Here is a 118194-nt window from a genome sequence, read left to right as displayed (position 1 = left end):
CTGTTTTTCCTTTACTCCCTCTCGGTTGATTTCCGTTCTTTGTTTTTACTGTCCTCGTCGTCGCCATCTCTCGAAGCCGCGTTGGTCGCCGCCATCACTTAAGCACCAAGATGGCAAGCTCTCTGTCTTTTTGTTCCACCGCGAAATCGTAGCTCAAGAGAGAGAAGAGGGAAAATCTGGAAATGGTCATGACGGGGTTATGGGGGTCGTGAACGTGGACGTGGCTATGGCGGTTGACGAAGGTGGTGCTGACCTCAGAGAGAGAGAGAGAGAGAGAGAGAGAGAGTGGGGTGGTAGCCATGGTCTTGAGTTGCTGCAGATCAGGAGAGGGGAAGAGGTGGAAGACAAAAACGACCGAACAGAGAGAGAAGAAGAAAGAGAGAGACGTGAGGTTAGAGGATAGGGTTTTCTACGTATTCGCTTGGCGAGTCATTGACGCAATGTACGTCGTGGCCCTCCGAATTTGACTGGCTCGAGGCTAAGTGAACATTAAACTTCTCGTGGCGCATTATTATGCATATGGTGCAATTCCTTTCCTGAAAGCTGAATAGACAGATTAACGTAGCCTCGGAGTCTAAGTTTGCGCAAGTTCAAAGTTCGAAAACCGAACTCGTGGTATATACATAAACTACTAGGAATTAGAAGATGAATGAACGTCCCTATATAGTGGTAATTAGAGGACGAGTTTATGAATTTTATCTTAATAAAATCTAGTGATGGGCACGGGCGAGGTGTTTGGCCTTTGGAGGGCAACGGGGCCTGCGCTGAACATCCTAGAATTAATTTTTTTTTTGCAAAACAACTATTACCACGATTGTTTGACAATTTTTATTGTTTTTCTTAAATAAAGAATAACCTTGGGACCTAAGCATGTCCATAAATTGCTTCATCTTGAGCGTGCAAGTACCAGCACGTTAAAATAAAGAACGCATCTATGGAGCTTGCCTCACAAGATGGGAATAGGCCGTGGAGGCCCTCGTAGTAGCGAAATCTCCCTTCCTTTGGTAGGTTACTTCATAAAAACCTTCACAAATTAGTCAACGCGGAACAATATGGGGATGAAAAGTCCCACGTTGCTTGCCTAGAACTGTAAGTCTTTCAAAGCTTGCATCTTCCATAAAAACAAAATTTGTTAGGAGAAGGGATTGTTTGGAGGTTTTACGACTCGAATTTTATAATTTTATGAAAATATATTGAATCATGAATTCTTTGAAACGGCCCAAGCATTTTGCTGGGCCAACACTGACACTGAGAGGCAAGAGCTAGGGGAGCGAATGAGATTAGATATCCTAGTAGTCCTAGTTGTAAACAATGGATACTAGGCATTATGCGTATCAACCAATGCAGTGTTGTAGCTAACGCGTTAAGTATCTCGCCTAGGGAGTATGTTCGCAAGAATGAAACTCAAAGGAATTGGCCATTGTTTCATATATTTATACCAAAAATTACAGATAAAATATAATAAACCAAATAAAAATTCATTTCTTTCTAAAAGTGTGCACGGGTTAATCAATAGGGCGAGCAGGGCTGACCCCCTGCTCATTTCACGTGGAACCGGTAAGGTGGATGATTAATGCCTCACTTATGTTACTTTAGGAATGAGAATCTATTGTTAGAATTTCCATGTTTGCAAAGATCCAGTTTCAAGATAAATCTTCTATTCTAATATGAGAGGTGTAGCATTGACCTCGAGCAATCCAATTTTGAGCTTCACGAAACAAAGTCTCGATGCACTACTTATAAGGTGTCGTCTTACGTTGATATGTTACAGACTTCTTGAGATACATAAAACTTTAATAGGATAGTCGCATAAATTGACAAAACTAAGTATCACATTCAACTATACAAGTTTCTATTCATACCATGCGGATAAATATTGATTAACCCCACATTTTATTGGAAGCCCGAAACTTCATAGATAAGCCCAATTCATGCATTATTATATATTGTTTTTCTTCTCTCATCTCACATATGTCTAACTTAATAATCGGATGGTCCTCCTGAGGAAAAACCCAGGAGGACATTCTCTCATTGTGGTGCACAGTTCCGACCATTGGAGAAGCTCGTCATCGTCGAACACCAACCGAATACAATTGGAGCCGTCCATCCAAAACCGGTATGGCTAAAATAAATGGGCTCTACGTTGATGGTGGCAAAGGGCTTCTCTTAAGAAGGCTTGAATCTAGAAGCTCAAGGTGGTTAATCGAAGCAACGGCTTATCAGAAAATCATAAACTATGTCAAGTAACATGTCGAATGCAATGGCTCTGAGGGTTTGTTTGACCTATGGAAGTATATAGTCGAGACGTCCACATCAGGTAAGCCCTCTCATAAGTAAATCTTCAATCCCGATCTTGAACCTTCCCGCTCAGTTTCTGTCTCTCTCTCATCTTCAATTCTTCATCCTCTTCTTTTCCCATTCTCACTTAACCATCAGAGGTTCTTCCTGAGGAAATTCCCAGGAGGCTTCTTCATTTTCTGGTGTGCAAATCCATGTTACGCGAAGATCCTACCAGCTTGAAGTTTGATTTGGATTCACGCATAAATCACATACCACCTACAATAGGGTAGAACTCAAAACAAATTCAAATTCATACATTGTAAACGTACAACTTTAAAACTTATCATGACCAAAATTTCAGCTCAATCAGACCATGAATCGACCTACGACGTCAGCATCAGATACTTCCTCAAACCTAGATTTTCTGCTTTCTCTTTCTCTCTTGTTACTGCATCTCAAAAAATGTTCTTTTTTTGCAACTACGACATAGTAATAGTGAGAAACCCTATTTCTCCATATGAATAGACATATGGGCTCAAGCCTTGAGCTTGTAATTCATTGGGTTTCCTCCAGGTGGGAGTGAACCCCGCCAACAAATCTCCCCTCATGACGATATGGAGGGATTCACCATCCCTGCTATAAATCGGCAATGTTCAAGCTTCTCCCTTGGTAGAGTCTTCGTCATCATATCGGAACCATTATGGTTCGTATGGCTTTTCTCAAGTTCCAACAACTTTTCATCTAGAACATCCCTTATCCAATGATATCTAACATCAATGTGTTTCGATCTAGAATGAAAAGATGAATTCTTACCAAGATGAATCGCACTTTGGTTGTCACAGAATAACGCATACCTCTTTTGCTTGAACCCAATTTCTTCCAAGAACTTCTTCAACCATAGCAACTCTTTACTAGCTTATGTCGCCGCAATAAATTTAGTTTCAGTTGTAGAAAGAGCAACACACTTCTGCAACCTTGACTTCCATAACACAGCCCCACTGGCAAAGGAAATCAAATAACCAGAAGTAGATTTACGAGTATCAATACCTTTAGCCAAGTCGGAATCTGTGTATCCAACTACTCAAGTTTCCCGGTCCCGAAACTGAGTTTCAAACTGGAAGTTCCCCGAAGATACCTCATAATCCACTTCACTGCCTTCAAGTGCTCTCTACCCGAATTTGATAAATAACTACTAACAGCGACAAATGCATGCGCCAAGTCTAGTCGTGTACATACCATCGCATACATCAAGCTTCCCATAGCCGATGCATATGAAACATTTTCCATGTCTTTCTTCTCTTTATCAGTCGTGGGCCTTTGCTTCGTATTCAACTTAAAGTGGGCAGCAAGAGGAGCGCTAACCACTTTAGCCTTGTCCATGTGAAATTTCTGAAGAATCTTCTCAATGTACTTCTCTTGTGACAAGAACAACTTCTTAGCATTTTTGTCCCGAGTAATTCTAATGCTAAGAATCTGCTTCGCCGGGCCCAAGTTTTTATGGCAAAAAACTTGCTCAACTATTTCTTCAATAACTCAATTCGTGAAGCATTTCTACCGATAATCAACATATCATCAACATAAAGCAAGAGAATAATAAAATCATCATCAGAAAATCTTTGGACAAACACACAATTATCCGAGGAAGCCTTCTTTTAGCCCTACTCTATCATAATCAAGGTAAACTTTTTGTACCACTATCTCAGTGCTTGCTTTAGGCCATAAAGACTCTTCTTTAATTTGCACACATAATCCTCTTTTCCTTTCACTTTGAAATCCTCTAGTTGTTCCATGTATATCTCTTCCTCCAAGTCACCATGTAGGAATGTTGTTTTGACATCCATCTACTCAATTTCCAAGTCTAGGTTAGCTGTCAAGCCTAGAACCACACGGATAGAAGACATTTTTACCACCGGAGAATATATATCATCAAAGTTAATACCCTTTCTCTGACCGAATCCCTTAACAACGAATCTAGCTTTATATCGTGGTTGTAAAGTATGTCCATCTTGTTTTAACCTATACACCTACTTGTTCTTCAAAGCTCTTTTACTTTTAGGCAACTTCACCAGCTCAAAAGTATGATTATCATATAGTGATTGCATTTCATCCTGCATGGCATCAAACCATTTGCTTTTGCACTCATCTTCAATAGCTTCTGCATAGCACTCTAGTTCACTTGTATCAGTCAATAATGCATACTCATCTGCTAAATATCTTGTGGAAGGTTGTCGGTCTTTGACAGATCTCCGGATTGGAATTTCTGTTAGAGCATCTAATGGAGCTTCTGGTTCAAAAATGGTATCATCTATCTCAAAATGTTGGAATATGTGCATGTGCATCATCTGGAAGATTCACTTCACTTCCAGCTGCTCCTCATCAACTTGTGCAGGAATATGTGTGTGAGGAACTAAATCCAAGTCAATCAAGTCATCACTAACCAGTGGCACTGAAATCATCTTTGATTTCTCAATTTCCTATATTGTCTGATCTTCCATAAACACAACATCTCTGCTTTTTGCAATTTTCTTCTCAACTGGATCATAGAACTTGTAGCCAAACAAATCCTGTCCATAACCAATGAATATGCATTGTCGTGTTTTCACATCAAGTTTAGACCTCTCATCTTTGGGAATATGCACAAATGCCTTGCACCCAAAGACATGCAAATAATTATAAGAAACATCTTTGCATGTCTAAACTCTATCAGGAATATCAAACTCTAAAGGAACACATGGAGTAAGATTTAATACATGTCCAACTGTACTTAAAGCTTCACCCCAAAAGGATCTCGGTAGCTTTGCTTGTGAAAGTAAACATCTTACCCTTTCAACCATTGTCTTGTTCATTCTCTCAGCTAAGTCATTTAACTGAGGTGTTTTGGGAGATGTCTTTTGATGTCAAATACCCTGTTGCTTGCAATATTCATCAAAAGGTCCAATATGCTCTCCCCTGTTATCAGTTCTAATGCATTTCAACTTCTTTCTAGTCTGTCTCTCAACTGAAGCCTGAAACTACTTAAAAGCATCTAATACTTGATCTTTAGTTTTCAAGGTATGAACCCAAATTTTCCTTAAATAGTCGCCTATGAAAGTAACAAAAAAAGAGAGCCATTAAGTGATTTTGTCTTCATAGGATCGCAAACATCGGAATGCACTAAATCAAGTATACCTGACTTTCTTAAAGGAGGAGAGCTTTTGAATGCAACTCTATTATGTTTTCCTACTAAACAGTGAGCACACTTCTTCAGTACTGAACTTTTCATTCCTGAAAGGAGCTTCTTCTTGGCCAATATTGACAAACCCTCCTCACTAATGTGACTGAGCCTCTTATGCCATAACTCAACTGTTTCTTCGTTGTCTACTGCATTAATTTTGTATGTGGACAACCTTGCATGCGTAATGTACAACGAAGAACATTTCTTACCTCTAGCCACAACCATAGAACCTTTAGTGAGCTTCCACCGATCATCACCGAAGGTGTTGCAATACCCCTCATCATCCAACTTACCCGTGGAAATCAAATCCAAACGAATATCGGGTATATGCTTAACATTATTCAATACTAGCCTCGTGCCATTACTGGTCTCTAGGCACACATCACCAATGTCTACAACTTCAGCAAGTCCATTGTTTCCCATCTTCACATATCCAAAATCACTTTACATGTAAGATATAAAGAAATCCCTACGAGATATAGCATGAATAGATGCACCAATATCAATTACCTAACAAGTTTCATGACATACAAAATTCACTGCATCACCATCAAAGACAATGAGAAAGTCTTCAGCAAGTGCAGCAACACGATTGTCATTGCTGTCATTATCCCTGTTCTTCTCTTTACATTTTTTTTTTCTGTTTCTCACTTTTCATCTGACAGCAAAACATCTAGATTGTCCCTTTTGATAGCAATAATGGCACTCAGCATTTGCAGATTTATTGTATTTGCTTTTGCTTTTATCTCGGCTTTTATCTCTATTTCTCGGACCTCGAGTCTCACTTCTACCCCTTTTTTCAACAACCAAGGCATCAGGATGTGAAGAAGAGGATCCCTGTGTCTTTCTTCTCATATATTCATTTAAAACACTACTCTTGGCCAAATCTATGGTGATCATGCCATCCGGGGTTGAATTAGACAAAGACGTTTGAAACGTCTCCCACGAGTCTAGCAAAGTACTAAGCAACCATAACACTTGTATCTCGTCATCAAACTTGATACCCATTGCAGCCAGCTAATTTATAATTCCTTGAAAAGAATTTAAATGACCAGTCAAACGAGTACCATCTTGATATCTCAGAGCCATCATCTGTTTTATCATAAATAACTTGTTATTCCTAGTCTTTCTAGAATGACCAGTCAAACGAGTACCATCTTGATATCTCAGAGCCATCATCTGTTTTATCATAAATAACTTGTTATTCCTAGTCTTTCTAGCATACAATTGTTCGAGCTTATTCCACAAACTACGTGCATGTGTTTCCTCAATGATATCGTTCAAAACATTATCATCTACCCACTGCCTAATGTAATCACACACTTGACGATGAAACATAGTCCATTCAGCATCAGTTTTATTCTCGGGTTTCTCATCAGCAAACACGGGTAAATAATAATCCTTCACATACAAAAGGTCTTCCATCTTTCCTTTCCAAACGCGATAATTCGAACCATTCAATGTAACCATCCTACTAGTATTCGTTTCCATCGTTTAACACAAGGCAGAAAAACCAAGCAAGAACCAATGCTCTGATACCACTTTGTTGGGAGAACAATAACAATCCGAACAATATCGGATTAGCGCAGCGGAACAAAATAATCTCCCCTCTCATGCAAATCTAATAGGAAATAACTGAATCGAGGAATATAAATACCAAGCACACAAACACAAGGCTATTTTTTACGTGGAAAATCTCCTTGGTGTGAGGAGATAAAAAACCACGAGACCGGAGTCCACCCAAAAATCTTCACTATCAACAAAATTGGGTGAACAAAGTTCTTCTCTAGTAAATACTAGAGGTACATAGCAGCAAAGACATCAAGAACATCATTCTTGGCAATACACATGAACTTCACAAGAGATAAAGGATAAATCTCACAAAAAACGCACTTTTGGTGCAACCCACGAAAACCTGATGTAGGAAGCTTCAAGTGAAAATCAAACCAATCAGATTTGAAAAGAATGCGACACAAACACGCTGACAAAATTTCAGCTCAATCGGATCACGAATCGGCCTCCGACGTCAGCATAAGATATTTCCTCAAATCCAGATTTTCTGCTCTCTCTTTCTTTCTTGTTACTGCGTCTCAAAAAATGTTCTTTTTTTGCAGCTACGGCATAGTAATAATAAGAAATCCTATTTTTCCATATGAATAGACATATGAGCTTTAGCCTTGGGCTTGCAATTCATTGGGCTTTCTCTGTATAGGAGTGAACTCAGCCAACACTAATTCGGTACTTAAATCCTCTCATTACCCATGTTAAGTTAGAGTGGACGAAAAGTCTATGAATTTTTTTTATCGATTTTTTCGTTTTTCAGACATTAGAGGAGGTGATATTAACAAGACCTTCATGAGTTCATGAGTGGTCTCTATGAGTTTGAGGTGACGGAGCTTCGTCAATATGTCAACATCCACGTATGATTTCAGAAACGATAAAAGTGCCAAGTATGATTTTACGTCAAAAAAAAAATAATGGATGTGATGGAAGTTCTGAAAATATATGTCCTAAACAAGTTTTAAGACTTAAAAGAACGAAAAAAAAATGTTTTAGAAATAAAGTGCCGGAAGTTTTTGTCACACCCCAAAAACAACTAGAAAAGGGGGATGACACGGCCATCCTTCCACACGAAGGACACAGCCACGACAATAACCAACAACCTGTTATCAACATATATATCTCAAATCACATATATATCAGATAAACCAACGGGTTGGTTACATCATCAGAGTTTCTATAATCCACCAAAAGAACATGTACATCAAGAACTCAGCCAACCCGACGAACTATCAACAACCTTACAAACAACTCCAAAAATCATACCCAAAAATCTAACTCCCAAACGTCCCCGCGATAGCGCTCTCGTACTAACGGCCGCTAGTCGAGGAACCTGAAAAGATTGGGAAAGAGAGGGATGAGCAACCACAGCTCAGTGAATAGTACATCTCTTCTAAATAGATCGAGCAATCACTATGCATGTGTACAAAGCAATACCAGAACTTCAGAAGTCAAACCCAAGGTTTAAAATACATATAGAATCACATAAGAGTTATTTCATTTCATCAAAACTTTGTACAAGTCACAAATATACATTTAAATCCACCATCACAATTCAAACTATCAATGGTCAAGTCCATTGATCAATCTCTATACAAACCACGTCAATGGTCCATTCCATTGACTAATCTCAAATCATACATCAATGGTCTATTCCATTGATGAATCTCATATTATATCAAACGTCGATGGTTCATTCCATCGACCAATCTATTGCTCAATATCTAACTATGGTCACGACACAAAGCCTTGTGACAAGGCTACCAAGATTCCCCCTTGGCAAGGTCTCCACCTACAAAGCCGGTGGCTCGGCCCAGAAGGATATCCTAAACCCGGTATGCATACCCTCAAGCCCCTCAATGGGCTCACAGCGATATTGAGCATCAAACAATCATTTTCCAATACCAGAAATCCAATCTACAAATCAATCTTATAAACCAAACAATTAACTTTTCACAACATAGCCCATCCGCTATTTTCTCATACCATTTCTCAAATCATTCATAAACCATAATATGGTTCCAAAACCTTTGCATAATCCATTTCATAAATCACAATAGTTTTCCCAAATCATTTCATAATCCATTTCACGATAATCGATATATAAGCCTTTTTCAGAAATGCCTTACCATGCCATTTCAAATAATCAACAGGTAGTAAATGCTCGATCCGAGCTTTTATGCAATAACAATGCTATTTAATTCATAACATATCCGATTCATATCGCTTTCGAAATATGAGTTTACAAACTCAAAGAAGAGATAGCACCACTCACCTGGAATCCCCAAATATCAAATAACCACGCTCACTCGAACCGACGATCTCGTAATCCTAACAATTAAATGAGAATCGACATCAAAACCAAGTAAAAAAAAAAACTACGAAACGGCTAAACGATGCTTAAACGTTAACAAGACAACTCAAAGGCGCCCTACAAATCGCTTCCAAAGCGATTATCCAAACTGCTTCGCAACGCGGAGTTTGAACGCGAAACTTGATCGCACCATAAATTCCTCCACCGAACCCCGATTCAACCGAGCTTATAGTCAATAGAAAGCCCATTCATAGCACTACAATAACCCCAACTTGGCCATCTCGAAATCGAGCCAAAAACCGACGAAAATCGGCCTAAAGCCTGCTGGTCGCGCACTGTTCACTTGCGCGGCTAACTTCAAAAATTCATATCCGGTAAACCGTAAGTCCAAATCAGGTTTCGTAAAATCCCACGGCTCCACAATACTGTAAACTACCAATTCTATAAAAATACGCAGCCCTACGACTCAAAAATCGGACTTCGCCGCTTGAATTTCCCAAAATTCCGAATTTAAACCCTAAATCGGAAAACTTCTCCGATCAAACGAACGAAGGGCGCGAGTGCTTACCGAACGTTGAAATACGAAGTTGATCCGAGCTGGCAAGACTCCGATGACGTGAGCCTTTCCTTTTTCTTCTTCTTCCTTTCCTTTCCCTTTCTCTCTTTTTCTTTCTTCTCCTTTCTCTCTGTCTCGGCCGAGCCAGCTCTCGGCTTAAATGAGAAAATCAGAGTGTTGCTGTAGCAACTTTTGACTTTTTGACTTTTTGATTTTTTTTTTTTGATTTTTTTTTTTCCAAATACCCGAATATTACATCCATCCCTCCTTAAAAAAAAATTTCGTCCTCGAAATTTGTACTTACCTCAACTTTCAAACAAGTGAGGGTACTTGCATTTTGCCTCCTCCTCAAGTTCCCAAGTGGCTTCTCTCTCAGTGTGGTTCAGCCATTGTATTTTTACATAAGGAATGGTCCGCCGTCGCAACACCTGATCCTTCCTATCGACGATGCGAATAGGCTGCTCTTCATACGTCAAGTTCTCCCTTAACCTCAATGGTGTAAAGTCCAATACATGCTCAGGATTTGGCACATATTTACGTAACAAAGAGACGTGGAACACGTTATGAACACCTGACAGTGCCGGTGGCAAAGCAAGTTTATAAGCGACTTCACCAATCTTCTCTAAGATCAAGAATGGTCCCACGTATCTTGGACTCAACTTCCCGCGCGTGTCAAATCTCATAACACCCTTCGTAGGAGAAACTTTTAGGAATACATGATCCCCCACACTAAACTCCACCTTGCGCCTTTTAAGATCTGCATAACTTTTCTGACGACTTTGAGCCGTTTTGAGACGTTCCCGAACCAACCTAACTTTCTCTTCTGACTGCTGAATGAACTCGGGACCAGTTAGTCTTTTCTCACCAACATCATCCCAACAAATAGGGCTTCTGCATTTTCGGCCATACAAAGCTTCAAAAGGTGCCATCTTAATGCTGGAATGATAGCTGTTGTTATAAGAAAATTCTGCTAAGTGTAGATGTTCATCCCAAGAACCTCCAAAGTCAATGATGCAAGATCTCAACATATCCTCTAATGTCTGGATCGTTCTCTCTGACTGCCCATCTGTTTGCGGGTGAAAAGCTGTACTCAAGTTGAGTTTAGTACCCAATGCTCCTTGTACACTCCTCCAAAAGTTAGATACAAATCTGGGATCCCTGTCGGAAACAATGCTTACTGGAACTCCATGCAGCTTCACTATCTCATTAACATATCGTTTTGCCATGTCTTCCATTGAAAGGCCGAATCGGTATGACAAAAAGTGTGCGGACTTAGTCAATCGGTCAACAATCACCCATATAGCATTCTTACCACTTGGCGTTCTCGGTAGACCAACTATAAAGTCCATGGTGATACGCTCCCACTTCCATTTAGGTATCTCTAGAGGGCGTAACTGTCCACCTGGTTTCTGGTGCTCAATTTTCACTTGCTGGCAAACTAGGCATTGGTCGACGAATTTTACAACATCCTTCTTCATATTGACCCACCAGAAGTTCTCTCTCAAGTCCCTATACATTTTAGTGCTTCCAGGATGAATTGAGAATCTAGTGCTGTGAGCTTCCTGCAATATCTCCTTTTTCAATTCTAAATCATCAGGAACACATAGACGACCACGAAACTTCAAGGACCCATCTACGTGTATACTGAAGTCTGCTTGTCCTCCAGCTTCCACGCCTTCTTTGAATTTCTGCAACTGAGGATCTTCATTCTGTTTGGTCTTAATTCTATCAATCAATGTTGGTTGCACTCGAAGATTAGCTAAACGAGCACCAAGCTGATGTACTAATACCTCCAAGTCCAACTTCCTCATGTCTTCAAGAATAGGCTTTTGAGAAGTAAGTAAAGTTGCCATATTTCCAAAGGACTTACGACTCAAGGCATCCGCTACCACGTTAGCCTTTCCTGGATGATAATTAATAGACAAGTCATAATCCTTTAAAAGTTCTAGCCATCTTCTCTGCCTCATGTTTAGCTCTTTCTGGGTAAAAATATACTTCAGACTCTTGTGATCGGTAAAAACTTCACATCTTTCACCATACAAATAATGCCGCCATATTTTTAAGGCAAACACAACCGCTGCTAATTCAAGATCATGAGTGGGGTAGTTCTTCTCATGTGGTTTCAATTGTCTAGAAGCATAGGCAACAACTTTATCATCTTGCATAAGAACACAACCCAAACCTTCTTTAGACGCATCACAGTAAATTATGAAGCCAGTAGTTCCTGAAGGTAAAGTCAATATAGGGGCTGACACTAGCCGCCTCTTTAACTCTTGAAAACTGCTCTCACATTGATCCGACCATACAAATTTAACTCTCTTCTGAGTTAGGCGAGTAAGTGGACCAGCGATCTTTGAGAATCCCTCTACAAATCGCCTGTAATAGCCAGCTAGCCCAAGAAAACTTCTCACTTCTGTAACATTAGTAGGGCGATTCCACTGAACAACTGCTTCAACTTTCTTTGGATCTACTAATATGCCATCTTTCGAGATTACATGACCCAAGAATTCTATATGATCAAGCCAAAAGTCGCACTTACTAAATTTAGCATACAACTTCTTCTCATGCAAAGTCTGTAAGACAAACCTCAAGTGTTGTTCATGATCCTCCAAACTCTTCGAAAACACTAGAATGTCATCGATGAACACCACAATAAATTTATCTAGATACTCTCTGAACACCCTGTTCATCAAGTCCATGAAAGCAGCAGGCGCATTTGTTAGACCAAAAGGCATGACGAGAAATTCATAATGGCCATACCTTGTTCTGAAAGCAGTTTTAGGCACATCATCCACTTTTATCTTCAACTGATGATACCCAGAACGAAGATCGATCTTAGAAAAGACTTGAGCTCCCTGAAGTTGATCAAATAAATCATCAATCCGGGGTAAAGGATATTTGTTTTTGATCGTCACCTTATTAAGTTCTCGGTAGTCTATACAAAGCCTCATACTACCATCCTTCTTTTTCACAAATAAAACTGGAGCTCCCCAAGGTGAGACACTAGGTCTGATGAAACCTTTATCCAAAAGCTCTTGCAATTGCGTTTTCAATTCTTTCAACTCGGTAGGTGCCATTCGATATGGTGCCTTAGAGATAGGTGCCGTAACGGGCATCAATTCAATACAGAACTCAATTTCTCTATCAAGAGGCAAACCTGGTAAATCCTCGGGAAATACATTGGGAAATTCTCTGACAACTGGAACATCTTCCAACTTCGCTACAACCTTGCTTGTGTCTTTTACACAAGCCAAATAACCACTACAACCCTTTTTCAAAAGTTTCTTTGCTTGCAAAGCCGATATCAACCTTGGAAAATTGTCTTTACAACTTCCCGAAAAAGAGAATTCGGGTTGACACGGAAGTCTAAAGATCACTTTCTTTGAAAAACAATCAACAGTAGCACGGTATGTGGATAACCAATCCATCCCTATAATAATATCGAAATCTCGAACATTTAACTCCACTAGATCCACAGGCATTTCAACATTATTAATTTGGAGCGCACATCCCTTGAACACATGATCAGCAACCAAGAAATCACCAGTAGGAGTATCGACACGCAATTCATATTCAAGAGGCTCAGGCAACACATCAAGCTTCTTTGCAAATTCAGTAGAAACAAAGGAATGCGTAGCACCGGAATCAAACAACGCATAAGCACATTGCGAGGCAATAGAAATATTACCTGCAACAACTGCGTTAGATGCCGCCGCATCCTCCTTTGTCATCGCAAAAACTTTCCCACTTGTCCTCTGTCTTTGCGGGTTCTCTTGGGGCTTATCAACTGAAGGAGCATTCCTTCGCATGAAACAACGATGTGCTAGGTGTCCTCGTTGTCCACATAGATGACATGTTCTATTATCAGGTGTAGAATTCCTCTGTGTAGGACAATCACGCCGTATGTGTCCCGCTTTCCCGCATAAGAAGCACACTCCTATTTTCCAGCGACACTCACCGCCATGATACCCTCCACATGTAGTACACGGGCTGCGAGTATTCTGGGCTCTAAACTTCCCTGGTAGGTTATTGCTTCTTCGATTAATACTGCCACTTACACGACTTCCTTGAAACTCAGTAAACTTGGGCCTCTTTTGTTGATGAACACCCTGTGTGTCACGCTCTAATTTGTACCGTTCCACCTTGATCGCTCGTTCCAAGACATCCTTGTATGTGGCCAGTTCAAGAGGTGCAAGCTTAGAACGTATATTAAGCCGAAGGCCTCTTTGGAAATGTTCAGCTTTAAGTTCTTCATCATCCACATAATGTTTCGCAAACCTGCTTAACTGGTTGAAGCGGCCTGCATAGTCCATCACTGTAGAGTCACTCTGAGATATGTGTATGAAGTCATCCCTCATCTTCGCTTGGAATGACCTCGGGAAGAATTGAGTATTGAAGGCTTTTGTAAAATCTTCCCAAGAAATTGTCGTATCTTCGCCTCCCAGGGCGAGTCTAGTCCCTTCCCACCAATACTCTGCTTCGCCCTCCAAACATTGGGTGGCAAAGTCAACCTTCCGATCATTGGGAACTCTATCGGTTCTAAAGATCCCCTCCATTCTTCTAATCCAACGTTCGGCCAATAGAGGATCCGATGTCCCATCATAAGTAGGTGGTTTGGCTTTTCCGAATCAAAATCAGATATTCTCTCTCACCTTCGGTCATAGCGGTTCCACTCCCACCTATATCTTTCAATTGACGATGAAAGTTAAGCACTACTTGACAAGCCTCAGATAAATTGCCTTGGATGGTAGGCTCAGGAAGATCATCACTTGCATATTGTGAGTCGGGGCTTCTTTCAAATCGATCCTCTAATCTCCTTTTTGAAGCCGGGCCTCGAGAACCTTGAGGCATATCTCTGGTATCGGGGGTAGTGACTCGCTTGCCTTTACTGTTCTTACGAAGCGAGGAAAGTGTTTCTGAGTCAGAACGCATGATAACCTGAATCCAAAACGTAACAAAACCTTAGCACCTAGAAGATAACACGCTAAAACTATCACACAATCTCACAACGTCCCCAAAAAATCTACACCCAAATAGATCACAACTTAAGCTCTGATACCAAAAGATGTCACACCCCAAAAACAACTAGAAAAGGGGGATGACACGGCCATCCTTCCACACGAAGGACACAGCCACGACAATAACCAACAACCTGTTATCAACATATATATCTCAAACCACATATATATCAGATAAACCAACGGGTTGGTTACATCATCAGAGTTTCTATAATCCACCAAAAGAACATGTACATCAAGAACTCAGCCAACCCGACGAACTATCAACAACCTTACAAACAACTCCAAAAATCATACCCAAAAATCTAACTCCCAAACGTCCCCGCGATAGCGCTCTCGTACTAACGGCCGCTAGTCGAGGAACCTGAAAAGATTGGGAAAGAGAGGGATGAGCAACCACAGCTCAGTGAATAATACATCTCTTCTAAATAGATCGAGCAATCACTATGCATGTGTACAAAGCAATACCAGAACTTCAGAAGTCAAACCCAAGGTTTAAAATACATATAGAATCACATAAGAGTTATTTCATTTCATCAAAACTTTGTACAAGTCACAAATATACATTTAAATCCACCATCACAATTCAAACTATCAATGGTCAAGTCCATTGATCAATCTCTATACAAACCACGTCAATGGTCCATTCCATTGACTAATCTCAAATCATACATCAATGGTCTATTCCATTGATGAATCTCATATTATATCAAACGTCGATGGTTCATTCCATCGACCAATCTATTGCTCAATATCTAACTATGGTCACGACACAAAGCCTTGTGACAAGGCTACCAAGATTCCCCCCTTGGCAAGGTCTCCACCTACAAAGCCGGTGGCTCGGCCCAGAAGGATATCCTAAACCCGGTATGCATACCCTCAAGCCCCTCAATGGGCTCACAGCGATATTGAGCATCAAACAATCATTTTCCAATACCAGAAATCCAATCTACAAATCAATCTTATAAACCAAACAATTAACTTTTCACAACATAGCCCATCCGCTATTTTCTCATACCATTTCTCAAATCATTCATAAACCATAATATGGTTCCAAAACCTTTGCATAATCCATTTCATAAATCACAATAGTTTTCCCAAATCATTTCATAATCCATTTCACGATAATCGATATATAAGCCTTTTTCAGAAATGCCTTACCATGCCATTTCAAATAATCAAGAGGTAGTAAATGCTCGATCCGAGCTTTTATGCAATAACAATGCTATTTAATTCATAACATATCCGATTCATATCGCTTTCGAAATATGAGTTTACAAACTCAAAGAAGAGATAGCACCACTCACCTGGAATCCCCAAATATCAAATAACCACGCTCACTCGAACCGACGATCTCGTAATCCTAACAATTAAATGAGAATCGACATCAAAACCAAGTAAAAAAAAAAACTACGAAACGGCTAAACGATGCTTAAACGTTAACAAGACAACTCAAAGGCGCCCACAAATCGCTTTTCCAAAGCGATTATCCAAACCGTTCGCAACGCGGAGTTTGAACGCGAAACTTGATCGCACCATAAATTCCTCCACCGAACCCCGATTCAACCGAGCTTATAGTCAATAGAAAGCCCATTCATAGCACTACAATAACCCCAACTTGGCCATCTCGAAATCGAGCCAAAAACCGACGAAAATCGGCCTAAAGCCTGCTGGTCGCGCACTGTTCACTTGCGCGGCTAACTTCAAAAATTCATATCCGGTAAACCGTAAGTCCAAATCAGGTTTCGTAAAATCCCACGGCTCCACAATACTGTAAACTACCAATTCTATAAAAATACGCAGCCCTACGACTCAAAAATCGGACTTCGCCGCTTGAATTTCCCAAAATTCCGAATTTAAACCCTAAATCGGAAAACTTCTCCGATCAAACGAACGAAGGGCGCGAGTGCTTACCGAACGTTGAAATACGAAGTTGATCCGAGCTGGCGAGACTCCGATGACGTGAGCCTTTCCTTTTTCTTCTTCTTCCTTTCCTTTCCCTTTCTCTCTTTTTCTTTCTTCTCCTTTCTCTCTGTCTCGGCCGAGCCAGCTCTCGGCTTAAATGAGAAAATCAGAGTGTTACTGTAGCAACTTTTGACTTTTTGACTTTTTGATTTTTTTTTTTTTGATTTTTTTTTTTTTTTTCCAAATACCCGAATATTACAGTTTTAGGTCTACCACTGAAATTATCGCATTTTTTTTGGTGTGACTAGAGTCTTTGACCCTAATTTCGTTGGCACCATGTTTGCAAGTGAACTAAATTTGGCCAGTCTATATCAATAATACCCCGTTCTTTTGTTTAATCAATTGTGACTTGAATTATTGTGCAATTCTTATTACATTACATTTATTTGCATATTGCATGTGTCACAACAATTACATATATGACCTGTGAAATTTCTTGAGTTTATTTACACAGACAGATAAATATATTTCAAAGCTCTATCAAGAGCAATTGACCTTTATCTACGTACGATAAAAGGTCGCGTCCAGTATCTATCTGTACATAGAACTCCCTCGGAGGAGTACCTAATCGAACTCTCGCAAAATACAGCCCACAGAGAAGAAGCCACAATCGAAACACAATCAGCACGGTACACGAGGTCAAATCAAATGGAACGAAGAACCTACAACCTCTCTAATCGGCACTAGTTTGACAAATTTAGCTCCCCACGAAGCATAAGCTGCCTTCGAAATTCCTAAATGGACATGCAAAAGACGTGCGATTTTGAAGCGAGATTTCAAAAAATGCGATCGCACGCTGAGAGAATCGAATTCGGTACCCAAGGAGGGAAGGATCGGAGTTGCCTCCGACCGGATAATCAACACCGCCATCGAAAGTCCGCTGCATCCCCCGATGTCTTGCCCTGTCACGATCCCTGAGCCAGCCCAGTCCGGCGCTACGAATGGGTGGGACGGCCCTCTCCAGCGCCAGCACCGCCAGGAAGGAGCACCGCCGCCGATGGCAGCAGCACGAGGTTGATCAGGGCCCACACACCAGCGGAGGCTGCGGCCATGCCCTCCAGTCCGCGCTTCGCCGTTCTGGAGAGGAGGGAAATGGAGCTTCGAAATGAACTGAACGGCTTCGAAGTTCGAAAGTGGGGAGGAGTAGTCAAAACTGAGCCTTCACGCCACATTAAAAGAAATAAAAAAAAATTTTAAAAAAAAGAAAGAAGAAGAAAGGGCCCCACTTTTTCGTTCAAGGGATAAAATCTGTCTTTTTACTTTTCTTGTAAATTTACCCCTAGCTTTTTTCAATAAAATTTTGTTTCCGACTTTCGAATATCTCATAAGAAATGGCTTTCGGACTTTCTCCTGTTGACACCTAAATTTTTTGCCCAAAAATCATTTTCAAAAAATTGGAGCTTGTTTTTCCACAAAAATATTTTGGAATTATTCTATAAAAAAAAAAAAAAAAAAAAAAACGGAAGAGCAAGGGCCAAGGATTCGAGTGTAGCTAACCGAGACCTGAGGGATCAAATTGCAAATGAACCAGCAAGTTGGGGCCAAAATACAATTTCCAAAAGTTGGGGGACCAAATCGCAAAATTTGTAAAATTTGCCCCCAAGCCCTTAAATCATCATTTTTACCCCTAATCAAGCTTGAAATTGAAAACGGGCAAGGTAAAATTGATCAGATCAAGCCAAAAGGACTAAATTGGCTCAAATCGGGCATTCTCGGACAAGAAAGTGGCTAATTTTGAGGGACTTTCCTGCAAACTTGGGCATGGAAAATTGCAAATTCTGATTATCATCTTAAACTAATATACTTCAACTTTCAAACTGATCAAAAATTCCGACAAAATGAATGGATTAAAGCACTTAAATTAGCTTCCAAAAATCGGTCCACGATTTGGTCTCAATTCGAGGCTGCTGAGTAGCCAAATTTGTGGCCCCACCATATCCTACTCAGCCAGCCGATCAGCGTGAACTCTGGCCGAGGTGTGAGACCATCATTAGGAGTGCAAATGGACAAAAATTTGCCAGGGATAAGCTGCTGAAGACACGTGATAATCTCAGTCAAACCTGCTCACTCAACAGCTGCAAATTATGATGATTTTGGAGTCAGAAAGTTGGTGAAGAGACTCAGTTTGCAGGCTTGGTAAGTGGGCAATCACGGGCTAAAAATCGGGTTGGATTTGATGGATAGGATCTCTGAAGCACGTTCTTTTGGGGGATAAAAATAAAGGGATGAGACAAGAGGAAGGGAGTTCACGGTCGTTCCAAAAACTCACCCTCAGACGCAACTCAAAAAAAACAAACCCAGAAAAGTTCCAGACTGACTTTTGGAGAGGAAAGTGAGATTTTCGTGAACTTCGAGCCAAAATTAGCCAAAACCTTCAACTAGAGAGTGGAACTACATTCAAAGAGCTTTCCAACCATAGGTCGCACGCCCCAAATGGATGTCGGGAAGCCACCCAAAATCCCCTCGAAAAGCAGCCCATTCTCGGGTCAAGAGAGAAACCCAGAAATCTTCTAAAGTGTTGAAGTCAGACGGTTACTGGTGAGGGAAAGTGGGAGTTTTTGAGGGACATGAGGAATATATGAGGATACCTGTGACTTGAAAATTAAACTAGAATACATCTAGTTTGGGTTAGTGTCAAATTAGTCAGAAAAGGAGGTCGTTGATTCTGGTTTTGGAGACCAACAAAAACCTTCGTTGTCAGTTCCTTCTTTGCAGATCTCATTTTCCAGTTTGAAGAAACCTAGTTCCCCGCGCCCTTGGAAGACAGGTTTTTGGTTCCCTCGGCCAAGGGATACTTCAAAGAGAAACTAGGAAGCAAGGTGAGTATCCTACATGTATTTTTGTTCAATTTTGAATATGTTTTAGTTATGAAAAAATCAAGAGAAAATCAGCCCAGAGAACTGATTTCTGAGGCTGGAATTTTTCTAAGTGTTAAAGCTCCTTCATGAGCCCTAAATGTTTGACTTGCTACTCCTCTTTGCATGCGTTTTCTACCTTCGTGAGCTTGATGAATGTTATATGGGTGTACAAATTAGGCTGAGATCCACTTGGTTTGGTCTTTGAAGCCCCGTGTGAACCATGAGATCGCTTGCAACTTGAGTCAAAAGCCAAGCTAACCCACATTGATTCATGGCTAGTCATTATGAACCATGCATGTATGCTTCTTGGGGGGGTTGTTTCGACGTGTTCGCTTGATCATTCTCCATGATGTTTGTTTCATTTAAAAGTAGATGTTACGTATATTCTCTCAGATGAAGTGATGTTTCCCATAGATCTTGCACGTGATGAGTGTCGGGGCTTAAACCTGGGCATGCAACAGGTTTGCTTGACCTGGGTTTAAACCCAAATTTGCAAAAGCAGCCCGAACCCACATATTGGAGGCCGATTCCAACTTGGTTCTCGTGCGTTTTAGGTTGTGATTTCTAGCTAATCTTGTTCTTTGCATGTGATAATATAACCTTGATACTTTGGTTCCACTTGATATTACACACGGAGTAAGATTGAAGGCCACGAATATGGCTCGAGGAAGCCATTTGGGGCATTTTAATGCACACCAAATGCTCGACGAAATGCCCAAACCAAGTTTCGATCTTGAAACGGTTGATTTGAGCCCGGTTCTCGTAATATTCATATTCTGAGTTGTTTCATGTTCACGTAAACCGAGCATAGGCCGATTTAGGGAATTATTATTTTTTTAAATAAAAAACGAAAATTAAAAAAAAAATAGAAAAATTTCGAAAATCCAAAAATTGGAAATTGGGTTTCAGAATTGCTTTTCTCTCCCTTTTTGTGTGATTAGCGTATGTTTGATTGCTCCTCGCTTGATTCGCACGCTTTGAATTGCATGTTTAATTTAAACTCGCATGTGGTTGATTATGCATGTTAGGTTCATGTAGTGATTGTTGCTTCCCTTAGCTTGGTTAGGAATGAATTTTTAAACTCCCAGTTAGTGTGAACACGTTAGGTGGTGAATTGAGCAAGATTAGGTACCGAAAGGGCACTAGTTGGTCAATTAGTGTAATCAAGTCCCCGTACCCATTGAATCTCTGGTTCGTAGAAGTAAAGCATTTCTCCCCTGCTTTGCTTGGGTGTCTAATCGACCCACCAAAAACTGATTAGTGGCGACTCCTAGGTGAAATTGATTTCCATGTTAATAACTTTAACTTAAGTCGCGAATTGGTATGAGCTTGGGAGAGCTCGAGCTAGGTTTAACTTAGTAATCCATTAGCCTAACCCCTTAGGCGGCGGGGCCGGTTTAGGGAGGTCGCGACAGCTTGGCGACTCCGCTGGGGACTTGAGGACTTAGGCCTAATATAACTTGATTGTTTGTTAACTAACGTGGTCTTGTGACAGCGCTTCGTGAAGGCTAAGGTAAGTCCACTAACATTGTGTTAAATGGTTTTGTAGGTTAGGAGTTATAAGGGGTGAATTGATTGTTGACATGTTTGTTTTGCAGGTTGGTGTAAAGGGTGTACGTATATGTGAATGAAAATTGAAGTGTTGTTTTGATATCAACTGTTGTGCATGCTTTTACCTGCTTTAGCACTACACCTTGCACACACAAACCGCGATCTAAAACCCCGATCGCCTTAGGAAATCCATAGGAGGTGCCAAAAGTGTGGAAACCGTGCGGGGAAGGACCCATGGCTATCCCCTTTTGGTTCCGCCCATTTTCAAATAGTGATAAAGAGGACTGTCCGACGTAAGTGCGGAATGGGAAAAACTCTTTTGATCTATTTGGGATGGGGACCTTTAGCCTTTAGAACTCCCACCTTTAGTGAGCTTCACGAGTCGGCATGCGATTTGTTTTTGTGTTTGACATATCCACCATTTTTGGGTAAAGGTTTGTACCTCCTTCGCGTTCAATAATCGCAACCCTTTTTTTTTCTTTTTTTTTTCATGCGAATTTAAATTTACTTCGTAATAAATAGTGATTGATTTAAATGCCCCTAGGCTTAGATATCATGGGCCTCGATGAACTTCGGATCCTCCCGATCCCAAAGCGAGTGTTGTTGGACATGTGGGATGCTCTCGACCCAAGCAAGAAGAACTACGTGGAAAAGAAGGTCGGCCACCTCCTTTCTCTCTTACATATAGAACCCCAAGTGACATTGATCAAGGCCTTGGCCCACTTTTGGAACCCCGAAACCTCAACCTTTGTGTTTGATCGTCACGAATTAACCCCGACTTTGGAGGAAATTCAAATCATCATAGGCGATGTCCCTTTCCTTAGTGTCGTCGATCCTTCTTTAGGCGTGGATCCAGTCCCTCGTTTGAGTCAAATTCTAGGGGTCCCGCCGCCCGAAATTAGGACACTCCTCAATAGAAACTCCAAGGGTCTCCCACTAGCTTTCCTTGAACAACGATTCCATAGCTTCCTTTCGAGTCCTAGAGCCGAATCCGCTAAGGTCTTCCTATTAGCCTTCTTCGGGTTTGTCATCTTTCCCTTCACTCAAAAAACAATGGATCCCACTGTCATCCATGTTATCGATGGGATCCTCGTCCTCAAAGGGTTTACCAACATGATCCTTGCCGAAATGTTCATCTCTCTCAATCGTTTCAAGAAGGACAAGCGTGTAGCCCTTAGAGCCCCTTTAGGTATTCTCCAAGTCTGGTTTGTGTCTCACTTGAAACAATTCGGTGGAAACTTAGCCATTCCTCATGTTAGTAAGGACATAAATCCCCTTACCCAATTCAAAGAGATAGAAAAATTCCTTCGTCCTTGGACCTTTCGTAATTGGGTAGACTTCCTCGAGAATCTTACACCTAAACAAGTTCTTTGGCAAGCCCTTTGGGTTCATTTTCCTAAAGTATGCCTTACAAGCGGCCATAGTGACTCAATTCCACTCTTAGGTTTGACGGGATCGACTTCTTATTATCCTTTAAGAGTCGCCCGTCAATTCTATGTGCTTCAAGAAACCCCTCCTCCTCTAAAGTCGGGTTTATTTCGTTTCGATTTTCGCAATGGGGTTATCAAGGGAGACCAACTCGAGGAATTGAAGAACGAGGTGAAACGAATCATCGATTTACTTTACCGCTGCCAACCGAAGGATGTGGAGCGAGCCACCGACTTAGAAGGATCCATGAAGGAGCACCATGCATCGAAGGAATACATAGCGCGACGTGTCGAGCCTGAGCTCGCCGTCACCATCCCAAAATTTCCCGTGATTGCAACCCCCAAGGAGACTCAAATGGGGCGGATCATAAGAGAAAGGGACGAAGCCCTGGTTGAGGCAGAACATTGGCAGAAAGCTTACAAGCGCGTCCGCAACATGCTATGAAGAGGCCCTATATTCAAGACTAGTCATGTTCTATTAGTTTCTTTTAGGGTGTTCTTTTAATTATCTTGGAATTGATGTATACTGCTTTTTCTTTTCATGAACTTTTAGGGCAAATGTCTAGGTATGCTTTTTACTATTTAGCGGATGTATAGGGATCTCCTTTCACAAATTTTGATGTAATTAGTGAAATTCCCTCTTTTGTAGGTTGAATGGAACATGACATGGGCATTTTAATCAATCACTATGTGTTACTCCCTTTAATTGTATGATTTCTTACAGTGAAATTTTTATAAGAAACCGTTTACATGAGATGCAGCTTGTGCAAAAAGTTTCTTATCTCAGTTTCATCGTAAGAAAATATAAAATTAAAAGGTATGCAACTTTCGTGTTGTCACTTCACCGCGTACTAATTTCATTCTTTTTGTTTTATTTTATTAAAAAAAAAACAGGTGCCGAAACTACGGCTTCGAGGCAATCGCCAATCCGGACACGATCAAGGGCCACGCAAATGAATATTGAAGAGCAAAACGCCCGTTTCGCTGCTCTCGATGACAAGATCAATGATCTTGCGGCTCAGCTCACTCAATTCGCTAATGATATGAGGACCGCGTTAGCGCCGAATGCTGGTCAAGTCCCACCTCAAGCTATTCCCGAGCCCGTAGAAGGACCCGCAAGAAGGAATGTTACTGAGGAGGCATTGGGTTCTACACCCGTAGTGGTTGAACTAGACCCCATTTCGGAAGCCGTCACCGCCCGTTTGGAGGAAGAACACAACAAAAGGTTCGCGAAGATAGAAGAGAAACTCCGTGCGCTACGAGGATACGAAGAGCATATGATCGAGGATTTGTCTCGATATGCACAGATGAGCTTTCCTGAGAAGTTCAAGATTCCTGATTTCACTAAGTATGATGGAACTGGAGATCCAAAGATCCACTTGAAGTACTATTTGAACAGGATGGCGAGGTATGCCCAGAATGTCCCATTAATGATTCAGACTTTCCAAGAGAGTCTGACAGGGCCTGCATTGCAATGGTACGTGTTGTCGGAGCCCGAGAAGTTCGAGAAGTGGGAGGAGTTAGCTGAGGCATTCGTCCTGCAATACAAGTACAATACCGAGATAGCCCCCACACGCGAAGTGTTGACTCGAACTGAAAAGAGAAGAAGTGAATCCTTCAGAGCCTTCGCTCAAAGATGGCGTACTCTCGCCGCTCAAGTTCGACCCCCGCTCAGTGAAAAGGAGCTACTGGATCTTTTCCTCAAAGCCTTGCCTAATGATTTTTATTTAAAGTTGGTGGGTTCTGGATGCTTGACCTTCTCTCAGCTGGTAGATGTCGGAGAGAGGATAGAGGGGGCCATGCATGATGGTAGATTGAACGAAGGGACTAGTCGGAAGGTCCCGAATAGAAAAGAAAAGGATGTGGAGATTGCGTATGTACAAGCGCCAGTCACGACGAAGCCCCTTGCCTCATCCTCTCAAGGCCCCTCTGTGTTTCGAGAGAGGGCATATCAGAATCCTGAATTTAAAAGGAGAGCACCGAGGCAATTTACTCCCCTGCCTAGGCCACTATCCAAGTTGTTGCCCATGCTGTTGAGAAGGGGAATGATAGCTAAAGAAGTGCCTCGGGATAATCTTCCAAGATTCCCCGGATTCGATTTGTCAAAGTCCTGTGAGTTCCATAGAGGCGAAAAAGGTCATGATGTGGACAACTGCTTCACTCTTAAGATCAAGATTCAGAATCTGCTCGACAAAGGCATTTTATCCTTTAAGGATCCGACCCCTAATGTTCAACAAAACCCGTTGCCTAATCATGCTGAGAATGTCAACGTGGTTATTGAGAAGGGCGGCGAGAGTAAGCACACATTTAATGTGGATGTTCACAGACTCTATAAAATACTAGTGTCAGCTGGACACTTCGAGGATGGGGAGGATATTCCGATGGGAGAAAAGTTGAAATGTATCGCTCGGATGGTGGACATGGGGGTAATATATAGTATGAAGGAAGGTAATGTGACGACCATCACGGCTGAGGAGAAGTCAAAGGACACGCCCGCTGAGCGTGTAGAAACTAATGAGCCGACCGACGAGGGTGTGTCGGAGAGTCTAATCGTAACCGCCGGTGAAGAAGAGAACTCGCGTGCTGACCTTGGGCTTCAAGTTAGCAGTGTGCATCGTGAGTTCATAAAACTCGCTCGTAAGAAAGGGGAAGTGGTTGACACACTGGGTCAGCCTAGCGGCAAATTGGACTATCTTGTGAAGTATTCACCGCCACCTAGTTTCTTCATCGATCCCAAGGATGTCGTTCCCGATGGGTGGGGAGGTATGGACGACCCGCTCGAGCCTAACGAAGAAATGGTTGGCACGATTACCCCTGTGGTAATTGATTTATCTGTCGAGGAGGATTTATGGATGCCGGACGAGGGAGATGTCGAGCATCTAGTCGTCGACCTTATGGCCAGGGAGTTTGCTACCCTAGAGATCGGCGATGGTGTCATGGAGCCAATCGTGATTGAGCTCCCGCCTGAGGATGAAGAGGACTTGATAATAGAGAAAACCCCGAGTTACAACCCCAAGGCAGTCCCTTGGAGTTATAAGACGGACGAGATTGACGCCATCACACGTTCAGGCCGTTGCTATGCACCTGTTGGGGTAGTCGAGAAGAAAGCCGTCTCGGACGAGGAGGCGAAGCAGTTCCTGGCAATTGTCAAGACGAGCGAATTTAATGTCGTGAACCAATTGAGAAAGATGCCTGCCCAGATCTCTCTTTTGGATCTTTTTAAAACATCCGAGAAGCACAAAAATGCACTACTGAAAGTCCTTAATGAAGTGCATGTGCCAGAAGATATCGATGATAGTCAGCTAGAGGAGTTCGTAGGGTCCATTTTATTGAAAGATCAAATCTCATTTGCCGATGAAGACTTCCCCGTTGAAGGTCGCAACCATACCAAGGCGCTACTTATCTCGGTAAAGTGTCGTGATAGGATGGTGGCAAGAGTATTGATTGACAATGGATCGGCATTAAATATTTGTCCACTTGCTACCCTTCGTCGTCTGGGGGTAAATGAAGAAAAAATGCTAGTATCCAAATCTACCGTTCGTGCTTTTGACGGTATGAAAAAGGAAGTAATTGGTGAGGTTGAGCTTGAACTACTGATTGGTCCAGTCCTTTTCCTAGTCAGCTTCCAAGTCCTAGATATTCCTAGTGCCTTCAATTTTTTACTGGGACGACCGTGGATACATACCGCCGGAGCTGTACCCTCGAGCCTACACCAAAAGGTTAAATTCATTGTGGACGGGAAGCTGGTAACTGTTCACGGGGAAACTGACTTTAAGGTTTTTCACGACACGGCAATCCCATATGTAGAACCCGAGGACAAGGCTGAATCGAGTTATCAAACTCTGGAGTTGGTCTCGATGGTCCATGTGCCCGTTGGGACCATCATGCGAGACCTAGACGTGGTTAAGCCGTCGCTCATGTCGAGCAAGGTATTGCTCGAAAATGGTCATGTCCCCGGAACCGGCCTGGGATTATATGGACAAGGTATCAAAGAACCCCTCCGGTCTCCAAGTGGTGCAGGAAGACAGGCCTGGGTTATCATGGGAGCAATTCTGGTTACCGAGATAAACATGGAGAACGAGGCTGTGTCGGAGGACGAGGTCAACAGGGAGGCCGTGGTGGTCGTGGTGGCCATACTAATTATAGCGGCCAGGCAAGCAACAAAGACCATGGTGATTACGGAGGCCTAGCTAATCAGGGAAGTTGCGGAGGTCGAGGAAGTTTATTTGGATTAATGGAAGGTCAGAAGGGCCTACTTTTGCCAGAGTTGAAGGAAATCTTCCGGGGGCCACCCAAGCTGCTACAGGAAGAGGAGGCCATTCTTAGTCTCGTCGATCTTTTCGAGGGGGAGTGCATTTGTACCATCACAAAAAATGAAGAGGCCGAGCCTTCTATTGCCACCGCCAACCTTTTTGAGTAGGGATGCTGCTTTTCTTTCCCGTTTAGTCTAGTTTGTGTCCGTGTTCATCCTTTCCATGGGAAGTTCATTTAGGTCTAGGTGTTGTTTCTCCTTGTAATCAAAGTCCTGGACTGCGAGCCGTCGGTCCAGGACCTCGAGTCATGTAAACGGCCCTATCTTATTAATGAAATCATAGTCATGTTTTATTAAGAACGTGTGGAAGTACCCAAACCAGACTGATGATGATGCTTTGAGGCCTGGACTTCCGCACGCTTCCTGATTTCCAAAATCATTTGCAAATAGGGACGTCCAAGGATATGAGGACGGATCCATCATTTTCAAAAACTCTTTCAAAATGATTTCAAAACGCATGCATATCATTAGTTGCAATAACATTTGCCAATTTAATCACTAACCTTCTTTGTGGCATCTCAGGCATAACATTTCACATGATCATGATAGGGGTATATGTGAGTCGGATTTGCTCGACGAAAATTCCTCTGGGACCGAGGATGACAAGGATGACTGTGATTGGAAAACCATCGAACAAGATTGGACTCGGCATGAAGAGTCTAAGCCATTGACCGCAGAGCCTACAATTACAATAAATCTGGGCGATTCGGAGAATGTTAGAGAAATCAAGATTGGAGCTGGCCTTTCTAAAATCAAGATTAGAAGGATGGTTGACCTTTTAAAAGAATACCAAGATGTGTTCGCGTGGTCATATGCGGATATGCCGGGGTTAGATAGAGAAATTGTAGAGCACGCTCTACCAACTGATCCGAGTATCCCGCCGAAGAAACAAAGGCTCAGAAGAACAAAGCCCGAATTATCCAAGAAGATCGAAGAAGAAGTCATGAAGTTGTTGAAAGTGGGCTTCATAGAAGTGTCGCACTATTCTGACTGGATCGCCAATGTAGTCCCCGTTATGAAGAAGGATGGTCGGGTCAGGGTTTGTATTGACTACCGCGATCTGAATCGAGCAAGTCCGAAGGATGACTTCCCGCTGCCTCACATCGATGTGTTGGTCGACAAAGACCGCGGATTTGAGCTATTTTCTTTTATGGATGGATTTTCTGGCTATAATCAAATTCGGATGAAAGAAGAAGATAAAAGTAAGACCTCCTTCATTACCCCTTGGGGGACCTTTTGTTACAAGGTAATGCCTTTTGGCTTGAAGAATGCCGGAGCAACGTACCAAAGAGCAATGGTCACGCTGTTCCACGATATGATGCATAAGGAGGTGGAGGTCTACGTAGACGATATGATTGCCAAATCCAAACATGGAGAAGACCACATCGAGGTGTTGCGGAGGTTGTTTGACCGACTTCGAAGGTTCAAGCTAAGACTTAACCCCGCCAAATGTATGTTTGGGGCAAAATCTGGGAAACTATTGGGGTTCATGGTCAGTAGTCGAGGCATTGAAATTGACCCGTCAAAGGTTAAGGCCATTTGTGATTTGAAGCCTCCTTCAACTGTCAAAGAGATTCGGAGTTTGCTAGGGAGACTCAACTATGTGGCGAGATTCATTTCTCAATTGTCTGAGACGGCTAAACCTTTTTTCAAGCTCTTGAAGAAAAATGCCAAAGTTAAGTGGGATACTGATTGTCAAGAGGCATTTGAGAAAATAAAACAATATCTTTCTCATTCGCCGGTCCTGGTGCCACCCGTCCCTAGAGTGCCGTTAATACTCTACCTGACTATTCATGATGAGTCGTTGGGGGCCTTGCTAGCTCAGAAGAGACCAAGCGATGACAAAGAATGTGCGGTATACTATCTCAGTAAGAAGTTTACTTCATCCGAAATAAATTACCCCGGAGTTGAAAAAACATGTGCGGCTTTGGTGTGGGTATTACATCGCTTACGCCAATACACACTCCATCATCGGATCCTACTCGTAACTGAGAATGATCCCATCAAATATTTGCTGGAAAAACCTGCGTTGGTCGGAAAGTTAGCAAAGTGGCAAGTTCTAGTGTCCGAATTCGATGTCCACAAGATGACGCAAAATCTATCAAGGGAAGAGCTATAGCCGACATGCTGGAAGAAAACATCGAAAGGTCGGAAGACCATGATCGCCGATCCTATAGAAGAGCGCATTTCAGAGATAGTGGACGATAAGTGGACTATGTACTTCGATGGTGCCGTTAACCTGGCTGGTTCTGGGACTGGAGCAGTTCTTATCTCCCCGACGGGTCAACATCACCCTGTGGCCGCCAAGTTGGCATTTCCTTGTACCAACAATATCTCAGAATACGAGGCTTGCATACTGGGATTGCAATTGGCCGTCGACATGAAAGTTAGGAAGCTGCAGGTTTACGGCGATTCCGCCCTCATCATTCTTTAGACAGAGGGCCAATGGCGAACCCGTGACTCCAAATTGATTCCTTACCACGAATTCCTTGAGGAGTTAATAAAGGAATTTGATGAGATTTCCTTTGAGTATTTACCCCGATCGCAGAATCAGTTTGCCGACGCCCTGGCCACGTTATCATCAATGTTGCAAGTCATGGAAGGGTTAGACATTGAGCCACTGAAAATCGAAATACTGACACGTCCCGCTTACTGTTCGGCGATCGCAGATGAACCTGATGAGAAGCCGTGGTATCACGACATCATGAACTATCTTCAAAGGGGTGAATATCCTCCTGGAAGTGAACTAACAGATCAGAAATACATAAGGAAGCTAGCGTCAAAATTCTTCATTAGTGGCAACGCTCTTTACAAAAGATCCTTTGACTCAATTTTGTTGAAATGCGTCGATGCCAGAGAAGCTAATCAGTTGATGAAGGAAATTCATGAAGGAGAATGCGGTCCGCACATGAACGGTCATCTTTTGGCCAGAAAAATCATGAGACTGGGTTACTTCTGGATGGCTATGGAGGCTGACTGTATTCGGCATGTTCGTTATTGTCATCGGTGCCAAATCTATGCAGATAAAATCAATGTACCGCCAAATGAATTGCGTCAAATGTCCGAGCCATGGCCCTTCTCAATGTGGGGGATCGATATGATTGGGCCAATTAATCCTAAGGCTTCCAATGGACATCGCTTCATCTTGGTAGCCATCGATTACTTCACCAAGTGGATCGAGGCGAACTCATATGCTAATGTCACCGCCAAGAATGTGGCCAAGTTTATTCGCCGTGACATCATCGCTCGTTATGGAGTCCCGGAGGTGATCATCACTGACAATGGCTCAAATCTGAACAACAAGGTTGTAGATGGCTTACTTAACGAGTTTCATATTCGTCACTTGAACTCCTCACCTTACCGTCCACAAATGAATGGGGCTGTAGAGGCAGCCAATAAAAACATAAAGAAGATCTTGTCGAAGACTGCCGACAATTACCGAGACTGGCATGAACGTCTACCTTATGCATTGATGGCGTATCGAACTTCGATCCGCACTTCGACAGGGGCGACTCCTTTCTCGCTCGTTTATGGTATGGAAGCAGTTTTGCCTGTGGAGGTTGAAATTCCTTCATTAAGGATACTCTCACAAGCTGAGCTCTCTGAGGAAGAATGGACTCAACAGAGATATGATCAGTTGAACTTGATCGATGAGAATAGACTAAAGGCTTTATGCCATGGTCAATGTTACCAAAAGCGAGTTGCCAAGTCTTTCAATCGCAAAGTCCGGCCTCGACATTTTAAAACCGCAGATCTCGTACTAAGGAAAGTGTTGTCCATCACACCCGAATTAGGTGGGAAGTTCGCTCCAAATTATGACGGTCCGTATGTCGTTAGAAAGGTTCTACCTGGGGGTGCTTTAATTCTTGTAGAAATGGATGGCCAAGAGTTGCCAAAGCCTGTAAACGCCGATTCGGTGAAAAAGTATTTTCCTTGAATGAAATCCGAGGCCCGAGAACCATTTTCGATGCAATCCGAATCACTGTAAGTTATTCACATCATGCATATCATGCATACATGCATACATGCATACATGCTTACTTTACAGGTCCCAAACAATCCGCAAATTGATCCGCAAATAACTGAACCGTCTTGGCAAGCATCCAACAAGCTAAATGTGAAGGAGGGGGTTACCAAGTCACTAGGCCGCAGGTAAGCACCCTTTTTCTTAATGCCAAAAGAAGGTCGAATGGAAAATTTGCTTTGAACAAAAAAAAAACAACAAAACAGAATAATAAAAGAAAAAAGGTTTTCGGCGAGTTTGAGAAAAGCAAGCATAAAAATAGAAATTGTGAAAATAAATTTTTCACAGAAATTTTGAATGTCATGCTTGTCCAAAGTTGCCTCGATGCTTGGTGGAACGTTCATTTCGAATCAAAATCCCCAATGGAGATCAATCAACTCAGGTGATCTTGACGAAACAAGAGGAAATATGTTAAATATGCCAAGCGAGAAGCACTTAGAATGAAGAAAGGCGAACCATTCCCAAACACGTCCTATAAACACTTTGTAAGTTGGGTGCAAAAACCGTGTTTTAGGACGAGAGATTCATTCGCAAATTGTACATGGATCAAAGTGAAAAGAGGCATTTCTTTCATATATCCTACACACTACAGGTGATCATAGTTAAGCCCATTTGAGCCTTTAAATGTAAAGAATTCACAAAATGTCCCTGTCAAGAACCACCCCACAATGGGGCAAATTTGGAGGTTCTGGTTGACACCATTTGGCGAAGAAGATGGGAAAGACTTCTTTGCTCTTACTTGCATTGATCTTTTGTGATAACTTCAGGTGAGTCCTAATGGAAGCTCAAAGCATCCCAAAGTGAAGAAGAGCGTTTCATTCTCTACCCAAACACTTATGCCCTTTGCTTAGCCAAGTTGAGCCTGAATATTCATTTCTAAAGCCCGAGTGGTGATTATCTCCCTACACTGGGGCAATGCACATGATTTACCAAAGCAACTGGTGCTTGTGTGACAACGTGTGGAAGAATCTCGAAAGTCTTAGGGGCTCAAAATAATCAAAAGAGAAAAAGTCAAGTGAAAACTAGAGGGCATGAAAAAGCAGTGTGCCTGGTAAAAGCAAGGCCAATGCCCATTGTAAAAAAAAAAAAAAAGCATCTCGAGAGGAATTCTTTCGTAAAAAAAAAAAAAAAAAAAAGATGTCGAAAGAAAAATGCTTGCATGAAAGAAAAACCATTGCAAAGGCGAAAGCCATTAGAAAAAGAGCAAAGTTCTTATGTCGAAATGATTTGCCGATCGACTCTCGAGGCGAGTTAAGACGAGATGATATGGTAATGATGCCACGATAATCATCAGTTCTTAAATCTTTTCTGAAAAACTCGAGCCTTTTGAGCCTTTCACCGAACCAATCTTACAACCCTTTCCAAAGTCTCTTCCGATTGGGATGGTTCGAGCAGAAGTTTGGATTTCCAAAGAAGCTACCGCTTGAAGAAGTGGAGGGCAAGGTTATCTTATCTCATCTTAAGGTCTCTTGACTTGTAAACCTGGCGGAGATGCTGATCCACAATAATTGCATTCCTTAGCCGATAATACTCATCCATTGTTGAAGCCGTGACCAAACCTATATTATGGTCCTTTAAAAGTCCTCTTAGATTGGTCAACGTGTACTTATTGCGAATGATTCTCGAAACCTTCGACAGTGGTCATGTGAGGTATACTGAGTGATCAGACCATTTCCCACATTAATGGATGGGATCAAACAGCCTTCTTGAGAGTTGTGAGAAGCCCTTTCCGACTATGGAGCTCTTGTTTGGCATGTTTAACAAGCCCTTTTCACGAGTTAAGATCATTTTGACAAAAGATTTTCTCCTAAGGGAATTTGATGATTAATGACATTCCTCAAGCCTAATGACAATCTTGTGATATTGAATGATATTGACTGTTTTCCAAACAATTGAATTTAGTTTGATTCACTCATGCAATCAACACTTTCTCCGTGAATGCATTCTTTTGATAGTGTCATTCATGACATTCGAATAACATCGATCTCGCCTGGTATGCTTTCCCTATCAGAGCACCTATTATAACATATTCCGTTAGATGTGCAATGGCCATTTCGGAAACTTTTTGCTTGATATATTTACAGTCCAGAATTTTTGCACGGTGAGCTTTCGCAGCCCGAAGCACCTTATCGACTTGGCGAGCTTTCGCAGCCCAGAGTCTTTTTCCTTGCCCGGTGAGATTTCGCAGCCCGGAGCACCTCCACCGACCTGGTGAGCTTTTGCAGCCCAGAGCCTTTTTCCTTGCTCGGCGAGCTTTCGCAGCCCAGAGCACCCCATCGACCTGGCGAGCTTTCGCAGCCCAGAGTCTTTTTCCTTGCCTGGCGAGCTTTCGTAGCCCGGAGCACCCCATCGACCTGGCGAGCTTTCGCAGCCCAGAGTCTGTCTTTTTCCCTGCCCGGTGAGCTTTCGCAGCCCGAAGCACCCCATCAACCTGGCGAGCTTTCGTAGCCCAGAGTTTATTTCTTTATATGGTGAGACTTTATTTAGCCAAAAATCCGTTCTTGCACGGTATGGCTTTGTTTTCGATCAAAGTCCGTTCTTACACGGCACAACCTCTTCATTTAGCCAAAAATCCGTTGTTGCACGGTATGGATTTGTTTTCGATCAAAGTCCGTTCTTACACGGCACAACCTCTTCATGTAGCCACAAATCCGTTCTTACACGGTATGGCTTTGTTTTCGATCAAAGTCCGTTCTTACACGGCACTACCTCTTCATGTAGCCAAAAGTCCGTTCTTACACGGTATGGCGTCCTTTGTTGTTCATAGGGTTTTAGTCCCTAGGCAAAATCTTTGACGTTCATAGGGTTTTAGTCCCTAGGCGTTCCTTCAAGGTGTTGTTCCTATTGCCGTTCATAGGGTTTTAGTCCCTAGACGGGATCTTAGCTGCTCACAGGGTTTTAATCCCTAGGTGGATTTTCCGACGTTTACAGGGTTTTAGTCCCTAAAAGTCATTTTAATTTTGTCCCTAAAAAAAAAATCAACAAAAAAAAAAATCAATCAGCAAAAAAAATCAAAAATCAACAAAACATCCAAAAATAATAATAAAAAAAAATAGATAAAAAAAAAATCAATCATTCCTCATGCTTTAGCCATTGCGCCATCCCATGCCCTCCGCAAAAAAAATTTTTAGGTGTCTCTTGTCTTTGAAAGGAACCTCCGCAAGCTTCCCTTCAAAGAGGGGCAGCTGTTGACACCTAAATTTTTTGCCCAAAAATCATTTTCAAAAAATTGGAGCTTGTTTTTCCACAAAAATATTTTGGAATTATTCTATAAAAAAAAAAAAAACGGAAGAGCAAGGGCCAAGGATTCGAGTGTAGCTAACCGAGACCTGAGGGATCAAATTGCAAATGAACCAGCAAGTTGGGGCCAAAATACAATTTCCAAAAATTGGGGGACCAAATCGCAAAATTTGTAAAATTTGCCCCCAAGCCCTTAAATCATCATTTTTACCCCTAATCAAGCTTGAAATTGAAAACGGGCAAGGTAAAATTGATCAGATCAAGCCAAAAGGACTAAATTGGCTCAAATCGGGCATTCTCGGATAAGAAAGTGGCTAATTTTGAGGGACTTTCCTGCAAACTTGGGCATGGAAAATTGCAAATTCTGATTATCATCTTAAACTAATATACTTCAACTTTCAAACTGATCAAAAATTCCGACCAAATGAATGGATTAAAGCACTTAAATTAGCTTCCAAAAACCGGTCCACGATTTGGTCTCAATTCGAGGCTGCTGAGTAGCCAAATTTGTGGCCCCACCATATCCTACTCAGCCAGCCGATCAGCGTGAACTCTGGCCGAGGTGTGAGACCATCATTAGGAGTGAAAATGGACAAAAATTTGCCAGGGATAAGCTGCTGAAGACACGTGATAATCTCAGTCAAACCTGCTCACTCAACAGCTGCAAATTATGATGATTTTGGAGTCAGAAAGTTGGTGAAGAGACTCAGTTTGCAGGCTTGGTAAGTGGGCAATCACGGGCTAAAAATCGGGTTGGATTTGATGGATAGGATCTCTGAAGCACGTTCTTTTGGGGGATAAAAATAAAGGGATGAGACAAGAGGAGGAGAGTTCACGGTCGTTCCAAAAACTCACCCTCAGACGCAACTCAAACAAAAACATAAACCCAGAAAAGTTCCAGATTGACTTTTGGAGAGGAAAGTGAGATTTTCGTGAACTTCGAGCAAAAATTAGCCAAAACCTTCAACTAGAGAGTGGAACTACATTCAAAGATCTTTCCAACCATAGGTCGAACACCCCAAATGGATGTCGGGAAGCCACCCAAAATCCCCTCGAAAAGCAGCCCATTCTCGGGTCAAGAGAGAATCCCAGAAATGTTGTGAGTGTTGAAGTCAGACGGTTACTGGTGAGGGAAAGTGGGAGTTTTTGAGAGACATGAGGAATATATGAGGATACCTGTGACTTGAAAATTAAACTAGAATACATCTAGTTTGGCTTAGTGTCAAATTAGTCAGAAAAGGAGGTCGTTGATTCTGGTTTTGGAGACCAATAAAAACATTCGTTGTCAGTTCCTTCTTTGCAGATCTCATTTTCCAGTTTGAAGAAGCCTAGTTCCCCGCGCCCTTGGAAGACAGGTTTTTGGTTCCCTCGGCCAAGGGATACTTCAAAGAGAAACTAGGAAGCAAGGTGAGTATCCTACATGTATTTTTGTTCAATTTTGAATATGTTTTAGTTATGAAAAAACCAAGAGAACCAGCCCAGAGAACTGATTTCTGAGGCTGGAATTTTTCTAAGTGTTAGAGCTCCTTCATGAGCTCTAAATGTTTGACTTGCTACTCCTCTTTGCATGCGTTTTCTACCTTCGTGAGCTTGATGAATGTTATACGGGTGTACAAATTAGGCTGAGATCCACTTGGTTTGGTCTTTGAAGCCCCGTGTGAACCATGAGATCGCTTGCAACTTGAGTCAAAAGCCAAGCTAACCCACATTGATTCATGGCTAGTCATTATGAACCATGCATGTATGCTTCTTGGGGGGGTTGTTTCGACGTGTTCGCTTGATCATTCTCCATGATGTTTGTTTCATTTAAAAGTAGATGTTACGTATATTCTCTCAGATGAAGTGATGTTTCCCATAGATCTTGCACGTGATGAGTGTCGGGGCTTAAACCTGGGCATGCAACAGGTTTGCTTGACCTGGGTTTAAACCCAAATTTGCAAAAGCAGCCCGAACCCACATATTGGAGGCCGATTCCAACTTGGTTCTCGTGCGTTTTAGGTTGTGATTTCTAGCTAATCTTGTTCTTTGCATGTGATAATATAACCTTGATACTTTGGTTCCACTTGATATTACACACGGAGTAAGATTGAAGGCCACGAATATGGCTCGAGGAAGCCATTTGGGGCATTTTAATGCACACCAAATGCTAGACGAAATGCCCAAACCAAGTTTCGATCTTGAAACGGTTGATTTGAGCCCGGTTCTCGTAATATTCATATTCTGAGTTGTTTCATGTTCACATAAACCGAGCATAGGCCGATTTAGGGAATTATTATTATTTTAAATAAAAAACGAAAATTAAAAAAAAATAGAAAAATTTCGAAAATCCAAAAATTGGAAATTGGGTTTCAGAATTGCTTTTCTCTCCCTTTTTGTGTGATTAGCGTATGTTTGATTGCTCCTCGCTTGATTCGCACGCTTTGAATTGCATGTTTAATTTAAACTCGCATGTGGTTGATTATGCATGTTAGGTTCATGTAGTGATTGTTGCTTCCCTTAGCTTGGTTAGGAATGAATTTTTTAAACTCCCAGTTAGTGTGAACACGTTAGGTGGTGAATTGAGCAAGATTAGGTACCGAAAGGGCACTAGTTGGTCAATTAGTGTAATCAAGTCCTCGTACCCATTGAATCTCTGGTTCGTAGAATTATAGCATTTCTCCCCTGCTTTGCTTGGGTGTCTAATCGACCCACCAAAAACTGATTAGTGGCGACTCCTAGGTGAAATTGATTTCCATGTTAATAACTTTAACTTAAGTCGCGAATTGGTATGAGCTTGGGAGAGCTCGAGCTAGGTTTAACTTAGTAATCCATTAGCCTAACCCCTTAGGCGGCGGGGCCGGTTTAGGGAGGTCGCGACATCTCCCCGTGGGAAAAATCGGGCCACCGATAGATTTACAGTTAGACTTTACTTATATATATAGCCTTGCCAAATGAATGGCCGCGTCGAAAATGATCCGATCCATATTTACTCATTTAACTCGTTTTGACTCATTTCCATACAATACAATTCTAGTGACCTATGCATAACCCAACCCGTGTTGATAAAATAGACTTCATTATCAATTCTAATCTAGAAAAACTTGTTTTTTATAAATTTTAAAAAATATATGTATTATTAAAACACTGTGGATAATTTTATACAAAAAATTCAGATTTTTTAATATATTACTTCTTTATTTTCTATTTCTTTCTTTCTTGTTTTTTTTTGCTTCTCCATCCAGCGAACCGGCGATGACTGGTGATCATCGACCAGCTGACATCTAGTGACAACCGGCAACCAGCGATCGACAACCGGCGACGACCAGTGACCGCCGACCGGCCAGTGACGACCGGCAACCAGCGCATATCGACATGGCGGCCCCCAAAGCATGTCGGTGCTACTTAGTTGGTTCAACAACATAATGTATAACATACGTCGGGTTTCAAGTTTAGAGGTGGCAAACTTCAATCAAGAAGTGAGTGATACGTTGAACCCTAACCAAACAGTGCGAAAATTAAAGAAAAGAGTACATTGCTTTATCAGAAACCTTATTACATGGCTTTTGAAGTCCATAGCAAGCGTATACTGATGTAGCTGGAGCGTTTCCCTTTCTCCAAGCTCAAACCAAGGGTAAGCCTTTCTCCATCGACGCTGTCTCGTACACTGACCTCCAAAGGAATGAACGTCGCACCCAAACCTTCCACTCTTTCCCTTGATACCCTATAAGCCGACACAAGAGGTCCGTCGTCTTCACATCTGCATACATTCCAAATGATTCGTGCATGCCGGCTAAGTCGATAAGAATGAAATATGACCTATTCTAGTGTTGCTCATAGGATAGAATGAACTTTTCTTGTGGAGTTGAAGAAAAATTAGGACTAACCTTCTGGGGAGGATCCATAAGAACGATTATTTGGAGAGTCATCCAGAAATATTGGATCATCTTTTCATTAATTTTACCTAAAACCGACAAAGGGAAACAAACCACAATTTTGAAAAATATAGTATCATTCCATCTACTGAAATGCATAGAACAACGACGGATGACTGCCATACATAAACACCTGGGGATCAGAAGCTGAGAAAAGCACAGGTGATGCTGTATGAAAAACAGCTTCGCATCCATTGATGGCCGAGTCGAAGGACCCTTCTTCCTGCAAATCGGCTTTGCATAAATGTAGTCTCCCCTTAGCACCTTCAAGAGCTCGAAGGTGTTGCGTCTTCATCGGATCATCTGTTTGTGCACGTGCAACAACAGGAAGTAGATTTGGTGTATAGAACCTCAGAGTCAAATTTACAATACAATGACAGATAAGAGTGAAATTATTAGGTTGTGATGCTGGATTTGCACTAGATTCAGCTTGAGAGGCAACGTATGACCAAAACTAAACATTCAAGCCAATTGGTTCAGGTTCCACGAGAGACTTAGGTATGTGTAGGGAGTGGACAATGGATGATGATATTATGTCATAGGCACATGAAGCATCAACAGCCACTAGGTAGTAGGTACTCGCTTTGGCGTGCATACGAGCCCTTACACATACCCAGACGCGTATATGTATGTGTGAGTTAATCCGAAAGGTAAGAAATGATTAGAAAAGGAATATGTATAATGTTTCAACTAAGATATCGGTGAACCATTACCGCGTTACTGCTAAAATGAACAGACCGATAGAGGATTCGAAAGTTCAAGAGGGTAAACAGAATAGAGCATGAAATGAAGTTGTAAAGACTTACCGGGATCTTGTACAGTCGCTTTGACTGTGTAGCCACGCTGAAGCAACGACTTGACAAGCCAAGATGCGATGTAACCGGTCCCTCCGGTCACGCACAGCACCTTGTCCGCTGTACTCATCTCACCTCTCCTTGGAGTTCAAACCTTGAAACGGGCCATCGGAGGGATTATAGTTTAGAGTGAGTGCAACACATACATAAGGGAAAAAGGATTCTCTTTCATGACGTGTAGAATACAATAAAATTTTGCAAACCGTCAAAGGTCATTTAACGGACAAACGTGTTTGATGACCGATGAGGCATTGACTTTATATGCTTGTTTTAAATCTACGATTAGAACGCATGGGTTGGGAAACTTTTAATGACCACCAAATCTTTTATTCTAAACTTAGAACTGGTTATATTGAGGTCAGGGAAATGATAATATAAGTGTCATAACTTTTATGCGGCGCTCACTTTAGTACGAAAACTTTTCGAAGGATCATTTGACTGTCACATTGGTGGAAAAAAACGATAATTTAAGTGCCTTTGGCAACATATTCAAACAAAGAATCACATGTGTCTGTTAGGATGAACGTATGAGTTGTGTTAGAGAAATCCAACATCGGAGAATTGTTGTGATGTGAAGCAGTTAATATATCTTAGTTGGCTCGTAACTCATTAGTTTAAGCTTTCGAGTGAAGCTGGGTCAAATTGGATATTTTAACAGACTCGGACTTGAATTCCCTCTTGTTGATCTCCCCAACCCAAGCAAAAGATATTGGGCTTCTCCTGCTCGCTCCCAACAATGACTTTTAGAATGAATTTTTAAGTCCGACATGGTATTTTTAATAATAAATATTAAGTCCAGAGTTGACATTGGACGTGGTGATTGGGCGTCCAAAAACCTTGAAGAAATCGATTCTCTCTCTTCCTAGAATTTTCTCACATTTCTTTTCTCTGTTCCTTTTCTACCTCTTGTTTTCTTCACCATAGCCACCGCTAAAACTAGGACACCACGACCTCCAATAGACAGATTTGGCCACCGACGAATGAACGGTTTTCGGAGAAAGTAACGAGCTCCACGATCACCACATCCGCTCAATCGTGGACGGTCAATATCGCCGAAAAAAGGGATGGACTTTGCCTTTCAATCTCTCTTGGCTCACCATGTGGATTTAGTGAGTCCCTTTCGTATTGTCAATTCTTTTTAGCTTCCAAATTTCTGCCTCAATAGCTTTCGATAGTACGCAAGCATGGTAAAGAAGACTGATTCGAGCCATTCAAAACACAGACAACGAATTTAATATTGCCCCAATTCCTATATCTAGGGTTAGGGTTTGAAGAACGTTTTGGATTTAGCCCCAATTCATTAATTTGAGGCAAACAAATGGCCAAAGTGACGTCATTTCGCACTATTTTTGCTGGCGAGCCAAGTCGAACGGTTTATATCAAAATATTGCTTGGATTTTCCAGCCACAAAAATCGTGTGATTGCACTAAAGCGGTGATTGATTTTTTACCAAAATTCCACTTAAGTGATCAATCGAAAAGTTTTGGCACTAAAATTAGCTCCGTCAAAAAGTTATGGCACTTGTGGTAACCTAGGTCTATTATCATGTTTATATTCAATACAATCTAATAAGTCATTTAAAGCTAGGATCTTCCAGAGGTCTAATAGACAATTTATGCTACGTTGGCCTTTGTTTCGTTATTATTTTGGGATTTTGTTAAGGTATCTAACATTACTTGTATACGAAATTTATATTCTATTGATGTACATATGGTCTTTTTCACATATTGTCCGAATCTTTTGAGTTGAACTTCTTAATGTAGCATGAGAGCCAGGTTCTCCTTTATTTCGCACATGTAGCCCCCTGTAAAAAAGAATGGTTTACTGAAAACAAAGAGTGGTGTTGATCAAACGGTAAAAAAAAACTCAACCGAGAATAGGAGATAGCAAAAACTTATAAGCCAACTCTCCTTCTGCAAGTACTAAGTTGTTGGAATCGGATTGAAATTCCAAAGTTAGGTTTATATGGACAATATGAGCCATGCAATTGCTATCTTCTCAGTATTGAATTTATGGATGAAAAGAGTGATTTCGATACTAAGATATTATAATCTAAGAAAGTGACTACACAACCTCCCACTTCAAAATAAAGAACTTGTTTATCTAATTACCGATCGTCTTTGGTGATAATTTTTCTTAAAGCAAGAAGGGAGTTGGAGTGCACGTACGAATTGCCTTCCCCCGGCGCTTCTCCCGGGTGCCCCTTTGCAGTATCCTAAATTGCGATTGCAAAGTGAAGAACACTGTATCAATTATTTGAGGTTTGTTGACGAAGAGAAAAGGAAATTAATGGAGACAGTAGGAGAGTGGAATTGAGGAAAGTTCATTTAATTGATTTTTTTCTTCAAAAAGCATAGCACATAGATTTTTACGACCATAATTTTTTAATAGAAATTGCCATCCATTTTGAAAATAAAAAAGTTCGAGGTAATTTGATGATTCATTACTAAAGAGATTAAACTGACAAATCTTTTTTCAAACACACTACGTAATATTTAGGTTGTCTTATGACTTGCTTTTTTTAACTTGATTGCTATAATAACATGCTAAAATGAAATGGAGTTTTAATCAATTTAACAAAAAGTATCATAATTCAACTACCCTAATTCAATGATGACGTTATAATCAATTTAATGGAAAGTATCACAATTCAACTACCCTCATTCAATTTAATGAAAAGTATCATAAATTGACAAAACTTTAATTAATCTTATTTCTACCCAATCTATTGACATTTCATGGCACTCCAACTACCCTAATTCAATAGTGGAAGCTAGATAAAAAAACAATACATGATGCACATGATCTCTTAACAACAAGACATCGCTTGTTCTGAAAGTGAAATATATTTATTGATGGCGTATGAAGCACTTACTATGGATGTTTTTTTTATTTGGTTATGCAATTTGTAGTTAATTTAAATTATATTCATTAACTGATAAGTTAATTTAAAATAAGGCTGTTTATAAGGATAAGCAACTAGGCCATTCAATCGGGAGCTAAATCAGAAGGCCGATTCACATGGGGACCAATTTGATTTCTAGGTAAAAAATTTGGGAACTGGCCTTCACCAATTCAATTCTCAATTTTATACCGTGAATCAGTCAGTTCTACCCAAGAACCGGCCTTATAAGTTAAAATCAAATCTTAAGTTAAGTTTCTTACACACTTTCTCATTTCTCATTAAAGTCAACATGATATGTAAAAATAATTAAGGTTATTAAACTTCATGTCTTTGCTATAAATAAAAATGAAACAGAAAAAATAAGCAGGCCGGTTCTTAGGCCGATTTTCGAAGCTGCCGAATCTGGAGATCGTGGAACAATGGGTTGACATCTTTTGAGATGAACGTGATTAAGGGATGGAAACAGACTTTGATAGGAAATTAAAAGTTTAAAACGCTCTCTGCACAATTGCCTAGGAAATGTTAATTTATATTAATAATATAAGGAAATGGAGGGAAAATGGAGCAACAAGTCGTGCAAAACTAACACTTGTCTAGGAAAATGTTTCTATGGGTCCTACGAAGATTTAAAAATGAAAAGAACTGTTGCCATAGCACTGCCCTTTTCTTTTTTTCTTTTTTTTTTAAGATTGAGATGTTGACATATCGAAATTTAACATCATCTATTTATCTTTATTTTTTCAGGTACATGCTAAAGTTGGTTGTTAATGACAACAATAGAAAAGCATACCTCGGATTGTTTGAAACAAAGGAAAAAAAAACATTGGTCACTATGTACATGAGTTTGCCAAATTAAAAAAAATATATATGGAAAAGATTGAATGAGAACCAAAATTATTTAGAATAAGTTAAGTATACTTTTCTCCAGAATCATAATTTTTTTTCAAAATATACTAAATTGAATAATAAATAAATCAGTGCACAAAAAAATGTCGAAGTTAAGAAGAAAGTGAAAATTAGATATGCTACTAACGAGCTGGTTGAGGACGAGAACCCCACGTACACTGTCGCCTTGATGATCAGCAAGAGATCAATGGAAAGAGATAAAAGGGGGGTCTTCGGTTTCTCAACATTGCTAGGAGTAGGAGCTAATGTGACATTGACGTCGATTGCAGCGTGATCATCATTGACGTCACCGAATTCAAGGTTTTGGATTGTGTCAAATTCTCTATCAGGTCTGACAAAAAAAAAACTTCTCTATCAGGAGCTAAAAGCGAATTGGTAACCACGCAGAGGTGGATACACCCAAATCACATTGAAGAAGAACGTTGCGGAGAAAGAATAGACAGATCTACTGGATGAGTTCTTGAACTTGATTGGGTCAGGGTATAGAAGGCTTGACTCTGCTTCTGTTTGGCTGCGTTGGTTACTTTGAGGAGGCCATTGCCAGTGAATGCAGCTAAACCATATAGGTTGAGATTGACCGACTGGAGACGTTGAAATTGCTAGTATCGTGAGCTAGAACAAAGTTCGCCGTGGAGAAACCGCCAGATCAATCACGAAGAACATGCCCAGAAGCTGGAGAAATTCACTGAATGCACTACTCAAAAGATATTTTTGAATTTCCCGGGGTCAAATTGAATCTAATGCAATTTCAGCTATCGGTATCCTGACTTGCGTCACTATATTCCCAATGAATAAAAATTCACATGTCAATGGTGCATATATATTAGGGACCCGACTGTTAAATCATGCAAGAATTCAAACAAACAGGTAATAATCCTCATATAAGGTGGACTTGCTCTTATACTTTGGAGGTGGACCAAAAGGGGAAACCTAAAAAGAAGGCAATTTAGGCTAATGTGGACATTCCCAAGAACACGTAAGAATATACTGCAGAAATTGGTTCGATCAACAGAATCTTAACTTACAGTTTACATATACTTGCAGAGTCGCAAACCACGAATACTTGATGCATGAGAACACTAGTTTGACAATTACTTCGATCTATGAAATGTGCTTTTTATTTATATAACAAGCTTAAGACTCATCTTCCACCAGAGAGGAGAGAATTTGTGACGGAAGATGTTGCGAAAGGCGGATTAGACATGGTAGACTTAAGTCACCTTCATGATATGCAAATGTCAATCCGCTTTTTGAAATACCAAGAGATGATAACTCCTGCATTGCGAGATCCCCTTCCAAGTACTGCACTACATTGGCTCAGAATGGGAGCACAACAATCCGAGTTGCAACACTAGCTCCACCTCCTTCGCCACAAAGTCCACACCTAAATTCGGATCTCTTGACTCTAGAATGTCACCCTTATCCCAGCAAGAAAACACCCAATCCACCAATATCACGTCCTCCTCCACCCGAGCCTCGATGGGCCTTCTACCACAAGCAACCTCGAGCAAAAATGCCCCAAACGCGAAAACATCCATGCTCGTAGTGGCCCTAGCGGTTCGAGTGTTCTCCGGGGCCAGATATCCAAGAGTTCCCACCACATGGGTGGTTTGACAATCTGTATCGTGATCGTATAGTCTTGCAAGCCCGAAATCTCTTAACCTCCCATTTAGTTCTAAATCAAGCAAGATGTTGCTAGCTTTGATATCCCTGTGAATCACTACTTGTTCCCATCCTTCATGGAGATAAGAGACTCCATATGCAACACCTTTGATCACTCTAAATCTTTGGCTCCAATTGAGGGTCACCTTTGGTTGGTTATAGAGGTACTTGTCTAGGCTTCCATTTGGCATATAGTCATAAACCAACAGCAGCTCACCCTTCCGACGGCAGTATCCGAGAAGCGTCACAATGTTCCAATGACGAAGCTGACCAATACTAACAATCTCAGCGATGAACTCTCTCGTCTCTTGCCTCGATTCATGAGAAACCCTCTTCACCGCAATCTCAGTTTTTGAGGTGGGTAATACCCCTTTATAAACTTTACCAAATCCACCTGCTCCTGATCCCTGAACCCCTTTGTGGAAACATAGAGATCTTTATACTTGAACCTCTGCAGACTGTAGTCGCGTCCCCAATCCTCGAGAACCTCTGCAAATTTCCTTCTGTTTCTTATTGTATAAGCCACAGCAAAGACTAGTATTGACAGAAAGAACAAACATAAGAAAGGCAGTCCAGTAGTGAGAGGAATGGATTTCTGCTTCTTTTTCATATGGGGTAATCTAGGAAGTTGAGACAAATCAAGCCTTTGAGCTTGTCCATTTCCCTTTAAGCTCCATCCGTGGAAATAATTAGAAGCTAAGAGCAAGCCGGTTGAGGAAGAGAACCCAACGTGCATGGTCCCCTTGAAGATCGTCGAGAGATTGAAGGACAGAGACAAAAGGGGAGTGGTCGGTTTGTCGACATTGACCGGAGCTACTGTGACCCCTGATTTGTTTCTGCACACCATCATAATGCACCCAAACTTGCATCGCTTTACCACTACTCAGATTCAAGTTTCTGAAGCCTTGAATGTTGTTTTCAGTGTATCCAGCAGGGGAAGATTTGACAGAGACCAGCCCATTGACATCGATCCCGACATGGTTGTCGTTGATATCATGGATTCCGTTGTTCTGAATCGTGTCAAATTCCACCGCAAAAATGTGGTTCGTGGCATTGCCATCGTTTGTTTCGTTGAAGAGACCAAAGTAATAACTAGGCCGAGCTCCGGGAAATTCTCTACGAGGAGCTATCACGACGATGAACCCAGGACCGCCCAGAGCTGGATATTCGGGAATTATAGCGAAGACGAATGTGGTGGAGAACGAGTGGACAGCACCATCGGATGAATTCTTGAACGTGATGGGGTCCGGGTAGAAGGCATGACTCACCTTCTGTTTGGTCCCATTGGTCAACTTCAGGAGACCATTGCCAGTGAGTACAGCTAAACCATCGAGGCTCAGATTCGCAGGCCGGAAACTATTGCACGTGAAATCACCGATTTTGTGAGTCGGTGCGGTATTTGCCAGGAGAGAAACCACTAGTACAATTATTAAAAATATGTCTCGAGTTTGAGTATCAAGCGAAAATCTGAATTTAAAAAAAAAATCAATGGCCAAGTTTCGGAAATTAGCTTTCCGAATATGCGTCTGAGTCTTGGGCGTGAAATAGGAAAGTCCAACTTGGACTCTGTTGGGAATATACGGAAATCAATTTCCGTGTGGACTCTGGCTTCTTATTTCCATGAATAAGTCCCCAAGTGTTTGTTGGACTTTGACCGTGAAAAGTTGGCTTCTGGGGTTTGCTGATTGGTCAGAGACAAGAAAGAAATAAAAAGATAAGAATTATCCTTCCTTGATGAAGTCGGCAAAGAAGAAGGGGCTCACATTTATATGCATATAAATATTCGGATAGAGGAGTCCTGATGCACGATTGTTGAAAAAGAGCAGAGTGTTTTTCGTGAAGCCTATGTCCAGAGCAAGAGAGAAAAGTCTTGAAGCGCCGTTGCGACCGAAAGCTTGGCATGGATTATTTACCGTGGAATTACATCAATAGTTTAGTGTTCAAGCCAAGTAAAGCTTGTGGTAAGATTTGTGTATAATTTTTTCGCGAGATTGAGAGATTATTTTGTGAGGAATTGTGGAACTAAACACTACGTGGGTTATTGAGTATAATTGGGGCTTGGAAAACACTTAGAGTGTTTGAGTGACTCGAGTGTGGTTGTAATCTCTACTGTATCGCTTGATCTATAGTGGAATTCCGTGTAGAATTCCGTACTGATCTCCCCGTGGACGTAGGTCACCACAACCAAACCACGTAAATCTAGTGTCCAATTTATTTTCTTATTCTGTCAAATTTATTGTTCGATCGCTTGGCTTCCGCAACAACAATTATGAATTGAGAGAGGCCGAAGAAATCAGCCAAACACACTGCTCTGGTGAGATAATTCGAAGTTCCTATAATGATCCAAACGATTTGCAGCAGCATGGAATCGACTCTCGTGCAATTTCAATTATCAGCGTCCCAACTTGTGCACCGCTAACAAACATACAACTGGCCTTTCGGATGATGAACCCTCTATTGTATGATTAACTGATTGCTTCGAGTCTTATTAGCAACTTATTAGGGAGGAAATGATAACCATTCTGTTCCAGAAATCAATTTAAGGCCAAAAATTGATTTTTCTATTTATATTCCATGGACAAGCTTTTAAGTCAAAATACGCGTTTGATAACGACACAAAATTTCTGTTTCTGAAATAGAAATTCATTTGATAACGACACAAAATTTCTCCCTAACGAGTGACCAGCAGGCGGGAGGCGGCGAACGGCGAGCGGCAGCAGGAGGAGGCTCGCAATGGGAGGCGGGTGGCGGCGGGAGGTGGCCGGCAGCGGAGGACGACGATGGGAGGCGGCCGGCGGGCGGGCAGCAACAAGAGGTGGCCGATTTTGGGCGGCAGCGATCGACGGTGGAAGGTGGTTGGCGTTGAGCGGCGAGGTAGATGGCTGGCGGAGAGAGATGGCGGTGGGAGGCGGACGACGACGGCGGACGGCAGGAGGCGGAGGACGACGGCCGACGGGCGACGAGCGGCAAGAGGCGGGGGTGGGAGGCGACCGGCGACAACGGCGAGCAGCGGGTGGGCGGCCGGCAAGTAGCAAGGGCAAACGATTAGAAGAGTTTTTATTTCCGATTTCTGTTTCAGAAATAGAAAAGTATAAAATTTTTACTTCTAATTTCTGTTCCAAACCTATTTCCGGAGTACAAATTTGTTTCAAAAATAGAAAAATGATATTGCATTACCAAACGGATTTTTGTTGTAAACATGTTCTCAAGAACAGAAAAATAGAAAAACACAAACAGAATGATTATCATTCACGCATTAAAGTTCCAATGTAATCTACCCGTCTCTGTACACCATTTAAGACATTTCATTAAATGGCCGAACTAGACGAAGGCATCCATCAACGTGAGTTGATGTTTCGCCCTGTTCGGGAGGTCATCGACAAGTCAATGACCGATGGTGTATGATGAAGGACAATGCCCCCACAAATTTCCAGTGTGTTTAATATCATGTATGACTCTTCTACGATGCTTTGAATGTTAGTAAATAGAGTAGGAAAGCCTAATAATTCCATCTCAGAGAACGACCCGAAATTTGGTGTGTTAAGTTGCGCGTGCAAAAGATCCCATATCAGAGTTTCGATGTACTTTGAAAGAAATTAATGTAACCTAATTGACTTAGGACTCATTGTAGCTTTTGAGTAAATGCAAATATAACTTGATATATTAATACAAAATGATACTTGAATTTAATAATTTAATTGGTCATCAATCACCCTCTATTGAACTTTAATTACTATTTGAAATCATTGAGTGCTTTTCTATCACAAACTTACAAAATTTTATGTAACAGGATGAAACCCTCATAGTGATGCTAAGAAGGTTAATTATGTTGGTCGCCCTCCCCCACCCTTATTATCCAGAACAAAAAACCAAAGTCCACAGCTTTAAAGTTTCTTTTAATAAGTTTCTGGGTGTTCTCTATATCAAACACGTATTACTTTTTACAGCTGATTTTAATCTCAAATTATCACTAAAAAATACATAAAATTCCACGTGGATTGTTAAGCTTGTGATGATATGGCAAAACAAAATAGATAAAATATCTTATTTCCTAAAATTGAATTTAAATTAGTCATCTATCGACTAATTAACTTTCTTTTCCATATTAATTTCATTTTTATCACTCTCTCCACGTAAATTTAAATTTGTTTTCTTCTTTCCTTTAACACACACACATATGCAGTTTTGCTAGTTATTGGAGAAAAGAATTTTACTTCTTCCAAATTGTTCCTCAGATATATAACGAAATGAAATTTTGATGGACTTGTACAAAAGCTCTAAGCAACGTTAAATTATTAATTCGACAAAAAAAAACAAAGGTTAAATTATTAATGCTTTTATGAGAATAGACTAATCAACTGCCACTTAGAACTTTCAACCTCTGCTCTATGGCCATCTCTTTATCTATTTCTTTATTAATATTTTCCCACTTTTACCTAGCAATTTTATGGTCCACAAACTAGGGCCAAAATTGACATCCATCGGCGAATTCACCGCTCACCATATTCCACGTTAGACATTCTCATTTAAGTACATCATAACTATACAATGACCACTATGATCATGCCATAACCTTTTTAAGTGAACGTATCGAAAAAGGGGAAAAGTTTATCCAATCTATCGTAAAATTATTAGACGAATGTCAATTCGGTTTAAAGTTTTTAATTTTGCAAATTTAATCTTAAATCTTTGCGCAAAAGTCTAATATAGTCCTTTCAATCAATTTTCGCTCGAAAATTATTAACGTGGCAATCTAATCATTGTCGGCTGTTCTACATAGCTCACCACCACGTTTCCGTGCATGACCATCCAGATTTTTTAAATCCCATTTTACCCAAAATAATTATGAAATCGAAACTCTCTCGTTCTCACCTTGAGGTCCTCTTTGCCTTATGAACAGGACACTGTTTAATTCGTCCATTGAAAGTCCAAGACATTCATCAATTCGTTGGACTCACGTGGCGCAGATATTTTTGAAATTTGCACCACTCGTTTGACGTTGCAAGATAATGATTCTTCTGGATTTTTATAGCCCTCTTAACTGCATCCTTCTTCAGCTAATTGCTGAGCAGAATTTTGAGCTGGAGGCATGTTCTTCAAGATTCTTGTTGAGCTCTCTCTGCTAGCAGTTTTGGCTTACGCTCAAGAGACCAACTTCGTGTACAACGGTTTCCGATTGGCCAATCTGAGCCTCGATGGGATCGCCGGGGTCACCTCCAATGGCCTCCTGAAGCTGACCAACAACACCAACCAGGGGAAGGGCCACGCCTTCCATCCCGATCCTGTCCGGTTCAAGAACTCGCCGAACGGCTCCGTCTTCTCCTTCTCCACCTCGTTTGTCTTCGCGATTCAACCTCAATATGAAACTCTGAGTGCCCATGGGATCGTCTTCGTGGTTGCGCCCCAGAGAGGCCTTCCCGGGTCCCTGCCAAGCCAATTCCTCGGCGTGTTCAACGAAACCAACGTCGACGACCCCACCAATCATGTTTTCGGGGTGGAACTCGACACGATCCTGAGCAGCGAGTTTCAGGACATTAACGATAATCATGTCGGAATCGACTTGAACGGATTGACATCAGCAAACTCCACTGTGGCGGGGTATCATGCAGACGGCGGTGTGTTCAAGAACTTGACTCTAATCAGCGGTAAAGCAATTCAAGTTTGGGTGGACTACGATGGCACGGAAAAGCGGATCGATGTCACCTTGGCTCCAATCAATGTGCAAAAACCGCAGACTCCCCTTTTGTCTCTTAGGCATGATCTCTTGTCGATTATCAACCAGAACATGTATGTCGGCTTCTCGTCATCGACCGGTGTGTTCCCAACTTCTCACTATGTTCTGGGTTGGAGCTTCAGGGTAAATGGAGAGGCTCAGGCACTTGCCCTGTCCCAACTTCCTAAGCTTCCTCGGATTGGGAAGAAGGAGATGTCGAAAGCACTGACTATAGCACTACCATGGGCGCTTCTTTTCGTTGTATCGATGCTGATCTTGAGCGTAGTTCATGTGATAAGAAGGAAACGGAAATTTGCCGAGGTCCTTGAAGATTGGGAGAGGGACTATGGCCCACATCGGTTCAAGTTCAAAGATCTTTATATTGCAACAAAAGGATTCCGGGAGCAAGAGCTACTAGGGACCGGTGGATTTGGTCGGGTCTATAGAGGAATCTTACCCACATCAAAGATAGAGATTGCGGTGAAGAGGGTCTCCCATGAATCGAGACAAGGCATGAAAGAATTCGTAGCGGAGATCATCAGCGTCGGTCGGCTCCGTCACCGCAACATAGTGTCGCTCCTCGGTTACTGCCGCCGGAAAGGGGAGTTGCTCTTGGTTTACGACTACATGCCCAATGGGAGCCTCGACAAGTACCTCTATAACCAACCAAAGGTCATCCTCAATTGGAGGCAAAGATTTAAGGTGATCAAAGGAGTTTCATCCGGGCTGCTTTATCTGCATGAAGGGTGGGAGCAAGTGGTGATCCACAGGGATATAAAGGCGAGTAACATCTTGCTAGATGCTGATTTAAATGGAAGACTTGGAGATTTTGGGCTTGCCAGGCTATACGACCATGGAACCGACCCGCAAACAACTCACGTAGCAGGAACGCTCGGTTATCTTGCCCCTGAACACATGCGAACCGGCAAGGCCACTAGGAGCACCGATGTGTTTGCATTCGGAGTATTTTTGCTCGAGGTCGCTTGCGGGAGAAGGCCAATAAAGACGGGGGACGTGGAGGACGCGATAATGGTGGACTGGGTATTTTCTTGCTGGGACGGAGGTGCAATTCTTGAGGCAAGAGATCCGAAGTTGGGGGCGGAGTTTGTGGAAGAAGAGATGGAGTTGGTGCTGAAACTCGGGTTGATGTGTTCCCATTCCGACCCGTTGATGAGGCCGAGCATGCGTCAAGTTTTGCATTACTTGGAGGGCGATATTCCGATGCTGGAGTTGTCGTCCATCGGCAGCAGGTTAACATTCGGTCATCACGAAGGTTTTGATGGTTTGGCCATGTCTCCGTCCTCCTTGGACAAGGCATTTCAACAATCGTCTTCTGTCGTAGAATCGCTTCTCTCGGGTGGGCGATGAGCCTCATGGTGTAGTTTCTAATCTTATTCCATGCTCTTTATCCGGTGAACATCGAGTCATTCTATTACTAGTCGGTGGAAGCATCGCTAAAATACACTCTCCAATTTTTTATATGGCTCAAATTGGCTGCCGGCGCGGCAGCCGCCCCCGGCTGCTGCTCTCGGGCGCCGTTTCACTGATCGGTGCACTTTATTATTGGTCTGTAGGCCTAATCACGCCACATCACCCAAAAAAAAAAAAAGTTTTCTCTCTCCTCCTCTGGTTTTCCTTTACTCCCTCTCAGGTTTTTGTTCATTTTTTGTTTTTGCTGCGCTGCAACTATCTCGTTTCTCTCCCCCGTTACGAAACGGAGTGCCATCACAGTAGTTGTCGTCGCCATCTCTCGAAGCGGCGTCGGTCGCCGCCATCACTTAAGCACCAAGATGGCAAGCTCTCTGTCTTTTTGTTCCACCGCGAAATCGTAGCCAAGGAGAGAGAAAGAGGAAGGATCTGGAGATGGTCAGGACGGGGCTATGGGGGTCATGGACGTGGCTATGGCGGTTGACGGAGGTGGTGCTGACCTCGAAGAGAGAGAGAGAGAGAGAGAGGGGTGGTGACCACGGTCTCCAGTTGCAGAGAGAGAAGAGGAAAGAGAGAGACGTGAGGTTAGAGGAGGATAACGGTTTTTTTCGAATGCTCTTGGCGAGTCATTGACGCAATGTACTCCGTGGCCCTCCGAATTTGACTGGCTCGAGGCAAAGTGAACATTAAACTTATACGATGCACTTCCCCCCCTCCTAATGCTGAATAGATTAATTGACAAGACAATGCCATGCGGCAGAAGCTTGCGCCTTTGCAAAATCAAAAACCGAACTCGTGGTATAAGCTACTAGGAATTAGAAGATGAACCAACATTCCTTCTCATTGTCAAATAGAGAACAAGTTAAAAATAAAAAGGTTAATACTAAAAAAAACAAGAAACCGGTATGTTAGTGACAAATTTACCTCAAACTAATTTTTTAATCACGAAAAACTACAAACTAATACACCTATGACAAATTTATTCAAAACTAATTTTTTAAGCACAAAAAATTCAAAATCGGCACACTTGTGACAAATTTTTATTTCCGTTAAATTGAATTAATACCACGAAAAATCACAAACTAGTACATCTGTGACAAATTTACCTTAAGCTAATTTTTTGAGCACAAAAAACTCCACATTGATATATTTGTGACAAATTTATCCTCTATTAAATTGGATTAATAGCACGAAAAATCACAAACTGATATACATGTGACAAACGGAGAGGTAAAACCCCAAATTAGTAAACCCCATTAATTGTCACGTGTCATCTAACTAAGTAATTTATAAGTAAAATTTAACCAAAACTAACTGAACGTAAATTTATCACGGTTATATCAATGAAGGTTTTTTTGTGGTAAAAAAATATTAGTTTTGGATAAATTTGTCACATGTATATCGGTTTGAAATTTTTTGTGATAAAAAAATTAATTTAAAGTAAATTCATTACAAACATATCCATTTGAGGTGTTTCGTGGTATTAGCTCTTTCAATTATACCTTGAGAGAGAGAGAGAGAAAGAGAGAGAGAGAGAGAGAGAGAGAGAAAGAGAGAGAGAGAGAGAGAGGGGAGTGGCGTTGGAGTTTGCAATGACTACCCTACGGCCGAGGAAATATTCACTGGTTGCTAATCGCCACGTCAAGAGCTGACGTGGCGAGCATATTTTCCTTTCGCCCAATTATAAGTGGACACGTGGCTATGACGTGGAATAAAAAAATGATGTGGAAATTGTTCTTTTCTTCCTAACCCAAAAAATAAAACAGGGGATTTCTCTTTCAACTGGCCTGAGATGAACAAGGCTCGGCCGTCTCCACCGGCCAAGCCGCAACCTCCATTCTCAAGCCACCGCGCAACCTCCAGCCACGGCTCGGGTTGATCAGATCTGGAGGAACTCGCATTTGAGGCACCGGCCGTCCATGGCCACGAGCGATGACGGTGAACGAACTCCATATTTTGTTGTTGGTGGAAGGTGGAGGCTTGAGGGTGTGGCTGGGTTGGGTTGGCTATTCAAACTTCACTTTAGCAAAGTATGATGCGATAAACTACTACAGACCAAAGACCAAAAAAGTCCAGTAATTGGAGCCCTAAACACAGACTAGGAAAAAGAAATGAAAAAAAGTGTTGTAGATGAGAGGAACACCAACGGAGGAGGAAAAGAACTCCAGATCTGAAGGAAGAAGAAGAATTCAAAAACTGCGAACGAACTCCAGATCTGGAGCAGTAGGTGGACGACTTGCAGTACCATGTGGGTGAACTTCAAATCTTCTAACCAAAAAAAAAGAAACTTCAAATCTGGGGCCATGTCTCGAGCCACCGTCCATGGCCGCGAGCGTGATTTTTGTAAGAACTCCAGATCTGGAGCAGTAAGTGGACGAGCTCCAAATCTGGAGCCATGGCCGCGAGCAACACGGCTTGTTCACAGATCTGGCGACGAGCAGCTGGCCATGGGCAAACAGAGGAAGATGAAGTGCTTGTCCATGGCTGACCGCCGCCCAACTTATGGACCAGCCGCCGTCCATGGCCACTCCTGTGCGCTTCAGATATATGATGAATCGCCATCCCGATTTGGAAGCACCATTGTGGACAAGCCGCCGTCGCCAGCGGATGCCGTCGTCGTCCGTGCTAACGACCACCGTCCATAGAAACCCAGAAATCTCGTCCCCCCTTTCTAAGTTTCTTCAAGACTGTCAATTTTTTACCAACAAATTCCACATCAATTTTTCATTCCACGTCATAGCCACGTGTCCACTTACAATTAGACTGAAAGAAAACATGCTCGCCACGTCAGCTCTTGACGTGGCGATTAGCAACCAGTGAATATTTCCTCCCCTCTGCATCGAACCCAAAGCAAAGGTTAGCAGAAAAATTTCATTTTCTGGTGGTTCGCACCTTGTAAGAGGCCCTCCAATTCCGTGACTGTGATGCCATCCACTGCATCCTCGCCCCAACCTCGAGCGATGGTTCCAACCCCCGAGTTCTTGATGTGCCTCCTCACCGGCGCCTCCTCCACCGCATTGGACGACACCTTCCTCTTCGTCCCCAACTCCATCACCTCCTTTAGCTCCACCGTGATCATCGAGGGCTTCGACTCAGACCCGCTCAATGTCTGGATCGGATCCGCCATGGCTGAGATCGCCTCGCTGCGTTGTTGCCAGTCGTTGTGAGAGAGTAGCGTATTTAGCCGGACTGCAAAGTCCATGCCCGGTTTGGTTCTCGCCGGACCTGGCGGTAGTAATGGCCTCGGAGATGTGGTCCTCGTCGATGGGGTCAACTTTGTCGTTGATCTCGAGGTAGAGGTCCAGGCGATCGGCGTATGGGTTGTCTTGGAGTCGCATGATGGGAGCGATTCGCGTGCGAATGCCCTGCTTCATGCCATCATGGCAAGTTGATGCCGGCGAAGGACTCGAGGACGCTCGAATTGTCGGAAGACCGGTTGCCGACGATGACGATGCTGGGGGGCTGGATTCCCTCCTCCATGACCAAAAGGTGTGGAAGCTTGTCGAGCAGGGGCGGATCTGGGTGTTGTAGGGGAGAGGGAGAGGGAGAAAGAGAGAGCTCATGACACACAGAAGGGATTAATGGGGGATAGAGAGAAAGAGAGCGACGAAGAGGAGCGAGAGTTCTGACAAAAGCGGACTTGGGAGATAGTGAGGAGAGAGAAAAAGTCAAATAAAAAAAAGAAAGATTGACACGTGGCACAACAACGGACTTTAATGGTGTAGATAGGATGGGAATAGGATGGAAATGTAACGAACGGTAGATTTGGGAATCCATAGAAAGTTTGTGGTTTTTTATATGATAAAAAAAAATTTTGGGTCAAATTTAAATCTAGACTTTAAGTTTAGGGTATTTTTAGGGAATTAGGTTCATTTTGTTCTCTCTCCTCTTTCTTTGACTTTGTGCAGGAAAGTTCTCAATATCCAAAATCAACAACGTCCCTGTCACCTAGTGCCACGTGAATACGGGCCAAAAATTTTCAACGTGTGGCCGCTGGGAACTTGGCAAAGCTCACCCACAGGATTTGTTCTCTGTCTCTCTCTCTCTCTCTCTCTCTCTCTCTCTATAAAACTCCTCTCCCTCCTCTCTTTTTCTCCGTCGTCAACGACAACACTCCAAAAACAGCACGCTCAGCTTCCACGTTCTTTTCGTCTCCTACTTACCAACCTCTGTCAACTTGCCCCTCTTGATCGTAGCCGTTCGACTCGGCACGGATCTATGGCTGCCTCGGTGCCAGCTGCCGCAGCTGTTTACACCGCATCGGTACTCTGTATTTCCCGCCCATTCCTATTTTTGTGCGTTGCTTCTGGCTCGGAGCTCATGAAAAGTGTCGAACCAGCTTCGTCCTTTCTTCTCTATTTCATCGTCTTTGCTTGATCATCGTGGTCATTCAGCTGTTTAAGCATACGAGCTAAAAGCACACTCTGTTTTCCTGAAATAAGTTTGCTTTCTCTGTTCATCTTTAGGGAAGTTATGAGATCACGCGTAACTGGTTAAGCTTCCATAGCTAGTGAGTTCATACTGTGTTCACGGAATCTGCAATGTCTGTGTTAGAGTCTCCTGCTTTAGCGGAACTTCGTGTTAACAATGGCCTGACCTTGATTCAGCTCAATTCAAGCCAGGCCATCGCGAGAAATTCGGGTCCTAGCTCTCTGTTCTTTGGGAGGAGCTTGAAGAAACAGAGCTCTAAGATCAACCGTCCGAAAGTGTTGTTTAAGAGACTGAAGGCGGTCGTGGAGTGCAATGAGGAGAAACAGACATCTAAGGACAGATGGAGAGGGCTTGTGACCGACACCTCCGACAACCAGCAAGACATAACCAGAGGAAAGGGATGGTCGACGCTCTCTTTCAAGCGCCGATGGGGACTGGTACTCACTATGCCGTCATGAGCTCGTACGACTACATCAGTGCCGGTCTTCGACAGTGAGTAACACACATGGCCACGTCTTTTAAATAAGTTTTGGAAGTGAAGGAAAATCAGTTGATTCGAGTACTGAACTCGTTGTGGTAGGTTTGCATTTGATAACACCATGGATGGCTTCTACATTGCTCCTGCATTTACGGACAAAGTTGTGGTTCACATAACCAAGAACTTCTTGAATCTTCCAAACATCAAGTTTAGTTTAACATATCGAAATTACACGACTTAATTTTGAAATTTGAATTTGAAGAGGAAAGAAGTTGTATCGATGATTAACTCTATGGATGACAGGTTCCTCTCATTTTGGGTGTTTGTGTTGGAGTTGGCGAATATTTCGGGGACCCTTGTTTCTCACACCGAGTACCACCACGTGAGCTTAGGGAAATTGAAATATTGTCCAACGACATGTGACCCATGCGTGCGAATGCGGGGGTTCGGGGCGCGCTTTGACATCGGTGCCCTCAATGGCCCGGTCGGCGTGATGGCGGTTCGGGCGCCGCCCTCGACGGGGTTTTACCGCCTTGGCTGGCCGACGGTCCTGGCCCGTCCGGTGAGCGGGCCTAGGCTTTTGGGGCCGCGCCCCGAAACCTCAACGGGTTTGGGCTGGCCCGTATGGTGCGAGATTAAGAGATTTCATATAGGTTTAGGTTTTGGGCCCGTTTGGGGCATATATATATTTTGCTCGTTTTTCTGATCATTGTAACGAGCCGAGTGGCTGTAAACCGAAAAATATAGTGAAATCTCTTTGCAGGACGTAGCCCTAATCGAAGGTGAACCTGGGTAAATTCGTGCATCGTCTTTTTCTCTATTTTCTGCGTGATCGTTCTGTTTTGGTTCTCGATACGTTCCCTTCAATTGGTATCAGAGCCGGAGTTGTTCGAGGAATTAGGGTTTATTCGAGATGTCAGGAGGATCACGAATTGAGATAGAAAAATTCGATGGTACACGATTTGATCCGTGGAAGATGAAGATGGAGGATCTTCTCTGTGATCGAGATCTCTGGTCAGCAATCGAAACGGAAAAGGCCTATTGTTGCGCAACCTGGTGTCGTGATAGGCAAGGAAGCGGTGAAGGATGGGGATTCAACTTCCAAACCGGCAAATCCAAAGGAGATTGAAGACTGGAATCGCATTGATCGGAGAGCAAAGGGGTTGATTCGACTTTGTCTCGCGGACTCAATTCTAATGAATGTGATGAGCGAACCTACAGCCAGAGATTTGTGGCAGAAATTAGAATCGCTGTATCAAAGTAAGTCGTTGGTTAATAAGTTGTTCTTGAGGAAAAAGCTGTATAATCTTCGGATGCATGAGGGCGACTCGTTTTCTGCACAACTGTATAACTTTAACACATTGATTAGTCAACTCGTATCAATCGGTGTTAAGTTCCAAGATGATGATAAGGCAATAACACTACTCTGTTCACTACCGGATTCATGGGATAATCTGATTGTGGTGATCGGTGGTGGGGATAAGGAATTATCATATGAAAGTGTGTGTTCTGCTTTGTTATCGGAGGAGACACGAAGAAAGGGATCAGAAATTCCGGTAAAGAGGCATTGGCGCAAGGGAAGGCCAGCAGAGAAGACTCGAATCGAGAGGGTCCAGATCCAAATCTCGTGGCGATCGAAGAGCGGGAGAGGAGGGTACAGTCTTGGAAATGTCAAGAGTGGGGCCATGTGAAGCGGGACTGTAAAAACAAGCCGCTTTTAAGAAAGAAGTGAATCATCCTCGGAAAAGGAGGTCGATGCATGAGATATGTATTTGGCTGCTGCGTGTATGGCGCAGTCAGACAAGGATATATGGTTGATCGATACCGGTGCTTCATACCACATGATGCCTCATAAACACTAGTTTTGTGAATATGAGCAATATAATGGTGGGGATGTCATGCTCGGAGATGATACTGCAGTTCAAATTGTTGGGCGTGGCAGGGTGAAGCTGAGGATGAGCAATGACACGGTGAAGACTATTCCAGACGTGATGCACATACCCTTGATGAGCAGAAATTTGTTATCAGTCGGTACGATGGCTGATTCGAGGGTTATTTTTAGCTGTGATAAGGATTCGTGCAAGATGACTCGAGGTTCTATTGTGATTGCACGAGGAGTCCGTTACGGGACATTATACAAGCTGCTCGGGAAAACAGTGACTGTTGGTAGCGGGTTCATTTCTAAAGAGGCTAAGGAAGATGGACATGAAACGTCCATGCTGTGGCATCAGAGGTTAGGGCATATCGGTGAAAAGGGACTGTCTACCTTAGCTTCAAGTCAGATGGTAGAAGGAATTCCAAAATGCTCTATGGGTTTCGGGTTCTGTGAACACTGTCTCCATGGAAAACAGAACCGAGTTAGCTTTCAACATACTGGTACAAGAGCAACTGAGGTTCTCGAGCTGATTCACAGGGATGTCTTTGGACCTACTCCAACTCCATCTATTGGAGGATCCGGGTACTATGTATCGTTCATAGATGATTTTTCGAGATATAGTTTGATTTATTTTATTAAAAGTAAATCAGATGTATTCGAGAAATTTCGAGAATTTAAGGTTTTGGTTGAAAACCAATTGGGCAGGAAAATCAAGGTCCTTCGTACAGATAACGGAGGTGAATTCTGTTCGGATAAGTTCGAGCAATTTTGTGTGGATAATGGTATTGCAAGACAGAAGACGACTCCATATACGGCTCAACAGAATGGGGTAGCCGAAAGATTAAATCGGTCACTCATAGAAAAGGCAAGATGCATGCTGAGTTGGGCAGGTTTGGAGATAGAATTTTGGGCAGAAGCTGTAGCCACAGCCAGTTATTTGAAGAACCGGTCACCGACCTCATCAGTGAAAGATCGTACACTACATGAGGCAGTGTTTGGGAAGAAGCCGAATCTGTCGCATGTTCGGGTGTTCGGTTGTGATGCATATGTTCATGTACCCAAGGAGAAGCGGGGTAAGTTTGACAGCAAGTCTGAGAAGAACATATTTGTCGGATACAAGGAAGGGGTCAAAGGATATAAGCTGTGGAATCCAGAATCAAAGACCATTGTATACAGCAGGGATGTTGTCTTTCGTGAATCACAGCCCCAGGTTGGCACACAGAAAGGTGATGAGCCCAAGAAAGTGGTAGTGCTTGAAGAAAGTCTTAAAACTGAAACTGTGGAGATGATTCCACAAGGCACGTTAGTAGAGTCTGATTCTGAATTGGAGCAAGGGGACTCGGTTAATGAAGTCGAGGATGCAGATTCTGATGAAGACCTGGATACAGATAGCATGCCGGCTCTCAGGAGATCGACGCGGGAAAGAAAGGTACCACTTCGATACTCACTTAGTGCTTTGAGTACGTTTCATGCTTTGAGCATTACCGGAGATGATCCTAGTTCTGTAAAAGAGACAAGATCTATGGATGATGCCAATCAGTGGGAGCTCGCAATGATAGATGAGATGCAGTCGCTTGATAAAAATGAAACATGGAGCTTGTGTAAATTGCCTAAGAATAGAAAGGCAATTGGGTGTAAATGGGTGTTCAAGTGAAAGCTAAAACCGGATGGGACTGTAGAGAAGTACAAGGCTAGGCTTGTAGCCAAGGGGTACTCTCAAATTGAGGAAGTTGACTATGACGAGATTTTCTCTCCCATGGCGAAGACCTCGATACGGTTTGTTCTGTCTATAGCAGCTACATATGATCTTGAGGTAGAACAGATGGATGTAAAGACGGCATTCCTTCATGGGGAATTGGAGGAGGAAATATATATGAGGCAACCAGAAGGTTTTGAAGTAAGAGGAAAGGAGAATTTGGTATGCAAATTAAAAAAGTCTTTATATGGGCTGAAGTAGTCACCGAGGATGTGGTACCAGAAGTTTGACACGTACATGCTCCAGCTTAATTTTGTGCGTTCAAATTCTGACCATTGCGTTTATGTGAAGAGAACGGGCGATCAGTTTGTCATTCTCATGCTATATGTGGATGATATGTAATTGGGCAAAAGAACACTACAAGTGCCATAACTTGTGTACGGCGCTCACTTTAGTGCCATAACTTTTTTTTGGATCACTTTAGTGCTAAAATTTTTGAAAAACGATCACTTAAGTGCTAAAATTTTTGAAAAACGATCACTTAAGTGCCAACTTTGGTGCCGTACACAATTTTTCGTCGGAAATCTGACGTGGCATTTTTTTATTAATTTCTGAAGGCGACGTGGCTCGCCGGAGTCTCGCCGGAGATTGGTACTTAAGTGATCGTTTTTCAAAAATTTTAGCACTTAAATGATTGTTTTTCAAAAATTTTAGCACTTAAGTGATCGTTTTTCAAAAATTTTAGCACTGAAGTGATCCAAAAAAAAGTTATGACACTTAAGTGATCGTTTTTCCTCCGACTTGGCATCAAAGTGATCCGAAAAAAAGTTATGGCACCAAAGTGAGCGCCGTACACAAGTTATGGCACTTATAGTGTCCTTTTGCCGTTGTTAATTGGGAATAGTGTGAAAATGGTGAATTCCGTGAAGAGTTTGTTGGCCAAAAAGTTTGAAATGAAAGACTTGGGGCCTGCAAATTTTATTTTGGGCATGCAGATTAGGAGGGACCGTGAGAAACGAAAACTATGGCTAGGGCAGGAGAAATACATAAAAGAAATATTGAAGAAATTCAATATGATAGACTGCAAGCCTGTTGGTACCCCTATACCTTTAGGGACCAAGCTATCTGCGGAACAATGTCCAAAAACGGATGAAGAAGCCGAAGAGATGTCCCGAGTTCCATACACGAGTGTAGTGGGTAGCTTGATGTATGCTATGGTGTGCACGCGTCCGGATATAGCCCAAGCAGTGGGAGTCTTGAGTCGATACATGTCTAACCCAGGTAGAGAACACTGGAATGCGATCAAAAGAGTTTTCAGGTATCTTCGTGGAACTTCGAATTTTTCTTTATGTTTTGAAGGTACAGGAAACGGAAACATACTTGATGTCGTAGGCCATGTAGATGCTGATTGGGGTGGAGATATTGATAGTAGACGGTCCACTAGCGAATATGTTTTCACATTGTTTGGTGCTGCGTTAAGTTGGATGAGCAGGAGGCAAAGCGCGGTAGCGCTTTCTTCTACAGAGGCTGAGTATATGGCTCTTACTCATGCTGGAAAAGAGGCCGTATGGTTACGGCGGTTGTGCTTGGAGCTCGGTTTTGAGCAAGGTGCCATAGAGGTGAGATGTGATAATCAAGGGGCTATTTATTTAGCTAAGAATCCAGCATTTCACTCACGCACAAAGCACATTGATATACAATATCATTTCATCCGAGAAAAGGTAGAGAAGAAAGAGGTTCGACTTGTAAAGGTCGACACGGTAGAAAATAGTTCTGACTTCCTTACTAAAGCCGTCATAGGTGCGAAGTTTGAATGGTGCTCTATTGCGATTGGATTGAAGAAGAATGATATTGGAAAGGCCCCCGTTTGTGCGAAGTATTCACCAAGTGGGAGAATGTTGGAGTTGGCGAATACTTCGGGGACCATTGTTTCTTACACCGGGTACGCTCACGTGAGCTTAGGGAAGCGAAGTGTTGTCCAACGACATGTGACCCATGCGTGCGGAATGCGGGGTTCGGGGGCGCCCGTGCAGGATGCACGGCTGCGCATGCAGCGGCGGCGGGGTTCGGGCGCGCCCCGGCGGGGTTCCGCCGTAAACCCGAAAAATATAGTGAAATCTTTTTGCAGGACGTAGCCCTAATCGAGGGTGAACCTGGGTAAATTCGTGTATCGTCTTTTTCTCTATTTTCTGCGTGATGTTCTGTTTCGGTTCTCGATACGTTCCCTTCAGTTTGGGGTGGCAAAGGCCAGGGAAAATCATTACAATGCGAGCTCGTGTTCGCCAAAATGGGAATCAAGTAGGTTTCATCAATTTCTATTCCTTAAGATATTGTAAATCTTCAAATAAAGAGATACTTGAGCATTGATGACTATATGGAAATGGATTTTCAGCCCCATAATGATGAGCGCGGGAGAACTAGAAAGCGGGAACGCTAGTGAGCCTGCAAAGCTGATCAGACAGAGGCATCGGGAGGGGGCCGACATCATCATGAAAGGGAAGATGTGCTGCCTCTTTATCAACGATCTTGACGCGGGATCGGGAAGGCTCGGTGGGACCACACAGTACACGGTGAACAACCAGATGGTGAACGCGACCCTCGTGAATATTGCCAACAATCCCACCAACGTGCAACTTCCCGGCATGTACAACAAGGAGGAGAACCCCTGAGTTCCCATCATAGTCACCGGGAACGACTTCTCCACGCTGTACGCCCCTCTCATTCGCGATGGCCGGATGGAGAAGTTTTACTGGGCACCCACACGGGAAGACAGGATCGGCGTTTGTACCGGGATTTTCAGGACCGACAATGTCCCAAAGGCAGATGTAGTCAAGCTTGTCGACACATCCCCTGGTCAATCAATTGGTAAGCTTCTTCTTAATCTTAACATGACATTCCTTAATCCTACTCTTTTTATCATTGTGCAACATAGCAAGCGAAATAACAATCCTAGCTGATTAACCTATTTGTAATGGCAATCTTTGTTATTGTTGGAAGAGAATTCATACTTTTGACAGTAGATGAATGGAGAATGTAAATTAGGAAGATGGAACTAATATCAGTGTCTGCTGTGCAGATTTCTTTGGAGCACTCAGGGCAAGAGTGTACGGCGATGAAGTGAGGAAATGGGTTGCCGAGATCGGAGTTGAAAACGTCCGAAAAAGGCTTGTGAACTCCAAAGAGCGACCCCGTAGCTTCGAGCAGCCGAGGATGACTCTGGACAAGCTACTCGTGTATGGGAACATGCTTGTCCAGGAGCAAGAGAATGTGAAGAGAGTGCAGTTGGCCAATAAGTACTTGAAAGAGGCCACTCTTGGGGATGCGAACGAGGATGCCATTAAGAATGGGAGTTTCTGTGGTTAGATCCTTTCTATCCTAGAAGGACAGGGTCGAAGATTTGGCTCTGGATTTAGGATGACAGTACAAATGAAGATTTGGGAAGAACCATAACTTAAGCATTTCAATTGTTGTTAATTTCGATGCAGGCAAAGCGGTACAACAGGTTCATCTTGCGGTTCCTGAAGGATGCACCGACCCATCTGCTACAAATTATGATCCAACTGCTCGAAGCGATGATGGAAGCTGCGTGTACCCCTTTTAGATCCCTTACAAGCCATTAAGGATAGTTAAATAGGGTTTTAAACCCCTTAAGTTTACTGTATACCAGTTAAGAGTGTATAGACCAAATCTGTAGTAGCATTTTCTTTATTTTCCCTTTCTTTTGGCTAATCACATGGAAGTATGTCAAGATGTGGGCTGCTTGCTCAATTTCTTGCAACCTCTCACAAGATGTCCTTCGTCATGACATATTGTTCGCTCAAAGTTGCCAATAAAATAGCCAACGACGTGCAATAGCTTGAAATGACCACCCTAAAATCTCTCCGCAGTCATTGAAATAGAGATCAGACAAATTTCAGCCAAGAAAGGAATGATTACTCGGCTTATGGGGTTCGACTGCAGCTGGAAAATGGTTGGACCTCGATAGCACAATACCACCGAACAAGAGAACAAGATGGTTTGTCACATGAACATGTAAATAATCGTAAAAGAAGAGAAGTCTCAGATGGAAAAGACTAAACGAAGTTGAGTCATATTCTTCAGATGTTTTTGCGCGCCTTCCTCTCTTTCAGAAATCCATCTGTACCTGGTGGCTTCTCGAACTCCACTGATCCATGTTCTAGCAAATGATTCCACTCCCCCGGTAACTGTCTCGGCTTTTAAGTTTCCATTTTCCCCCGATCTTCATAATCCATTTTTGTTTTGGTTGATGGTATGTACTGTAGGTTTGCCACTCTCAACTTCTCTGCCTTCTTCATCGGCTTTATGTTAACTGCCTTTCAGAATCTTGACATTCAAAACTTCAACTTTTCTACCACATACTGGATTTTATCTAAATTAGTGATCACTTGGCTGCTCGAGGATCTTAAGGTGGCCATCTAGCAATGTTCCCTTTGGACATTTTAGGCGACAAAACAAACATATCATCGTCTGTCTCTTGGTCTTAGAACTGTTCTTGGATCTGCCACTCTTGCCACTTGACTATTTCAAATCAATCTTGCCCCGATTAATCATTTTCCTGGCTTGCTCATCTTCGCTTTTCACGCAGCTGAGTCCATGGCAGCCTTTACTGCAACATCTTCCACTGAAATCATCACTGCACTCTACACCATGTACCAGTTATCGAATAAACATTCATACGATATAAGCAGCAAACAGAACGGTGCAAGGGCTTGATCCTCATGATCTATCTCAATAATAGTAGTTAGATAAAACTGATTCCAAAATGCACTCGGAAAATAGTATTATAGTGCTGCAACGTACAATTCATCCCAAAATGCATTCAAATATATCAATCAGCGTACTAACAGTCATACAACAATTCCAAACCTAGACTAAACTATCTATGAACTCATAGGCAACGTTTGCTTGTGGATACTCAGAGAGTGTCAACGGAAGGTTTAAGTTCTAGAACCAAATTGCTTAGACCAAAGACCTATACATTATCAATTGGAGGCGAACATGGAAATTCTAGCGTTGGAATACAACAGTCTTTCAAAATAATTGGAGGAATGCAAAGAAACCCCATAAAGAAACATATACTTGCAAGTCCAAGGAGTGACCTCTCAACCGACTCATTAACACCATAGAGTTTAAGTGCGTCCACCTGTTTTCTTACAGCAGAGGACTCCAAATCTTTCTTCGACATCAATGCGAAGATCGATGCATCATGCTGAGATTGTAGTGTGGCTATTGCTGCATGATGATTTCTCTTATCTTGCTCTTTCTCCTTGAGTTGACACACTTCATCGTTGTTTCTACTTCGCTTGTAAATGTGGGGCATGGAAAATTGAGTTGGATTGACACCAAGCCTACAACCCGCTATGATTCTGTTATACTGTCATTTCCAAATATCTGATTTACACTTCTTTCTATTGAAGTAGACTTATAGTGTTGCTACGTTCCCACTCTAACTCCATTGCTCTATTATGTAATTTGAGAAAACATTGAAGACCTCACAAAGATAAATAAGAAACTAAGGGGAAAGATTATAATTCTGCAGGTACGTAACATCAAGTATGTAATACATACTGTGCAAAGTATGTAACAGCAAAACCTAAGCGCAATAACAGCTGTTGCTCTAAAACCAAACCTTCAATTCAGAATCTGACAAAATGGGTGCAAACGTATAAAGAGCAGAGCCATCAACTAATGTGCAAAGGAAGAATTATAAAATGGACCGATCAGAAGATTAGGAATTATAGATCAGTCTGCAGACGTTGAACAGATCTGCAAATCAGTCTTGGACTAGCCTCGCATACTAACAGCAAACAACAAAAATGCTGTTAGACTAGACTTCTAACAGCAAGCAGCAAAACCCCTCCAAATGGACAATCTATACCAAGTCCACATGTATCTCAATCTGCACACCTCTGAAAGTTAATTATGCTCACGTCCAGTAGAAGTTTCATTGGCATATGTTTCTCAAGGTTGTGTAGGTGTTGTTTGAGATACAAACAATTTGTTCTCGACTTGGTCACGTAATACAAACAACCCAATAATCATACCGAGTGACATCCTAGCATACACTAAACAACATTGAACAGATTCAATTTACGCGGTTCAGCCACCCAGATCAATTTCACTATTCAAGAATTAAATGGTTTCTTGCGTCTCTCAGCTTTCAGACAACCGAAATGCATCACCACCCCAACACGATCCGAAAAACTTAGCAAAAGTGGGAAACTATCAACAAGATACCCACAGAATTGATAAACTTGCTCTTTCCTAATCCTTCTTTAATAAAGTAAGACCCAGGAAGTCGCAAGTTGAGCTAAAAACTAGAACCAGCATGTTTACTCTCAGATTTCGTCTCAAAACATCAACTAATTTGGAGGATTACCAGCATTTGCATGAGGGAGAGACAAGTATCATTAGGATACTAGCGAAGACCAAGTGTGACATTGTTTCAGTAGCATATTCCACCTCTTCACATTTTAGGGAAAATTACCAAAACAGTCCTAAACCTATTGCAATTGTGCCAATTCAGTCCTAAACTTTTTTTTTGGCCAATTCAGTCCTAAACCTTTTGTATTTGTGCCAATTCAGTCCATCCGGCCGGTGCTGACATAGACGCCGGCCGACGCCGACCCTTTGACCGACGCTGACGTGGTAATTTTTTAATATATATATTTTTTCGAATTTTTTTTTCTTTTCTTCTTCCTCTGGCCGATCCAACGACTGGCAACTAGCCAGGGGAAGAAGAAAAGGAAAAAACAAAGGAAAAAATTCAAAAAAAATAAAAAAATTGCCACGTCAGCTTCGGCCGGCGTCCACGTCAGTGCTGACCGGCCAAAATTGGTCGGATGGATTGAATTGGCATAAATATAAAAGGTTTAGGACTGAATTGGTACAATTGCAAAAGGTTTAGGACTGTTTTGGTATTTTGCCCACATTTTATACCAATAAAGAAATACAAATTGAAATGGAAAGTAAAATTTTACATGTTATTTATTCATTTGATATATAAAAATAATTTTTTAAATATAATATAGAGTCTCTTAAATTACTGAGAAAAGATAAACTCTTCCATCTTGATAAATGAAGAAAGTAACAATAACCAAGGAAAAGTGACATTATCCCAAACTTGGATTGAATGATATAGAATAATACAACAAGATAGCTAATATCTTAAATTAAATTAAATTGTCAATTTACATTTCATAAACGTATGTAATTTTGTTAGCTGAATTATTTCATGCTTCAGATTAAAAAAATCATGAAGCTACCATTGAAATAAAATTTGATTATATTTCAAAAAGTATGCACTTTGTTGACTTAGGTACTTTTTTTATTTTGAAAATACTTGGCTATTCAGCGACCTTCCGACCGAAACAAGTGTACCTATCAAGCAACATTATCGCAATCAGATAATTTCGTATAAGGACAGTTGCATTAAAAAAATTTTAATTTGTATTATCACCATGCACGAAAATCTATATTTGCAGAACAATTGAGCCGATCGGCGCACGAGGCTGCCAGCTAGTTGTGCAAGAAAATCCAAGCAAAAATAAGTCACACGTGGTGGGGAATCCTTCTAAGCAATGACCAACGTATAAATAATTCGCAAATTTGCAGCTTGATCAATAGAAAAATCTAGATTGCATTCAAAATACGTGAGCCAAGAGAAGACAAAATTGGCCACCTTTCCACGAAAGAGAAGTAAGTGCCCCACGACTCGGGGCAATTTAAATTAATAATATTGATGTGAAAATATTTAAATATTAAATATTGTATTGATTTATTAGTTTAAACTTCTCGAATAATTGGCGATCTAGGCTCCTATTTGATCGAGTTAAAGAGTGAAAAGTTGACAGGGACCTCGTAAACTCTCACAATCGCCGTGAATCCGCCACTCTGTCAAACATTTTGTTCTGGAATTATTGATAGGAGTGACTGCTTTCAAGACTTCAAATTATATTCCAAAGATTGAGATGGAAGTGGGCGTGCGATGTCACTGAGCATTTAGGAAACCAGCCAAGTTTGACCAATGTACCGCTTTATGGGTTGGTGCTACGAGAGTTTAATAATTAATATCCTCATTGTCGAGTTTGAAATTTCTCTTCATATATAAAAAAGATTATCTTCGTGCACCGTCCATGTTCAGTTTCCGGCGACATTGTTCAAGCTAATGTTGATCGAACCTAGGATGTTTCCTGCTATGCCTTACTTTAACTTTGATACCGGGGTACGACCTAGGACAATCTCTTCTCGAGCTGTATCGGATGCACTGGATTAATGTGAATTCAATCTGTAAAATTTTTTGATTACGTCAACCTTCCTTACAAAAGAAAAAGTATTTCGTGTGATCGATACATCACGAAACAGTTATGGCATTGTGCAAATGATCAATTATTATTGGAACGTGAGCTATGAATCGCATCGTACTTGACGCTGTACGTGTATCCATTGGCAGACCTAGGGGATGGTGGTGGCCCCGTCCCCTCGTTCCAAAAATTTCCAATTATTTAGGGGAAACAATTATCAGAAAAGAGACTTATATGTATTAGTTTTATGAAAATTTTGTGTCACACTCCACTTATATAGCATTCTTGATTCGTCATTGTCTGTATCCATCTTACTTTCTCGTGGGGAAATTATCACAAACCTCCATTCAAGAAGCGTTGACTAATTTTTTTAAATGATATAACCAATCATTCGTCGGAAAATATTTTCCAAATCCCGAGTTTTCCGTGAAATAAATGAGTCTTAAGTAACTTTTGAAAATTCTTTATGGAAAGTAGGATTGTTATTATTCTTACTTTATCTAGATCATTAGGTTTGAATCCAGTAATTTTTCCATCGAACCAAATAAGCTATTCCTATTATATTCATAAGCAATGTGCAAAATTAATCAGTTCCTACTAATGTTGACTCCATAATGGTCCTTCATATACTTATTTACCCACGTATACATATTTCTTCGTGGAAAGTAATTAAGAACCCTCATGCAGGAGTACATTCTGATCTTATCTAGATCATTAGGCTTGAATCCATTAAATTTTTCCACCAAACCTAATCAGCTATTCCTATTATATTCACAAGCAATGGTGACAGAACTAATTTACTTCCTATTAAAGTCTAGTCTACTCCATTGTTGTTCTTGATAGCTACCCATCACCCCCCACCAGAGAACAGCACCCGTCGCTTTTGCTGCTTAACCAAATGATGAGGCTTGCTTAGCAGCTTCCTCTCCTGATGATCAAGGGAGAAAGGGGGACGAAACATTAGTCCCCGTCCATGGAGAGTCCCGTGAGATCATCCCACGGCTCGTTTTCATTAGAATAACGAGAGAGGGCGACGGTTTGTTTACTCTCGTCGCCATTGACGGACCTACCGCTGCCACGAAACAATTTGCGGGGAGCCGGATGATTTGATCATCCCTGTTTTTGGAGAATGAAAGTACAAAAGATCACTTTCTTCTTCCCATGTTTCTCTTCATTAAAGGCAAGTGATGTGGAGGAAAGAAGCGAATTTATGAGGAGTAGACCCCTCAAATCTTTTCTTGTTTTTGTCGGCAGAGTTGTGGATTCCCCCAGTTTGATTAGTTTCGTTTTGCTGGGACAAATTTACTTTAGTTATCACGCAAAAGGCGATTTTGTTTCACGAGCTACTTAATGTTTGATTCACGAAAGGTATATTTTTTTTCCATAATCAACACATGCATAAAGTCTTTTTGATTTTATCGCTATTCATCGATGCACATAAATCGTCATATTTACACATATTGGGTATGGTTCTATCTAGTTTTGCCATAATATGTAAATTAAATATATATTGTATTGTGAAATCAAAGGGGACCCAAAGTAAGCACTTCATATGCGGTCAACATTTTACGTTCCAAACAAGTAATGTATTGTCGTTTAGAGATTATATGCATTGTATATATCCAATTCTTAAATTAAGTTAGGCCAGCATAAAATTGAAAGCAAACAGTGCAAGAGAGTCAATAAGCTTGGTGGCGGCTGTTTGGTGTAGAATGATGTTCTCATGGTTCTTTTCTAGGGATAATGGTACCGCTAACCTTCATGGTGGCTCGTGGCCACCGCCTGGGCCAGCTGAAGTGGGGTGGAGCAACCTTGGACCAATCATCGCTGGGGTCGAGCAAACCCTTAGTGAGATCTGGCTTGCCTTGGATCGTGCTACCCCAGCCAACCATCCTTCAAGTCGTCGTGATCCTAGCCACCATCAGACTGTGGTAGCCGGCCTTGCAAATGGCCTCACAGGTTGCTGGGTTTAGTATGCCTCTCCTTTTTTTAAAGTGCAAACCTTTTTCATTTTGTATTTTCTATTATTTAAATATATTTGTTCAATCAAATATTTCTTAGATAAAATTTAAAAGAGACATAATATGCCACGTCAACATTTAATGGTGATTAAATGATCATCAGTGTTTTCATTTACCTTTTCAACGGAATGATCAATTTGCACAAATAATATATAGTTTAGAGACTATATTGTTGAGGTTGATGTTTTTGTATTCTGTTATCCAAAAGATTATGAGTCGGCTCTAAAAGGCCCCTTGACGACTGGATAGCACGGGAGTCCCGCTCCCCGATGAGCGGGCGGGGGTCCGGGGGGGCCGCCTTGGCGGGGGTCGCGGGGGCAGGCCCCCGGGCCAGCAGAGACGTATTATGCTCAGTCCTAGAATGATTTATATGAAAAAGTTAAATACTTTAGGCTATGTGGGTAATTTTGTAATTTGTGCCATGTAAGGTTTTGCTATATATATTTAATGCGAAACAGATCTCTAGATAGAGAGGGGAGAGTGAGAAAGAAAGGCTGTACACTTTTCTACGTTATTAGTAAAACAGATCTCATCTCCCCGTGGACGTAGGTAGGCGGAACATCTTCCCTGCTGAACCACGTAAATTTTTGTGTTGTGTGAATTTTTATTACTTTTCTTGCATTATTGATAAGATCGAATATAGATATTCGACATATATAGCGAGGTTGAACAAATTGAAAAAGTACCGGGGTTAGTAGTGTGATCTCTGTTCGCCGTTGAAGTAAACGAGGTATGTCATTGTATGACGGTGACGGTATGTTACAGAATTTTCCTCAAGATTTCTCCACAAATCCTACCGGCTGCCGTAGCCTTGTTTTTCTGAAATTTGTGGTCAACACGTCTCCCTTATCAAAAGTGAATATATATATGAACAAAGAAAATCAACAGTGCTTGAGATTTTGAAACCTAACGTCAGCTTTCGAATAACCTAAATTAGCAGAACCCAACTCAACTAAAGAATACTGCTAACTTGCTAAGCAACTTCCTGTTCACATTCTTGAGAACTGAGACGTGCTCGCATCTCTAAGAATAAGACTAATCTGAGTAAACTCCACAGATTTGTATCTATATCTATCTAGGATTACTATCGACTGCAAAATCTATGTAATTTTTTTCTACACATCGCGTATGCATTACTGTCACTAAAACAACCCACATCAACTGTGATTGACGTATGATGTGCAAAGTAAGAAGAGTTACACGTGCTGTATATGTGGGAGAGAGTTCAAATCTCTTCTTTGAATCTCCAAAATACCCTAAAAAAATCTTGCCATACTCTCCCCGTTTCTCTCTTGCCATTGATTTGAACAAGATTGTAAACTATGGGATGTAGAAACAGACTGTCAATTAATAATTCGGCATCGAAACTGTCGTGTTCCTATCTTTGAAACATGGCGCGTAGCATGTGGCATGCACTAAAGCTTCGAGGTAAATGGCAAGACTCCGGCACTTGCCCTGTCCCAACTTCCTAAGCTTCCTCAGATCGGTAAAAAGCAGACGTCGAAAGTGCTGACAATTGGGCTACCATGGGTGGTTCTTTTCGTCATAACAATGCTGATCTTGAGCGCAGTTTACGTGATGAGAAGGAAACGGAAATTTGCCGAGGTGCTTGAAGATTGGGAGAGGGACTACGGCCGACACCGGTTCAACTCCAAAGATCTTTACATTGCGACAAAAGGATTCCGGAGCCAAGAGCTATTAGGGACCGGTGGGTTCGGTCGGGTCTATAGAGGAATCTTACCCACATCGAAGATAGTGATCGGGGTGAAGAGGGTCTCCCATGAATTGAGACAAGGCAAGAGAGAATTAGTAACAGAGATCATCAGCATCGGTTGGCTCTGTCATCGCAAAATAGTGTTGCTCCACGGTTACTGCCGCCGAAAAGCGGAGTTGCTCTTGGTTTGCGACTACATGCCCAATGGGAGCCTCGACGAGTACCTCTATAACCTATTGGTTGTTTGTTTGTAAAACAAACAAAATAATACTTTTCCTTGTCCCACATAAGAAAGTTTTGATTGTGTGGGCCACTATATTAGTGGAGATGTCTGCTAACATGTTCAAATGAAGACGATGGGCTATGGGCTAGACTCCATAACATGTGAGTGCGGATGTGCAATTATTAGGCGCACTTAGCACTTGATATATTAACACAGAATGATACTTGAATTAAATAATTTAATTGGTCATCACTCACCCTCTACTCAACTTTAATTACTATTTGAAACCATTGAGTTTTTTTCTATCACAAACTTACAAAATTTTATGTAATAGGACGAAACCCTTATAGTGATGATAAGAAGGTTAATTATGTTGGTCGCCCTCCCCCACCCTTATTATCCATAACAAAAAAAATAAAGTCCGTAGCTTTAAAGTTTCTTTTAATAAGTATATGGGTGTTCTCTATATCAAAAATGTATTACTTTTTACGGCTGATTTCAATCTCAAATTATCACTAAGAAATACATAAAATTCCACGTGGATTGTTAAGTTGTGTTGTGATGATATGTTATAACAAAATAGATAAAATATCTTATTTTCTATAATTGAATTTAAATTTGTCATCTATCGACTAATTAACTTTCCTTCCCATATTAATTTTCATTTTTATCACTCTCTCCACAAATTGAATTTGTTTTCTTCTTTCCTTTAACACACACATATCCAGTTTTGCCAGTTATTGGAGAAAAGAATTTTACTTCTTCCAAATTGTTCGTTAGAAATTTCGATGGACTTGTACAAAAGCTCTAAGCAATGTTAAATTATTAATTCGACCAAAAAAAAGGTTAAATTATCAATGCTTTTATGAGAATAGACTAATCAATTGTCACTTAGAATTTTCAACCTCTGTTTTTAGGTCATCTCTTTTTCTATTTCTTTATTAATATTTTCCCACTTTTACCTAGCAATTTTATGGTCCACAAACCAGGGCCAAAATTGACATCCATCGGCGAATGCACCGCTCACCATATTTCACGTTAGACATTCTCATTTACTTACAGCATAACTATACAATGATCACTATGATCATGCCATAACCTTTAAGTAAACGTATCGAAAAAGGGAAAAAGTTTGTCCAATTCATCGTAAAATTATTGTACAAATGTCAATTCAGTTTAAAGTTTTCAATTTTACAAATTTAGTCTTAAATCTTTGTGTGAAATTCCAATATAGTCCTTTCGATCAATTTTGGCTCGAAAATTATTAACGTGTCAATCTAATCATTGTCAGCTGTCCTACATAGCTCACCACCACGTTTCCGTGCATGACCATCCAGATTTTTTAAATCCCATTTTACCTAAAATAATTATGAAATCGAAACTCTCTCGTTCTCACCTTGGGGTCCTCTTTGCCTTTTGAACAGGACACTGTTTAATTCGTCCATTGAAAGTGCAAGACATTCATCAATTCATTGGACCCACGTGGAGCAGATATTTTTGAAATTTGCACCACTCGTTTGACGTTGCAAGATAAAGATGCTTCTGGATTTTTATAGCCCTCGTGATTGCATCCTTCTTCAGCTAATTGCTGAGCAGCCTTTTGAGCTGGAGCCATGTTCTTCAAGATTCTTGTTGTGCTCTCTCTGCTAGCAGTGTTGGCTTACGCTCAAGAGACCAGTTTCGTGTACAACGGTTTCCGATCGGCCAAGCTGAGCCTCGATGGGATCGCCGGGGTCACCCCCCATGGCCTCCTGAAGCTGACCAACGACACCAAGCAGCAAAAGGGCCACGCCTTCCATCCCGACCCTGTCCGGTTCAAGAACTCACCGAATAGCACCGTCTTCTCCTTCTCCACGACGTTCGTCTTCGCGATTCAACCTCAGTACGGGACTCTGAGCGGCCATGGGATTGTCTTCGTGGTCGCGCCCCAGAGAGGCCTCCCCGGGTCCCTGGGGAACCAATACCTCGGCATGTTCAACGAAACCGACAACGGCAAGAACACCAATCATGTGTTTGGGGTGGAACTCGACACGATCCTGAACAGCGAGCTTCAGGACATTAACAATAATCATGTCGGAATCGACTTGAACGGGTTGCCATCAGCAAAATCAACTCCAGCGGGGTATTATGCAGACGGTGGGGAGTTCAAGAACTTGACTCTAATCAGCGGTAAAGCAATGCAAGTTTGGGTGGACTACGATGGCACGGAAAAGCAGATCAATGTCACATTGGCTCCGATCAATGTGCAAAAACCGCAAACTCCCCTTTTGTCTGTTAGTCAGGGTCTCTCGTCGATCATCAACCAGAACATGTATGTCGGCTTCTCATCATCGACCGGTTCGTTCCTCACTTCTCACTATGTTCTGGGTTGGAGCTTCAGGGTAAATGGAGAGGCTCAGGCACTTGCCCTGTCCCAACTTCCTAAGCTTCCTCGAATTGGCAAGAAGGAGCCGTCGAAAGTACTGACTATAGGGCTACCACTGATGGCTCTTTTCGTTGTATCGATGCTGATCTTGAGCGTAGTTTATGTGATAGGAAGGAAAAGGAAATTTGCCGAGGTCCTTGAAGATTGGGAGTGGGACTACGGCCCACATCGGTTCAAGTTCAAAGATCTTTATATCGCGACAAAAGGATTCCGGGAGCAAGAGCTATTAGGGACAGGTGGATTTGGTCGGGTCTATAGAGGAATCTTACCAACATCAAAGATAGAGATCGCGGTGAAGAGGGTCTCCCATCAATCGAGACAAGGCATGAGAGAATTCGTAGCGGAGATCGTCAGCATCGGTCGGCTCCGTCACCGCAACATAGTGTCGCTCCTCGGTTACTGCCGCCGGAAAGGGGAGTTGCTCTTGGTTTACGACTATATGCCCAATGGGAGCCTCGACAAGTACCTCTATAAGCAACCAAAGGTCACCCTCAATTGGAGGCAAAGATTCAGGGTGATCAAAGGAGTGGCATCTGGGCTGCTTTATCTGCACGAAGGGTGGGAGCAAGTGGTGATCCACAGGGATATAAAGGCGAGCAACATCTTGCTAGATGCTGACTTAAATGGAAGACTTGGAGATTTTGGGCTTGCGAGACTGTATGACCATGGAACCGACCCTCAAACGACTCACGTGGCAGGAACGCTCGGTTATCTCGCCCCTGAGCACACGCGAACCGGCAAGGCCACTAGGAACACCGATGTGTATGCCTTCGGAGCTTTCTTGCTCGAGGTTGCTTGCGGGAGAAGGCCAATAGAGCTTCGGGAAGCAGAGGACGTGATCTTAGTGGACTTTGTTTTTTCTTGCTGGGTCGGAGGTGCAATTCTCGAGGCAAGAGATCGGAAGTTGGGGGCGGAGTTTGTGGAAGAAGAGATGGAGTTGGTGCTGAAACTAGGGTTGATGTGTTCCCACTCCGACCCGTTGATGAGGCCCAGCATGCGTCAAGTTTTGCAGTACTTGGAGGGCGATCTTCCGATGCCCGAATTGTCGTCCATGGGCCTTTCCACCGGTGGGTTAACCTTCGCTCATCGCGAAGGTTTTGATGATTTGGCCATGTCTTATCCGTCCTCCCTGTACAAGGCATCTGCGCACTCATCTTCTGTCGCAGAATCGCTTCTCTCAGGTGGACGATGAGCCTCATGGTTTAGTTTCTAATTTAATTCCATCCTCTGTGTTTGGGGAACATCGATATGTCCACTGGCATTTTTCTTCTCTTGTAGAAATCGATTAGTTGCAAGATGAGATCCTGTGCAGATCTAGAATACGTAGGCTGTATGAGTCATTCTGGTACTAGTCCATGTAATTATCGCTAAAATACACGATCTTATATTTTATATGGCTCAAATTAGCTGCCGGTGCGGTAGCTGCCATTGGCTGCTGCACTGCAGGTGTCGTTCACTGATCGGTGTTGACATCGCCGAAAGTATCTTTTTTCTCTCTCGTCCTCTCATTTTCCTTTACTCCCGTCTCATTTTCTTCATTTTTTTGGCCGCGCTGCAACAATCACGTCTCTCCCCTCTGTTATATCGAGTCCCATCACAGACGCTCCTCGTCGCCGTCTCTCGTAGCCACGTCGGTCGCTCCTCGCTTTTCGTTCCTCGGCGTTTCGTCGCCAAAGAGAGAGAAAGAGGACGGATCCGGAAATGGTCATGGCGGAGTTACGGTGGTCATGGACGTGGCTATGGAGATGGACGGTGGTGGTGTTGACCTCAAAGAGAGAGAGAGAGTGGGTTGGTGGTGGCCATGTTCTCAAGTTGCAGATCAAGAATAGAGGGGGACAGGTGGAAGACAAAAAAAAACTGTACAGAGAGAAGAAGAAAGAGAGAGAGAGAGGTTCGAGGATAGGGTTTTTTAAGTGCATGTGCGACCCATGCGTTGAGTGTAAAGTTCTTTTGTCTTCCTCTAACCGGCTATATTGTAAGCTTAGTTCAGCGATGGCATGATGTCTGATCTTTCTACGTATTCTCTTCGCGAGTCGTTGACGCAATGTTATGCTTCGTGGCCCTCCGAATTTGACTGGCTTTTAAGAAAGCGAACGTAAAACTTTTCATGGCATACCATACATAATGATGCACTTCCTCCCCCGAATGCTGAACAGATGGATTATCGTCGCCTCGGAGTCTAAGAGAATGTCATGTAGCAGAAGTTTTCACGCGGTTTCAGGATTCGAAAACCGAACTCGTCGTATAAGCTAAGCTACAAGAAAATTAGAAGATGAACGAACGTTCCGTTTTAGCGTCAAGTAGAGGACAAGGATACGAATTTTTCCTGGTATACACGGCGATGAGAAGACGAAGGTGTGCGTTTGCTTTTGCTTTTGCAGGGAAACGGGGCCGTCGGCATCGCCCTGGAATTAACTTTTCATAAGAAAGACCGGTGTTATGAGTGGATTTTTTTAAAAAGAATATTTTCTTATAGGTTGATTTCACAGGGCCAAACATGCCCCGACCTCCACAAAATTGGTCAATGTGGGACCATATGAAGATAGAAATTCTTAAAAAGCAATTGTCCCACGTTACTTATCTAGAAGTCTTTCCAAGCTTGGATCTTCTACTAAAGCAAATCTTGTAAGCAAAGGAGATTGTTCTTAATTTCAATTTGTGTTATTGTTATTGTCGTTACTATTATTGTACTATTATTGTAATTATTTCATATTTCTTTTAGCAAATTATATAAATAAAATCGTATAAAGAAAGAAGAATAGGTATTCTTTTTCTGAAAGTGCACACGAGGTTGAATTTCGGGGTGAGACGGGGCTAATACCAGCCCCCCTCTCCAGCCTAATAACCTATTGGCACATATTCCTTGCGTCACATGCCCATCCCTAATAAATTTCTCAACCTTGTTTTGCGAACGTATGTTTCGTATATGAGTTCTATATAAATTTCGTAGTTTCTTAAATAGATTATTGAGTGATATTCTCTTTTGTTTAAATCATATAGTTCCAATCATATAGCTGTTTATAGTCTAAATAATATAATTTAATGAACTTAGATAAATCTATTTAATTAACGCAAAAAAGATGAATCTATTTAACCAAGTATTTATTATATTGATAACACTAAATGTAAACCCACGCTTTCCGTAGATTGTAATAATGGGGAAGGACAATATTGAATATTTTCATATAGTTCAGAGACTAAGTTGAATATGTATCAAAAGTTCAGGAACTACATTGAACAAATTAATTAAAAGTTCAAAGACTACATTGCTGATGTAGCCCAAGGGGGACTACTTGAATAATAGGATCGGGAGAGTGACTAGCACACACGGAAATTCCGTGACAAATTCGAGCAGAAATTTCAGTTTTGCGCTAGTTTGGGAAAATGGGCATAACTCTGTCAAATTAGATCGGAATGACCTGATTCCAAAGCCAAAAGAATAAGGACTCTTAGATCTACAACTTTTGTGTTTTAAGTTTTCTCAGATAAGTACTATGAAGTTGTCCAATTCAGAAGAAAGTGGACGGTCGTGACTGGTTAGAATGCGAGAAAGGAAAGGAACTTCAAGGATGCTCTTCTAGGCCTCCAAGGAAGTTGAAAGGGCATCAATTCTTCTAGATTAAGGCTGCAACTCTTCAAGGATGTAGACTTGAAAAGCTCTGACTCTTTAAGGACGGAGTGAAAACTTTTCTAAGAACTCAAGGGGTTTGAACTCTTCGAGGTTCAAGAGAATTGAACTAGGCAAATTTCATTAATCAAATTCCGTCTCCTTTTTTACATGGACTTGAGGCCCTTTATACAAAAACATAAGAAGAGCAAAAGATTAAACCTAGAAACCACAAGTTATTAAAGTACATAAAAACTAGAAGTACTTAGAAACTAGGAACTATTAAATGTACAATATTTCCAATGCTAGTGACCGTCTCGAGGAGTCTTGATGCAATCTTCGATACAAGAAAATGACAAAGTCAAAGATGAAGCTTTTCTTTTATCGATCTTATTGGTAAGACTCTTGTCGATAAAAAGACAAAGTCAAAGAGGAGGCTTTTCTCTTATCGATCTTATCGGTAAAACTCGTGTCGATTTGTCTATCTTGAATACGAGTCGATCTTCTTGGTTGAACGAGTTGATCTTAAAGCTGGGCTGTATCACATTGGGCTAAAGTTTAAGGACCACATTGAATAAAGTAAAAGTTCGGGGACCACATTGCACATTAGGCCATAGTTCAGGGACCATTTATGTCATTATTCCTATAGAAAACTAACTACATTATTGTAATAATGAAAGAAAATGATGAAAAACTTGAAAGGAAAAACTTAATGTCGTGACCCTTCCGAAGGTGTACCACCTAGGGGTTGGCTAATGAATTACTAAGTTTACACCTAGCTCGTGCTCTCCCAAGCCCATGCTAATTCGCAATTTAGGTTCAAATTCTTAACACACAACATCACTTTCAATTAGGTTTCACCACTAATCTATTTATTGGTGGCTAATTAGAACCTCAAGTAAAGTATCAGAAGATATTTACTTCTATGAACCAAAGATTATGAATTCGGAAACTTGATTATGCTAGATTACTCTAATGCTCTTTCAATACCTTCTCTTTTATTTCAAAAATATTTTGTCGGCAGCTTGAATCAATTTTAACTTATCCACTAACATGTGAGGTGATCATGCGGGTGCACAAATATTATTAAAACACCCAATAATCAAAGCGGTAAATAAATTGCTAGGATAAGAGAGAAATTACTTACCTCAAAACAAAATAAGCATATGCAATATTAATTAGAAAAACACATACTCAATTTAAATATGATTTCTAACACGCAATTCCGCTCAAATATTATTAATTTTTTCTCTTATTTAAATGAAAACTAAACTATATGTCATACAATTTAATTAAATGACCTAACATGCAATTACTAAATGACATGCGAGCAATAACGTGGGAGGCATGATGACATGGCATATGATGATGACATGGCATGGATGATGCAACCTAATCTATATCACACACACGATATTAATAAAAATAAAAACTACCTAAAGCGAGATATTATCTATTTTAAGCTAGGAAAGAGACTAACCGAAATCCTATCTTAACTTAGAAACATATCTTAGCATGCAATTCTATCTAGAAAATATCTTATCTAATCCTATCATGCAAGCCTATCTATCAAACCTAATCTATATGATATGCATTGCAATCTTTTTTATTTTTATTTTTGATATCTTAAAACAAGGAAGTTTTCTATATTAGAAATAAAGATTTATCCAATCTACACACGCAATCCACAAAGATAAATAAAAGATTGCGATAATCTAAAAAATAACCCATCGTCTCACATGTTATATTAAAGATTGCCCCAATCTTTAGGCACAACAATTATCCAATATAAAGTTGAAATAATTAAAAAAATGATCCGATGTCTTTATGGATCAAATTAGTGATTAAATCAACTATTATCTTTAATGCCCTAATTGGATAATGCCTAAAATCTCAATTAAATCAATTAGATAACAAAATCTATCCGGAATAAGCAATTAAACAAATTAAATCAAATCGGATAGAATTATTACCTAATTTGAACAAGCGTAATCTTATCGGAATTGAATCGGATCACGACTTGCGAATGAGGCTCAGCCATGGCTAGCCGGTGGACTCGGTTGAGCTCCTCGTGAATGTGGCCAACGGTGGTGCAAGCGATGCTCGACGGTGCTCGGTGGTTCGCCGTGGGAGTTACCGGTGGCTGGTCCTCTCAGCACGTGGTGGCTCGCATTGTGAGACCCACGGACTGTTGTGGCCACGGGTCTGAGGTGCTCACGTTGGTGTGGCTGGGCGTAGCTGATACTTGATGTGCAAACTCAGCGACAATGTGAAAGGTTAGACTTGGCACGGTATTAGACAGACCAAAAAAAATAACGTTGAGAAATTGTCAGAAAATCGCAAAGGAATTCTGAACATAAGCGAGTTTTTCCCTCTGCTAGGCCTCGCTAATGGCCAAGGTCGCTAGCCTCAGCCGAGGGATGCCCGTGCATGGATTTGTGAGGGCAACCCTTGCTTGAGCGAGGGTTCCCCTTGTTGGGTCTAGTGAGGGCGGTCCTCGTCAGTGTCCAGCTGATGGAAAAAAAAGAAAAAAGAAAAAATTCAGAAAATTACAAAAATTTGTCAATGTCATTGCTGGCCGTGTCACGTAAGATGGACAACATTGACTGATTGCTATGTTAGCATTGTCCGGCCAAAATTGGCTAGAATAATTAAATTGACAAATTGTCAAATTGTTTAGGACTAAATTGACAAATAATCAAAAGTTAAATTGACACAATTGAAAGGTTTAGAACTGAATTAACCGTTGTATAATAGATTTATGATTTTATGGATTATTTTCCCCGAAAAGTTCCTGCCATGAGTATTGTGATTTGTACATCATCATCAACAAGTGATTTCTGTATGGGCCTAATCCAAATTGGAGGATCTCTTTTATAGCATTTTGTAATTATTGGAAAGGCTTGAACAAGACAAAAAAACATATTTAAAAGGCGTGGGCCAATAAAATCTAGATTGTGAAACCTTAGCTGTAGTTTTGGTGACATCAAAATGACCACATGCCTCACTGTCATGACAATGATGTAGAATATTTGCCCTCTCTTCGTCTAGAACACATCTCCTCATGACCTAGTCTGCACATACTTTAAAAAAAAAAAGTTCTTCCCAAAAATAACTTTGAACACCAGAAAATAATTTTTTCTTTTGTTGATATGATAATTCAGGAGGAGGAATAGTACTTACCAAATAATTCACAAAATCCGTGTACCAAGGGATTTTTGTGGATTTGATGGAAAAAATTTTCTCATCAGGGAATCTTCCATAATTGGACTTACCTCTTCCTTTAAATTCGGAATTCTTGACTAGTGATCTGCAACTAGATTTTCAGTCCCCTTCTTATCTTTGATTTCCAAATCAAATTCTTGCAGCAATAGAATCTATCCGATTAAACGTGATTTTGATTCTTCCTTTTCAAGTAGATACTTAAGAGCATAGTGGTTAGAATAAACCATAACTTTTGAGCCAATTAAATAAGAACAAAATTCATAAAAAGCAATAACTGCTGCCAAAAGTTCATTTTTTGTTGTTGAATAATTTAATTGTGCACCTGACAATGTTCGACTGGCATAGTAAATGGTTTGACAAATTCCATTCTTTCTCTGTCCTAAAATAGCTCCCACTGCAGAATCGCTAGCATCACACATTAGCTCAAAAGGTAAATCCCATTCTGGTGCTGCCATGATATGTGCTAATACCAACTTTTCCTTTAAAGTGTTAAAAGCCTGCATGCATTCATCAGTAAAATTAAATAGTGCATCTTTTACCAAAAGATCAGATAGGGATTTAGCAATTTTTGAAAAATCTTTTATAAACCACCCGTAGAATCCTGCATGCCCCAAAAATCCTTTGAGAAGTTTCACAAATGGTGAAGGCAATTTTGCAATAACCTCTACTTTGGCTTGATCGACTTCTATTCCATTTCTAGAAATCTTATGCCCGAGCACTATTCCTTCCAGTACCATAGAATGACACTTCTCCCAATTTAAAGCAAAGTTAGTCTCCTCACATCTTTGTAAAACCAAAGTCAAATTATTTAAACAAGAATCAAATGATGAGCCAAAAACGGAAAAATCATCCATAAAAATCTCAATATGTTTTTCAACCATATAAAAAAATAGCCATCATGCATCTCTGAAAAGTAGCTGGTGCATTACAAAGACCAAAGGGCATTCTTCTAAAAGCAAAAGTATCATAAGGACAAGTGAAAGTAGTTTTTTCTTGATCTTCTAGTGCAATAGGGATCCGATTATACCTTGAATATCCATCAAGAAAGCAATAAAACTCATGTCCTATAAGTCTTTCCAACATCTTATCAATAAATGGTAAAGGAAAATGATCTTTTCTAGTGGCATCATTCAATTTTCTATAATCCATGCACACACGCCACCCAGTAACTGTTCTAGTAGGAATCAATTCATTATTGTCATTTTTCTAAACAGTCATACCTCCTTTCTTTGGCACAACTTGCACAGGACTTACTCAGGAACTATTAGAAATAGGATGGATGATCCTTGCTTCAAGTAACTTAATTACCTTAGCTTTCACAATTTCTTGCATTTTCGAGTTCAAACGCTTCTGAGGTTGGATAGTGGATTTATGTTGTTCCTCCATCAAAATTTTGTGCATGCAAAGTGAAGGTCTAATTCCTTTAATGTAAGCTATTTTCCATCCAATTGCACCTTTATGTACTCTCAACACTCTAAGCAGTTTCTCCTCCATCAAATCTATCAAAAAAGAAGATATAATTACTGGTAAAGCAGAAATTCCATCTAAATAAGCATATTTCAAATAAGAGGGTAAGGGTTTGAGTTTAAGAATAAGAGACTCTTCAATTGATGGCTTAAGCTTTGTTGTGTATTGTCCCAACTCCTCAAATTTTATTGCCTTATGCCTTGAATATGTTGGATTTGCCTCCATAAAATGTGTATGTTCCATTATTTTCTCATTCTCAATTTCTCTGTCTTTTAGTTGAACTAGACATGCTTCAAGTGGGTTTTCAAAAATATTCTCTTGAAAAACCTTGTTCACCAACTTGTCAACTGTCTCAACTCTAAAACAAGAATTATCATTAGAGGGATATTTCATTGCTTTAAAAATATTAAAAGAAACGATATCATCTTGAACTCTAAGAATCAACTTCCCTTATTGTACATCAATAAGAGCTCTTCCTGTTGCTAGAAAAGGATGACCTAAGATAAGTGGTATCTCAAAATCTTCCTCCATATCAAGAACTAAAAAATTTGCAGGAAAAATAAATTTGTTAACTTTTACCAATACATCTTCCACAATACCTTTCAGATATCTAATTGATTGATCAGTCAGTTGAAGCGCCACTGTGGTTGCTTTTACTTCACCCAATCCTAATTTCCTGAAAATAGAGAAAGGCATCAAATTAATACTTACACTTAAATCACACAATGCCTTTTCAAAGTAAGAATCCCTAATTGTGCAAGGAATTGTAAAACTTCCTGGATATTTTAACTTCAGAGGTAATTTATTTTGTAGGATAGCTGAACATTCCTCATTCAACTTCACAGTTTCATAATCCTCTAGCTTCCTTTTGTTTGCTAAAATCTCCTTCAAAAATTTTGCGTAGCTAGGCATTTGTGCTAAAGCATCTGTAAAAGGAATATTAATGTGTAATTTTTTTAAAAACATTAAGAAATTTAGAAAATTGCTTATCTATTTTGTGCTGCTGGAGTCGCTGAGGGAATGGAACTAGTAGCATATATGGCTTGGGATTATCTAGAAAATTCCTGTGTCTTTTAGTTGTTTCTTGACCTCTTCTTTTTTGTCTTTGGAAATCTCTTGTTCAACATCTTCTTCACCTACTTATTTACCACTTCTCAGGGTTATAGCTTTCACATTTTTAATTGGATTTTTCTCTGTGTTGCTAAGCAAAGAACCCTATTGTCTCCCCGATATCATGTTTGCTAACTACCCCACTTGCATCTCCAGATTTCTAATTGAAGCCTCTTGGTTATGAAATCTCACATTTGTGCTCTTGATGAAGTCATGAGTAGTGTTGGCAAGTTTTGTGACTATATCTTCCAAATTGGACTTTGTCTCTTATGGTCGTTTGAATCCCGGTGGCGGTCTCGTCACATTCTAATTATTCCATGAAAAATTTGGATGATTGCGCCATCCCAAATTGTACGTATTGGAGTAGTGATTATTTTGTGATCCGTTAAAATTCCCAACAAAGTTAGTATTTTCATTAGGTTGTGCAAAAGTATTACCTACTTGACATTCTGTGCTAACATGTCCTCCACCACAGAAATCGCATGTCATATTTTGAATTTTCATACTTGAAATAGGCATATTATCTATCTTTTTGTTGAGTGCTTCAATTTGTGCAGTAATTGCTCTGAAAGCATCCACCTCATGAACTCCGCTAGCTTTTCGCACTGGTGTTCTCTCAGTAGGCCATTGATAACTATTGGATGCCATCTCCTCTAATAAGTTGTAGGCTTCTTCTGGTATTTTATTACTCATAGTTCCCCTTGCAGCTACATCAATCATAGAATGGAGATTTGTAGTACACCAATTATAAAAAGTTTGTACCTGCATCCATACGGGTGGTCCATGATGTGGGCATATCCTAAGAAACTAATTAAATCTTTCCCATGCTCCATACAATGATTCATTATCCATCTGCATAAAATTAGTAATATCATTACGCTTTTTTGCAGATTTTGCAGGTGGAAAGAACTTATGAGGAAATTTTTGGGTCATATCATTCCATGTAGTGATAGATCCTGCAGGAAGAGAAGAGAGCCAACTTTTAGCTTTATCTCTAAGAGAGAATGGAAATAATCTCAATCTAACAGTATCATTTGAAACTCCATTATATTTAATTATGTCACAGATTTCAAGAAAAGCATCGATGTGAGCGCTTGGATCATCACTTGGTAGCCCACTAAATTGCACTGATTGTTGAAGCATCTGAATTAGTGATGGCTTGATCTCAAAGTTGTTTGCTTGAATTGCAGGTCTCGTAATGCTTGATGTGGTACCCTCAACTGTTGGCGCAGTATAATCTTTCAAGAGTTTATGTTGATTTCTATCATCACCAACTCCCTCCATCTTTTTAATGTGATTTATCTGTTCTCTCAATTGCCTTTTAAATGTACGTTCGATTTCTGGATCAAACTCAACAAGTTTTCCTTGTTGGCTACGTGTTATGCACCAATGTATACTCTGAAAAAAATAAGATAAAAGCTAGATTAAACTTAGAATTATCTGGTATCAATATTAATTAGTATTAAATAAACAATCCCCGGCAACGGCACCAAAAACTTGTTCATAAAATTCTACACGTGTCAACGAACGTGTTGAACAAGTAATACAATGATGAGAAGAGTATCGTCCCACATAGATTGATGATAATAAACCAATTAAATATTAAAAATAGACTAATTCTAAAATTTATCTAACATATCAAACTAGAATTGAAAATAAATAAAAATTGACAATTTTTAAAAACGAAATTTTATAAACTAAAGGCAGATAACCAATTAGATAAACTATGTTAGAGCATCCGATTTCACTATAACTACTAGATATGAATTTAAGATTTTATGCATGCAAGAACAATATCAACATGTGATACCTTACCCAAAAAAAAAACAATATCAACATGTGATAGCGGAATTTTCTAGTCTATTTACTATCCTATCTCTTGGTATAGCAAATTTACTTAGTTTATCAATTCACTGTATTTCTATGTGAATTTAAATAAACATAAGTGCATTAAAGTCTCTGAATATTCTCCGTTTACAATGAATCTTTTGGACCATCTTATCACCGAAGGCTACACAAATAATATGGTATATTTCTATCCATATTTAATTCATGGTTATATATTATAATGAGCAATTGCATATTATCACTTCTCAGTCTCAAACATGCAGATCATGGCCAGTCATTTAAAGGCATTAAGCACAATAATATATAACTCACATGAATGAAATTACTTGCAAAGCATAAAAAGCATGAAATTCGTATCATCATGGTTAGACTACATCGTAGCTCTAACAAAGAAAATTAGAACATAATAGAAGAAAAAATAAAAATATAAATTAAACCAAACATCTTGAATCAAAGAATAAGAATTCTGTCATCACTTTTATCTTCTCTTCAAAATACTTGAAAAACTCTCAGAACACTGAAAATAAAAATAATCTAAAAGAAAACTCGCTGTTCTCCTAAGTTATCTTATTTATATGATAATATTCAAGACTTCTCTCACAAGGTAATTACTTTTTTTTCTCATAAAATTAGGGCATAAATCGCAGAATTCTTAATGTGATATCAACCTTCTAACTCTTCCCTGGGTCACATATTCCTTTCCTTCTTTTTGCCATATTTTCTTTATTTTCTCCATATCTCAATATTATGCATAAACAAGGAAAAATTAAGTAAATAAAAGGAAATCCAAATATATTCTAACAAATATTGCATTATTTATTGCCTAGGGTAGATAAAATAACTCTATTTTTATAGAGTTATCACCGGCACCGACGTATGGAATTTTTCATAATATTTTCAATTTGTTTATTAATTTATTTTTTTTTAATTTTTCCTTCTTTTCTTTTTTCTTAATCCTAGGCCGACGAGGTCATCGGTTGACCCTCGCCAGTCATAGGCGAGGGCCAGTAACCCTCGCATAGTCTGGGTGTGGGGCGACCCTTGCCGGCCGAGGGTTAGAAAAAAATAGAAAAGAAAAAAGAAAAGAAGGAAAAAAAGATAAAAAAAAATTCATAATTTTTTGTAGAAACTTATCCACGTTAGCGATTTCAGACCAAAATTGACTGGGTGGATTTAATTGAAAAAGCGTGAAAAGATTTAAGACTCAGTTAGCACAATTAAAATGTTTAATACTGAATTGCAAAAATACAATAGGTTCAAGATGTTTTTAGTAATTTTCCCTTAACACTTGTGCTGTCCTTATATATTTTTATTTTATACATAAAAGGATATTTCAATCATAATACATTCTTTTTCTTTATTTTTCCACGCTAACATCTTAACAACCGTACAAAATCCTTTCCTTTTTTTTTCCTCCTGTAGTTATCCAGATCCCGCTTTCTCTTCCTAATAACAAATGAGTGTAAATCTAAAAAAACAAATAGAAGTTCTCACATACAATAAGATGTGGCCATGCCCTTTCTCTTGTTACATTCCTAGGTACACAAACTTTTTTATGGGGGTTGTATCAAGAAGACCACGAATGATAGGGGTGATCGATTCCACCTAGGAACTAGACCAGTTCCCAATTTTTAGCAACCGTGGACCGGACCGGTCAGTTTGATCCGGTCCATTCCGATGGAATCGGTAACTATAAGGTTCTTATTTCACATAGAGTGAGCTATCTCCTTATGTAATGTCTACAAGTCCAATGATCTGCTCCGATGGTGTAGAATACCAAGGCATGAGCCAAATACAATGACATTTTATACATAGTGGCATGTAATGCCAACAACTTGGTACATGTCATGATGTTAAACATGTGCAATGTGTACAATGTCACATTATGCATGAGCGTGGAGGAAGCTTTCGTTGTCGGCCAAACCAGGAAAAATAATTCATTCCCTAGCGCTGCAATGAAGTGAAGCTTACTCTACATATATGTGGAAGATAAGGAGAAAATTTTTAAAAAAAATTATTGGAAGGAGATAGCATACTAGCTAGATAAACTTGCGCAATGTGTACACATTGTTCTTGTCTTGAGATAGCATACAAGCTGGATAGACTTGTGTAATGTGTACACAAGTCTAGTATACATGTCTAGCTGGTATATTATCATGTCGTATATGTTGTATGCACATACATAATTTTTTAAAATATTAAAAAATAAATATAACCAGTCCGGTTCGATTCGTTGGTCCGATTCTCACCCTAGAACAAGGAACTTGATCGGTGGCCTTTGGATCCACCCATAATCAGCTCGTTCCCATTGCACACCCCTTATGAATGAGGTAGGTGGCTGACTTGGATTTGGTGGTTACGTTGGTAACCTCACCAAACCAAGCTAACTAATTAACAAGAGCAGTCTGCATCTGTCTACTAATATAGTGGGCTGTCACACTGCGTTCTTTATTTTAATGTGCCGGTACCTATACAGTCTACTCCCCCTTGCTTTCCCTATATCTTTGTCTTCTTTAGAATAAAAGAATACCCTCCGCGTATTTTATGTTTAAGAAATGTCAAGATCCGCAAGAGACTTTTACATCAGAGGTAGGTGGGGATTCCTTATGACCCCTAAAGCGTAAAAAACGTTCGAACAAAGCTGCTTCTTCCTCGAACTTTCGTGGACCCCACACGGAGACCAGCCTGGAAATGGCGACCGGAAACATGAACTTGCGTAGTCTTCGTCTTCCCATTTTCTTTTTTGTCCTCCCTCAAATATTCTCATGGAACCCTTGTCTCAAAAGTGGTACGATCACGTTTTTCTTTAACTTTGGGAAGAAAGTTGCCGCGCTTTCGATTTTATCACGCCCACCTTTGTTGAAGTCTAGCAACGACATGTGAAATTTAACGAATGGAGTAGACGCACTCACAAGCACACTCACAATATAAAATACAACCCAACTTTAATACTCGTTAGATTTTCCACAACAAAAGCTTATGCTGATAAATAAATGGACATCACAAGTATATAAAGTACATAAACACTATAATCAAGAGACTTTGGATATTTTAACGATGTTGGATATTTTAAAGTACATATACTGATTGATTAGAATTGATATCCCAATATTATGTTATCTAAATAGTCATGTTATAAAACCTATAAATAGGCTAATGTTACTCTTGGTCTTAATAAATCTAAATATGCAGAAATTAATCAATACTGTTTTCCCCTTTATTCTTATCGTGGTATCGGAGCTTAGTCAATTCTCAAATCTCCGGGTGCATACCTGAATACATCCCATCGTGTGCCATTCTCTTTTTTAATAACTACTAATATCGCTCTCTCGACATTGATCTTCAACATTGTTCATCTCCTTTGGTGGTGACGTTGGCAACCTACCATGCAACCACACCAACCTCTTTTGCTGTCCTGCGTTTGATTGTGTTAGCCTCTTCTACTGTCCCTGCACCACAACCATGTCAGCAACCACTTCAACTTGTTGTCGCGTAGTCTGCCAAATTGATTTTTCCACCATCAGTTGATCAGATTCCTATATATTTAAACTCTAATTTCACTTGAATTTGAGACAATGTTAGAGATAAATAAGATATTTACTTAGATTCGTCATATCTTTCAGGATTGTGCATATATTATTGTGTATATCCCTGATTGACTAGAATTGATATAATAATATCTTCTTGCCTTAGATAGTCATTTTATAAAAATGTTGATGTACTACTATTCATCACAATAAACAAGAAATACAGAAGTTACTCAATTCTTTTTTCTGGTTTATTCTCGTCTTGGTATCAGTCCACCCGTTAGTCAAATTCCGTTTAAATGTTCATTATCATCTCTCCACCAATCAATTAAACTTTTAGGTTGGCTTTCTAACAAAACCTTCTTCTCTTTCTCACTTTGAAGTCCTAATTGCCTTATAAACAGGGCACAATTGGATTCATCCATTGATAGTCGAAGACATTCATCATTTCATAGCACTCCCGTTGAGCAGAAATTTTTCAAATTTGCATCATTCGTTTTATGTCGTAAGAAAAAGACTCTGTTGGACTTTTATAGCCTTTGTAAGTGCATCATTCTTTAGCTAATTGCTCAGCAGACTTTAAGTTTGAGCCATGTTCTTCAAGATTCTTTTTCTGGTCTCTCTGCCAGCAGTTTTGGCTTACACTCAGGACACCAGTTTCGTGTACAACGGTTTCCAATCAGATGATCTAAGCCTCGATGGGATGGCCTGGATCACCCCCAATGGCCACCTGAATCTGGGCTACAACACCAGACGGCAGAAGGGCCACGCCTTCCATCCCGACCCGGTCTAGTTCAAGAACTCGCTGACCAGCTCCATCTTCTCTTTCTCCACCACGTTCGTCTTTGCAATTCGACCTCAGTTTAAGGCTCTGAGTGGCCATGGGATCGCCTTCGTGGTAGTGCCCCAGAGAGGCCTTCCCAGGTCCTTGCCGAGCAAATACCTTGACATGTTCAACCAAACCAACGACAGAGACCCCAACAATCATGTGTTCGGGGTGGAACTCAACACGCGCCAGGATTTCGAGAATGAGGACATTGACAATCACGTTGGGATCGACTTGAACGCGTTGATATCAGCAAAGTCAGCTCCAGCAGGGTATTATGCCGATGGGGGGAAGTTCAAGAACTTGACTCTAAACAGCGGTAAAGCAATGCAAGTTTGGGTGGACTACGATGGCACGGAAAAGCAGATCAATGTCACATTGGCTCCGATCAATGTGCAAAAGCCAAACACTCCCCTCCTATCTCTTACGCGAGATCTCGCGTCAATTATCAACGAGAAGATGAATGTTGGCTTCTCGTCATCAACTGGTTTGGGGGTCTTGACTTCTCAATATGTTCTCGGTTGGAGCTTCAGGGTAAATGGAGAGGCTCCGGCACTTGCCCTGTCCCAACTTCCTAAGCTTCCTCAGATCGGCAAAAAGGAGACGTCAAAGGTATTGACTACTGGGCTACCATGGGTGGTTCTTTTCGTCATATCAACGCTGATCTTGAGCGTAGTTTACGTGATGAGAAGGAAACGGAAATTTGCCGAGGTGCTCAAAGATTGGGAGAGGGACTATGGCCCCCACCGGTTCAACTACAAAGATCTTTACATTGCGACAAAAGGATTCCAGAACCAAGAGCTATTAGGGACTGGTGGGTTTGGTCGGGTCTATAGAGGAATCTTACCCACATCAAAGATAGAGATCGCGGTGAAGAGGGTCTCCCTTGAATCGAGACAAGGCATGAGAGAATTTGTAGCGGAGATAATCAGCATCGGTCGGCTCCGTCACCGCAACATTGCGTCGCTCCTTGGTTACTGCTGCCGGAAAGGGTAGTTGCTCTTGGTTTACAACTACATGCCCTGTAAAGGGGAGTTGCTCTTGGTTTACGACTACATGCCCAATGGGAGCCTCGACAAGTACCTCTATAACCAACCAAAGGTCACCCTCAATTGGAGGCAAAGATTCAGGGTGATCAAAGGTGTGGCATCTGGGCTGCTTTATCTGCACGAAGGGTGGGAGCAAGTGGTGATCCACAGGGATATAAAGGCGAGCAACATCTTGCATAGATGCTGACTAAAATGGAAGACTTGGAGATTTTGGGCTTGCGAGACTAAACGACCATGGAACCGACCCTCAAAGGACTCACGTGGTAGGAACGCTCGGTTATCTCGCCCCTGAGCACACGTGAACTGGCAAGGCCACTAGGAACACCAATGTGTATGCCTTCGGAGCTTTCTTGCTCGAGGTTGCCTGCGGGAGAAGGCCAATAGAGCTTCGGGACGCGGAGGACGTGATATTGGTGGACTGGGTATTTTCTTGCTGGGATAGAGGTGCAATTCTTGAGGCAAGAGATCCGAAGTTGGGGGCGGAGTTTGTGGCAGAAGAGATGGAGTTGGTGCTGAAACTCGGGTTGACGTGTTCCCACTCCGACCCGTTGATGAGGCCAAGCATGCGTCAAGTTTTGCAGTACTTGGAGGGGGATCTTCCAATGCCGGAATTGTCGTCCATCGGCAGCAGGTTCACATTCGGTCATCACGAAGGTTTTGATGATTTGGCCATGTCTCCGTTCTCCATGGACAAGGCATTTATGCAATCATTTCTGTCGCAGAATCGATTCTCTCATGTGGGCGATGAGCCTCGTGGTTTGGTTTCTAAATTTATTCCATCCTCTTATTTTCCATATGGCTCAAATTGGCTGCCGCGCCGGCAGCCGGAACTGGCTGCTGCTCCCGTGCGTCGTTCACTGATTGGCGCACTCTGTTATTGTTCTGTAAGCCTAATCACACCACATCATTCCCCACATCACCAAATAAAAAAACATTTTTCTCTCTCCTTACTCTGTTTTTCCTTTACTCCCTCTCAGTTGATTTCCTTTTTGTTTTTGCTGCACTGCAACTATCTCGTTTCTCTCCCCCGTTCGGAAACCGAGTGCCATCACAGTACTTGTCGTCGCCATCTCTCGAAGCCGCATTGGTCGCCGGCATCACTTAAGCACCAAGATGGCAAGCTCTCTGTCTTTTTGTTCCACCGTGAAATCGTAGCTCAAGAGAGAGAAGAGGGAGGATCTGGAAATGGTCATGACGGGGTTATGGGGCTCGTGGACGTGGACGTGGCTATGGCGGTTGACGAAGGTGGTGCTGACCTCAGAGAGAGAGAGAGAGAGAGAGAGAAAGAGAGAGTGGGGTGGTGGCCATGGTCTCGAGTTGCTGCAGATCAAGAGAGGGGAAGAGGTGGAAGACAAAAACGACCGAACAGAGAGAGAAGAAGAAAGAGAGAGACGTGAGGTTAGAGGATAGGGTTTTCTACGTATTCGCTTGGCGAGTCCTTGACGCAATGTACGTCGTGGCCCTCCGAATTTGACTGGCTCGAGGCTAGGTGAATGTTAAACTTCTCGTGGCGCATTATCATGCATATGGTGCAATTCCTTTCCTGAAAGCTGAATAAACAGATTAACGTAGCCTCGGAGTCTAAGTTTGCGCAAGTTCAATGTTCGAAAACCGAATTCGTGGTATACACATAAACTACTAGGAATTAGAAGATGAATGAACGTCCCCATTTAGTGGTAATTAGAGGACGAGTTTATGAATTTTATCTTAATAAAATCTAGTGACGGGCACGGGCGAGGTGTTTGGCCTTTGCAGGGCAACGGGGCTGCGCTGAGCATCCTAGAATTAATTTTTTTTTTAAAAAGCAACTATTACCACGATTGTTTGACAATTTTTATTGTTTTTCTTAAATAAAGAATAACCTTGGGACCTAAGCATGTCCTTAAATTGCTTCATCTTGGGCCTCGTCTCGACCACGCTCCAGGATGTGACGCAACTAGAGGGTATTCCTCCTTCTAAAGAAGACAAAGATATGTGAGAAATTGGGAATGCGAGGCGTGCAAGTACCAGTACATTAAAATAAAGAACGCATCTATGGAGCTCGCCTCACAAGATGGGAATAGGCCGCGGAGGCCCTCGTAGCAGCGAAATCTCCCTTCCTTTGGTAGGTTACTTCATAAAACCTTCACAAATTAGTTAACGCGGAACAATATGGGGATGAAAAGTCCCACGTTGCTTGCCTAGAACTATAAGTCTTTCAAAGCTTGCATCTTCCATAAAAGCAAAACTTGTTAGGAGAAGGGATTGTTTGGAGGTTTTAGGACTCGAATTTTATAATTTTATGAAAGTATATTGAATCATGGATTCTTTGAAACGGCCCAAGCATTTTGCTGGGCCAACACTGACACTGAGAGGCAAGAGCTAGGGGAGCGAATGAGATTAGATATCCTAGTAGTCCTAGTTGTAAACAATGGATACTAGGCATTATGCGTATCAACCCGTGCAGTGTTGTAGCTAACGCGTCAAGTATCTTGCCTAGGGAGTATGTTCGCAAGAATGAAACTCAAAAGAATTGGCGATTGTTTCATATATTTATACCAAAAATTACAGAAAATTTAATAAACCAAATAAAAATTCATTTCTTTCTAAAAGTGTGCACGGGTTAATCAATAGGGCGAGCAGGGCTGACCCCCTGGAACCGGTAAGGTGGACAATTTATGCCTCACTTATGTTACTTTAGGAATGAGAATCTACTGTTAGAATTTCCATGTTTGCAAAGATCCAGTTTCAAGATAAATCTTATATTCTAATATGAGAGGTGTAGCATTGACCTCGAGCAATTCAATTTTGAGCTTCACGAAACAAAGTGTTGATGCACTACTTATAAGGTGTTGTCTTACGTTGATATGTTACAGACTTCTTGAGATACATAAAATTTTAATAGGATAGTTGCATAAATTGACAAAACTAAGTATCACATTCAACGATACAAGTTTCTATTCATACCATGCGGATAAATATTGATTAACCCCACATTTTATTGGAAGCCCGAAACTTCATAGATAAGCCCAATTCATGCATTATTATATATTGTTTTTCTCTCTCATCTCGCCTATGTCTAACTTAATAATTGGATGGTCCTCCTGAGGAAAAACCCAGGAGGACATTCTCTCATTGTGGTGCACAGTTCCGACCACCGGAGAAGCTCTTCATCATCAAACACCGACCGAATACAATTGGAGCCGTCCATCCAAAACCGATATGGCTAAAATAAATGGGCTCTACGTTGATGGTGGCAAAGGGCTTCTCTTAAGAAGGCTTGAATCTTGAAGCTCAAGGTGGTTAATCGAAGCGACGGCTTATCAGAAAATCATAAACTATTTCAAGTAACTTGTTGAATGCAATGGATCTGAGGGTTTGTTTGACCTATGTAAGTATACAAGCGAGACGATGTAAGCCCTCTCATAAGTAAATCTTCAATCCCGATCTTGAACCTTCCCGCTCAGTTTCTGTCTCTCTCTCATCTTCAATTCTTCATCCTCTTCTTTTCCCATTCTCACTTAACCATCAGAGGTTCTTCCTGTGGAAATTCCCAGGAGGCTTCTTCATTTTCTGGTGTGCAAATCCATTTTACGTGAAGAACCTACCAGCTTGAAGTTTGATTTGGATTCACGCATAAATCACATACCACCTACAATAGGGTAGAACTCAAAACAAATTCAAATTTATACATTGTAAACGTACAGCATTAAAACTTATTATGACCAAAATTTCAGCTCAATCAGACCACGAATCAACCTCCGACTTTAGCATCAGATACTTCCTCAAACCTAGATTTTCTGCTTTCTCTTTCTCTCTTGTTACTGCATCTCAAAAAACATTCTTTTTTTGTGACTACGTCATAGTAATAGTGAGAAACCCTATTTCTCCATATGAATAGATATATGGGCTCAAGTCTTGAGCTTGTAATTCATTAGGCTTCCTCCAGATGGGAGTGAATCCAGCCAACAAATCTCCCCTCATGACGATGTGGAGGGATTCACCATCCTTGCTATAAATCGGCAATGTTCAAGCTTCTCCCTTGGTAGAGTTTTCCTTATCATATCGGAACCATTATGGTCCATATGGATTTTCTCAAGTTCCAACAACTTTTTATCTAGAACATCCCTTATCCAATGATATCTAACGTCAATGTGTTTCGATCTAGAATGAAAAGATGAATTCTTACCAAGATGAATCGCACTTTGGTTGTCACAGAATAACGCATACCTCTTTTGCTTGAATCCAAGTTCTTCCAAGAACTTCTTCAGCCATAGTAACTCTTTACTAGCTTATTTCATCGCAATAAATTCAGCTTCAGTTGTAGAAAGAGCAACACACTTCTACAACCTTGACTTCTATGACACAACCCCACTGGCAAAGGAAATCAAATAACCAGAAGTAGATTTACGAGTATCAATAGTTTCAGCCAAGTCAGAATCTATGTATCCAACAACTCAAGTTTCCTGATCCTGAAACTGAATTTCAAATTGGAAGTTCCCCAAAGATACCTCATAATCCACTTCACTGTCTTCCAGTTCTCTATACCCAAATTTGATAAATAACTACTAACAGCGACAAATGCATGCGCCAAGTTTGGCAGTATACATACCATCGTACACATCAAGCTTCCTACAGCCGATACATATGGAACACTTTCCATGTCCTTCTTCTCTTTATCAGTCGTGGGCCTTTGCTTCGTATTCAACTTAAAGTGGGCAGCAAGAGAAGTGCTAACCACTTTAGCCTTGTCCATGTGAAATTTTTGAAGAATCTTCTCAATGTACTTCTCTTGTGACAAGAACAACTTCTTAGCATTTTTGTCCCGAGTAATTCTAATGCCAAAAATATGCTTCGCCGGGCCCAAGTTTTTCATGGTAAAAGACTTGCTCAACTATTTCTTTAATAACTCAATTCGTGAAGCATTCCTATCGATAATCAACATATCATCAACATAAAGCAAGAGAATAACAAAATCATCATCAGAAAATTTTTGGACAAACACACAGCTATCCGAGGAAGTCTTCTTATAGCCCTACTCTATCATAATCAAGGTAAACTTTTTGTACCACTATCTCGATGCTTGCTTTAGACCATAAAGACTCTTCTTTAGTTTGCACACATAACCCTATTTTCCTTTCACTTTGAAATCCTCTGGTTGTTCCATGTATATCTCTTCCTCCAAGTCACCATGTATGAATGCTGTTTTGACATCCATCTACTCAATTTCCAAGTCTAGGTTAGCTGCCAAGCCTAGAACCACACGGATAGAAGACATTTTTACCACCAGAGAATATATATCATCAAAGTCAATACCCTTTCCTTGACCAAATCTCTTAACAACCAATCTAGCTTTATATCGTGGTTGTAAAGTATGTCCATCTTGTTTTAACCTATACACCTACTTGTTCTTCAAAGCTCTTTTACTTTTAGGCAACTTCACCAGCTCAAAAATATGATTATTATAAAGTACTGCATTTCATCTTGCATGGCATCAAACCATTTGCTTTTGCATTCATCTTGAATAGCTTTTGCATAACACTTGTAACTAAATTTTCGGCAAAAGGACACTATAAGTGACATAACTTGTGTACGGCGCTCACTTTGGTGCCATAACTTTTTCGGATCACTTTGGTGCCAAGTCGGAGAAAAACGATCACTTAAGTGTTATAACTTTTTTGGATCACTTGCTAAAATTTTGAAAAACGATCACTTAAGTGCTAAAATTTTTGAAAAACGATCATTTAAGTGCAAAAATTTTTGAAAACGATCACTTAAGTGTCAATCTCCGAAACTCCGCGAGCCACGTCGCTTCAGAAATTAATAAAAAAATGCAACGTCGATTTCGAAAAATTGTATACGACCGGAGTTGGCACTTAAGTGATCGTTTTCAAAAATTTTAGCACTTAAGTGATCGTTTTCAAAATTTTAGCACTAAAGTGATCCAAAAAGTTATGGCACTAAAGTGAGCGCCGTACACAAGTTATGGCACTTGTAGTGTTCTTTGCCCTAAATTTTCGATCATTTTCCCGGGATTCATGAAATGAATATTTTGGCCAATACACCTATAGTAAGGTCTCACCCGGAACCGCGCATTTACGGGATATTGACCTTAGGGGTAAGGCCATTACGGGATTGAGTTCGCACGAACAAAGAGCTCGACCTTGGTTCGACCTTCGATCATAAGGATTGATGAGGGAATGTTTTGGGCCAACAGAGAGCGATCTATTTGATTGATCGTGTCCAAAGGGAACTAGCGATAAACTCTTACAATTACATGATAATCGAGGTCGCCTTGGTTCGAGCAAACTTAAACGTGATTTGACTTAGTGTCGATCATGGGTCGAGAGTACGTAATCCCAGAGAGCCACCTGTTAGCAAGAGATAAACTAAAGTGGTGATTGTTCGATTATAGTCATTTCTTGAAATTCGGGCTTGGGAATCGAGAATTTTGAAAGTGATAATTTTGAGCAGCTGATGGCGTTTTTGGTTTGGCCAACCTTGGGGCCACTCATTTTTGCAAAAAAATGAATTTCGGTCCGGGACCGAAAAAATGACCATTTTGCCCCTGGGCTATTTTGGGGTATTTCGAATTTTGGCCAATTTTGGAGATTAAATTATGGATTAAATTAATTATTGTTTCAGCCCAATAATGCCAATTTAGTTGGACCAAATTATCCCTAGTTAAGTTGATGTGGATTAATGTGAGCCAAGTATTAAGGGGCAAAGTTGGAATTTTGAAAATTGGGTCAAACTTCCTTGGACCAAATTTATTAGCTTTGTTTCTTGCTCATCACTTCACCGGCCTCTTCTCCTTCTCTCTCTCTCTCCCGAAATTCTCTCTCTCTCGTTTCCTTACCGTGATCGTCGCCGCCGAAGAGCACCGCCGGCCGCCGTTTGCCGCCACCGCTGCTGCTGTTCCGGTCATTCCAGCCCTCTGTCCAGCCTTGTTTGTCTCGCTTTTTAAGGGAAGTGACTTCCCAAACTCTCCCTAGGATTTTGGGTATTGTAGGACGTGTTTAGAGCTCGGTTTAGGAGATTTGTGTGGTTGTTTTGGGACTTGGAGTAAGGCTAGATGTTCGATAGTCGTGGACTGAATTGAGGGGTGGAAATATGAGGTTTGAGAGGTTCAGATAAGGCCGTGATTATATGGAACGATTACGGTTTGAATCCGTGAGGTTTGGTGTGATTCTCAGATTTGTGATTACTGTACCTGTCCGGTTTGCTATTTTTGTGGAGAATTTTGGGGGCTGAATTTGAGAAAGTTTTCTTCATGAAAGTTTCTCCCCACATCTTGAAGTATAACATATTTTAAATTTGAAATTTTTAGAGGCCATTTGGATTGCACGAAAACCCATTTTCAGACCGTATTAAAACTGCCCGGAATACTGTTCATCCCGACCTTCCTGTCTTGCCGAATTTTTATAAAATTTTCCAGATCTATTTTCAATAAACTTCATTCACAAAAGTTGTTGATGACTTTCTTTTCTATGACATATAAAAATTTCAAAGCTTTTCAAGGTGATTTGGGTATTGAAAGAAACATGTTTTGAGGACAAAACAGTATGTTAGAGCGAACTGATTTTGGTCTGATTTCGAGGGACAAAAAGGCACGGTTGTAGATTGAACCGGGTTTCGTGTTCTTCATAAGAAATGTTTATTAAGATATTTTTTTATGATATATCCAATATTTAGAATTTTTAGAGTTCAATTACTATTTATTTTGATGGGATTTCGGTCACTGTGTAAACTGCCCAGATTTACCATGATTCTATGGATATTCATTTTTATGAGCGGAATGGTAAGGGTGTCGAGGTTGAATAGTTGCTGCCCTTGTGACGGGAATTGATGCCTGAATGTGTATTTGCGTGTTCTAGGGGCTAAATTGAAATGGTTGAATTGGGTGCATTGAATTAATGTTCGGGTATGTGTGATTGTGTGATGGTGAAATGTATGTGGGGCATGTGATTGTGTGGCGGTGTGATATGTGTGGCTGCGTGGCTTGTGTGGTATGATGATACAAGATGATTGGAATGGCTAGAAAAGTGGTACCCTGAGGCGTGTTCGTTTACGCGGGGTAGGTTCCGTCCTGAGGTGTGTTCGTTTACGCGGGACGATGCCGTCCCTGACGAGGTGACGATGCCCGGCACGACGGGGTGACGATCCCTAACGAGGTCAGAAGACCGTTGGCTTGATGCATTTTACGCGGGCACGGTAGTGGTGGAAAAGTTGAGAATGAGCTGAAGTTGGTTTGACATGTGAGAATTGATGCATGGCATGAGTTCGTGTGCGAGTGTGGTTGGTATCGTGTATTATGGTGCTCGACTATGGGGTAAAAACTGCTAGGCATGGTATCAGACATGCCCAGGTGGGTTTTACCTTATAATCGAGGCACGCGCAACTATGATGTATTACTGTGGTATGTTGGCTGTGTTGTTATCTAACATGTAGGAACTTGTATGATGGATCCCAGGTAGGATTGTCTGTGTTTGTTAGTATGGTTGATTGCTGTGTGTTATGCGTGTTTCGTCTGGCGGTACGTGAGACCCTATGTGAGGTTTGGGGTTATATACTTATTGAGATTCATCTCACGGTTGTATAACCACCACTTTCAGACCCCCAGCCTTAAACCCAGGAGGCCCACCTCCTCTTTTTGGAGTTTAAGGAGCCGCCATGGTGCCCAGTGGAGCTGCAGATGATCTTCCGGGGGCTTGAGCTAGAAGACGCGGGAGCAGAAGGGAAGAGGGCGACCCGTAGGTTTCCCCTAGGGTATTTTAGGGGTTCGTAGAATAGGTCTGATCAATTACCTTTCGACAGTTAGGTCAACCTATAGTGAAGTTCAGTCAACCAAACCATCTGATCTTTTATTATATCGGTGGTTACGGATGCTAGTTTGCTAAATATGTTTGTAATACGATGTTTGAATGTTTTGTGTAATGGCAATATATATTAATGAAGGTGTTGTTCTTTGATTTTCCTATTGATTTACCCCCTCGTCGTCTTTATAGTCAGGGGTTTTATATATTCGCTTCCACATGTGTTTTTGATATTTGGGTTGGGTCGGCGACGTTCCTGGGACATCGCAACTATTCGACCAGAGTGGGATGTCGCGAGCTCGATGGGGGTTTGGGGTGTGACATCCCCGTTTGAATTGGTATCAGAGCAAGATTAGCTCGATATCGGCATGGTCGAGACCTGAAGTGATAAGGAACGACGACTTCGGGGTAGTTAGTTAGGGAGCCCTTTGTAGATTGTATGTTTATGTTGGTTATGCATGTCCTGTGAATACGCGCTTGTGATTGCTGAGTGGTTTATTGTGGTTGTGATATTGATTGAGACGAAGGTGCGACAGGACTTGAGGTGAGTACGAGAACCCTGTTGGTTGCTTGGTGATGTGGGCTTGAGGTTATGTGATTGGTTGGGTGTTGGGTGTCGAGTGTTGGTTAGTGAGTTTTATGCCTAGGGATTTGGACTCATAGAGTTGGCCTAGGTCCTTAATACTCGTATGGAATTATAGCAGGTAAGAGAGTAGTAGGAAGCTGATACAATGAGTAGCGAAGGAAAAGGTGTAGGAAGAGTCCCAATAAGGGGCACAGGAAGAGTAATAAGAGGTGGAGATTGTGCTCGAGCTAGAGCTGTAGAGGACCTCGGTATAGGTGCTAGAGTGGTAGAAAACCCGAGAGTTGATGTTAGAGCTGCAGTAGACCCCAGAGCTGATGTTAGGCCTACGGAAGATCCGCGTATGGAAGGAGTTCTTAGGGTGTTAGAAAGGATTGGGAATATGTTGGACAGGCAAGCTTAAGAGTGAGAGAATGCGACCATAACAGCTGCTGAGGCTGCAGCTGCTGTAGTTAATGAGAGTGCTGATAATGGAAATGGGAACCGACAAATGCATCAAATAGTAAAGCAATTTCTGAAATTGAAACCACCCAAGTTTGAAGGAGTAGGAGATCCGAAGGCTGCTTCTAAATGGGTTGAGGAGTTGGAAAAGGCTTTCGCGTTATTGGGGTGTACTGAAGCGGAGAAAGTGACGCTAGCAGTGTACTAGCTTTAGGGTAATGCAAACGACTGGTGGAAAGCCACGCGAGGCCGAGTGTTCCCGGCAGGTGTGGATTAGAATTGGATAGCCTTCGTTCAGGCTTTTAATGAGAAGTATTTCTCGGTAAGTGCTCGAGAAAGAAAGATGACAGCTTTTCTTAGGTTGCAGCAGAATCAAATGACTGTAGATCAATATGAGGCAGAATTTGCCAGGCTGTCTAAGTTCGCGCCAAGAATGGTAGAACATCCTGAGGATAAGGCGCGAAGGTTTCGAGATAGATTGAGGGCTGACATTCGCATCCAAATGTTACTGGTGAATTTGAGGACTTATGAGGAATTGTATGAGAGGGCTCAGATTATCGAGCAGGATATGACAGATAGAGCCGCTGCATCTGGATCACAGTATACCTCGGCCGGGGACGATCGTCAGCAAGGGAAAGGCCGATGATGGAAAACCAACGTTTTGTCCCTTCGGCAAGAAGGAATATCAGGAAACCGGCACATTCGTCTAATTCATCCTGTAGACGATGTGGGAGACATCACGAGAGTGGTCCCTGCCAAAGTGTGACTGGAGCATGCTTTGGGTGTGGTGGAAGGGGACATCACATAAGGAATTGCCCAAATTTTCAGGTTCGACCACCCCCGTTAGTGCAGACACCTCGGATTGGGAATCCGACTAGTGCAGCCCTGCCATCTAGTTCGAATAGGCTGCCGGCACAAGGACGAATGTACACCCTAACGCGGAAGGGAATTGAGAATATGCTAGGCGAAAGTACAGGTATGGTTTCTCTGCATAATTATGTGGCATTTGTTTTACTGATTTGGGGGCGTTACACTTGTTTGTATCTGCTTGATTTGTTAAATTGGCTGGATTGGAAATCGTTTTATTGGAAGTGCAAGTGTGTGTGATAGTACAATTGAGGAATAAGATATGCATGTCGTTAGGATACTTAGACTGTAAAATTTTGATAGGATAGATTTGGCTTTTTGATACGGTTGTGGGCATGAATTGGTGAGTTAAATAGAATGTTGTAATGGATTGCAACAACAGGGTGATTCAATTTAGTCTGGCTAGACACCCTAGAGTTGAATTGATAGGGAGTCGAGGATGGAATTTGAAAGTTTTGGTGGATGACGTGCATGCCCGGTGATTTGGAGCTTAAGAAGGGATTTTGTTGGGAATTTATAGGAGCAGTTATAGTATTCATCTGGGAGCACGAAATTATGCCAGAAATTTTGGTAGCATTATTGAAGGGATGAAGTGGGAAAAAAGAGGATTGAAACATCATCACTCCCCCAATTGTTGGATGGCTGAGGATAGTTGTAAATTTTGAGGACGAAATTTTTATTAAGGGGAAGAATTGTAACGGTCTGAATTTTCGATCATTTTCCCGGGATTCATGAAATGAATATTTTGGCCAATGCACCTATAGTGAGGTCTCACCCGGAACCGTGCATTCACGGAATGCTGACCTTATGGGTAAGGCCATTACGGGATTGAGTTCGCATGAATAAAGAGCTCGACCTTGGTTCGACCTTTGATCATAAGGATTGATGAGAGAATGTTTTGGGCCAACAGAAAGCGATCTATTTGATTGATCGTGTCCAAAAGGAACTAGCGACAGACCCTCGCAATTACATGATAATCGAGGTCGCCTTGGTTCGAGCAAACTTAAATGTGATTTGACTTAGTGTCGGTCACGAATCGAGAGCGCGTAATCCCAGAGAGCCATCCGTTAGCAAGAGATAAACTAGAGTCGGGATTGTTTGATTTTAGTCATTTTTTGAAATTCGGGCCCGGGAATCGAGAATTTTGAAAGTGACAATTTTGAGCGGTTGATGGCGTTTTTGGTTTGGCCAATCTTGGGGCCACCCATTTCTGCAAAAAAATGAATTTCGGTCCGGGACCAGAAAAATGATCATTTTGTCCCTAGGCTATTTTGGGACATTCCGAATTTTGGGCAATTTTGGGGATTAAATTAATTATTATTTCAGCCCAATAATGCCAATTTAGTTGGACCAAATTACCCATAGTTAAGTTGATGTGGATTAATATGAGCCAAGCATTAAGGGGCAAAGTTGGAATTTTGGAAATTGGGTCAAACTTCCTTGAACCAAATTTATTAACTTTGTTTCTTGCTCATCACTTCACAGGCCACTTCTCCTTCTCTCTCTCTCTCCCGAAATTCTCTCTCTCTCGTTTCCTTGCCGTGAGCGCCGCCGCCAGAGAGCACCGCTGGCCGCCGTTTGCCACCGCCGCCACTGTTGTTCCGGTCATTCTAGCCCTCTGTCCAGCCTTGTTTGTCTCGCTTTTTAAGGTAAGTGACTTCCCCAAACTCTCCATAGGATCTCGGGTATTGTAGGACATGTTTAGAGCTCGGCTAGGAGATTTGTGTGGTTGTTTTAGGACTTGGAGTGAGGCTGGATGTTTGATAGTTGTGGACTGAATTGAGGGGTGGAAATATGAGGTTTGAGAGGTTCGGATAGGGCCGTGATTATATGGAACGATTACGGTTTGAATCCGTGAGGTTTGGTGTGATTCTCGGATTTGTGACTACTGTACCTGTCCGGTTTGCTATTTTTGTGGAGAATTTTAGGGGCCGAATTTGAGAAAGTTTTCTTCATGAAAGTTGCTCCCAACATCTTGAAGTATAACACATTTTAAATTTGAAATTTTTAGAGGCCATTTGGATAGCACGAAAACCCATTTTCAGACCGTATTAAAACTGCCCGGAACACTGTTCATCCCGACTTTCCTGTCTTGCCGAATTTTTATAAAATTTTCCAGATTTATTTTCAATAAACTTCCTTCACAAAATTTGTTGAGACTTTCTTTTCTATGACATATAAAAATTTCAAAGCTTTTCAAGGTGATTTGGGTGTTGAAAGAAACATATTTTGAGGACAAAACAGTCTGTTAGAGCGAACTGATTTTGGTCTTATTTTGAGGGATAAAAAGGCGTGGTTGTAGATTGAATCGGGTTTTGTATTCTTCATAAGAAATGTTTATCAAGATGTTTTTTATGATATATCCAAAATTTAGAATTTTTGGAGTTCGATTACTATTTATTTTGATGGGATTTCGGTCATTATGTAAACTGCCTAGATTTACAATGATTCTATGGATGTTCATTTTTATGAGCGGAATGGTGGGGGTGTCGAGGTTGAATAATTGCTGCCCTCGTGATGGGAATTGATGCCTGAATGTGTATTTGCGTGTTCTAGGGACTGAATTGAAATGGTTGAATTAGGTGCATTGAATTAATGTTCGGGTATGCGTGACCGTGTGGTGTGATTGTGTGATGGTGAAATGTATGTGAGGCATATGATTGTGTGGCGGTGTGATATGTGTGGCCGCGTGGCTTGTGTGGTATGATGATACGAGATAATTGGAATGGTTGGAAAAGTGGTATCCTGAGGCATATTCGTTTACACGGGGTAGGTTCCGTCCTGAGGCATGTTCGTTTACGCAGGACAATGCTGTCCTTGACGAGGTGACGATGCCCGGCCCGACGGGGTGACGATGCCTGACGAGATCTGAAGACCGTTGGCCTGATGCGTTTTACGCGGACGCAGTAAATAAGAAAAGTGAGAGGGTAGGATTCCGTCCTGAGGCATGTTCGTTTACGTGGGACAATGCCGTCCCTGACGAGGTGATGATGCCTGGCCCGATGGGGTGACGATGTCTGATGAGGTCAAAAGATCGTTGGCCTGATGCGTTTTACGGGGGCGCAGTAGTGGTGGAAAAGTTGAGAATGAGCTGGAGTTGGTTTGACGTGTGAGAATTGATGCATGGCGTGAGTTTGTGCGCGAGTGTGATTGGTATCGTGTATTGTGGTGCTCAACTATAGGGTAAAAACTGCTAGGCATGATATGGGACGTGTTTTTCTTATAATCGAGGCACGAGCGCAACCGTGATGTATTACCGTGGTATGTTGGCTATGTTGTTATCTAACGTGCGGGAACATGCATGATGGATCCCAGTACGAATCACGTCTGTTTTGTTAGTATGGTTGATTCTTTGTGTGTTATGCGTGTTTCGTCTAGCGGTACGTGATAGCCTATGTGGGGTTTGGGGTTATAAACTTATTGAGATTCGTCTCACGGTTGTATAACCACCACTTTTAGACCCCGACCTTAAACCTAGGAGGCCCACCTCCTCTTTTTGGAGTTTGAGGAGCCGCCATGGTGCCCGGTGGAGCTGCAGATGATCTTCCGGGGCTTGAGCTAGAAGACGGGAGCGAGAAGGGAAGAGGGCGACAGTAGGTTTCCCTAGGGTATTTTAGGGGTTCGTAGAATAGGTCTGATCAATTGCCTTTCGACAGTTAGGTAGACCTATAGTGAAGTTCAGTCAACCAAACCATCTGATCTTTTATTATATCGGTGGTTATGGATGCTAGTTTGATAAATATGTTTGTAATACGATGTTTGAATGTTTTGTAATGGCAATATATATTAATGAAGGTGTTGTTCTTTGATTTTCCTGTTGATTTACGCCCTCGTCATCTTTATAGTCGGGAGTTTTATATATTCGCTTCCTTGCATGTGTTTCGATGTACGGATTGGGTCGGCGGCGTTCTGGGGCGTCGCAACTATTCGACAAAGTGGGATGTCGCGAGTTCAATAGTGGTTTGTGGGCGTGACAACATATCTCCCTATGTTTTATTTGGTTTCTAATCAACTTACCATAAATTATAGAGCATAAAAACTTTTCATGTTAAAAACTTAAACTCTAAGTTGCGAATTTATGAGAAATTTTAGGTCGCACACCCCCTCGTCATCTTTATAATTTTATATCTGGTGGAAGGTCGTCGCAACTATTCGACGGTGGATGTCGCGAGCTCAATAGTGGTTCGGGGCGTGACAACACTCTAGTTCACTTTACTCCCTAAAAAATATAATCTTTTCCGCTAAATATGGTGGAAGGTCGTCGGTCTCTAACGGATCTCCGTTGGAGCATCTAATGGAGCTTTTGGTTCAAAAATGGTATCATCTATCTCAACATGTTATGGAATATGTGCACGTGCATCGTCTGGGCTGTTCCTCATCAACTTGTGTAGGAATATGTGTGCGAGGAACTAGATCCAAGTCAATCAAGTCATCGCTAACCTATGGCACTGAAATCATCTCTAATTTCTCAATTTCTTGTATTGTCTGATCTTCCATAAACACAACATTTTTGCTTTTTACAATTTTCTTCTCAACTGGATCATAGAACTTGTAGCCAAACAAATCCCGTCCATAGCCAATGAATATGCATTGTCGTATTTTCACATCAAGTTTAGACCTCTCATCTTTGGGAATATGCACAAATGCCTTGCACCCAAAGACATACAAATAATCATAAAAAACATCTTTGCATGTTTAAACTCTATCAGGAATATCAAACTCTAAAGGAACACATTGAGTAAGATTTAATACATGTGCAACTGTACTTAAAGCTTCACCCCAAAGGGATCTCGGTAGCTTTGCTTGTGAATGTAAACATCTTACCCTTTCAACCCTTGTCCTATTCATTCTTTCAGCTAAGTCATTTAACTGAGGTGTCTTGGGAGGTGTCTTTTGATGTCAAATACCCTGTTGCTTGCAATATTCATCAAAAGGTCCAGTATGCTTTCCCCCGTTATCAGTTCTAATGCATTTCAACTTTTTTCCAGTCTGTCTCTCAACTGAAGCCTGAAACTACTTAAAAGCATCTAATACTTGATCTTTAGTTTTCAAGGTATGAACCCAAATTTTCCTTAAATAGTCGCCTATGAAAGTAACAAAATAAAGAGAGCCATTAAGTGATTTTGTCTTCATAGGACTGCAAACATCAGAATGCACTAAATCAAGTATACCTGACTTTCTTAAAGGAGGAGAGCTTTTGAATGCAACTCTATTATGTTTTCCTACTAAACAGTGAGCATACTTCTTTAGTACTGAACTTCTCATTCTTGAAAGGAGCTTCTTCTTGGCCCATATTGACAAGCCCTTCTCGCTAATGTGATTGAGCCTCTTATGCCATAACTCAATCGTTTCTTCGTTGTCTACTGCATTAATTTTGTATGTGGACAACCTTGCCTGCGTAATGTACAACGAAGAACATTTCTTACCTCTAGCCACAACCATAGAACCTTTAGTGAGCTTCCACCAATCATCACTAAAGGTGTTGCAATATCCCTCATCATCCAACTTATCCGTGGAAATCATATTCAAACAAATATCGGTATATACTTAACATTATTCAATACTAACCTCATGCCATTACTGGTCTCTAGGCACATCACCAATGTCTACAACTTCAGCAAGTCCATTATTTCCCATCTTCACATATCCAAAATCACCTGACATGTAAGATGTAAAGAAATCCCTACGAGATATAGCATGAATAGATGCACCAATATCAATTACCCAACAAGTTTCATGACATACAAAATTCATTGCATCACCATCAAAGACAATGAGAAAGTTTTCAGCAAGTGCAGCAACACGATTGTAATCTCTATCATTATCACTGTTCTTCTCTTTACATTTTTTTTTTCTGTTTCTCACTTTTCATCTGATGGCAAAACCTCTAGATTGTCCCTTCTGATGGCAATAATGGCACTCAACATTTGCAGATTTATTGTATTTGCTTTTGCTTTTATCTCAGCTTTTATCTCTATTTCTCAGACCTCGAGTCTCACTTCTTCCCCTTTTTTCAACAATCAAGGCATCAGAATGTGAAGAGGAAGATCCCTGTGTCTTTCTTCTCAAATCTTCATTTAAAACACTACTCTTGGCCACATCCATGGTGATCATACTATCCGGGGTTGAATTAAACAAAGACGTTCGAAACGTCTCCCACGAGTCTAGCAAAGTACTAAGCAACCATAACGCTTGTATCCCATCATCAAACTTGATACCCATCGTAGCCAGCTAATTTATAATTCCTTGAAAAGAATTTAAATGATCAGTCAAACGAGTACCATCTTGATATCCCAAAGCCATCATCTATTTTATCATAAATAACTTGTTATTCCCGGTCTTTCTAGCATACAATTGTTCGAGCTTATTTCACAAACTACATGCATGTGTTTCCTCAATTATATCGTTCAAAACATTATCATCCACCCACTGCCTAATGTAACCACACACTTGACGGTGAAATATAGTCCATTTAGCATTAGTTTTATTCTCGGATTTCTCATCAGTAAACATGGGTAAATAATAATCCTTCATATACAAAAAGTCTTCCATCTTTCCTTTCCAAATGTGATAATTCGAACCATTCAATGTAGCCATCCTACTAGTATTCGTTTCCATCGTTTAATACAAGGCAGAAAAAGCAAGAACCAATGCTCTGATACCACTTTGTTGAGAGAACAATAACAATCCGAACAATATCGAATTAGCGCAGTGAAACAAAACAATCTCCCCTCTTGTGCAAACCTAATAGGAAACAACTGAATCGAGGAATATAAATACCAAGCACACAAACATAAGGCGATTTTTTACGTGGAAAATCTCCTTGGTGTGAGGAGATAAAAAACCACGGGACCGGAGTCCACCCAAAAATCTTCACTATCAGCAAAATGGGGTGAACAAAGTTCTTCTCTAGTAAATACAAGAGGTACATAGCAGTAAAGACATCAAGAACATCATTCTTGACAATACACATGAACTTCATAAGAGATAAAGGATAAATCTCACCAAAAATGCACTTTTGGTGCAACCCACGAAAACCTGATGTAGGAAGTCTCAAGTGAAAATCAAACCAATCAGATTCAAGAAGAATTGGGCACGAACACGCTGACAAAATTTCAGCTCAATCGGACTATGAATCGATCTCCGACGTCAGTATCAGATACTTTCTCAAATCCAAATTTTCTGCTCTCTCTTTCTTTCTTATTACTGCGTCTCAAAAAATGTTCTTTTTTTGTGGCTACGACATAGTAATAATGAGAAATCCTATTTTTCCATATGAATAGATATATGAGCTTTAGCCTTAGGCTTGCAATTCATTGGGCTGTCTCCCTGTAGGAGTGAACTCAGCCAACACTGATTCGGTACTTAAATCCTCTCATTACCCATGTTAAGTTAGAGTGGACGAAAAGTTTATGAATTTTTTTTTTATCGATTTTTTCGTTTTTCAGACATTAGAGGAGGTGATATTAACAAGACCTTCATGTGTGGTCTCCATGAGTTTGAGGTGACGGAGCTTCGTCAATATGTCAACATCCACGTATGATTTCAGAAACAATAAAAGTGCCAAGTATGATTTTACGTCCAAAAAAAAAATAACGGATGTGATGGAAGTGCTGAAACACATGTCCTAAACAAGTTTTAAGACTTAAAAGAACGAAAAAAAAAGTTTTAGAAATAAAGTGCCGGAAGTTTTAGGTTTACCACTGATATTATCACATTATTTTTGGTGTGACTAGAGGCTTTGACCCTAATTTACGTTGGCACCATGTTTGCAAGTGAACTAAATTTGGCCAGTCTATATCAATAATACGCCGTTCTTTTGTTTAATCAATTGCGACAATTGTGACTTGAATTATTGTGCAATTCTTATTACATTACATTTATTTACATGCTGCATGTGTCGCAACAATTACATGTATGACCTGTGAAATTTCTTGAGTTTATTTACACAGACAGATAAATATATTTCAAAGCTCTATCAAGAGCAATTGACCTTTATCTATGTACGATAAAAGGTCGCTTCCAGTATCTATCTGTACATAGAACTCCCTGGGAGGAGTACCTAATCGAACTCTCGCAAAATACAGCCTCCAGAGAAGAAGCCACAATCGAAACACAATCAGCACCGTATACGAGGTCAAATCAAATGGAACGAAGAACCTACAACCTCTCTAATCGGCACCAGTCTGACAAATTTAGTTCCCCACGGAGCATAAGCTGCATTCGAAATTCCTAAACGGACATGTGAAGGACGTGCGATTCTGAAGCGAGATTTCAAAAAATGCGATCGCACTCTAAGAGAATCAATTCGGTACCCGAGGAGGGAAGGATCGGAGTTGCCTTCGATCGGAAAATCAACAACGCCATCGAAAGTCCGCCGCATCCCCCGATGTCTTGCCCTGTCACAATCCCTAAGCCAGTCCAGTCTGCCGCTACAAATGGGTGGGACGGCCCTCTCCAACGCCAGCGCCGCCAGGAAGAAGCGCCACCACCGATGGCAGCAGCACAAGGACGATCAGGGCCCACGCACCGGCGGAGGCCGCGGCCATGCCCTCCAGTCCGTGCTGCGCCGTTCTGGAGAGGAGGGAAATGAAGCTTCGAAATGAACTGAACGGCTTCGAAGTTCGAAAGTGGGGAGGAGTGGTCAAAACTGAGTCTTCATGCCTCATTAAAAGAAGTAAATAAAAATTTAAAAAAAAAGAAGAAAAAAGAAGAAGAAGAAAGGGCCCCACTTTTTCGTTCATGGGATAAAATCTGTCTTTTTTATTTTCTCTAGGGGTCTTGTAAAGTTACCCCTGGCTTTTTTCAATAAGATTTTGTTTCCGACTTTCTCCCCGTGGGACAAATCCCGATAGATTTAAGGTTAGACTTTACTTATATATAGCCTTGCCAAATGAGTGTGCCACGTCGAAAATAATTCAATTTATATTTACTCATTTAACCCGTTTTGATCCAGTTCCATACAATACAATTCTACTGACCTATGCATGACTCGACCGGTGTTGATAAAATAGACTTCAATATTAATTCTAATTTAGAAAAACTTGTTTATTATAAATTTTAAAAAATATGTCTTATTAAAACACTTGATAATTTTTATTAAAAAAATTCCGATTTTTTAATATATTTTTTCTTTATTTTCTATTTCTTTCTTTCTTGTCTTTTTTACTTCTACGTCCAACGACCAGTGACTGGCGGTGATTAGCAATCGTCGACCAGCCGACGTCCGGTGATGACTGATGACTAGAGATCGATGATCGGCGACCACCGGTGACCGCCGACCGGCTAGTGACTTAAGAATTTCCTAATGTGGGCTTCATTAATTGAAATTAAGCCGAATTAGTTTGGTCTAATAAAGGTAAGATATATGGAGTTCTTAATAAGTCCAATATGAATTTGGCATTTGGCTGTGGTAGTACGGCCGACTCGTAATGAGAGGGCCCGTGGTCGAAGACTATAAATAGCTCAAGTCCCTCCCTAACACACGATGATGCAAAATTTGACTCCATACAATTTAGAGAGAACTTTCTTCTCGTGAGTGGCAATCTCATTAGGCCGTGTTCTAACGAAGGGATAGGGGAGAAGCATTTGAGTTCGTGTTCGGAAACCGTCGCAAATTCCGCGTCAAGTTCGATGGATTCCAAACCAGTGCGCGAATCTACAATTTCTCCATTATCGTGTTTCGGTTTTCGATTATGGTGATCTGGGCGTGCCATTCACATGGCCTACAATGTGGTATCGAGCCTACCATAGATTAGAACGAAACATGCGGATTAGGACCGTTTTCGTTTTGTCCGAGAGGTTTTGCCCAGGTTTGAAATTTTTGTCGGATGAAAGTTAAATTTTATTACACATTTGGAATCTACTCGTCGAGACGAGAAAATGGTGGGCGGAACGTCGCCGGAGGAGGTCGGACGCGCCGTCACGCGCCTTCCACGCGCTCTAGGCGCGGCGGCGCGTTCGGACACGCGCGTCCGTGCCAACCCGGCGCGTCTTTCCGCCGCAAGCCGCATCTTGACGTCGGCATGACGCTGAGGCGCGGATCCGCTTGACCCGGGTCCCGACCCGACCGTGACCCGACCCGACCGTTGACCCGAGCGGTCAACCGGTCCGGCCGTCAACCGGTCCGACGGGCCGTTGACCTTTGACCGGTTGGACCGGTCACGGTCGGGCCGGCTTTCTTGGCCGGTTTGACCGGTTTCTCCGCGCACGCGCCGCGTCTTCCGGCGGCGCGTGAGGGCGCGTCCAACGTCCGTTTTGGACGTTCTTGGTACCGAAATGCTCGTATCGAGATTCTCTACACTGTGGTGTATTTATTTTGCATGTTTGAGGTTTTTACAGATGTGGAAATACGTATAGAACCCTATATATGCGTATTTTTAGGGTATTTTTGCGTATTTTCTTATATTTCTCTATGGTTTCGGAAATACATATGGTAGCTCACATGTATATCACCACATAAGGACTGTGTAGAGTGTAATTCATTGTCTATCAATAAATGGAACAGTGTAATTAGCATGGCATGTAATTTCAAAGACATACGCCCCTGTCTTTACGTCTAGCATTACATGCTTATAGTAAATGTGATACATAAAGCTCATATCCCTGGTATGAGAGATTTTCAAGAATTCAGTTGGGTTGTGACCGCCAAAGTGGCACACTTGATTAGTTTTGAGAAATATCGGTCTCATATTGTGGTGGGATGTCTCTGTTCTATTGCGTGATCATACTCCCAAAGGAGGTGATCTCGTCTTGTTCATGGAGGGTACATGTATAGCATGTGCTTGAGAAATGATGATCTTAGTGGTTCATACACCCAAAGGTGGTGATTTCACGAAAGATTAGAATATGTTCTCATGGCAGCCTCATGTGGAGAGTGTACAACTGCATGTCATATTTTCTGCCCAAAGGTGATTATGTGATGATGTATGTAACTCTGTATAAGTACTCACATGATCTTGATTGTATTGTTTGTTTGTTTTCCAAATCACCTTTTCATGAAACGGCAATTCCATTTCCATTGAGGTCCTTGCGGTTTGAACTTTAAGAAATGGAAAGAGGATTTTCTATTTGGAATGGAGTGACGGATGTTCACATTGCTCTTACAAAGGATAAGCCGGCGGATATCATGACCACCGATCGGAAGGCGAGAAAACGGACTATGCTGCTGGGAAAAGAGCAATCGGATTTGCTTATTGACAATGAAGAAATCCATTCAAGAACACTTGAAAAGTGGTTTGCCGTGGCCCATCTTTAAGGAAATGATGGCGCCTTAGAGGCTAGAAACCGCATTTCATCTAATGCTGAGGTTGGTACACTTCTTCAAAAGCTCTTCAATATGAAGTATGATGAATGCTACTTGGGTTAGAGATTATGTCCTTAGGATGGTAGACCTAAAGACGAAGCTTCAAGCTCTTAATGTTTCCATTCCGATGCTGTATTGTGCATCAAGCCACGAACACCCTTCCACGATTTTGAGATTATAAAGACAAATTACAATTCCCAAGATGAGACTTGGTCGGTGAATGACTTGATAGCAAGGGTGGTGGCGGAGGAAGAAAAACTTAAGAAAGAAAAAGAGCATCTAGCCTTATATGTTTCTAGTTCCCACAAAGGAGGATAAGAAGTCGAAATCGTACTCATAAAGTACTCATGACACTACCGGTCAATCGACAATATGGGTCCAAAGAAAACATCCTTTAAAAGGGATCGTGACCACTTGCTTCTTTTGTAAGAAGAAAGGTCACATAAAGAAGGGTGTGGAAAGTTCAAAACTTGGTTGTCCAAACGTGAGCTCAGTGTGATTCTTTGGCACTTGTTTGTGAATCCAACTATCGAAGCACCATCCAGGTTCTTGGTGGCTCGATAGCGGTGCAACTAATCATGTTGCATTTACCATACGAGGATTCATAAACCGGAGGAAGCCAAATCGGGATGAGTCAAGACTCACCGTGGGAAACAACGAAAAGCCGATGTTGTGTTTGTGGGAGATGTAATCTTAATTCTAGACTCTGGTTTTAGATTAATGTTAAAAGACACCTTTTATGTACCTTCTTTTAGACGGAACTTAGTTTCCGTATCGTGTTTGGACATGTATGGCTACTCTTTTGAAATCAAGAACAATGTTATTTCTTTGTTTCTTAATTCAAATAAGGTTGGAGTCTGTTATATGTCCAATGGATTGTACCGATTGTGTTTATCTCCCAATGACATATACGTCGCTTATACGGTTGAAAAGGTTGTTTCCAAAAGACCACTACCTAAGGAACAGTCTTATACATTATGGCATAAACGGCTAGGTCATATCTCTAAGGATAGAGTAGAAAGGTCGATAAAGACTAATATCTTGCCTACCCTTAAGAATGACCTAGAGACATGCGTGAAGCACCGTTGTAGAGGTAAAATGACCAAAATAAGGAAGAAAAGCTATGGTCGAAGTTCGACTGTTGGAGGTCATTCACACGATATAAGTGGACCCTATACGGTAACCTTATGTAGAAATTTTTATTTCATTACATTTATTGATGACTATTCTCGATATGGCTATCTCGTACTTGATTAAAGAAAAGTCGAGTCTCTTGACAAGTTCAAGATTTTTCTGACTAAGTCGAAAAAGCAGCTGTTGGGAAAGGTCATAAAGGTTGTTAGATCGTAGAGGTGGAGAGTATTATGGCAAACATGGCGATGCCGGACAGCAAGGGGCCATTTGCCAAATACTTAGAGGATTCAGGATAGTGGCTCGAGTTTACTATGCTTGGAAGTCTGAGCAAAATGGTGTAGCCAAAGCGCAATCGCACCTTATGGAAATGGTGAGGAGTATGATAAGTAGGACAAATTTACTGTTTTTCGTGGGTTGAAGCTTTGAAAACAGCTTTGTACATTCTGAATCGTGTACCTACTAAAGCTGTTCCATTGACTCCTTTTGAGTTATGGACTGGACGTAAGCTTAGCTTAAACCATCATAAGGTTTGGGGATGTCCTGCGAAGTGAAGTTATATAATCCAACATTAAGTAAGTTGGACTCTAGAACCACTCGGTGTTACTTTGTATCTTACCCGGATCATTCGAAGGGATATCGGTTCTATAATCCCAATGGAGGCACAAGAATTGTGGAATCACATACAACCAAGTTACGGAGTTTGATGTGGCCGAAGAAAGTAGGCTGCTCCATGAGACTATCGAGAATAATAGTACGGTGGGTAATGTTGTATCTTTATCTCCTCCCATACAGGATAATTGTGGAGACTCTCACACCACGAGGCCCGGCTGTTGAGGCTCAAGACCCTTGTCGAGGCGGCTCTAATGAAGTTCCTCAAGGCTCTCGGGTGCGGGATGAGGCTGTTGTTGCTCCAGTGAGGAGATCCATTAGGGAGAGACGATCAGCTATACCACCGAGACTATTTAGTCTATATAGGAGAGCAAGACTACGATATTGGTTACATGGCGATCCGGTGACTTATATGGAAGCTGTTTCTTGTCCTCGTCAACCGTGGTTGGATGCAATGAGAGATGAAATACGATCTATGAAGCATAATGGAGTTTGGGAACTTGTTGAATTACTGAAGGTCATAGACCCATTGGCTGCAAATGGGTGTATAAGACTAAAAGGGACTCCAAAGGAAAGATTGAGAAGTTTAAAGCCGGGCCCGTAGCCAAGGGTTTTACTCGGAGAGAAAGGAGTAGACTATGAAGCAACTTTTTCTCAGTCTCTTGAAAGATTCTTTCGAGTGATCATGGCATTGGTAGCTCATTTCGATATGGAGTTACACCGGATGGATGTTAAACTGCCTTTCTCAATGGAGACCTTAATGAAGAAGTCTATATGATGCAACCCGAAGGTTTTGCGGCGGATGATTCAGTACGCTTGTATGTAGACCGAAAAAGTCTATTTATGGTCTCAAGCAAGCTTCTAGACAATGGTACTTGAAGTTTCATAGTGTTGTCGCTTCATTTGGTTTTGTTGAGAACGAGTAGATCGATGTATATACTGCAAGGTCGGTGGAGGAAATTCATTTTCCTTATACTCTATGTTGATGATATTACGCTTTGCAGGTGACCTTGGTTTACTTGCATGAGACAAAGCGGATGTTGTCAAAGAACTTTGATATGAAAGACCTTGGTAGGCGTCTTTTGTCCTTGGTATTGAGATTCATAGGAATCGTTCTCGCCGACGATTGGGCTTATCTCGGAGGGCATATGTTGATCGTATTTTAGAAAGATTCAACATGCAACAATGCAAGCAGGAATTGCTCCTCGCATTAAGGGTGATAAGTTGAGTGTCTCACAATGTCCTCATTCAGATTTTGAGAAAGCCCAAATGAAGAATGTACCTTATGCTAGTGCACTTGGGAGTATTATGTATGCTCAAGTATGTACTAGACCAGATATTGCTTTTGCAAGGACTTCTAGGCGAGATATCGTCAAATCCAGGACACGATCATTGGGTTCTTTGCCAAGAAAGTTTTGAGGTACTTAAAGAGGACAAAAGACTATATGTTGATTTACAAACATGTTCGGGACCTACACTAGTTGGGTATTCGGATTCGGACTTTGTGGTCATCGGGATGAAAGAAGTCGACAACAGGTTACATCTTTAAGTTAGCAGGAGGTGCGATATCATGGAAAAGTGAGAAACAATCAATGACATCCTCACCATGCAAGCGGAGTTTGTAGCATGCTTTTCGACCGCTATTCGAGCAATTTGGCTCCGGAACCTCATTAAGGAGTTGATCGTATTTGATTTTGTGGATAGGCCCATACAACAGTATTGTGACAATAACTACGTAGTGTTGTTCATTAACAACAACAGAGTCTCAAGGGTCTAAGCATATGGAGGTCAAGTACTTGACTATAAAGGAAAAAGTTCGGATGGTGACATTGCAAGAGAGCACATTTCAACAGATGATATGATTGCAGATCCGCTAACTAAAGGCCTTCGCCCTTGTGTATTTGATCGACATGTCATTAATATGGGCTTAGGAGTATCATGGGATACTGTTAATTAGTGGGAGCTGTTTAGTTTTATGTTGCTCTTATGAAGTTTGTATATGATTTTGTTACATTTTGTCATATTTGAATATGTATCAACTCTTTTGCATTCAATGAGGTATTTGTGAATGTAGATTTATCAAGTTGAGTATACATATTTGATGAAAATCTCGAGGCATTGTGTAAACCTTGAGTACAGGCTATGGGGCATTCTTGATATTAGCCTTAAGAATATGTCTTGTTACACATAAAGTACAGTTAACTATCAAGGTAAGACATATGCAGTTCGTTGGAACCATGAAGTATATTCTCACGGTGACACATTAGGTTTTGTGACACTTAAGGAGAGAAATTTGGACTAACAAAGTGGACAAGACATAAAGTATCACTCATTATGAGGTATTGTCCATTTGACACACTACCATATTGAATCCATATCAATAAAGTTGAAAGCACTCGTGACCATGGAAGGCTCTTCGTGAGTACATGCAGTTACCGCCATGATTCGGTGTTCGAGACTTTATGGGATCGGATTGACTATTAAGAATAATCTACTAGACCAATATAAGGGTGCGCACACGTTACATTTCAATTAATATCGCCCAAGTGGGAGAATGTAAGAATTTCCTAATGTGGGCTTCATTAATTGAAATTAACTGAATTAGTTTGGTCTAATAAAGGTAAGATATATGGGTTCTTAATAAGTCTAATATGGGGCATTTGGTGTGGGCCGAGTACGGCCCGGCCCGTAATGAGAGGGCCCGTGGTCGAAGACTCTACAAATAGCGCTCAAGTCCCTCCCTAACCTGATGATGCACAATTTGACTCACATACGGATTTAGAGAGAACTTTCTTCTCGTGAGTGGCAATCTCATTAGGCCGGTGTTCTAACGAAGGGATAGGGGAGAAGCATTTGAGTTCGTGTTCGGAAACCGTCGCAAATTCCGCGTCAAGTTCGATGGATTCCAAACCAGG

At 41.3% G+C, this 118194-nt stretch overlaps 3 protein-coding genes, 1 non-coding gene and 3 pseudogenes across 4 annotated transcripts; 4 read left to right on the top strand and 3 right to left on the bottom strand.

Moving 5' to 3' along the window:
* Nucleotides 1-13747: 13747 nt before the first annotated feature.
* On the bottom strand, nt 13748-14480 carry LOC130138937 (uncharacterized). Its single transcript, XM_056314544.1, has 2 exons — nt 13983-14480; nt 13748-13861 (listed from the first exon to the last, which is right to left on the bottom strand). Exons 1-2 carry the CDS (start codon nt 14478-14480, stop codon nt 13748-13750), a joined length of 612 nt encoding a protein of 203 aa, XP_056170519.1.
* Nucleotides 14481-37850: 23370 nt separating this feature from the next.
* LOC130138936 (phenylacetaldehyde reductase-like) lies at nt 37851-39154 on the bottom strand. The gene is made up of 3 exons (XM_056314542.1): nt 39037-39154; nt 38356-38533; nt 37851-38055 (listed from the first exon to the last, which is right to left on the bottom strand). The coding sequence occupies exons 1-3, from the start codon at nt 39152-39154 to the stop codon at nt 37851-37853; spliced, it is 501 nt and encodes a 166-aa protein (XP_056170517.1).
* A 4717-nt stretch (nt 39155-43871) lies between these two features.
* On the bottom strand, nt 43872-47758 carry LOC115669215 (L-type lectin-domain containing receptor kinase IV.1-like; annotated as a pseudogene).
* Nucleotides 47759-49360: 1602 nt separating this feature from the next.
* Nucleotides 49361-76381, top strand: LOC115669372 (L-type lectin-domain containing receptor kinase IV.1-like). Its single transcript, XM_056314811.1, has 2 exons — nt 49361-51543; nt 75981-76381. Exons 1-2 carry the CDS (start codon nt 49647-49649, stop codon nt 76076-76078), a joined length of 1995 nt encoding a protein of 664 aa, XP_056170786.1. The 5' UTR covers nt 49361-49646; the 3' UTR covers nt 76079-76381.
* On the top strand, nt 56000-63981 carry LOC115662160 (ribulose bisphosphate carboxylase/oxygenase activase 2, chloroplastic-like; annotated as a pseudogene).
* Nucleotides 76382-85073: 8692 nt separating the features above from the next.
* Nucleotides 85074-85177, top strand: LOC115662163 (small nucleolar RNA R71). Its single transcript, XR_004003211.2, has one exon. It is a non-coding gene; the product is annotated as a small nucleolar RNA R71 (small nucleolar RNA).
* Nucleotides 85178-90147: 4970 nt separating this feature from the next.
* LOC115662441 (L-type lectin-domain containing receptor kinase IV.1-like) lies at nt 90148-92293 on the top strand (annotated as a pseudogene).
* The last annotated feature ends 25901 nt before the right edge of the window (nt 92294-118194 follow it).

Source organism: Syzygium oleosum, unplaced genomic scaffold (genome assembly GCF_021117445.2).
Source record: "Syzygium oleosum isolate NSW1041296 unplaced genomic scaffold, Sole_v2.1 Sole_v2.09, whole genome shotgun sequence".
Lineage (NCBI taxonomy): Eukaryota > Viridiplantae > Streptophyta > Magnoliopsida > Myrtales > Myrtaceae > Syzygium > Syzygium oleosum.
The sequence above is the reverse complement of the archived record's forward strand: the minus strand, read 5'-3'. Positions and strand labels throughout refer to the sequence as shown.

Coding starts and splice junctions, on each gene's coding strand:
- LOC130138937 (XM_056314544.1), bottom strand. CDS start 14,480: ATGGAGGGGATCTTTAGAACCGATAGAGTTCCCAATGATCGGAAGGTT. Junction 13,862..13,982: donor CTGAGTTTCAAGGAAGTCGT/GTAAGTGGCAGT, acceptor GCTGGAAAATAG/GAGTGTGCTTCTTATGCGGG.
- LOC130138936 (XM_056314542.1), bottom strand. CDS start 39,154: ATGAGTACAGCGGACAAGGTGCTGTGCGTGACCGGAGGGACCGGTTAC. Junction 38,534..39,036: donor AGCGACTGTACAAGATCCCG/GTAAGTCTTTAC, acceptor GTGCACAAACAG/ATGATCCGATGAAGACGCAA. Junction 38,056..38,355: donor TCTGATCCCCAGGTGTTTAT/GTATGGCAGTCA, acceptor GAATGTATGCAG/ATGTGAAGACGACGGACCTC.
- LOC115669372 (XM_056314811.1), top strand. CDS start 49,647: ATGTTCTTCAAGATTCTTGTTGAGCTCTCTCTGCTAGCAGTTTTGGCT. Junction 51,544..75,980: donor AACATTCGGTCATCACGAAG/GTTTTGATGGTT, acceptor CTCATCGCGAAG/GTTTTGATGATTTGGCCATG.